This window comes from Meles meles, chromosome 6 (assembly GCF_922984935.1).
Source record: "Meles meles chromosome 6, mMelMel3.1 paternal haplotype, whole genome shotgun sequence".
NCBI classification, from domain to species: Eukaryota; Metazoa; Chordata; class Mammalia; order Carnivora; family Mustelidae; genus Meles; species Meles meles.
In genome coordinates this window covers 77,700,573-77,829,484 of record NC_060071.1, presented here as the reverse complement: position 1 = coordinate 77,829,484, position 128,912 = coordinate 77,700,573, and the positions used below count along the sequence as shown (strand labels likewise).

The 128,912-nt window shown below is 48.1% G+C and overlaps 6 protein-coding genes and 1 non-coding gene across 18 annotated transcripts; 6 read left to right on the top strand and 1 right to left on the bottom strand.

Moving 5' to 3' along the window:
- The first annotated feature begins 7,738 nt into the window (after nucleotides 1-7,738).
- Nucleotides 7,739-72,659, top strand: SLC7A8 (solute carrier family 7 member 8). 5 transcript variants are annotated; one of them, XR_006818600.1, is made up of 13 exons: nucleotides 7,739-8,055; nucleotides 8,456-8,647; nucleotides 23,852-24,056; nucleotides 24,937-25,088; nucleotides 42,729-42,854; nucleotides 44,582-44,735; nucleotides 45,330-45,453; nucleotides 46,923-47,026; nucleotides 50,322-50,418; nucleotides 52,735-52,884; nucleotides 54,449-54,626; nucleotides 55,127-55,410; nucleotides 72,629-72,659. XR_006818600.1 is itself a non-coding variant. In XM_046007221.1 (12 exons), the coding sequence occupies exons 1-12, from the start codon at nucleotides 8,013-8,015 to the stop codon at nucleotides 55,288-55,290; spliced, it is 1,689 nt and encodes a 562-aa protein (XP_045863177.1). In that variant the 5' UTR covers nucleotides 7,739-8,012; the 3' UTR covers nucleotides 55,291-57,260. The 5 variants fall into 5 exon arrangements, 4 of the variants coding, with proteins under 4 accessions (XP_045863177.1, XP_045863179.1, XP_045863178.1 ...); XM_046007221.1 differs by lacking the exon at nucleotides 72,629-72,659 and having other exon boundaries at nucleotides 55,127-57,260; XM_046007223.1 differs by lacking the exon at nucleotides 72,629-72,659 and having other exon boundaries at nucleotides 7,739-8,212; nucleotides 55,127-57,260.
- On the top strand, nucleotides 43,598-43,759 carry LOC123945129. Its single transcript, XR_006819047.1, has one exon. It is a non-coding gene; the product is annotated as a U1 spliceosomal RNA (small nuclear RNA).
- On the top strand, nucleotides 61,830-63,982 carry CEBPE (CCAAT enhancer binding protein epsilon). The gene is made up of 2 exons (XM_046007225.1): nucleotides 61,830-62,846; nucleotides 63,446-63,982. The coding sequence occupies exons 1-2, from the start codon at nucleotides 62,337-62,339 to the stop codon at nucleotides 63,779-63,781; spliced, it is 846 nt and encodes a 281-aa protein (XP_045863181.1). The 5' UTR covers nucleotides 61,830-62,336; the 3' UTR covers nucleotides 63,782-63,982.
- Nucleotides 72,660-72,908: 249 nt separating the features above from the next.
- Nucleotides 72,909-77,490, top strand: LOC123943634 (ciliated left-right organizer metallopeptidase). The gene is made up of 14 exons (XM_046007865.1): nucleotides 72,909-73,212; nucleotides 73,334-73,418; nucleotides 73,509-73,560; nucleotides 73,825-74,060; nucleotides 74,178-74,367; nucleotides 74,577-74,661; nucleotides 74,808-74,953; nucleotides 75,028-75,199; nucleotides 75,362-75,431; nucleotides 75,508-75,604; nucleotides 75,713-75,985; nucleotides 76,205-76,434; nucleotides 76,610-76,786; nucleotides 77,283-77,490. Exons 1-14 carry the CDS (start codon nucleotides 72,909-72,911, stop codon nucleotides 77,488-77,490), a joined length of 2,325 nt encoding a protein of 774 aa, XP_045863821.1.
- Nucleotides 77,491-77,651: 161 nt separating this feature from the next.
- On the bottom strand, nucleotides 77,652-80,499 carry C6H14orf119 (chromosome 6 C14orf119 homolog). The gene is made up of 2 exons (XM_046007364.1): nucleotides 80,348-80,499; nucleotides 77,652-78,988 (listed from the first exon to the last, which is right to left on the bottom strand). The coding sequence occupies exon 2, from the start codon at nucleotides 78,985-78,987 to the stop codon at nucleotides 78,559-78,561; it is 429 nt and encodes a 142-aa protein (XP_045863320.1). The 5' UTR covers nucleotide 78,988; nucleotides 80,348-80,499; the 3' UTR covers nucleotides 77,652-78,558.
- Nucleotides 80,500-80,550: 51 nt separating this feature from the next.
- ACIN1 (apoptotic chromatin condensation inducer 1) lies at nucleotides 80,551-114,572 on the top strand. 7 transcript variants are annotated; one of them, XM_046007360.1, is made up of 19 exons: nucleotides 80,551-80,996; nucleotides 82,407-82,472; nucleotides 84,629-84,740; nucleotides 85,141-85,260; nucleotides 93,464-93,552; nucleotides 94,836-96,107; nucleotides 96,599-96,814; nucleotides 97,315-97,430; nucleotides 105,032-105,173; nucleotides 108,674-108,716; nucleotides 109,607-109,737; nucleotides 109,871-109,987; nucleotides 110,494-110,635; nucleotides 111,169-111,314; nucleotides 111,694-111,801; nucleotides 111,941-112,048; nucleotides 112,290-112,614; nucleotides 112,726-112,826; nucleotides 113,635-114,572. In XM_046007360.1, the coding sequence occupies exons 1-19, from the start codon at nucleotides 80,685-80,687 to the stop codon at nucleotides 113,959-113,961; spliced, it is 3,993 nt and encodes a 1,330-aa protein (XP_045863316.1). In that variant the 5' UTR covers nucleotides 80,551-80,684; the 3' UTR covers nucleotides 113,962-114,572. The 7 variants fall into 7 exon arrangements, with proteins under 7 accessions (XP_045863316.1, XP_045863314.1, XP_045863312.1 ...); XM_046007358.1 differs by having other exon boundaries at nucleotides 80,652-80,996; nucleotides 109,604-109,737; XM_046007356.1 differs by having other exon boundaries at nucleotides 80,654-80,996; nucleotides 109,604-109,737; nucleotides 109,835-109,987.
- Nucleotides 114,573-115,537: 965 nt separating this feature from the next.
- Nucleotides 115,538-125,613, top strand: CDH24 (cadherin 24). Of its 2 annotated transcripts, none has more exons than XM_046007092.1 (13): nucleotides 115,538-115,721; nucleotides 117,260-117,564; nucleotides 117,870-118,050; nucleotides 118,206-118,325; nucleotides 118,399-118,566; nucleotides 118,739-118,926; nucleotides 119,324-119,577; nucleotides 120,515-120,651; nucleotides 122,890-123,011; nucleotides 123,093-123,204; nucleotides 123,435-123,683; nucleotides 124,251-125,286; nucleotides 125,385-125,613. In XM_046007092.1, the coding sequence occupies exons 2-12, from the start codon at nucleotides 117,364-117,366 to the stop codon at nucleotides 124,748-124,750; spliced, it is 2,232 nt and encodes a 743-aa protein (XP_045863048.1). In that variant the 5' UTR covers nucleotides 115,538-115,721; nucleotides 117,260-117,363; the 3' UTR covers nucleotides 124,751-125,286; nucleotides 125,385-125,613. The 2 variants fall into 2 exon arrangements, with proteins under 2 accessions (XP_045863048.1, XP_045863047.1); XM_046007091.1 differs by having other exon boundaries at nucleotides 117,756-118,050.
- Nucleotides 125,614-128,912: the final 3,299 nt, after the last annotated feature.

The window sequence follows — 128,912 nt, the reverse complement described above, 5'->3', positions numbered from 1 at the left end:
GAACTTAGAATTTAGATTTTCAACAATTGGCAGTAAATAATTAAAACTTACTTTGAAAATATACCTTTATTCTTCTGATTCAGTATTCAATGACTGTTGAATGAATATGTATTTATGAGTTTTTTAAAAGGCAAAATTCAGTTGAGTAAATCTGAAGATATAGTTAACTTTATTTAGCAATTCATAAATCAGGCAACATCCCATTTAGAGAGTGGAAAGGGCTCCATGGAGCTGTACAAAATGGAAGATTTTCATAGGCAGATGAAGACAGAAAAAGGAATTTTCTGACAAAGAGTGGATTATTTCAGGCCAGGTTACCTTCCTTTGGGAGAAGGGCAGGGGGTCTATCAGGAAGATTTCCTCACTAGTGCTGATCAAGTAATACCAGATTGATTAAAGTTCACATTGCTGGGAGAGGCTGAAAATGCAGTTAGATTAGATATAAAGCCTTGGTTTGCCGACATAGGGCTTAGCACAAGTGACTCCATTTTGAACCTGTTTTCTTTCTTTTTTTTTTTTTCTTTAACAAAGTCTTCCTATATGCCAAGCACTGCTTTAGGCATTAGGGATATAATGGTAAAGAAACAAGCAAAGTTTTGTTTGTTTGAATGAAAAAATTTAAACATATACAACCCAAGTTACTCCTATCTACCTACTATCCATCTTAAATAATATCAACTCATAGTTGACCTTCTTTTATTAATAACCTACCTTTCTATCCTTCCCCCTATATTATTTTAAAATAAGTCCAAGATGTCATATTATTTAATCCATAGATATATTGGCATATATCTCTAAAAGAGAAGTATTCTTTTTTTAAAGATTTATTTATTTTGGAGAGAGAGCGAGCAAGAGAGAGCACAAGCAGGGGGAAGAAGGAGAGGAAGGCTCTTTGCTGCTCAGGAAGTCCAGTGAGGGGCTTGATGTGGGGCTTTCTGTGGGGCTGGATCCCAGGACCTTGGGATCATGATCTGAACTGAAAGGCTGACACTTATCCAACTGAGCCATCCAGGTGCCCCTAACAGAAAAATATTCTTTAACCATGACCATAACCCACCTCAAAAAAACACAAAAATTCAACAATCTGGAGCTTACATTCTAACAGAAGAGACAAACAACAAACAAGCAAACAAACATACGATGTTAAGCAGTGCTGATAAAAATAAGGTACATTGGGTGGTCAGAGCAACCCTGTGAGGAGGCAACGTTTACTGAGGAAACATGTATAACATGACAGAACAAAGAGGGTGACTCTCTAGAGGAAGTGTTCCTGAAAGGCCCTAGCTAGTCCAAAGGCCTGAGGCAAAGTTCAGCCTTCAAAGAATAGTGAGAAGTCCTGTGAGTCTGGTAGTACTAAGTGGAAGGAAGAGCAGAAGAATATAAATGTCAAGTGGCCAATGGGATCATGATAAAGATGACTTCAGATCTGAATCTTCTGTATGTCGGGCAGCCATTGAAGGGTTTTGAGCAGAGGGTGACATGACCTGGTTTATAATTATAAAGGATCATTCTGGCTGCTGTGTTGAGAGGAGGACATTTGTCACAGAATAAGTATGGAAATGAGAAGACCAACTAGAAAGCTACTGCATAGTCCAAGTGATATTGCTGAGGGTGAGATGGTGATGAACTAGGGTGGTAACAGTGGAGATGTTAAGAAGGGATTCATTTCTAGATAAGAGTAAATCTATAGCTAACAGGATTGGCTGACAAGACAATTGTAGGGCACGTGAGAGAGACCAAAGTCAAGGTTGAATTCAGGGTGTTTGGCTCGACCAACTATCTATTTGCCATTTCCTAAAGTGGGGAATGCTGGAAGAAGAGAGAGTTTGGAGATGCATGAAGGCGCTAGACATACTATGTTTGAGGTTCCTATTAAACATCCAAGCAGAGACATCAATTAGATAGCAACTGTAGGGTGCCTGGGTGATTCAGTTGGTTAAGCATCTGCCTTCAGCTCAGGTCATGATCCCGGGGTCCTGGGATCAAGTCCCATGTCAGGCTCCCTGCTCCTTGGGGAGTCTGCTTCTCCTTCTCTCTCTGCTGCTCACGTTCTCTCTCTCTCTCTCTCTCTCTCTCTCTCTCTCTCTCTGTCTCTCATGAATAAATAAATAAAAATCTTTTTAAAAAATATAACTAACTCTAGAGTTTATGAGTGAAATGAGGGCTGGATCTAAATATTGGGAAAATCAGTGTATAGATGTTTCTGAAGTTCATAGGACGGGATGAGATCACCCAGTCAGGGACATTAGAGAAGAGGAGAGGTTGGAAGAAGAAAGATCCAGCTGAGGAGCCTATGAAGAGGCCAGTGAGGAAGCGGAAAGCCAGGAAATTGGATGTCCAGGAGCCATGCTGCTGTGAGACCAGTAAGACGAAGACTGAAAAATGGCCACAAGATTGGAATATGTGGTGGCTATTGGTCACTTGACAAGAATGGATTCAGTGGAGTGATGGAAATGAGGGCTTAAGTGTAGTGGGTTCAAGCATGAATAAGGTGAAGAAGTAAAAACAAGGGATCAAAGAAGTTGGATGGAAGCTGAAAAGGAATGTAGAGCAAAGGGAAGTTGCTAGTGGTTGGTCTTTCTTTCTTTCTTTCTGGGAAGTATTACAGAATGTTTGTTTCTGATAGGAATAATCCCCTAAAGAGTGAAAAACTGATGATGCAGGAGAAAGGGGAATAATTGTAGGAGCAAAGTCCCTGAGTAGGTGTTAGTCTGGGAAGCTGGTACACAAGTCAGGAAGATACATAGGAACAGGCACAGCACATCCATTTCTATTGGAAAGAAGACAGAATATGTGGGTGCGCTTCAGGCAGACCGACTGACCGAGTTAGTGGTTGGAGAATATGGAAGTTCTCTTTGCCTTTCTGTTTTCTCCATGAAGCAATAGGCAAGGACATCAACTGGAAGTGAAGATTTGGGGGATGGTATTTGCAGAGAAGAGAATGAAAGTGAGTGAAAGACTCCGTTGAGTGCAGGACAGTGGTAAGAATGCCAGGCATTGTTGGGGGGCCTGGTTGAGATCTGTGTTCCACATGAAATGATCTTCAAAGTCAAACATTTGATTGTGTTTTTCTCCTCCATCTCCAGTCCAGCTTCTATCTAAGCACTGAGGACTACATCTTAGTATAATAAATCCACACATCAGTCCATCAGATATTATTTAATTATTATGCATTAATGTACATTACCATTCATTCAGTCAGTCAGTCCGTCAATCATATTTACTGAGTTCTGGCACCATTTTTGGTACTGGGGTTACAGCAATGAACAAAATAAATCTTTAATTTCAGGGAACTTATTTTCCATATCCTAAAAGATAAGAGTCTTTATCTTTGGTAAACATAAATCCTCAGTGAAAACCAATTAGGAACTGGAAGTTTCCACACTTAAGTACTCAGAATTTGAATCACCTAAATGCTTAGAAAGAATACCAAGGTCCCGAGACAGATTTGCCCCAGCAAAGGAATTAAGGACATGCAGCTGTCTCAGGGACCTTTCTTTCTTTCCTGCTAGCGCTGGGCTAGCTCCCTGGAATTCAGCCAAGTGCAGCAGACAGAAGAGTAATCTGTTGGAATTTTGGTCTCTAGTGTCAGAGCAAGGATTCATCATTATCTCCAGAAGAGCATGAATTAATTGGCCATCATAACAAAACAGGATCTTCTCGATCCAAATTATCAGAACTGCATAAACCCTAGAAGATACAACTTCCTTTGAACTTATGAATATGCCCAAAATCCAAACAGAGCATACACCAAAAAGGGCTTATTATCTAACTCCATCTCCTCATTTCATCTTCTTTTCTTTCTGACTTGTTTTGGCTTTTACTTTTTTATTTCTTTCCTCTTTGCTCACTAATTCTCATCTACTTTCCATTTTGAATGAAATAAAGGGTCCCAGAACCACTAGCTCAGGAAACCACTGTTTGACTGTTTGACCATAGGCCAATGGTCACTATGACTTTAGGAAGAAAGCTGGCTTTAATTGAAACCAGGGTTTCCTCTGACTCTGGTCATGTTGGTGCAAGCAGAAGAATGGAGTAGGAGCATGGACTATGAGTTTCCTCCAGGAAGAGATTTGGGTCCTCTCTTTGTGATCTCAGACTTCACAGCTCTTTTAGAACAATTGGGTCCCAAAGGGGGGAAAAAAAGAATGAGTAAATGAGCTTTGTGCTCTATTCCTCTTTATTAACAGATACTTCTCAACTGTTGTTTCAAAAAGGGACTGTATATGATAGCATGACTGTTTTTGTACAAAATATACAAGTAGCGTGTTCCTGTGCCATATCTTTCTTTGTGCAGTAGGTGTCAGCCTCATACAGCAAGTCCATATTCATAAGAAAACGACCCTTTTACCCACACTTTCCTTTGTTGAAATGACCACTTTCTTCCCATCGTAAGTGTGCAAATCAACAATAAACACTCACCCAGATACTGGAAATAGAGCTGTACTAATGCAGTTGGAAAATAGTCAAACTGAGGACTATGTGAAGGGAGTGACAAATTTTGGAGGGGAGGGCAGACTGAGTCCTGTGAGTCTCACTGAACAGATATGAAGTGTTGGCATCAAGATGGCTCTCTAAAAGGCACTGTTATGGGACACCTGGGTGGCTCAGTCGGTTAAGCCGCTGCCTTCAGCTCAGGTCATGATCCCAGGGCCCTGGGATCGAGTCCTTTATTAGGATCCTTGCTCAGCAGGGAGTCTGCTTCTGTCTCTGCCTCTGCCTTCTTGTGCTCTCTCTCTGACAAATAAACAAATAAATAAAATCTTTAAAAGCCACATTTTTAAAAAAAATTTATTTATTTATTGGACAGACAGAGATCGCAAGTAGGAAGAGAGAGGAGGAAGCAGGCTCTCTGCTGAGCAGAGAGCCCGAAGCGGAACTTGATTCCAAGACCCTGGGATCATGACCTGAGCTGAAGGCAGAGGCTTTAGCTCACTGAGCCACCCAGGTGCCCCTAAAAGGCACAGTTATGACACCAACTCAAGAAGATGTGGACATGGCCCTGACCAAAGACTTTCCCTTAGGTGAAAAAAGTTGAGACATCAGTAAGTAGCTATATGTCCCAGGAAAATTCTCCATGTGTAAACTATTGGCATCCGCTTGCCCAGAAATAGATTGTCGTCTTTGACCTCAGGTAAGACACTTCTCCAAGGCTCAGCTTCTTAATCTTCACAATAAGCAAAGTAACTGCCTTGTCTACCTGAAGTATTTAATAAAGAATAAAAAAAAATAATAAAACCCTGAGCTATTGGGCATAAAACAGTTTGTAGATTGTAAAGCAGCACTATTTAAGTGTAGAAAGAAGAATAAAAGATATAAAGGTAAATGTAGAATAATGAGTAAAAAATAATTCAGTGTTCAAAATTTCAATAAGAAACTTCAGTTAATCATTTCTGTAGATTTTTTTCAGCATATTACATCAAGACTTTTGTACTCTCTTGTGTTCAGTGTTAGTCATATAGAATTTTGACATCCCTAGGGTTTATTTCACAAAAAGATTCCAACCTGAAGCGAGCCATGTAATATGAATAAATGAGCCTGTTGAAAGGGGGGGGAAGAGTCTCTAGTACTATGTATTTTAGTGGTTGCGTAGTACCACCACATCCCAAGAATGTGTTTGATCCTCCTTCACTTCTTTAATCATAAATTCAGCTGACTAAAGCCTGCCATTCTGTGGTCAGTTTGCACATTCATGTTTTATCTCATATTAAATCTATATCAGTTAAATTAAAAATATATATTGTACTGAAACAACTCATATTTGAGAAGGAGAAAGATAATTTTTTATACATTAATGTTGAAATTTGGGTAGAAATCTTCAAATCGCATTGTTTAAAAATGAATCCATCAAATTTTTTCTCAATGCTTTGTCCTTCAGGAAAGGCCAGAGGCAACTCAAAATTGCCATGACTCATCCCCTCCCGTGGAGTTTTGTGCTATATATTTCCTCACTTTTCTGCTGTCTTTATTAAAAATCCTATTTATTTATTTATTTGTTTATTTATTTTGCTGAGGCTTTCAACTTGCTGTATCTTGAAGAAAAAGTTGAACTCCCAACCTTTGAAACTTCTTATACTTGCTGAGTGGTTAAAGGGCAAAGTGGAAATACTGTGGACTGGACTTTATCTTATTTGGAAAGTCTTTGCTACAATAGCTCAACCATCCCTTTTTTTTTTTTTAAGATTTTATTTTTTATTTACTTATTTGACAGAGAGAGATCACAAGTAGACAGAGGGGCAGTCAGAGAGAGAGGGAAGCAGGCTCCCTGCTGAGCAGATAGCCTGATGCGGGACTCGATCCCAGGACCCTGAGATCATGACCTGAGCCGAAGGCAGCAGCTTAACCCACTGAGCCACCCAGGCACCCCAACCATCCCTCTTTGAAGCAATTAAGTATTTTCCTTAAAATCTGAAGTCTTTGGAACATTTTCCAAAAAGTGAGGCCAAATTTCTGTACTTACTTATCAGTTTTATTTTTTAGGCCCACTTTAAAATCAAGTGCTTTTGCATAATTTATTTAATACAGATCCAAAACAATTTTATTTTAGGTTTATAGTATGGCCTGCTATATTACTTCTTGCTGTTTTTCAATGTACTTTACAAATAGAGTAGATATCGTTGTTCTCACCATAAGGCAGCAGTTCCTGGGTGAAATTCTTCAGGGAACCCAAGACACAATATCAATATGGTAATAAGTTGGCCGTCTCTTTTTTTTTTTAAGATTTTATTTATTTATTTGACAGAGAGAGAGGGAACACAAGCAAGGGGAGCAGGAGAGGGAGAAGCAGGCTTCCTGCTGAGCAGGGAGCCCCATGCCACTTGATCCTAGGACCCTGGGGTCATGACCTGAGCCGCAGGTAGATGCTTAAGGACTGAGCCACCCAGGTGCCTCTAGTTGGCCATCTCTTTTTTTTTTTTTTTAAGATTTTTATTTATTTATTTGACAGAGATCACAAGTAGGCAGAGAGGCAGGCAGAGAGAGGAAGGGAAGCTGCTTTATGGTCAGAGAGGTGCTGAAAGCGTCCCACTCCTTGCCTGGGCTATCTCTCAAATAATTTTTCCATGCAAAAAGTATTAGAAGCTATGAAAGTTTCCATTCTATCAGATTTTGTGTCATTCTCTCCCGGGTCTAAGATGGGAGTCATTTTTGTCCTGTCTTAGCTTACACTAAATAAGAGATGTGAACAGTAAGTCTACCACCTCTTTTGGTGGTTCTGTTTCACTTATGCCCTTCACAGCTCACAATTATACTAAATGAACCTCTTTTCCATTATTCTTAATTCTTTGCATTCCCCTCCCCCAGCCGTGCATTTCCTACTTTCAGAAACTTGAAAACAAGGTCCTTACAACCTTCTCTCCTGTATCCTCAAATGATCCGGACATAAATATTTTAGCACAGTCGCCGGTGTATTTCTGATGGCATTAAAGTGTCTGCACAACCGGTCCCTTATTTATAAAGCTCGCAAATGCTGTATGACCTGTAATGCTATACCAGCTAACGAACTCTCCCAGAACAGTTGACATGGAAGGATTTTACTTCCACTTCTCACAAGGAGAAAGATGGAGAATGAGAGATGATTACAAGGCAGAATATTTTAATCCATTTTCTCGGTGATCTTTGGGGGCTGTGTGCTAATATTTAAATTGAAGAGGAGGGAGGAGACGGACTGAGGATGGAGAGACCGAGGAGGTGGGGGCGGAGCTAGCTCAGCACATAAAACCCCATGCTAAAAGGGAAGCACAATCGTGTGTGCCAGAGTCACTCTCCCATAACCTAGAGAGATGGGGCAGTGTGTGCTGTGAGGACGGACGGAGCTCAGAAGAAAGAAAACAAGGACAGGAAAACAAACGAAACAGAAGAGGACATCTGGAAAAAGCAGAAAACAGAAGACGGGGAGGGGAAAACAAACCCACAGCAGGTGGAAACAAGATCTAGAGCAAACCGGTCTGGTCCACAGTTGTTTTTCTGGAGAGAAGAAAGTACCGGAGGATTGCCTGTTTTCCCTTCAGTTAATGAAAACTCTTATCTTCATCAAAAAGAAAAGGCTAAGGGGAGGTAAAGACAATCTTTGTTTTCTTAGGGGCAGAGCTGAGTGAAACCCAGACTATCTTTGAAGAGTCTAAAATAAGCCACTGCCTGGTACACATTGCAGAACCATCCTGGTCTCTGAAGATCTACATCCCCTTCAGGAAAATTCCAGCCGGAGTAGCTGGTACAGTTCTATTTTTATATTTAAATATCTATGTCTCTCCCCCCCCTCCTTTTAACAGTCCTTTCCTTGTTCTAAGCACGAGTGACAAGAAAGTGTCAATACGGAATAGGAATATTTTCAGTTTTCTCTTTTTATCTGCCTGAGTCTTTTTTAAGAGGGGTAGGAGTGGTCCTTGTTTCAGAAAAGGACGTTTCAATTTGAAAGACAGTCTCTTAAAATATATTTACAACTACACTTATTCAGAAAGAGAGATACCTTTCGGAGGTGGAAATCCTACGAGAAAGATGGAAAAAGGAGCCAGGCACCGAAACAACACTGAAAAAAACCACCCAGGTGGAAGCGAGTCGGAGGCCAGCCCCGAATCTGGTTCCGGAGGAGGCGGAGTAGCCCTGAAGAAAGAGATTGGATTGGTCAGTGCTTGTGGTATCATTGTAGGTGAGTCCAATTACTTTTCCCACCCACCACTCCTTCCCTTCTCTGGTGGTCCTCTTGTGGAAACTTAGCTCCTCGAAAGTGCTATTTTTGCTTCCTACTCCCCGAGAAAAGAATTGTCATTCACCTGTGCTGTAACCCATCCCCCACTGGTCATGTCTGAGGGGTCTAGGAAGCTGTGTATGTCATCCATCTCTTCCTTCAAACCAGTATTTGAGCAGTTCTATCTGGTGTTCATGGAATGGAGCAAATAGGGCTCACACACCTGGCTGATGGTCAGCATTGCCTGGAAGCTTGTTGAAAATATAGGTCTCTTGGCTTCACACTTGAAGGCTCTGATCCCGTTGGCTTATGGTGGGGCTAGAGAACCTGAATTTCTAACAAGCTTTCATGCAGTCATCTCTTTAACAGGCTGGGGACAGGCTTTTGAGACCTACTTAGTTTAGTAGATATTGAGTCGTTTTAAGTCCTGAGAAACTGTGGGCCTCGGGACTGTGTAATAACAAAAATAGCCACGACAGCAGTGATAATGCCTGGCCCGTCTGTAGCTTTTTCATCTTGTGCAGCAGTCACGCTTTGTAAAGTAAATGCGACAGCGCTGTTATTCCCATTTCACAGATGAGGAAATAAATCATGGAAGAAAAGGAGAGATGAGATGGGTCATGCCTCTCCCTAAACATAGAGTTTGCAGTTTCTCTGGTTGCCTAGCAAGTCCGCCCATCTCTTAACATTTATCGAAGACCTTATGAGGTTCTCCAAGGGAAATAGGAGTAACTAGAATGACTAGAATGTGGAGTCAAAGAGAAATTGATAGGTAAAATGTGTCCCAGCTGGAAGACTTCGGAGCTGGGGGGCCCAAGTGTACCTGAGAGTGCCAGTGCAGGCCACTCCAACCCCTTAACCGCAGTCTGCTGGGCAGAGGAACCCAAATATGGTTCCATCTCTAAACAACACATCTTCCTCTTTCCAGAGAGGCCCTGGAGATGGACAGGCAATGGCTCATTACTGTCCTTACTTCAGAGGGTGAGCGTTTCTTCTGCTGTTTTTGGTAGAGGGCCTTACCCTCTCCGCAGAGAAAGGGACGTGGGATGATCAGGACAGCTATGTTTGTGTCATCTCTCCAGAGTTCCTTTTGAGGGCTTACTATGTCCCGCTGCCCTCAAGTCAGTGTCTCTGGATAACCCCATGTTATATGCAGCAGCACAGAGGCATTTTGGCACCCAAGCGATAGTGACACTGGAGAACACCCTTGAAATCAAATAAAATCAGTACAGTATTCAGATAATCCTCTTCACCTCTACACCTAGACTTCAGTGATCGGTTTATCTCCACTCTGTTTTCAAAATGGAATCCCGTTTTATCTCATTCTCTGACTCTGGGAAATTTTCCAGGCATCTACAGTTATAAGAAAGGTGATGTTATTTTTAAAATTACAGTCATGATCTGAATCTTATTACCTTTTCTTTGCTTTTCCTTTATCTCAACTGCTCTAAAAAAAAATGAGACCAGCAAAGTATTCAATATGTACAGCACATGCCAATTTAAGGTCTATAAATAGCCCAGAGCCTGTTACCTCTTTCACCAGTTTGACTGATAGGATTAAGCATTTTCCTCCCTTTGGGAGGGTTCTGATTCATACACAAATGTGCACACCCACATGCACACAAGCACAATCAAACCTCCTTCCTGCCTTGGTCTTGCTCACCCACCCTGTATATGTGCAGGTATTCAAGGGTAGATGATGTTTTCCTATATACTGAGGTTGTTCTTGTCTCTCCCTTCAACAGTTTAATAAATGTTGAAAAAATCTCAGATGGGTTAGTGTAACTACTGATTTGTCCACAACCTTGTGGACTGCGCTTCGGTGTGAGAATGGTCCCAATGTTCCCATTGACATTACAGTGATAAGAATAATAACTCTGTGGTGAAGAAAGGTCCTATATAGGTGATTTCAGAGAAATCAGGATGTTTTTCCAAAGTGTGAGAATCTTTGTAGAGTTAATAGGCACTATTCCAACTCCATTTAAGCTAGGGTAAGATGCAGTTTTCCCCTTTAGGATGATATGGGAGCAAAATCCTTTCTGCTTCTCCTCCTGCATGGCTGTTGAATTTCAGATGTGCTAAGCTGCTGCCCTATCCTCTTCTAGAGGGGTTTCTATGATAATGATTTAAGCCTTTTCAAGAATGACAGTGATTCAAGCCTTTTCAAGACCAAAGGCAAAAATAGAAATAGCATTTTTCCATGCAGAATTTAGTGATCTTCCAACACTGTGGAAGAGAGAAAATTAGAAGACAAAAAGAGAAAGGAAATTTCCTAAGAGGATCAGGTGATGCTGTATGGGAAAGTAGCTCACTTGCCCCAAATCCATCTATTTCATACCCAATTGACTTAGAGGGATAAGTTAAACTATGTGTTTTGTACAAGCTCATAAAATTTCATTGACAGTCATCCTTGATGATCTAAATAAGGAATAACAGGGGTAGTGGGCGGGGGGGGGGGGAAATAATAAAATAAAATAAATAAATAAGGAATAACAGAATGGCAGGTGTTAAAGGAATATAGAATGAACTAATAGAAACCCATGCCCTAGAGTTACTTATAATCTGATTGGGGAGATGAGGTTCATACACATCAAACAAAAAAAAAAAACATTTTAAACTAATGATATAGTTGAGTTATGTAGGAGTTGAATGAGGACAAAGTTAGATGAATGGTGGGAAACACAAAGAGTGAGAAGTTCTCACCCAGCACTAGATTAAGAAACATCTTAAAGGATATGGGAAAAGATAGAATAGAGAAGGTGATTCTGGGAGATTTCACAGGTATAAAGAGTAACAACTAAACAGTTATTTCCTTGAGGAAAAAAAAATGTATCTTCTACATCTTTGAATCTTTGGTACTTAGTCTGACATGGAACAATAACTCAAATGATTATTGTATTTAGTTGGCTCTTGGAAAAAACCTGAATATGTTATAAGAAGTGTTTATCTGAAGGACTGTTGGGAACCTGGCTTGAAAAATCTTTGAGAAAGAAATAATTTCATCAAGTCCAAAAATCAATTAGTTTGGGCCATTTAATTTTTTTTTTTTTTTTAAGTAAGCTCCACACTCAGTATGGGGCTCGAACTCACAATCCTGAGATCAAGAGTTGCATGCTCCACTGACTGAGTTGGCCAGACACTCCAGGCCATTTTAATTTTTTAACATCACCTTTGCCCTACTCTAACGAGACTATTGCTCTTCATGTACTTGGCTAAGGAAATCTGTTGGCAACAGATGAACTTAGATTTCACCATGAATGTGTGGTCGTTGCAAAATCTAAAGAGAGTGTGATGGAGAAGTGAAAAAATTTTTTTAAATATTTTATTTATTTGAGAGCGAGAGCAAGAACAGGGAAAAGGGGCAGAGGGAGAGGAGGAAGCAGGTTCCCAGCTGAGGAGGGAGCCCAACGCAGATGGGGGGAGCGGGTGATTCAATCCCAGGACTCTGGGATCATGACCTGAGCCAAAGGCAGATGCTTAATGGACTGCGCCACCCAGGTGCCCCATGGAGCAGCTATCATTATTTTTTTTAAGATTTTTTTTTTTAAGCAATCTCTCCACGCAGCGTGGAGCTCGAACCTACAACCTTGAGATCAAGAGTTGCATGCTCCATGGACTAAGCCAGCCAGGTGCCCAAAAGCTGTCATTATTAAGCACTTATGTATATGCCAGAAACTTGTGCAATTACCCAACATCAGTATCCCATTTATGTCTCACAATATCCTTCTTGGGGGGCACTTATTACCCTTTCTCCAGGTAAGGAAATAGAGGCTCAGAAGGATAAGCAACCTGTTGAAGTTCACACAGCTAAAAAGTATTGAAGGCAAGATTCAAACCTAAAGCTTATCTGAATCCTAAACTCAGCTTTTAAGCATTCTTCTCTACTATTTCTATGTCCTAAAGGGATGCTTTCCTTTAGACCCTGGTCAGAGGTCCTTATTTGTTTTTACAGATGAAGCAGTTAGTGGTGTGTTCCCAGCAAAGAAGTGCCCCAGTATAAAGGGGAGCTGAGCAATCCTAACTCAGCTGATTGGGAGTAAAAGGTAACATTCCTAGTACAATTGCAGTAAGACTTGGCGGGGCAGCCTGAGGTTGGCTCAGCTGCTACAGGATCTGGTCAGCACAGACCATGCTCCTATTAACTCTCCCACATGCACACCTTTCCTCTATGGACCAGAGTTTTTCCCAGCCATGGTAGAGGTGCCCACAGAGTTCCTGGCTCTTTAGGTTACTTTATGCAATTTACATATGTAGGTACATACCCAGAATCTAGATCTGGAGGCACCAAACCAGCTGAAGAGCCTAAAAAAAAAATAGTCATAGTATGTCAGACCATTTTGTTTTTAGCACATGTATATTTATGAATGGACTTGGTATACTTGCTGCAAAACAATACTGAATGCAGGTCTAGCTATAAAACCACTCTTTTCCACTAACAAGATTTTTTTTTTTTTAAATAGTGTTGAGCGGAGGGCCTGGCTGGCTCAGTGGGTGGAGTATATGATTCTTGATCTCAAGGTTGTGGGTTAAAGCCCCACTAAGTATAAGGATTCCTTAAAAATAAAATCTTTAAAAAAAAATTTAAAAAAAAAAACAACGGTATTTGAGCTCTTACTAAATGCCAGTTCCTGTGCTATGAACTTTTAATGTATATTACCCTATTTAATCCTGAACACAACCCCTGAAAGTAGGTATCATAGTTATCTCTATTTTTAAACATGGGAAATTGAGTCACAGATCTGGTAGGTAATTTGCCCATGGTCACAACTGATTACTGAGATGGCCTAACTCCAGAGCCAAAGCTCTTAGCCACCATAAGGGAAAGGAGTAAAGCCAGTGTGTATTCTGTGGTGGGGCAGTGGGCCATGGAGGACCATAACCCTGACATCGGAGTCAGGAAAGACCATAGATGTCTGATACTGAAAAGGTTGGAGGAAATCCTTTTTTTTTTTTTTTTTTTTTTAAGATTTTATTTATTTATTTGACACAGAGAGAGAGAGAGCACAAGCAGGGGGAGCGGCAGGTGGAAGGACAGGAAGAAGCAGACTCCCTGTGGAGCAGGGAGCCCAGTGCTGAGGGCCTCCATCCCAGGCCCCTGGGATCATGACCTGAGCCAAAGACAGAAGCTTAACTACTGAGCCGCCCAGGCGCCCCTGACTTTTTTTTTTTTTTTTTTTTTTAAGGGGATTTGTCAACAAAGAAGTATAGCTATCTGTATGACCATACTACAATGGCACTGGGGTGATTTGGAAATTTTTCAAGTCCAAAAGATTTTCAGACCCATGCATTTTCCACCACTTCAGAAGATTTTACATTTTAGTCTCTAATATGATGTTTATTAGCTTTCTAATCCCTAAAATGCCTATTGGATGTTAACCAGAGTGATGGAGTGTGACAATTGCTTCTTGAGTTTGTACTTCAACTTTAAAAAAAAACACAGAGGGATTAGGATTTGGTTCATTCAAGATAAAAACATGCTTAAAACTCATTGTTCTCAGAGAAAACTCGAGACAGAAACCAAGTAGGAGGCCTGTCAAAACAAACACATCTTGGTGAATAGAGAAAGGCTATACCCAGCAGTGTAATCTTAAAAATAAGTAGCTGCCATTTATTGAGCACTACGATGCACTGACAATAGTACCTGATCAGTGCTTTCTAAATATTCTCTCCTAATTTCATGTAATCAGTACAGTCATAGACAAGCAGGGTTTGAATGAATAAGTGGGCAATGACAGAGCCAGGATTCCCTTCAGGTCATTGAACTCTGAAGCCGCTGGGCTTAACCAAAATGCTCCACAGCAGGCAGCTGGGGACCGGGATCCTGTTGCATGCTTCCTGCCTCCAGGAACCACAGAGCTCAAGGAGCAATCTGGTTGAGCCTGCTACTGGCAGGGCTATAATACATTCTCCCACAAGAGCAGAGTTCTGCAGATTGAGTGTCTAGGAGATTCTTGGGGTTGGGGGAAAACAGTAGGAACCGAGCAAGGAAAAAATTATGTCTAAGAAACAGAACCAAATAGCTCATTTTATTTAGGAAAAACAACAACAACAAAAATACCCTGTACACAGATCAAATGACTTCTTGGAGAGGCTGGCACCATATATATATAGCTTTTCTGAATTAAACCAGCTTATTAAAGTGGCATGGAGGTATGGGGCATACAGATTGGGGTTTCTCAAATTGCCTGGCTACCAAGGGTTTCTGCTTTCCTCTGAGGGTTAATCCAGCATCACAGCTACCTATAAAGAAATACGTCAGGAATTTCTGCCATTGCTCCTATTTTGTTGTTGTTAATGTTTGGGGTGATGATATAGGGGTGTCAAAAAAGCAGGCATGAGCAACAAATCCAATAGTATATTCTGAACCGCCCAAAACAACAACCATTCAGGAGCTTGGTGACTAGGAACTGTTCCCTTCCAATTTTTAACTCCTGGCTGAGCACACAGAGCAAGAAAGACTATGCCTTGCACCCCTCCCAGAACAAGCCCACAAAGCAGGCTCCCCAAGTCCCTTCTTCCAAGAAATCTGGAAATGGCAAACTGCAGGCTGCTCCTTGGGATGGAGGTAGGAGCTGCTGATCACAGGATTTGAGACTAGTCTATATTTTAACATTCAACAAACACTTACTCAGCACATTATATGCTAGGTCCTGTGCTGAGCACTGGTGAATTTCGTTTTTAAGAAGCAAAAAGTATCCCTCAGACCTATTTCAAGCTATTTTATTTATAGAATGAATGAAGTTCGAGCTGAAAAGCTTTATTGATTATATCTCATCTCTCATCCTTTGTCACAGTCACGAGTATTCCCATTGGTTTGCTCCCTACTTTAAATAACCTCAGCATGAGCAGTGACGTCACTTCTGGGGCGAGGGTTTCACAACATGCCAGAAGGTGATCCAGGCAACTTCATACTGCTTCACGTTGTGACGGTGGATTACCCAGAGAGAGTACTCTTGCTGCAGAATGATCAATGTCCTTTTCTCATCTGTAGATAGATTTTAAAGATCTTTGAAATACATAAATGCTTTGGCTGGTTCTTTAGGGTACGGTTCTGCATATTTAGTAAGCAGCTGATACAGGCGGGTCCGGTTGCCTTAGGGATAAGGCGGCTTTTGTTAAGCAGGCTCTGATGCCGGAGTAGAGCGCATATAATGAATTTTTTTACGATTTGTATCAGCGTGTCATTGAAAGGGAGGAAGCATTGATAATGTAGCAGAAGAGGAGGGGCTCAGGAGATAGTCTTAAGTTTGCAAACTGCTTGCCCATTTATACGCTTTGTAATCTGCAACAAGTTAGTTATCAGTTTACTTACCTGTAAGTGGAAGTTTCTTGTGGAGTATTAAAATAAAGCTGGTCTCCCCTGGTATATATTTAATAAATTTTAGTTTCTTTCTCTCCTTGAGCTCCTCCTCCTCCATCATCCTTACTTCCCTCCCACCTCCAATTTCCTGACACATACTCAGTAATTCTGGTTCAGAAATTTAGATTGGACCGATCAGGCAGATGAGAAGAACTGGCCAGTTCAGACCAAGCCTGACCTGTTTATCAGCCAGCCAAGGCTTTCCCCTTCCTCGCTGCTGATTTGAGTCTTCTTACACATCAGCATCCGTCTTGTACTTCCCCTCTTCCAGGAAGCTTGTTGTGAGCGGCCCACGCCAGTGACCTTTCCTGCTTGATATCTTGTCATATAGCACAGTTGTTGTCACCAACGTGTCCACTTACGTGTCCTCACTTCACACAATTCCTTGAGGGCAGGGACTGAGTCTTACTCATTTTCACATCCCTAAGTATTCAGCCTGACACGTGGCAAATGCTTAGAAAGTATTTGTTGAATGATAGCAGTCAGTTAAAAACAAATCATCCATTGGAGATGTTTGACAATGTGAATATATTTACTGTATATTGAAAAATGGTTAAGATGGTAAATTTAATGTTATATGATTTTTACCACAATAAAAAATTTTCTTGGCCTAAAAATCACTTATTCTCCAGGTGTCTAGGTGGCTCGGTTGCTTAAGTGTCCAGCTCTTGATTTCAGCTCAGGTCATGATCTCAGGGTTGTGGGATAGAGCCCTGCATCACATCGGGCTCAGTACTCAGCAGGGAGTCTGCTTGAGATTCTTTCCCTCCTCTTCTTTCTGTGCCCCTCCCTCCACTCATGCTTTCTCTCTCTTTCTAAAATAAACAAATATTGGCTGGGTTATGGACATTGGAGAGGCTATGTGCTATGGTGAGTGCTACGAATTGTGTAAGACTTATGATTCACAGACTTGTACCCCTGAAGCAAATAATATGTTATATGTTAATAAAAAAATAAAATGAACAAATCTTTTATTTATTTATTTGTCAGAGAGAGAGAGAACACACAAGCAGGGGGAGTAGCAGGCAGAGGGAGAAGCAGGCTTCCCATTGAGCTGGGAGCCCAAAGCAGGACTCCATCCCAGGACCCTGGGATCATGACCTGAGCCAAAGACAAATGCTTAAACAACTGAGCCACCCAGGTGCCCCTAAACAAATCTTTTTAAAAATGAGCTAGTCTTGGGGCACCTGGCTGGTTCAGTAGCTTAAGTGTCTGCCTTCAGTTCTGGTCATGATCCCAGGGTCCTAGAATCAAGTCCCACATTGGGCTCCTTGCCTGGCAGAGAGCCTGCTTCTCCCTCTGCTTGCTGCTCCCCCTGGTTGGGCACTCTCTCACACAAATAAATAAATAAAATCTTTTCAAAAAAATCATCCAAGTTCTAATCTAAGAGGAACTTTAGTGCTTGCTTCGGCAGCACATATAAAAGCACATATAAAAGGAACTTTAGGGATTAACCAGATAATGACAGTGAGGCCTGAGGTTAGAACAGTGTTTCTGAACGTCAGTGCTGTTAATGTATGGGCCAGATACTTCGTTGTTGTGGGGAGCTGTCACGTGTATCCAAGGATGTTTAGCAGCAGCCCTGGCCTCCACTAGATGCCAGTGGAACCCTCCTCCCCCAACTGTAACAATCAAGACTGTCTCCAATCATTGCCAACTGTACCCTGGGGCTGGAGGAAATGGTACAAAATTGCCCCTGGATGGGAACCACTGAGATAGATAAAACCTGTCTCTGCTGGTGCCTGGTTCCCCAACAAGACGGGAATTCTGGAAGCCAGAATTGAATCTTTAATGGGCATATGTGAGGGCTCAGCACTCGTAGCCCCTCAGGCCAGGATGCCTGCCTTTCAGAGGCTGGTGGGTGGAGGTTGGCTCCATCTATGTCATTAAAAGTCCATGTGTGAACAAGTGCTTCCCAATTACCTTTTAAAGCAAGCATGTACAGAGTGGGTGCTCAGTAAATACTTTTTAAGATGCAATTACCTGCTGGCCGCCCACCTGCGGCACCTAAAAATTATACCTAGACAAGCAGACAAATGACTCAGAGAATGCTTCATGGTCCTGGCTCTGCAGTGCTGTTTTGGAGCCAAGCCTCCAAAGCAAGTCCATTCGATTCTTCTAGAGATGGATTTTATTCTTACTGCTATAAATTCTATCAGTTCCTTATATTTGCTAGTATTTCACAGATTACAAAGTGCTCCCACATGTATTCCTCCCTTGATCCCCACAACAAACCCATTAGGTTGTCAGGACAGGAACAATCATTCCATTCAGGAGGTGAAGGAAGGGACTGTCAGAGAAATTCAGGTCACACGGCTTGTGGGTGGCAAAGCAAGGAATCAGTGGCTCCCCCAACTCTGAGCCTTAGTGCCCTCCTCACTTTTCAGTAAGGGATCCAAAACAGTGGGAGTCCTGCAGCACCTTCCACATCTCTATTCTGCTCAGAATGGCAACTCCAAAGGGCATGTATCAGAGTCTTACCTGCTGTCACTCTGATGTAGCTATTTGTACGGTCCTGATGGGAAAGTGTCTGCAGGGTGAGCTTCCTGTCATGAGGATCAAAGCCCCCAACATACCAGACTCTGCTTCCATCTTCCCCCCGTCTTGAAAATCCTGTAATCTTCTCAGCCACTTTAAGGAAGAAACATAAAGAAAGTTCACCTTAGGGACACCTGGGTGGCTCAGCTGGTTAAGCGTCTGCCTTCGGTTCAGGTCATGATCCCAGGGTCCTGGGATCAAGTCCCACATCAGGCTCCCTGGTCAGTGGGAAGTCTGTTTATCCTTCTCCCTCTGCCCCTACCCCTCCCTGCTCATGCTCTCTCTCTCTCCAATAAAATAGATAAAATATTAAAAAGAAAAAGAAAAGAAAAGAAAAGAAAGTTCACCTTGGCTTTCTCTAAACATTATGGAAATGGACAGAACCTCCAAGCTGTAGGAGGAGCTCTGACTAGACTCTGAGACTAGCATGAGTTAATAAGGAAGGCCAAAGCCTTTTGTATCTGAGGGTCTGTTGGGCATTAGAAGTCTGTAAATCCATGCCCTAGGAAATTCTTTGATGCCTCAGCATTCTAGTGTGGACAGGCCTGGATGTGAGTAAAGCCTTAATAGGAGTCACATGGGTATTGGCCCACAAGTGGGGAAGTCAGTGGTTATTCATGGCAAACATGGATTTTCTTAATTCCAGCATTTCTCTAGTGAAGACTTGCCCCCAGATACAACCTGGCCCCTTTTTTAACGGAGTGGTTTGCTTAACTTTTCTTTGACAGAAGAAGCCAAGCTGGACCTCATTGTCCAGGCAACCTAGGACCCCTTTTGACCAAAGAAGATCTATGTGATAACATGATTATTTTACTAATTGGGGTGGATGAAAGGGAGGATTGAAACATTGGCTATACCAGATGGATGGGCATCTCATTCTTGAATGGTTTTATAGACAAGGAGTCTAAGACTAAAACAATGGAGAAGCACATCTCCACAGTAATCAACTTTCTTTCAGCCTCTCAAGAAAGCTTCATAGTCAAAATAGAAAAGACATTTCCCACTTCTCCTTTTTCAGAGCCACTCCAGAAAAACCTCTTTTGGACAGGGTCCAAGTGTAAAAGTCCTATTATGCAATTTCTAGAGGAGAGGCCATGTGGAGTAGTGGAGGAAACCCAGGCCGGAAGTCCAAGGACTTGGCCTCTAGTCCAGGCCTTGCTGCCTAAGCTTTGTGAGACTTTGGTCAAGTGTCCTCTCCTCTCTAAAACTCAGTCTTAGCAAAAGTAAATAGGAATGATGATATCCACCCTGTGCACCTAGGAAAGTAGTTCCGAGAATCAAATAAAGTAACAAATGAGAGCACTTTGTAAATCACCATCAAACATGGTGCGGTAGAAGGAAGGAATCGGATATGTGTTCCAGTATCTTAATAAGCATCTTCTCATAATAAGCATCATCTTGGTAAAACTGACTATTCCCTGGGAAAAGCTTGAGGCTATGACAGAAGATTTAGGTTCTAATCCAGTTACTACTAACTTATTACTCTGTGGTTTAGGAAAAATACTACTTCTTTGTGTCTCAGTTTCTTCATCCATAAAATAGGGATGGTAATACCTCCCTCATTTTTTCCCATTTGGAAAATTGAAATAATAGTTGCCCTATTTTCCTCCCCTATAAATTGGAGATGGTAGGGGCACCTGGGTGGCTCAGTCGATTAAGCATCTGACTTTGGCTCAAGTCATGATTTCAGAGTCCTGAGATCAAGCCCTGCATTGGGCTCCCTGCTCCCCAGGGAATCTGTTCGTCCCTCTGCTCCTCCCCACCTACCCCCTGCTCATATTCTCTCTCTCTCTCAAATAGATTAAATCTTTAAAAAAAAATTGGAGATGGTAATAATAGCCGGATCACCCTTCAGCAGTGAAATAAGTAGGTTGCTTTATTCACTGGCCTGCAATACATACTTGACATACGTCACGGGATTTGGAGATTCCAAAGAAACACATATAGTGCTCTGTGGAGCTAAGTTCTAGATGGAAGTCTGACATCATTCAGTAAACATATATGGAGTGTCTACTGTGTGACACTTTACAGGTGAAGGGAAACAATAGAGTCCCTGCTGTCATGAGTCTCATAATCCAGTGTGAGAGAGAAATATTAATCAAATAATCACACCAAGATTGTATATAGTAGGCATTCCTTTTGAGTAAAGGTAATGTGAATGTTCTTTCAGCTAGTCTGACATTCCTCCCCCTCCAGAAGCTCCAGAGACTGCTCAGGTGGAGGAAATGTTATCTGATTCTCTTTTTCTAGGTAGCGACTTCCTAGAATCAAAGTGAGACCTTCCTCTCCTTCCTGTTCTCTAGCACTCCGTTTTAGCTATAGCATAATTTTTTTTTAAGTTTTTTATCTTTGTAATTTTAGTTTGACCAAAATTAAGATCGTAGGGCAAGGGATAGAATTCAGTTTTTGTAAAATGAAGATTCTTGTCCCAATGTCAACTTATTACAAACCCCACCATCACTCCAGCAGCCCCATGGAAGGACATATCTAGAATAAGGGGAGGCAGGAAGTGATCAGAATGTGTAAATGGCTGTTGGTGTTGCACATCCCATCTTCCAGTGGCTGCCTCCACCTGGAATGAGGAAAGGAGCACACACTCTGGAAATGTCAGAACAAAAGCTGGAGAACAGAAGTGCTTCCTGAGCCCCACGTGGTATTTGTTTTCTGAGAATCCTTAGTGGAACTTTGACACTTCATTCCTGAGAAGACAGGATCTCTTCAATAACATTCATGCCTACTTCCTCCCTGTGACAGCCATTCCTGGCTCTGAGAAACACCTACCTCTTCCCCCATCACCTCCCTTTTCAGTACGTTGCAGACCAAAGTCAAACCTTGTTTTTCTCCTGTACTGATCGTTTTTCTAACCCCTTGAACTAGTTTTATAATCTAGGTGTGTTACTCCCTTCATGGCTGCCTTTGAAATGCCCTACAAATTACTCTTCCGATAAATTCCTGCTAGACAAGGAGTTTCCTATCACCTTTGCCCTGTTAGCAACTCCGTCTCCAGTTCTCAGCTTCTGGCACTTGGTATCTTACAGGGGGCAGCGGCACATTTCGCTTGGCAGATTAAGGGTCACCTGCTAGGGTAACTGTGTCCTGAGTCCTGACACGCCACCAGAAGGCCTCCAAGTCTCCACTAGCCCAATCTTCATGCAAAGCACACGTGGAAACTGGTTGGGGGGCGGGGTGCTGAAAGATGTCTCTTGTTCCTATCATAGGACTTAAAATAAATGCACGAGAAAAGGAAAAGCCTTTAAGAACTGGTGGGGCCCAGAATCTCGTTTTTTCTATCTCTCTTTGCCTCATGTTTAGATCACAAAGTTGAACATGAGGTATTGTTTCTTCTTTTAGCGTCATCTCTATATGCAGCCCAGTTCCATTGGGTCGGACTATCTGCAGAGAAGGAAGGCAAGTTTGAGGGATGCCTGGGTGGCTCAGTCGGTTAAGCCACTGCCTTCAGCTCAGGTCATGATCCCAGGGTCCTGGGATCGAGTCCCACATCAGGCTCTTTGCTTGGCAGGGAGCCTGCTTCTCTCTCTGCCTCTGCCTGCCACTTTGCCTGCTTGTGTGCACATTCTCTCTCTCTCTCTGACAAATAAATAAATGAATGAATAAATAAATAAATAACATCTTAAAAAAAAAAAGAAGGCAGGCAAGTTTGAGACAAATGTGCTTCCCTTCCCTCGGCATCCAGCTGCAGATCCTATTTGTCCGTCTCACAGTTACTGCTCTTCCACCTGCCTAGACCCCTTCCCTTTCCCATTCATCTCACACTACAGATTTTTAGTGTGAAAAGCTATCCCAGAGGAATAAAATGTATTGCTTTTAGAAAGTGAATATTCTCTTCTTGTCCCCTTTGACAGAAATAACTGATGCATGGTCTGGGATTAAAAACTGAATTTTGATTTAGAAGCGGAAGTTTCAGGACTGGATTGAGGTTGAGTTATGTTTGAGATCTGAAAGTCATTTTTGCAAGTTGAGTGTAAAATCCTGTCCTCTGCATCTTGTTCAGCCCAGATCTGAACCCCTTAAGAGAGGTGGTAGGAATATGTGATGTCCTCAGAACACTGTCAAACCAAGCTGGCCTCATAATACTCCCGTTCTCCATTTCTACCTGGATCCACTTAGTCTCTGCTTCTTCCTTCAGACTTTTAGTAGTACAGCTGGGTGGGGCTCAGAGGAGAGTTTTCAAAGCACCTGTGCAGTGCACCCTGATCACCACCTTGAATCACAAGAAGTAGAGGGAAGCTTGGGAAGGAATATGTCAGGAGCTGCTCCCACCCTCTTACTCCTCCCCTACCCAGCACGCGCATCCCAAAAGCCAACCATTCAGTCCTTGCTGCCAGCCTCATCTCTCAGGAGAAAGTCAGTCCCTTGCACACAGAAGCAGAAATAGATTAGTGGAAAACGCACTGGATTAAGCATCAGGAGACCAACTTCTAGATCCAATTTTACCCATCAGTAGCCGTGGAATTTGGAAAAGGCAATTAACCCCTCTGTGTCTTAGCCTCTTTGCAAAATAGAGAGAGGAATACCTGTTCTTCCTCCTCCTTCTGTACTTCAGAAGGTAATTGTGAGGGTCACATGAAACAATGGAGGGGCACAACCTTTCAAGAATGTAGTGCTAAACTTTTGCACATATCGCACTTCTATGAACCACTTTGTAGGACTAGGACTATTTTTAGGATTGTTTTTATAGGGTTATTTCATGTTCCTCACCAAGAGTGGGGCTATCCTTTCTGGGGTGAAAGCCAGCCTCCAGGAGTGCTGTCGAGGCTCATAGGTCTTGAAAACCCCCAGTCATGGGGTATGACCACAGTCTGTCTGAAATGTATTGCCCTTAGGCTCACTTTTGAAGCTTTCTACCCGGCAGATTGTCTCTGAGAACAGCCTGCTTTTCCAGTCTTGCCATTTCGTTAGTCTTAAGACCTCTGTTACCTCGGGTGGACCATGGTACAGTCCAGTAAGAGGATCTTGAGATTCAATACCCAACCCACCACTTACTACCATGTGGACTCGGGCAGTACACTTGGTATCACTAAGACTCAGTTTCTTCCTCTGTAAAATGGGAGAAATGATATCTGACTCTATACTGAGGACTAAAGGAGACATGTAAATTATTACTAGACACACCTGCCTGAAGGTGATTTATGCATTCCAAAAGCATTCTAGAATCAAACCAGAGATGAGACCACTCCTGCAAATTTCAGTCCTATCAACTGTGCTGACTCCACTGTCTCTTCTGGCAACTTTGGTGCCTCATACAGGGAACATCATTGGCTCTGGAATCTTCGTCTCGCCGAAAGGTGTGCTGGAGAACGCCGGCTCTGTGGGCCTTGCTCTCATTGTCTGGATTGTGACTGGTCTCATCACCGCTGTGGGAGCCCTGTGCTATGCTGAGCTTGGGGTCACCATCCCCAAATCTGGAGGTGATTACTCCTACGTCAAGGACATCTTTGGAGGACTGGCTGGGTAAGAGGATCTGTGGAGACCTGGGTGGTCTAGAAGCCGAGGCCAGTGGTTGCCAGTGTGCCAAGGATTCCTCTTTTGCCTCCCTGTCATAGTTGTTAGTGTAGCTATATGTCCCCTTGATTCTCCTGAGGGTGGCAGAAGAACCAGGTTCTAGTTTTGACCTCTCTGTTGACCTCAGCGGGCAAGAGTCTATGGGTGACAGCAAATAGAACTTTATGACAACTCTGACTATAGACTCTCAGGGAAAGCACATCACAAAACAAAGTCGTCTTATCTTGACAAATTAGAGTGACCACCTAAGACCACCCTCTTCTCACACAGCCAAAGATGATGGCTTACTGCGGGCCAGGCCCTGAGCTTGAGTTTCCTCAGCATCTGTGGCCCTGCTACTGAGGAGCTGAGCACTCACCAGAGGCCAAGGGTGTGGAGGCCACTTCCCTCTCATGACCCCGCTCAGTGCCATCCCTGGCAGTTGCTTAAGCGGCCACACCCTAAGCATGTCCCGGCTGTCAGAATTCTGGGGTTGCCAATTTTATTTTCCACCACTGGATGCTGGGGCCCAGAGCAGAGAGAAGAGACAGTAGGAGGACAGGGGAGAGAGAAGCGAAGCCAAGACATGTGTTCATGCTAGCAGATTCTTCACCCCTCGTCGCCAAACCACTTTCTTGTCATTGCGGAGGGCCAGCTGTCTGGTTGAGTCCTCAGTACCCCGGAAAACAAAAAGGAGACGCACCCCATTAGCCCACCCGCCTCTCTTAACGCTGCCCAGCGACATGCCCAGGCTTCCCCCCATGACTCGTGAATCCCTGCCATGCACGTTGGTGGGGGTGGGGGTCCCTACAGCTGTCTTGGGTCAAGTTCTGTCCTGTTCCCTCTTCAGGTTCCTGAGACTATGGATTGCAGTGCTGGTGATCTACCCCACCAACCAGGCTGTTATCGCCCTCACCTTCTCCAACTATGTGCTGCAGCCGCTCTTCCCCACCTGCTTCCCCCCAGAGTCTGGCCTTCGACTCCTGGCTGCCATCTGCTTATGTAAGTGCCATCTGGGCCTTGCTCTCAGGATGGCCTCTTTCGGCCTTCCTGGCGGTCCGCATGCCTCTGGTTCTCCTGCCTCTCCCTCTTTCTTTCCTTCCCTCCTTTATTATTTTCCCCCATTGCTTTTCCTACATGGGTGTTTTGGATGAATTGATTCTGAATAATGAGCTTGTTTAAAAAAAAAAAAAAGGAGAAGAAGAAGAAATGTAGGTAGCTACTCAGAGGCACAGTAATTTTCACAGCACTTTCATCTATACTATCTGATCTGAGCCTCATGACAAATCCATGAGGTAAGCAGGGCCTGGATTATCACTTTCCTAAAGCAGATAAGGAAAGGAGCCAGGCAAGTGACATACCCAAGGTGACAGGCCCTGAGTGGAGCCGGGTCTCCTAACTCCTTCTCTTTCTAGCACGTACGTACGCCGTACACTGTGCTGGAGCTTCCTGCTGCTTGCAGGAAGATTTTTCTGGCTTCATCCACCTCCACCTCAACCTGCCAGCTCACATCTTAAAACTCTTTGGGAGGAGAGTGTAAACATGTGAGTTGGGAGAACATAAATGCTTTTTCTGTGGTTCCCCACACCCTTGATATGTTTCCTGCCTAACAGGGGAAAAAAGCTATATACACAGGTTCTGTGGTAAAGAGTCAATTGCAATAAAAATTCAGAGAAGGGGGAAAGATGTGTGTGAGCTGGAATAGTTAGAGATTTATTGTAGAGAAGTTCTGCAACTCGTACTTTAAGGAATTCTCAGGGATCTCAATGGGTTGGGGTGTTTTATATCTTTAAACCAAAAACCAATTTTTTTTTAAGATTTATTTATTTTGGTGGGGAGGGGCAAAGCAGGGAGAAAAGCAGGCTCTCTCCTGAGCGGGGAGCCTGATGAGGGGCTAGATCCCAGGGCCCTGAGATCATGAACTGAGCTGAAATCAAGAATCAGACGCTTAACCGACTGAGCCCTCCAGGTGCCCCCCACAAAACTAATTTCCAAGGTAAATATTTGGATTTTTTTCAAAGGCTCCACTTTTGGAGTTAACATGACCCCTGCCCCACCATACTTTTCAACACACATACACTTAGCTGAGAGCAGTGACCATCCCAGCCACACCCTTCTGTCGTGCTGGTGGGAAAGGGAGGGAGGCATCACTTGCCCACCCCAAAGTCTCTCACAGGGCAGCCAGTTGGGATCCAAGGAGTGGTCTCCTTGGCAAGTGTGCCCTCTTTGGCAGTGATATTCAGCCCTGGGCTAAACCCCTACCATCCAGACAGGTGATACTCAGGGGCCAACATACTTGTTTGGACTGTATTCCTTATGCTCGGTCAGGTCTGCTTATGGCCCTGGAGGCAAAGGAATGTGGGCTCCAGAACCAGGTTGCTTGAGGCTGTATCTCTCTGCACCATTTTCTAATTGTGGCAAAGGCTTGGCAAAGTTCCGCGCCCCACCCCACTGTGAGGGGGGTTGTAATCCTGCCTGCACAGGAGGTTATGGTTGCAAGGATTGCATGAGACAATACATGTTCTTAGCACAGGGTCATGTAGTCACTGAGGGTGGTCACTGAGGGTAGTCACTCAGTCCTTGCTTGCTAGCTGGATCCAGAGCTGGGAGGGAGAGGTGTGGGGAGGGGCGTGGGAATGCAGGAAGAGTTGCTGTTTCTGCCATCAGCCAGGTTAATGGGCGTGGGAAGGGGGACCCCATAAGTGCTGGCCACTGTTATTTCAGTGTCTCGTGCACGCACACGCAAACTTGCTTCCTTTTTCCTGCTGATACTGCTGAAGTGTCTCAGACAAGAGGCCACCCTTACTCTCCCATGAGAAATTGAGAACCCTTAGACAGGTCACCAAGGAGAGAAAGCAGGCCATAGGATCGAGTTCCCTGGACTGCTGACCCTACAACTTCCTTTGCTGACCCCCAACCTGCCAACGGTAGGTGACCCCTGTGCAAAGACCCTCTGCAGTAATATAGCCCCACAGATGTCCCCTCAGAACAGGAAATTAGGACTATCTGCCTCTCCAGAAAGATAGGTTGCGCGCCGTCCCCTCCACAGCCCACTTCTCACCTGGACACTGCTAGCACAGAGGAAAGGAGGAACTAGAATTAGAAATTCTGATGTCCACATGACAAAGTCCCCTCCTCTCCCAATTTCTGCCATCCAAGGTTCAGTAAAGCTTATCTGGTTTGTCCTCTGCCTCCTAAAGAGAACTGCAAGGAGATTATCTTGAACTTAACCTTGGTCAGTTCTGTCCTCCAGAGACAGGAGTTTTTCAGTGTCCTTGAGATAGGTGTTCAAGTACTTTTTCACCTTCATAAGGAGAAAAATCTTCTTAAACCTGAACTTATTTCTCCTTATTCCTTTTGGGGGAAATGGAAAGCAGGTCCTCACCTTAATCCTGTGCCACCCCCTTCCTCCCAGATGGGAAGGCCACGTGGAGCCCAGGACCCCTCTCCCTTCAGGAGTGTGTGAGCAGATGTAGCCACACACTCACATTTTTCTCACCAAACACTCCCAGCTGCTTCAAGTCTGTGCAAAGAAAGGTTCTGTTTTCTGGTTTATTGAATACTTTTTTTTCTGGAACCCACTTTCACAGGCCCCTCAAATCATCTCTTAAGTATCCAGTGAAGGGGTGCCTGGGTGCTCTGTCTCTCTCACCTTCAGATAAATAAATAAAAATCTTAAAAAAAAAAAAAAAGGTATCCGGTGAAATAGGAACCAAACAGTCAGGAAGGCTTCCCTTAAATGCTCTTACCTTTTTTTTTCCAGGCCTCACCTTCCTCTTAGCCGGTGCCAGGCCAGCCGGCTGTGTGAAAATAGGCCTGGTGCTCTTTGGCAGGAGAGCCAAGCAGGGCCCAGTCCAGCTATATTTTTGAGAGAACCAGTGGAGAGCTTGGGCTCTTCTGAGTGTATTTTAACCAGAGGCTCTGTTTTCTGCTGGGTCATCCTGGCATGCCAAGGGCAGGCTTGACCCACTGTAGGATGAGAGTTTTTGAGGGAAAGGCCACCCTCTGTGGAGAGGTCACTGATGTGTTTTGGAGAGAGGTAGAGGACAAGGTGGGGAGCCCAGCAGGGAGATCCATGCGGCAAAGCCCCTGCCTGGCACTGGCTGTGGGAGGGAGATCAGGTCAAGTGTGGTTCTGTGGTGGGGCCAGAATACACTGGATGAAAAATGGTGGTGGGACAGCCAGATGGGGGTTGGAGAGGTGGAGAGAACCTGCTGGAACCGGCTTGCCTGCAAGGAGCCTTGGGGGAAGGGAGAAGGAACTGCAGATTTGGATCTGCTTCTGCAACTGCAGCTGCCACTTTGAGTTACTCTATTATGTAGGTCAAAGCTGATTATTCACTGCTGAGTCAGCAGAATATCCCTAGCCACCAGGCAGTAAAAAAAGAATGTATTTTACATTTTAATTAAATGGAAAGCCTTCTCCCTTCTCCAGAGCAAGCATACTAGTGGGAAGAAGGAATTAGGAAAGAAGGGAATAGGCGGTGTTGAAACTTGGTTTTGGTGCCTTCTTCTAGGATGTGCTTTGAGTGTTTCTCTTTTCTTTCTTTCCCTTTTTACTACTTTGTAAATAAATGACTATATTCTCTAGGGAAAAGATTCAAGGAATATATAAAGGGAGCTTCCCCTTATCATCACCCCTCTCCCGTGCCCAGTAACCGTGCTAACTGTGGATAGGGATCCGTCCAGTTCTAAATAAAATGCATCCCTCCGTGTCTGGGCATATAGACATGTGTGTATCTCGGCATATACATATGGATAGGTGATTTCTGCAGCTTGCTGTTGTATCATTTAGCTCTATCTTTTGGCTACTTCCTGAGTTTCTAGTTGTAAACAAAGTGGTCCCAGTGGCACTGAAGGAGTATCAGGTGTTCTGGGGTCCCCCATTTGTGCTTCTTGCTCCCTTACTCTGGGTTTTCTCTCAGGATCTATCTGTCTCCCTGTCCTTGAGACTGGGTCACCTTTCACTCAGGCAGCTCCTGGCCTCCCTCCTCTCTTTGGGGTCTGGGGTCATGTCCAGGATCTGAAGGAGAATTTTTTTCTTTTCATTCAAGTCTCCTCTTTCCCCTGAATGCCTGTACTAAAGAAGCTCCTTCTCCTTTCTCTCCCTGAGGGGACAAGAGTGCCCTGCATGTATTTCACAAGTAAAAAAAAAATGCTTCTTATCTTGTTTTCCATCTTCCTACTGAGATACCTAAGAGGCTGGTTTTTTAGGGCTTCAGATTTCTCCTCCTCCTTTTTCTTCTTTTTCTCCTTCTTCTTTTTCTCCTCCTTCTCCTTCCTTTTCTTTTCCCTTAAGCAGTTTAGAAGGGAAAGGACTTTACTGTTACATATAACTTTTAACCCCGAGTTGCTCTGCAATTCCTCTGTGGAAAGTCCCCAGGTCCTTGATGCAGGATGCTATGATCGATAAACCTGTATGTTGTTTTGCAAGTCTCTTGCAAATTAATCCCTTGACATCAGAGGGTTCTAGTCGTTCCTAACTTCTAAGTCCCTTAATCTCGGTTCATTTGCCTTTGAGGTTTCACATTCTCTAGGCCCAAATTTATCGCCACGCACTAAACCCTTTGCCTCAGATGCCTGAGCAGCAGTGCCTTCCTGCTGTCTTTAGCCCCCAGAGTTCTTTGGGTGGCTCCTAATCCTCGTATATTTGAATCCAGACAAACATAGACCACCTACACTTGATTCCCATACATTCAAGTCATCTTCCTTCTCTGTACATCTTCTAGCTAGCCAACATTTAAAATCTAAATACAGTTGACCTTTGAACAACACAGCAGTTAGGGACACTGACTCCCTGCATAATTGAAAATCCACATATAACTTTTGACTCCCCCCAAACTTTACTCTTAGCCTCCTATTGACTGGAAGTCTTACCAATAACATAAACAGCTGATTAATGCATATTTTATATGTTGTATGTATTATATATACCGTATTCTTACAATGAAGTAAGCTAAAAATATTATTAAGAAAATCATAAGGAAAAAATATATTTATAGTACTGTACTATAGAAAATTCACATGTAAGTAGAACTGGTCAGTTCAAACTGTTGTTCAGGGGTCAACTGCATATTGAAAAATATCTTAATTTATTACTGAGTGGTCAATTTGACTAAACCCCCATTTTTCATTTTTATGATTCGTAAAGACTAAAGGTATTTTGTAAGTGGCTTCCCAAGGAAAAAAGAAAGAAACTGCAAATCTATCAGTTAATCACCAGACTGAGCTCCTGCGTTGAGTGAAGATAAGGCATTATTTATACAGAGTCTGGGAAGAGATTAAAGGCTAATGAAGAGATTGGTATGCAAACAAATAATTACAATACAATGTGATGACAAAAGTACAACCCAGAGAGGTGCTTCAAAGTTGGGAGAGGAATACTAGGGAAGGCTCCCAGATTGAGCTAAATCTTCCAAGATAAATAGGTAGCTCCTGAGAGGCATGAAACAGAACAGCAGGGTAAAGGGAAGGGCACAATCAAGACCTGGCATCGAGAGAAAAATGACCTGTTGGAGAAAAGCAAGTACTTTTGTGTGGAAAGCCCAGGAGAGTGACAGGAGATGAGGTTCAACAGGGGAGCAGGAGCCAGTTCTGGAAGGATCCCGTACATCATGCAGGAGAGAGGAGTCTTCATCCAAGACACGGGAACCATGGAAGGATTTTGAGCAGAGGAGTAACATGATTAGGTTCACATTTGAGTGGAGAAAGACTGTGACACCTGAAGCAGTGAGATGAGTTAGCAAGCCAAGCATTTGTGCAGGCCCGAGAAGTCCTGATCTGAAATAAAAATGAAGTTACAAGGTGACAAAAATAAGAAAGATTTCAGAGTAGAATCAACTGGACGTGGTGATTAATTGACTATTAAAAGAGAGCAATCTAGTTTATCTAATACAAATCAAAATGAAATATCTCAACTGTCCAGTATTTACGATAAGCAGTCACAATGTGTTCTGCATTTCTGCCTTCCACTGCCCCCGCAAACCCCTGGGGAGCCCTTAGCAAGTCTTTGGTTGGAAGTCTTCCTCAGGGTGGCCACCTCAGGTTACTGGTCCAAAGCCTGCTCTAGAGTGATACAACTCAGAAAGGGGTTGAGACTCTTGGGAAGCATTATGCAAATGAGAATCTCGACACTCTGTTCATTCAACAAACTTTTATTAAGTGCCCATGATGTGCTAGATACTGTTTTGGGCATGAGATATGACAGTGAACCAAAAAGAGCCCCTCATTTGTCTCATTTGCAGCAACAGCAACGGGAAATTAAGACTTAATCAGCATTTACCGAGTCTACCTGTGTGTCTTCTAGGTACCACACAGGATACAGAATCATTCAATCATTTTCAAATCTGTGAGTGTCTGCTCCGGGAACTGTGGCTACATGAGGATACTTAGATCCTGTACTAGGGAACCATCCATTGGAAGATTCTGACAAGTTCACAGGAAATTTCAGTTCTACGTAGTAAATCCTCCAAGAGGACAACATCCAGGCAGAGCTAGATATAACAGAAATGGGGGTGGGGAGTGTGGTTAAGGAAAGTCTTGGAGAAAACTACACATAAGTTAAGGAAAGACCAGTTGGAGATAGCCAAGCAGTATCCAGCATGGAGAGGAAAGTGGAATGAGATGGGGCAGGGAGAATGTTATAGCTGGAAGGATTAACATGTGCCAAGGTCTGGGGACAAGAAAGAACCTGGCCCCTTGGGAAAACTCCAGGTAATTCAGTATAGCCACAGCATAGACTAGGAGGTAGGAGATACAGATAGAAGTGAAGATCCAGCCAGAAAAGGGCTTTATGGGCAATGCTGGAGAGATTGGACTTTACCCTAAGAGCAGTGGGAAGGATTGACATGATCATATTTACATTTTAGAAGACTCATGGCTACAAGGGTAAAGGATCAATTGGAGAGGGGAATAAGATCAGAGGCAAGGAGACCAGGTACAATGTCGTTACAGAAATCCAGGATAGGGATGACAGTGATGTGAATCGGGGATGGAGCTCTGGGAATATACAGAAATAGATGTATTTGGCCTTTACAAGGTAGAAATGGCAGGACCTGGTGATTAGAGTGACTAGAGAGTCAAGGATGGCACATTCTTGTTGGAATGCAGGTGAAATAAATCAAGGACAACACTGGGTCTTTTTTTTTTTTTAAGATTTTGTTTATTTATTTGACACAGAGAGAGATCACAAGTAGACAGAGAGGCAGGCAGAGAGACGGTGGGGAAACAGGCTCCCCGTTGGCTTTTGGAGTATTCCTCATGCCCACAGCCCTAAGAGAGAAGGTATCTTTGTTATTCTCATCTTACATTTCCATAAGAGTGACCCAGTCTTGAGCTCTAAGAAGAAGAAACTATCAGTAACTGCTTTATATACCATAATAAGCAATTATAAATATCATGGTGAATTCTAGAGTTTTATGGAGATCTTCTTCCCTAGGGATCCACTCGTGATGGACACTGCTGTCAATTAGTCTAAATCGAGTTCTGTTCTCAGACCAGGCTCTTTGTTCCCACCAGCTACCTGAGAAGTCAGGGTAGCTGACTAAAAAGCATTCTTTTCAGTTTCAGTATGCTTTAATTGCTGGTCCAGATGACCTCCTCTTTCCTGGCTTTCCATACTGTCTCTTCTGGTCTCCAGCTTTTAATCTCAGAGTGGTGTTTGCTGTTCAAAGGGTGCACATAGCCCAAGTCCTGGAAACTGGGGAATGAGGAGCTTGTTCCTGGGAATGTGTCCAGACCTCCTTGGGAGAATAATGAGTGGGATTGAGGCCTCCTAAAATAGAGTTTTCCAGTAGTTCAGCTTCCACCAGGATGGAAACAACTTGCTAACTTTCTTGAACCAATAGAAGATAAAATTCTCCTCTCGCCTTTTGTTGTCGACTCTCAGGATTACTTTGTTTTTCCCAGAGAGGCCAGAGCCTGTGGCTTATGAAGTTCAGGCATTAATTGTGTCTGGTGAACTCGTAAGGGTTAATGTGACACTCCAAATTTATATCACATACCCAAGAATATAAAAGTCAAGACTGATGGGAGTGAGGCTTAGTGTCACAGGGAGCTTTGGGGGAAAGATGAGAGTTTAGCAAGTTTGGACACTACCTGCCATTGGAATAGGGTTATAACCGAACCAGTCTTGGGAATTTTGCCGCTTGGGTCCCTGTTCATAAGCTTCAGTGACACTAACAGAGCCCACAAGTCTTCCAGTCCAAGAACCAACTAGACCTCCCACACCTTCTCTTCAAAGGTTGAGGATGATGGAAAGTCAGGCTCGCCCTCCTCAGCTCTGTGCAGACCCTGCAGAATACATCCCATTCCCCTTGCTATGTGTTGGAGAGACAACCACCCTGAGAACTGGGGCATGAGATAACAGGAATTTTTCAGGCCGGGACTGGAACGGTAATGAGTAGGATTCAAAAGGGGCTTCCCCGAGGTGGCATGGTGCCTTAGGTCTGTCTCCCCTGCTTTCCAGCTGCCTTCCATTCCCCCCACCACCCCTAGCTCAGAGGCCATGTTTAGTTTCTGCTGAAGAGAGAACTACTCAGCTCTTGGAAAATGCTGAGCTGGGAGTTTGGGTTTTCTTGGCTAAACTCAGTACCAGATGGTGATTCAGCAGAAACTCCAGGTCTAGCAACTGGCACTGAGGGGTCAGGGGAAGAAGGAAGGGGAAGAGAGAGCCGGGAAGGGGGTGGGGCAGCGTGGGTGGGAGCTTAGCTGGAAGAATGCCTCCAGATGAAAGAGGCTGGAGAAGTACAAAATGTTACTGTGGCATGGTAGCAAGATCTGTTTCACAGCCTGGCTGTGGCCTTTCAGAAGCTGGGATCAAAGCTTAGTTTATAGGGAAGGGCTCATTTCATTTATTCTGGGGTTATTGCTGTTGCTTTGTTTTGATGTTTTTGTCTTTCATCAGTCAAGTTATTTACATGTATCATAATACAACCTTTGTTTTAGGTAGTCAACAACTTGAGACTTTATAATGCAACTCCTCACCCCACGTGAAAATGTCTCGCCCTGGGCACTGTGAAGGATTCTAGGAAACTGGCTCTGTCTCCTCACTCATACCCAGTTTCCCTCCAGGTCTCCCTGAGGACTCAGAGAAGGAAAGATAGCTCAGGTTGGCCCGGTGGAGACCTGGAATCTTATCAGAGCCTCAGGTTGCGCGCGTTAGAACTCAAACAGGGTTCCGTGTTTTCTTTGCCTATCAGTGCCTTTTGGCAGCCAGCACTGGTAACCTCCTAGATCTGAAAACAGCTGAGGTAAGGCAGGCCAAGCCAAGGCAGCCTTTCCGCAATTAGAAACACGTGCCCAGATCCTTACAGGAGCAGGAAGGGGGGAGAGGCGGCCAGGGTGTCCTATCCAGCCTATCACAGAGCCCAGTTGTCGCCACACCCCCTCCTACAGGCGGGTGCTCATGGGGTGCTCCAGCGTGGGCACCATGGACACCAGAGGGCTGGTCTGAGGAGCGTCACTTTGCCCCTTTAGTTCCAGGCCTGGAGGGAGGGAGTCAGGGGGAGCTGGCAGAGCATGGCAGAAGGTGGAAGGAGGAGAAGTGCGTGCCCCAGCAAAAGGTGAGACTAAGATCCCAATGTTTCTGGCAGGCAGGCCCATAACCCAGGTGAAATTTACAGCTGTTTCAGAGGGCTGGGAGCTCCATCCCAGAAAGGTGCTTATTTTGAAGTTCTGGAGAGGAACAGGGTGTTCTGATTTCTACAAAGTGGCATCACAGCTTCCCTTTTCAACAGCTGTCTGCTTAGTGCATGACATCTTTCTTTTTTCCTGTCTTGGCCTTCTCTCTCTGTGCTATTTCTCTTGAGCTCTTTCTCCTCACTCGTAACGTTGTGTATTGTTTCTCCTCTTCCTTCCCACTGTCGTTTCTCAGGCTCACTCTCTCCTTCCCTTCTTCACTACTTGTGTTTATGGACTTTGGCAAGTCTGGGCATTTTTTTGCCCCTTTCTGCTGTCTGTTTTCTCCTATCTGAAAAGACGGAGAGGCCTAGTTCTGAATATGCTAAAGGAAAACAAACCTTTCCAAGCTGCCTCTAGCCCACTCCTGAGAAAGAGACAATCAGTAAGACCAAGAAATCTTAAAGAAGTTCCCAGAGTTCAGGAGAACATGTGATGGTGACATTGACAAGGGGCAGAGAAGGGAATACAAGACAGGGAGTCAAGTCTGCCAGTGAGAAATTATTTTCTAAAGCTCTGGGAACAATGGACACAACTCTCTTGGTCTCTCAGGGGTCGCCATCGTAGTCTTCCCTTTTTGCCACATTGGCATCTTACTTCCCACTGTTCTGAAAGCAAACTGACCAGTATCTTCAGGTTACTGACTCAGGGTGGCCCTTGAGCAAGGAACATGGGTACCATTGACAGGAGCAGGGTGGGAGAGAATGTGGGAATGGACAGAGGGACAGTGGAATAATATGTATATGATGAAAGAAAGGCTGACATAGTGGAAGAATAAGCAACTGGGAACTGTTGGGGCAGGAGGACATTAACTGGGGTCTTACTCCATGCACATATGAGGTTCTCAGTCTCTCAGGTCATTCCTGGCTCTGCTCATGAGGCTGGAAATATGCCTCTGGGTAGTAGGGCACAGGCCTCAAACATCTCCCTCCAGTGCCGAGAGCTGTCTACAAGGAAAGCCCCAACCGGGTCATTCTTCTGAGCACTGTTCTTATAACAACCAGTCCAGCCTCCTGTCTAAATGGCCGCATCCTGGCTTTTACCCCATCACACCAGAACAGTGTGGTCCATGAAGCAGAAGCTGGCTTGGCAAAAGGAATGAGATTAGTTTAGGGATGTATGCAGGAAGGTGTCCACTGGCCCTCTGATGAAGGCACAGAATGACCATTTGCCAACCCAGCTCAGCAAGAGGCCAGAGTCCTGTGTCCAGAAGCAAGGGAGCACCTGAAAACACAGCCCTGGCTGTGCTGATTGTGGACACTTAAAACCAGCCCCACAATTCCTTCCCTAATCCATGCTTAAAATGTTCTAAATGAAGACTTGTTTATTTTGTGCTCACAAGTCACTGATGTTCTATTTAAAAATGGACTGGAGAGATTAATTTTAAATTGTTTCTGTTACCTATACTCTATAACATATTAATCTAAGGTAAAGATTCCCAAAACATGTAGTTCCTATTCTTCCCTTCTAAAATTTGTAGTGCTTTAAATTTGCCTTACCTCCTGGGGGGTTGGGTTGGGTTGATTCCACCTGGAAAAGTCCCAGAACGAGCTCTGTCAGGGTGCTTTTGGTGTTGTCCCCTGCAAGATAGCACACAGTGTGGCCACCCTACCTCTTGACTTGAGAAAGAAACTCAGTCTCAGGATTCTTGAGTTCATCTCTTGGCTTTCCATCTTTACTTCTTTTATGATCTATGATTATAGCCTCTGGTCAGTAAAATTAGGAGACCAACAAAACCATAGGGGCAGAGAAGAAAAGAGTCACTTCTGTGAGCCTCCCAGCACTAGACTCACCTTGTAAGAAGGTTGAAACTTGGGGCGCCTGGGTGGCTCAGTGGGTTAAGCCGCTGCCTTCGGCTCAGGTCATGGTCTCAGGGTCCTGGGATCGAGTCTCACATCGGGCTCTCTGCTCAGCGGGGAGCCTGCTTCCCTTCCTCTCTCTCTGCCTGCCTCTCTTGTGATTTCTCTCTGTCAAATAAATAAATAAAATTTAAAAAAAAAAAAAAAAAAAGAAGGTTGAAACTTGGGCCTCCATTTGTATGTGTATCTGGGTTGCCTGTGTGGGCCTGAAGTTGTATGGAATATGGAGGATACTGGAAAAGAGCCTGGAATTGGATGGAAGAGGAATATTAGCAGTGTCTTTTGCCCTTGGATTTTTCTGGGAGGAAAAGCACAGTTAGAGTTATTGGAGGGTGAGCCTGTTTAATACTGTATAGAATTAGGAAGGGAAGAAACAGGAGCCAGTGACACCTTAGCTATAGGATTGAGGTTATTGAAGAGTTGGGATGCTATCATATGGTGTAGAAATTTGCCAACTAGGTTAGCACGTGGGTGACCTCACTTTCACTGCTTCTTCTGGAGAGCCCCACCAGAAGCAGCACTGGCGTTCTACACCTTTTATCTCCACTGGCGGTCTACAAGGCCTGAGGGGCTTCTCTTTTGGACAGGCACTCCTTTGGGGTCCGGCGGTGTGCCGCCTGGTTGCTCTTTAAAAGTTTTGCTATTTCAGTGTGTGCCGCCTGCTTTCTGGTCTTTCTGTATGGTGCCTGGCCCTGAATTAATTCACTGTTGCTACTATAACAAATTACCATGAATTTAGTGACTTCAAACTACACAGATTTAGTGTCTTATAGTTCTGGAGGTCAGAAGTCCTAAACTCAAGGTGCCAGCAAAACTGTGTTCTTTCTGGAGGCTCTGGGGATAGTTGTTGCCTTGTCTTTTCCAGCTTCTAGAGACCTCCTACATTCCTTGGCTCATGGACCCTTCTTCCATCTTCAGAGCCCACAGCATGGCTTCTTCAAATCTTTCTTTCTTCCTCTTTTTTCTCTCCCTCTTTCTATCTCTTTTTTCTAACTCTGGCCCTCTGTCCAGGTCAGTGACAGGATCTGCATTGTCATCAATCTGACAAGGACACCACACCTCTCTGTCAGGCTTTCAGCTTTCCCACAGACAGGGAGTCCTGAGCCCACCTCTCCTATTCAGCAGCTGAGAGGCCCTGGGCCCTGAGCTCTGAGGAGCTCACAGGATTGCTGGGTTCTGAGTGCCCTACTCCTGCATGCCTGTTTTTTGTATCCCTCCTGTCACCTTGACATTAAGGTGTTACCTTGTCACCTTTTCCAGCCCCTGGAACCAACCCTTGACTTCAGCATTTCTTTGAAGTATCGTCTTGATAGTCTTTCCACCTTTTTTTTTTTTTAAACCCAGCAAACAGAAAGGATACCAAAGAGAAAGAGGAGAAAATGCCCAAGAAATACAGATAAGCCCGAGATTCCATGGGGGCTTCTAGAGAAGCAGGAACCTCCGCACAGCCATATTACAATGGACAAGAACCAGAGTCTTATGCCTAATTTCTTTTATCCAGCTGGGCCAAAATTATAAAATTCACCTTTTGGTTAGGGTCTCCCCCTCCTATAGGACACAGGTCTGAGTCCCCTGGGCTGAGTTTGGGACTCCTCATCGATGCCCACCGGCTTCCGTGAAGAGCCTTGCTGTCAGCACACTGTTGTATGATCATCTTTTAGCTCACCCATCTCCCCTTATGCTCTCAACTTCCTGAGGACAAGGACCTGTGTCTTGTAACTCCCCCACCTACCAGAGTGCCCAGCACAGTAGGCCATTTGTAGATGGTGGTTGGACGGACGGACAGACAGATGGATGGACAGATGAAGGAAAACACTTACATTTCAAGCTGCAGAGGGCACTGGTCCCCACCTACACATGGCTTCCCTGAGGTCACTGTTTCTCAAGCATTCAGAATGCACCGTGTGGCTGAGACGAGAGAGGAGCCATAGCCATTAACAATACAAAGGGGCTCTGGGTAGCAGACAGGCAGAGGTAGGATGCCTGAACAGGGCAGGGGCTTGGCAAGCACCTGACAGTATTGCCTTCTCTCACTGACCTTTCGTCTCTGTTTGGAGGCTCAGGTTTCAGCCTGCTGTGAGGGAAACTGTCCTGTGGTAGCAGGAGACTGAAAGTGCCCTCTTTCCCCTCAGTCACATGCTGTGATCACCCAACAGCAGGGATAAGGGTCAGATGTGAGGGCCTGCAGTCATTGTTCTAAGGAGATTAGTGTCACAGGCAAAATGTCTCCCACCCCATTCTCGGGATTTCTCTTTTTATGTCTGAAAGATCTCTGTAAAGGTAAAAGGTTAAATATTAGTCAAAGACTGGGTTCTTGTGAAATTGTGAAGATAAGGCCAGGTGGGACAGAAGATACCCACAGTGAGTTTATTTGACAAATTATCCCTTCCTTCAAACATCTCCCATCCCCCAGGAATATTCTGGAGTTGACTGAAGGAATCTTTCTGACTGCCTCGACAAGGTCCCTCTCCTAAGGAGATATGTGATTTTGTGTTTTCTATCCCAGCCCACCAGGAGGTGGCCACATTCCCCCCCCCCCCCCCCCCGACCCGCTGGGGGAAGAATGTCTGTGACTTGTCCTGCTCATTCCTTGTCTCCCTCCAAGTACTTTGCTGTCCCTTCCCCACCGTGCCCTGTCCTCCCCTTGACAGAGGATAATTTTCTTCTCTAGGATCACAATCTGGTTCCTTATTCTGTAATCCTTACCTATCCCTGAGCCTCGTGGGTTTTATGTCCTAATCTTCTTTTCATAAATCAATCTCCTTTATCCTTAAGTCATTGCTTGTGTCTTCCTGAACTCCTGGGACCTGAGGGCCCAGCCTTGTACCTAACTCAAGGCCCTGAGGAGAAACAGATCTCAGGCCCTGTTGCTTAGAATGATTTGGGTTGGATTGTCACCAGGCATGTGATCCTGAAATCCTTTTTGAATTGAGTAAGATAAACCAAATGTGTGTTTATCAGAATGTCTCAGTCCATCTGGAACATTCGAGTATTTACAAGATGTTCTCCCTGTTCAGGAGTTTAAAATCCTTCCTCTGACAACATGTTTTTGTTCTCCTTATATGACACCATCTTGGATAACAACTTCTCTGTGAGGAGTCAAGAGTTTCTACTCTTGAAGTCAAGTTTCCTGTCACTCTTTTGACTCTGTGCAACCAATTGGGGATCTTGTCTCCTTTTGATGAGATTCCTGGGGAGCAGGGGAGATTGTGTGCATTGTAAAATGTGTAGACTGAGATGAGATTGCAGGGCTAATGAATTAAGGCATTTTCTGTATCCAAGTATTAAATATTTGTTGAGCATGTGCTATTTGCAGACACTAATGATGCCCAGGGATTGAAAACATGAAAAGTCATAGTTCCTGTCCTCCTGGTCTACATGGAGACAGAGAAAAAGAAACAGATCTTTATAATACAAAGAAATAGATGCCAAAATTAAATATAAACAACATGGTCTGAGAAAAAAGAGGTGGGACAAACTTTGTTTGTTTGTTTGTTTGTTTTGTTTGTAAAATGCAGCTGGTGTATCTTACCTTGCAGCCACATTGTCAGGAATACATAAAATAATAAAGACTCACAGAACAGGTGACATTTGAGCTGGATCTTGAAAGATGAGAAGGAGTTAGCCAGGTAGAGACGGTATGGGGAGAAAGGTTACAGATAGATAATAATGTCAGGTCTTCACCCTGTTGACATGGTCTCAGAATCAAGTAAGGTCAGAATATACTGGAAAAGTAAAAACACAGTTTAAAGATCAGGTATTGATATAATCTGAGCAACTGTTCAGGTGACGTCAGAAGCCGGGCCAGCGCTTGAGAAGAAAGGCTGGTGCTTCTACATGTGTGACTTGTACCTGTGGAGGACTGGCGGGGGGGGTGGGGGGGTGTCCTGGTCACTGTTTCAGGGGAAGGGGAAACAAGAGGATTTTATTTCTTCCCTTTGTTCTTCTCAAGGACTTCCTAAGCACCAGGAAGATGAGAGTCCCATTCCTGTGGCACAGGCTCCCTGGGTTGCTGGGAGAGTGTGGCTGTAAAACAGAGTTCTTCCCTCCTAGGATTCAGCCTCTGAACTCTCCTCCCTCCACTGGAGTTTCCATGTTGTTGGGATCTCTGTGGGAGCCCTGAGACTCCTAGGATGGGGGCAGAGTTAAAAAACCCTATGCTACCAAAGAAGACAGAGGGCTAGTGGCAAATAAGCACATGAAAACATGCTCAACCTCACCAGTCATGAGGGAAATGCAAATTGAAATCACAGTGAGATGCCCCTACCCACCTATCAGAAGAGCCAAGCTTTTGGAGCTGAGGATACCAAATGCTGAAAGGATTCAGAGCAACAGGAACTCGCCTACATTGCTGGTGGAGATGCTAACGATACAACCACTTAGTGGGGTTTTGTTGTTGTTGTTTTTAAGATTATTTATTTATTTATTTGAGGGAACGAGAGAGCACAAGCTGGGGAGAGCAGCATCGGGAGAGGGAGAAGCAGGCTCCCCAGTGAGCAGGGAGCCCAATGTGGAGCTTGATCCCAGGACCCCAGGATCATGACCTGAGCTGAAGGTAGACACTTAACTGACTGAGCCACCCAGGCGCCCCGATACAACCCCTTTGGAAAGTAGTTTGGCTGTTTCTTACAAAGTTAAACATACATTTAGGGATGCCTGGCTGGCTCAGTCAGTACAGCGTGTGACTTTTCATCTTGGGCCTATGAGTTCAAGCCTGTAGAGATTATTTTTTTTTTAAGATTTTGCTTATTTATTTGTCAGAGAGAGAGAACAAGCAGGGGGAGCAGCAGGCAGAGGGAGAAGCAGGCTCCCCGCCAAGCAAGGAGCTCAGTGTGGGACTTGATTGCAGGAGCCTAGGATCATGACCTGAACAAAAGGCAAATGCTCAACTCACTGAGCCACCCAGGCATCCCTAGAGATTACCTTTAAAAATAACAAAAATTTTTTAAAAAAGTTATTCATTTACCTTATGACTCAGAACCTCACTCCTCGATATTTACTCAAGAGAAAGGAAAACCCTTCTCAAAGACATCTACAATCCATTTAAATACTTCTATGTAACTATTTATATAGCAGCTTTATTCATAATAGCCCCAAACTGGGAGCAGCCCAGATGTCCATCAGCCAGTAAGTAGAAAACCAATACATAAAATGGAGTACTATGTTGGGGCACCTGGGTGGCTTAGTCATTAAGCGGCTGCCTTCAGCTCAGGTCATGATCCCAGGGTCCTGGGTTCGATCCCCGCATCGCGCTCCCTGCTTGGCGGGAAGCCTGCTTCTCCTTCTCCCATTCCCTCTGTTTGTGTTTCCTCTCTCGCTGTGTTTCTGTCAAATTAATAAAATCTTAAAAAAAAAAAATGGAGTACTACATGACAGTAAAAGGACCAGACTATTGGTATACACACACGGCAACATGAGTGGATCTCAAGAGCATCATGTAAAGTGAAAGAAGCCAAACACAAAAGGCTACATATTGTATGATTCTGTTCATGTGACATTTTGGAAAAGGCAAAACTAAACCAAATTAGTGGTTGCCAGAGGTAGGGGAAGGGGACTGACTTCAAAGGAGCTCAACATGCCAGAAAGAGAACTTTTGGGAGTGTTGGAAATGTTCCATATAAAGAGTGTGGAAGTGATTAACTGAATACATTTGTCAGATCTCATCAAACTGTACACTTAGAAAAATGAATCTTATTCTATGTAAATTATACCACAGGTTAAAAAAAAAAAAAGATTCCCCCTAGCCCTCTGTTGCCCCAAAATCAGGCTGAGGAAGATGACATTCAGGACCCATCAGCTTCTCAGGGCTCCCCCTGAACACACAATGGCCTGGAAACAAAGCCCATACTTGCACTCTGGAGAGATGCTACTTTTCCTCAAAGCCTGTGCCTTCACTTCCATGCCTACTTCTGGCTTCCAGCCCTAGGCAGGGCACGCTCTGACCAAGCTCAAATTTGTGGCATGTAATCTCCATTTGTAACCCATTAACCTCGCCAAAGTTTCTGGAGACTGGGGCTGGGCCTGAGGGAAATTTCTGCTTCTGTCCAGAGGGCCTCCTACAGCCTCATTATAGCCCTGAGGGTATGTTTCGGGGTCTGTCATTTCAGTGCTCCTCACATGGGTCAACTGTGCCAGTGTGCGGTGGGCCACCCGGGTTCAAGACATTTTCACTGCTGGGAAGCTCCTGGCCCTGGCCCTGATCATCATCATGGGAGTTGTCCAGATCTGCAAAGGTGAGTATCACCCCAAAAACAGGACCCCACCCAACTTCCTGCCTCTTTCATGTGCACACCCCCTCACATTGTCTTTAGACGCATGAACCCTGAGATTTTTCCAATTCTAACCTTGAATGACTTTTCTTCTTCACTTGCTTCACAAAGGGGAAGAGAAACCATTTTCCTGGGGTGGTTGGAAGTTGAGCCTGCCCCACCTGGTTTGCAGAGTTCAGGTCTCCCATGCTCACCTCCTGACTCTGGCACAGCTAGGTGAAGCCCCCAGACCTCTGGACTCCTGTTGCCCTCTTGTCCCATCTCCAGAGAAGCTCCCTGCATCTTACATTGTATGTTGCCCATATCTTAAAATGGAGAACAGAGGAGATTTTTACACATTTCAAAATTACTCATAATCTCTATGAGAGAGAACTCAACATTCCTGGGCCCCTGCCAACATTCCCCACTGGATTTGGTCCCTTCCAAGTCCGAGTCTGTATTTGGTTTCCACAGGAACCATGGCACCACTAGGCTCTGCCCAGTGTCACTGCCTCCTGGAGAAAGTCAGATGACAAACAGAGAGACCTCCCACCTGCCTACAAGCCCTGAAAGCCATGTGGGGTGCCTGGATATGTACTCTAGGGAACATAATTAAGGTTCTGCTGTTACTTTAACCAGTTGTGTTAAGTTCTTTAGCAGGTAATATTGTGTGGACTTAAAGAAATCACTTAAAGAAATCCCCTATCTGAAAAAAAAAAAAAAAGAAATCCCCTATCTGGTAGGGGAGATACCATGATCATGAAGGGGGTATTCCAAGGGCAAGGTTTATCCATTGCACTGTGGATATGCTGACCCCTGCAGTTTCCTCAAACATGAGAAATGGGACTACATAATATGTGGGAGTGAGGACTGTGTTCATGCTCTCCCCTAAAAGAAAAAGAAAGAAAGAACCCACTGTGCTATCTTTTCAGAGATAAAAGTTCCTTCTATTCTGGCCCTGATACTTTCTCCTCTTCACTCTAATTTCCTTATTTCCTGTCCAAACGATGGACTGTAGATGAGTAAGTAAAATATGGGCAGTTATTCTGTGTTTTGTTACATCATCAGCAACCTTTCTTGAGGGCCCACGTGTGTGTAGGATACTGTGCTGAAGGTTGGGAAGGCAGTGGAAAAGCTCTTTGCTGAAGGGCCCTGTCCTCAGGGAATCTATACCATGAAGAGAGAGGAGATGCCTTAGAAAGAGACAGGAGATTATTGACAAATGAAGCAGAATGTGCATGAATTTCTATGGTGTTAGAGGAGCTTCCATTTGAGGGTTTGTTGTTCTTCATGCTTTCTTTGTGAAAATGTATAAACTTAGATCTATAGGAAGGTGGTCAAGAGACCTGCATCCTGCATCTCCAAATCCCAGCTCCCTCCCACCCCAGCCCTTGCCCACCACCCCCGATTTACTCTACTCTGCCCTAACATGGCCTTTCCTTCCAAGCAAATTTGCCTTTGAAAAGAACATTGAGATCTGTGCTTTGAACCTGACCCTGCATTTGGACTCCTGGTTCCTAGGTTCTGTGAAAGTCCTAATCTTATTTCCATTCTCCTTTTGGTCCCACTTCTCCAATGTGTGGAGTTCACTGGAAACAAGACAAGAGCTGGATCTTTACTGCAGGAGGAGCTGAGACAGGACTAGGCAGGCTAGAGGCCTCCAGGCCTCTAGCTCCTCTCTCTGAGCAGCCCCCTGCCCCTTGCATCCACAGGAGAGTATTTCTGGCTGGAACCAAAGAACGCATTTGAGAATTTCCAAGAACCTGACATCGGCCTCATCGCACTGGCTTTCCTTCAGGGCTCCTTTGCTTACGGAGGCTGGAACTTTCTTAATTACGTGACTGAGGAACTTGTTGATCCCTACAAGTGAGTTGAAATAGCCCAGATCTTCCCAAATCCCTTGAAAGGCCACAGCACCTGCTACTAGGAAGAAAGAGTCAGGTGTCCACTGGCCACTTCTCCACCTCTGCCCCTGTTCTGACTGTGACCTGGTCTATCCTGAAGAAACAATTATTTCTCAGGAACTTAAACCATTTGCCATCTGCCCTGCCAGGAGGAGAAAAATGATCCCGTGACTGTCCCAGAGCAGATTAAAAGCTGAAACAGTGCTGAAATAGTACCATTGCCTTAGAGGATGAAATGTGCCAAGAGGCCTCTGGACATCTTACTTACCTATCTTAGGACAGGAGGGTCTCTGTGTCTTGAGGCAGGGAGGAAGGGTGCACCATGGAGATTCCAGTTAGAAAGAAGTCAACAGGTATGAAGCATATTCCCAGCCTACACTGTTTCATTTTCTTTAAATTGCCCTGCCCATTTTGAGACAGAATCCAACCCCCCAGGGAGAGAGAGTGTCACACAAGGTTGCTAGGTTACTTTGGAGCAGAAAGACAAGGCACCTCCCAAACCCCGTGATGAGGCAGATGCCAGGCCTTTCCCCTCTCACCTCCTCTCCTTCTACAGGAACCTTCCCAGAGCCATCTTCATCTCCATCCCACTGGTCACATTTGTGTATGTCTTTGCCAATGTCGCTTATGTCACTGCAATGTCCCCCCAGGAGCTGCTGGCATCAAACGCAGTCGCTGTGGTAAGAAATCAAACTCACGGTTCCTCAAACCAGGAATGTTGACATAGACTTGCCTGATTGGCCCTACTCACTTTTCCCTGATCCATGAATTTGTGGAATTGGAAGTCATCCCAAGTTCTCAGGGCAGAAACCATATCTTCAAGTGCCCAGGAGGAAACTGACGGCCATGTTGTACCTAGAACAGTGACAACAGCAGAACCAGCTTGTTGCCACACACTCTATGGCCCACAAAGCTACTTTACTTATTATATGACCCTTTACAAAAAAAATTTGCCAGTTCCTGATCTGGGGCACTTTAAACTCTAAATGTGATGGTTGTGTAATGGAGGCAGTCTCCTCCTAGAAAGATAGAATCTTGCATAAGACAACGCCATTCCTCTCTGCCTTTGTTTCTTCCTCTAGAAATCATGCAGCCTGACTCCTTCCCTCATCAGGGAAAAGTGTGTGCCAATAAACAGGAAGTAGGAATGGTCTGTGCTCTTTGGGGAAAGAGATCATGCAGATCCAAAGCACTGGGGTCTTTGATACTCAGGAGAAACCTGGGAGCCATGCAGCCCCCTGACCTGGCTTCACCTGAGCCCTGACGCCACCCTACCAAACTGTCATCACATTTTTCCTCTCACAAGACTAAAGCAAGAGGCCCTCCAGTGTCCTGGGGCATGACCCCTGGCCTAACCCAGCAGCACATCTATTCTAAACAACACCTCCCCCATAATGTGTGAGAAATTGAGTGTGTACTTGGCTCAGAGAATATAGAAAAGCCTAGTCCCTTGACATTTTACATTCCTTCAGTATAGGGAGACTAGTCTGTCGCTTTACCACCTTTTCTTTCTCAGCCTACATAGTGGCTTGTTCTTATCATTTTCCCCCTCTTACACTAATACTGTGAATTTAGAAATTCTCACCCTATGAATTAGGAATCATTTCTATTTTACAGATGGGAAAACTGAGGCTCAAAAATTAAGGATCTTGCTCAGGGTCTCACAGCTCCAAACTGTAGGGCTAAGATTTGAACCCCAACCTGCCTGACTCATGAGTGTATAATGTAACTGAGGCCTGGACTCCCACAGCTGGCTTCTGGTCCTGGCCCTCCACTTTCTGGGTTTGTGATCTTAGGCAGACTACCTAATTGCTTTGTGCCTTAGTTTTCTCATCCATAAAACAAGGAGAACAAATGTTAGCACATCATCGTCATTGTTGTTGTTGTTATTATTATTATTACCACCGTGCACTGTTTCCTTCAGTTAATAGCCCAAAACACTTGCTAAATCTCCACTGTGTGTGATCACCATGGGAAGGGAAGTGGCGGTGCGGTGCAGGAGGGGCTGGGGAAACAACTCTCCCTGCGAGGACCCTGGTAGGAGAGATTCAGCAAGCGTAGAGATGGGAGGGAGCATTCCCAGCAGTGATGTACAAGTGGTGGGTTGTAACCTTGCCTCTTCTGCTCATTCCCTTGTTTTCTCTCCCAGACATTCGGAGAGAAGCTCCTAGGGGTCATGGCCTGGGTCATGCCCATTTCCGTTGCCCTGTCCACATTTGGAGGAGTCAATGGGTCTCTCTTCACCTCTTCCCGGTAAGTGTCGTCCCAGTCCTTCCTGGGCCAGGGGCCATTCTGCTGCGCATATTGCTCTGTGTATATGTGGGGGGCTTGTCTCTGTCAGCAGGGGTCTGTGTGGGCACCTGGGTGGTGACCTCGTAGGGGGTGATTGCTCACGAAAGGGCATCTGTATGTCAGCTTGGATGCAGAGGGGTGTGCGCTGCTCATGTGGTTACCTGCGATGTGTGTGGCTTCACATGTAGTGGCGAGAAGCCCTGTCCCACCTCATTTCAGCAGGAGCAGAGGGCTGAGGAGGTCCCAGGCTGCCTGACACAGTCCTAGGTCTGGGCACCGTGACTAGCAGCAGGACAGTAGCTCAGCAGCAACCGCAGAGTCCCTTTGCTACTTGCCTGGAAACAGGCTATGCTGGCTTGAAAGGAACCCCACTCTATCAGGGACCAGGAGGGACACAGGCTTGTGGGGTGGGGGTGGGGGCTCTGGGCTGGCTTCTTATGGAAGTTCTGGGACCAGCCTGCAGGTGGAATGGATCCTTATCCCTGCTCAACAGACAAGTGGCTGTGGGCGGCCTTGTCATGGCTGCTCGGGAGGCTTGGACAGAGCGTGTGAAGTGAGAGAAGTGTGGAAAAGCTGAAGCAAAGCATTTGTCCAAAGCCAGCCCCCCAACTCCCAAACTCTCAGGGAAGCCAGAAGCTCAAGTCAGTCTAGAAATCCCTAACATTTGCCTCTACATCCCCAGGAATCTGGCCCCTCCTCAGGGTCTCTTCTCCCTATCTCCAGAATGGACTGTTGAGGCTAGCAGACACTGGACTGTTTCCTATCAGTGTTGTTCAAGGGGTCTTCCCCCATTTCTTAGAAAGTTCCCCCGCCCCCAGGCCATAGTCCTACTTGAAAGACACAGCAAGAACAGGGAGTCCCTGAGTTCAGCTGCTTCCAAAGCCACCCATTACCTCAGGGAGGAGTTCTCATGAAATGTCAAGGGAGTGCCATGTTTTCATGACCCAGGGCAGGAAAGAGGGAGTGTGGGTGTCCTCTGTGGCCCGGGACGCTATGAGACTGAGACTCACCCGCAGCAACCTCGTGTGCGTGTTACACAGGAGCTGTGGCCACCTGGAGTCCCCAACTGAGGGCGAGCAGTGGAAGAGCAGTGACCCATGAGGCTCTCTGGGATCTATTGGAAGAGAGTGACTGGCTACAGTCGCTTTAGAGTGGGGTTTGTCCCTCGGGAAGGCCAAGCGATGGTCTGCGTGCATGTGGTACAGCTGTGTGTGCATGTAGGACACGGCGGCCCTGGTGTGCGAGGCCTCTGATTCAGAGGCACAGCTCACCCACCAGGCCTCCTCTGCTCATCTTTCCAGTTCCTTCATTCCTTCCTCCTCCTTCCCTCCCTCGCTCCTTCTTTCTCTTACTCTTTTGTGTTTGATATATGGAAAGGTTGACCCATCCTGAGAAATAGGAGTGTGTGTGGGCGTGTGTCATGCTTAATGTCATTGTCTCCTCTGTTGTCAGCTAGCCGGGCAAGGATTGTCTCTTGTGAACTTGACACTTGCAAATGCTGTTGGACCTGGACAGTTTCACTGGTCCTGGCTGCATGTGGAGGAGGAACATGAATGCGGGGCCCTGGCTATGTGCATGATGAGGCTCCCTGAGCACCCAGGGTGCATTTAGGTGCATGAGGCTGCACCGTAGAGGGGCAATGCTGTGTGGCTGCATGAAACCAGCGACAGTAGCCTAGGTAGTTGATGATGGCAACTGATGGTGATGCACATGGATACTTGGGGCCATAATGGACTCCCACACTTCTGCCAAACTGCTGCTGTTAGTTCCTCTCCCCCTCACACACAAGTTCCAAAGTAAGTGACAGGTTTTTGGTTTTTTTTTTTTTTTCAGAACACCCAGCGTGCTGATTCTGTGCCTTCCTGTGCCCTTTACACCACCTTCTTCCTCCTACCCCTTAGGTGCTTAATTCATACTAATATGTAAACAACTTCCAATGGCTTATAATATTCTTTTCTCTGAGAAAAGGAAAGGGGAAGAAGGAGTCCCTTTTATGTTAAAATTTCTCTTTTTAAAAATACATAATTTTAGTCATGATATTATACTATAGTTTGGCAGTATGTTACCAGTAAAAATAGAGTGGATACCTAGGATCTCTTTGTATTATTTCTTCCAGTTGCATGTGAGTCTACATTTATCTCAAAAAAAAGGATCTAATTTTTAAAAAGGATTAAAAGATCATTTTTATTCCAATTAAAAATTTCTCATCTGTTTTAGAAATTAACTTTTTAAATAAAGTCTAAGGAAGAAAATTAAAATTACTCATAATTCCATCCCCCTGAGATAATAAGTTGGTATGTTTTTACATGACCCTAATTTCTAAATTAAGTAGAATCATACTGTATGGAATCATATAGTGTTCTGTCTTGCTCTTACCATTTAACATTGTATTTGAGCATGTTCTCAGTAATGAATTTTTTTCAAAACATTAAGACTATAAAATATCTCATCTTATAGATATGCTATAATTTATGTTATCAGTCTTTTACTTTGGGGCATTTAGGATATTTCCCATCTTTTTTATCATCAGAATATCTTTTATATATACCTTTCACTAACTCACTATTCATTTCCTTAGGATGGCTTCTTTGGGAATAGAAAAAGTATCTTAAGGTTATAGATTTTTAGGTATGATATAATACAATACCTGCAATACAATAAAATACACAGATTGTCCAGATTAATGAATGTTAATGAGGTGTATACAGTGATATAAGCACCATTCAAAACAAGATATAGAACATTCCCACATATCCCCCAAGTTATTCCGTGTCCCTTTCTGGTCCGCCACCCATTCTCCATCCCCACAGTAGCAACTACCTCCTGACTAGAATATCAGTGTTTTTAAGGCTTCCCATGGACATACAGTTCAGTCCCCATGTTTCAGAGAACCTGTATTCCTTGAGAATGGGGGAGGCACATTTTTAAAGGGATTAAGACATTGTGAGACCCACAAAGTGAAGTCACAATCATCAGTAACCCCAAGCCACTCAGACCATACTTAGGGTCTCCGTGTACCCAGAATCCATCCATTATCCACTGGCTGCCTCTGGTCTGCCTGCACCTGCACTTGTGAATGTGGGTCCTGTGACAAGTGGGCTGGAGTGTGCATGGGAAAGTGGGTATGTGGTTGGGTGGGGGAGATGCTCCTGTGTGAGCAGAAGGTGGGCATGGATGAGGAAGACTGGGCTGGGGAGGGAACTTCCTTGGGTAGTCTATGGGTCACCCCAGGCTGACCTGTTTTTCTCTTTACCAGGCTGTTCTTTGCTGGAGCCAGGGAGGGCCACCTTCCCAGCATGCTGGCCATGATCCATGTGAAGCGCTGCACCCCAATCCCAGCCTTGCTCTTCACAGTAAGGGCCCCTCCTTCTGCCAGCCCTACACACATCCTCCCTCTTTGTACTTGCTCTGAGCTGAAGTTCGTACTTCCCACACACGGCCCTGTCACCCTCCTGGTCTGCTCCCAGGTTTCATTGGGTCTTAGATAATCTGGCAAATGGTATACATGGGCTTTGTGAATATCAAGAGAAATAACAAGGAAAGACCCTGTGTCCTGAAACACCTTCAGGCTCTCACCCTGGCTCATTGCTATTCTCCCATCCTTTTGGGTCATATTGAAGTGACTATGTCACAGCTCTACAGTCTCATAAAGAAACCTCCTTTCTTGGCTCTCCCCTGCACTTGTTGCCCTCAGGATTGCAGCATTGGGTCCCCACTCCTGGCCAATCACATACACATCCACCACTCCCCATCGGTCTTCTTGCCCCAGGGAGGCTCTGCCTGTCTCTCAGGAAACATCACTGAAACAAATTCAGTGTTACAGGTACACCAAATAAGGCAAACCATAAGGAAAGGAAGACTAGCAACTGAAAATGGAGAAAAGGAAACTTGGGGTAGGGAAGAAATGAGGGTAGAATGGCCTAGTGTAGAATCATTTAGAGGGGTAAAAAGAAAAGAGCAAAGACTTGTCCCCACTGAGTCTTTTAAGTTACTTTTTTTTTCCTTTCTGGATCCTGAGTAAAATATTGAAAATGACTTCAGTCCATCAGAGAAGCAGTTAGATCAGGATAATTGAGAGCTCTCAGGAGTCAAGTGCCTTCATTGTACACCATGAGGGGGAGTTTCAGAATGTTCAGATACAGGATGAAGGCCATCATGATTGGTTAGCTCTGAAAGGTGCCCAGAGACCCCTAGTACTCCCAGTGAGACACAGACTTATTTCCAGTTTGAGCTATTGGTACAGTACTGTGACTGCAAGGCAAATACAGTCAGAATCTGGCTTATTCATCCATTAAAATCTTCTAGGTTATTTTCACTGTCAGATCTTACATGAGAACTGGACCTTCTTTTTTTTTTTAATTTAAGATTTTATTTATTTAGTGGTGCCTGGGTGGCTCAGTTAAAGCCTCTGCCTTCAGCTCAGGTCATGATCCCAGGATCCTGGAATCGAGCCCCACATCAGGCTCTCTGCTCAGCAGGGAGCCTGCTTCCTCCTCTCACTGCCTGCCTCTCTGCCTACTTGTGATCTCTGTCTGTCAAATACATAAATAAAATCTTTAAAAAAAAAAAAGATTAAAAAAAAATTTTTAAGATTTTTTTTTAATTTATTTGACAGACAGAGCACAAGCAGGGAGAGGGGCAGCAGGAAAAGCAGACTCCTTGCTGAGCAGAGAGTCTGATGTGGAGCCCGATGCAGGACTGGATCCCAGGATCAGGACCCAAGCCGAAGGCAGACACTCAACCAACTGAGCCACCCAGATGCTCTAAGAACAGAATCTTCTGTTGGCCTTAACAAATTAGCAGAGGGGCAGAACATGATTCCGAGAGAGCCACTGAGCTGATTTTGAAATTGTAAAGTGGATTCTATCAAGAAAACCTCACGGGGATGTTATGAGAGTTAAATGAGTTAATATTTGTAGAACGCTGAGAACAGGGCTTGCCACCTAGCAAATGTTTTGTAACTGTTTAGAATATTAAAAAAAGGTGGAGGGGGGAGAAAAATAAATTACATGACTCAGCCAAGAGAGGATGAGGGCAGGAATAAAGCTTTAATCTGCAGTTAACAATCCTCCCTAAGGGATTAAAAAAAAAAAAAAAAAGGAAACACCAAAATTAGCTTGAGGTACAACCAGGGAAGAAATACAAATGAGACCGGCACTGCCTATGTTGCCAACCCAGTTGTTTACAGCCAGTATCTATTCTGACAGGTTAGTGCCCATGCCATACCGGTGGTTAAATATTTGGATTATCATTCCTGCAATAAGAAAGAATTTCCTGGCAATAAAGCTGTTAGCAATGGCCAGGATGCCTAGGGAGGGGAGGCTGTAAAGTCTCCATTTTAGGACATTCATTGTAAAATGGCACCGTTTGGGGGCTCCTGGGTGGCTCAGTGGGTTAAAGCCTCTGCCTTCGGCTCAGGTCATGATCCCAGGGTCCTGGGATCGAGCCCCACATCGGGCTCTCTGCTCCGCGGGGAGCCTGCTTCTTCCTCTCTCTCTGCCTGCCTCTCTGCCTAGTTGTGATTTCTCTCTGTCAAATAAATAAAATATTTTTTTAAAAAAATGGCACCGTTTGCCTAGAGGCAGGGGAACAGTCTCCCACCTGTAAACAGCTCCTCCAATGTCCAGATACCTTACTGATCACTGATGAGCTTTTCCCGTTTCCCACAGTGCATCTCAACCCTGCTGATGCTGGTCACCAGCGACATGTACACCCTCATCAACTACGTGGGCTTCATCAACTACCTCTTCTATGGAGTCACAATCGCGGGACAGATCGTTCTTCGCTGGCAGAAGCCTGACATCCCCCGCCCTATCAAGGTGCGAGAACCTCCCCTTGAGATCCCTTCCCCCTCCTCTACAAATCTAGCTGCAGCTCAGATTTTTAAATCCCCTTGTTCTCGGCTGCTAACCAATATATGATCTACCTTCTCTATGATGGTAGCAGACCCTTTGGAAAGCAAGGGCCATGTATAAATGGGGCAGCCATTTCCATTTTCCACTGGAGATAGGACCAGAACAAATCACAGCTGGAAGAGAAAGTTAGATTAAATGATACTCTCATCAGGTTATTCCTTTGTTTCCTACAACTCTTATAAACTCCGGTTGATTTTTCAAGGCTCCCTCACCTCTCTAGCATTTCCATGAATCCACTGGTATGGCCCATCTCCTCCTCATCCCTCCATCCCATCCCTGAGTTCACTTGAACTATGTCTCCATCCCAGAATGAGTTTCCTTCTCCCATCTGCCTATCCAGATTATAACTATTCCCCACATAGGCCTCAAGTTCCTCCTCTTCCTTGAAGCTTTCCAGTCCACTACAGCCCTCCATGAGCCTCTCTTTTTTAAACTACTATAGCCTTATATGTAGTAGGGTGCCTGGTGAACCTACCGATTGCTACACGAGATAACTGTGGTGAATGAACGGCATTGCTCAGAAGAAAATAGGCAAGAGCACTATGGGTTCTCCTGCAAATTAGAACAGAGCTTAGACCTGAGCTATTTGAACAATCCTATTCTGGAAACAGGAGACTAGATCCTTCAAGAAGATTCTTCCAGCTGGGGATTTCAGCTTTCCAAATCTGTTTTCCACCACCACTTTGCTATCACTCTTAGAAAGCTTGCTAGAGGGATGACAAAGTAGAATAACCCATCTCTCCCCCCAACACTTGCATACCCTCTGAGATGACAAGGAAGAGAAAAGCAGCTAAATGTGGAGTCTTGAAGAAGACTCTACTGGGAACTCCCACCTGTGGCCAACAAGATGGCCAATAAGAGCTGATGCTTCTTTCTGAATAAAATCAAGGTCCCAGACTGCCTGATAGTATGGTAGGTTTCCTGATTTCTTGGATCTTGGCAGACTTACCTTCTCAGATTGCTTGAGAGAAACACATTGAGACTGATCCTGACAAGAAGGATGGACATTTGCCACATGGTGCCCAGATGAGGGCCCTACCTAGAACTGGGAAAGGGACAAGGAGTATGACCGACCTGGGCCACTCCTTCTTTCCCCTCACTCATTTCTCCACCTCTCTTCCAGCAAATATATACCAATAAATCAGTGAGCCTATCAGTCCCCATGGGCTTCCCTGATTGAGGCATGGATGACAAGGACTTGTTTAGCCTCTGCCCAGGAGAAAAGAGAAGGGCATGAGGTTCATTCCCTTCCTAGTTGCCCTTCCTCTTCCCATCCTACTACCCAAGTTCACCAACATTTGTTGACATAGGACTTGACCTATCAGGGCTTGGAGTGTGGGAGCCATAGAGCCAAGTGAAGCCTAGCCTTTGCCCTCAAAGGTGCCTCTCTGTGGATTGAGAAGAGGGAGGACAACCTGATCCTGGGGACCATGGGATCCACACAGCTAACAGCACGTCTGTTCCACAGATCAACCTGCTGTTCCCCATCATCTACCTGCTGTTCTGGGCCTTCCTGCTGATCTTTAGCCTGTGGTCAGAGCCTGTGGTGTGTGGTACTGGCCTAGCCATCATGCTGACAGGAGTGCCCGTCTATTTCCTGGGTGTTTACTGGCAACACAAGCCCAAGTGTTTCAATAACTTCATTGGTGAGTTGTTAAAAATGCCAGGTGGCTAGAGGATCTCCTTGTCCAGGTTAGGTCTCTTGGTCAGGAGGCCTAGGCTGGTCCACAGAGCTCTGGAGAAGAAGACGGGGCAGGAAAGTGTGGGTGCCTTCCCAGAGACCTCTGAGGAGAGGAGAACAGCTGAGGTTTGCACACAGACCCTAGAGCTGGAAGAATAGGCACCCTGACAGCCATTCTGCAGGAGCTGCCCTGGGGAGGGGCCAAGGGAGATCCTGGAACTGGTAGTCACCAGGCTTAGGGAAGGTGGGGGACTAGGGTTTTGATGGGAATGGGCAGCCAGCAGACAGGCTGCCCAGAGCCCCAGGAAGAGGCAAGGTGGCTGTCTCCTGGAATGGGAGTCTCCTGAAGGCACTGGGGCTCTGCTGAGGCAACACGTGGGGCAGGGGAGTGGAGCAGGGTCATGGCCGGCTTGGTGGGGTGGGTGGGATGCTCAGCACTGACCCATTCTGTGTAACTTCCCATAGAGTCACTAACCCTCGTGAGCCAGAAGATGTGTGTGGTTGTGTACCCTGAGATGGAAGCGGGCTCGGGGAAAGAGGAGATAAATGAGGACACAGAGGAGCAGCGGCAGCCCATCTACCAACCCACGGCCTCCAAGGACAAGGACTCGGAGCAGCCCCAACCCTGAGAACCACCATCGCCTCTCAGCTGGCTCCTTCCTCCTATACCCCATTTTTGCTCTCCTTCCCTGCCTAGGTCCTCCCAACACACACACACACACACAGACACACACACACACACACACACACGGTGTGTCCAGCAGGAGCAGAACCTGGGTATGGGTGGTAAGAAACTATAGACAAATACACGGACATTTGTACCCAAAGAACCAGCCTTTCGCCACCAGGGCCTGTGTCCAAAACCCTCACCAGGGCTGCTCCAAGAAGCGGGAGGAGAGTGGAGCTTCTGGCAGTACCCCACAGGGCCCTCCACCCCCCACTTGCCTCCTCAGGAGCCCAGTCAATACTGCCTTCCCTCCCCATTCCTGAGCCCAAGGGAGGCCTCTGCTCAGAGAACCGGAAGCAACAGTGAGTCATTTGGGGAGGGACAGACTCAGGCAAATCTGTCATCTTTAAAGGTCAGCTGGAGAGACTGGTCTCACCCTCCCTTTACTAGGGACCCAAGAAATGAAAGATGCTTTCCTCTGCCCTCTCCTCTCCCCCTCCCCGTGGTACATACCCCCACCCCAGCTTGGGCTCACTGTCCAGAACAAGGTTCCGGGCTGGACACCACCTCCCTACTGAGCTAAGGACCAATGAGCAGGGGAACCGCCCCCTCCCCCTAACCCAAGCCAGGCCTGTGGAACAGATTGGGAAAGGCTCAAATTGCAGAAACCCAGCCCTGCCCTGTCTCCTGCATCCTGACCCCCACTCGGTGCCAAAGCTTCATGAAGCCAGAAGGTCTTCTTATTTTCGATGTAGAGGACCTTTCTCTCCTAATGGCAAAGCTGCTTAGCTCCTCCCTCCCCACTCCAGTGAAAAGGAACAGTCACTCCGTGATCCCTGCAGCTGCGCCCTCCACATACCTCCATGAAACCAGCACTGCTGGCAGCCCCCATTGTGCCCTTTCCCTCTTCTCTGGCTTGGCTCCGGGACCAACCGGTATGAAGGCTCCCCAAGACCTTCAGGCCGGAAACCCAAGCCAAATCAGCCTTAAATCACCTCCTATCCAAGAACTGGACCTAAAAATACTCCCTGATTTCTAACCCTCAGGACAGACCTGGTATGAAAAGCCTTCCTGGAATGGAGGGAGCTTTCCCACCCACCCCCCAGAAGTGTGCCCATCCCATAACCTCAGAGACTGTGTGGGGAGAGTGTGTCTTCTGAAGGCCAGTTCCTTCCTCCTCCCCCAACTCAGACACCTCCCCTTCTGGTCCCACCACTGCCCTGTCTTGGGACAGCCTCCCAAACAGAATGAAAGAGCAGTGGCAGAAAGTACCCATTTTGGAGACACATTCTGGTTTGTGCACTTCTGGCCGTCCTGTGGGCAGAGGCTGCCTTTCCCTGCGCTCCAAGGGAAGACCACCACGTTTACCCTGGGCCTTGCAGCCTCCCTGCCACACTTGATGTGCTAAGGACTAGGATCCTTTCATCCCAAAACAGGAGGACCCCCTTTCCTACCTCCCGCTACCATCTGCTTAGACTAGAATATGCTGGGAGTCCTCCTGGCTTGCTTGGCTTTCCCAGCTTCCTACCTGGCCTGCCTGACTGCCTCCCCCCAACCCCAACTGATGAGATGTCAGGTTTGGTTTGAGTTCCAGTCCCTTCAGAGTGGGCTGGGCCTGGCCCCTGGAAGGTCAGGGGACCACCCTCCTGTTCCCTCTTCTCATTCCTCCAACCTCCATCCCTCCTTCAGTTGTTAGGGTTTATTTGTTTGTTCGTTTGTTTCGTAAAGTGAATGCCTTACTTTTTTGGATAAATATTTTTGAAGCTGGCATTTCTATTTCTTTTGAATTTTTTAATGTAAGGTTGTTTGGGTGGGGAGGGCATTAGTTATACCTGGATAATAATCTTCTGTCTTTGAGTTGGTCTAGGGTTAGCGTTTGTTTTGTGGAGGGTTTTTTTTTTTCTTTTGATGTAATAAAATTTTAAATGGAAACGAAGTTCTTGGTGGTGATAATTCAGTGACCTTCTGAGACAGAGTCTCCGGGCATTTCCTATCTTCGTCAGGACTTTGGTTGCTAAGTTCCTTCCTGGATGGCATTCCCAGAGGCCTTGCTCTGTCCCAGGGACCCAGTACCAGCACAATCAAACAACTCTCTCTCGCGTTTTTGGCGGGGGAGGGGTTGGTTTTTAACTACTTTTCATTTTGAACCAAAAACTCTCACTTCTTCAGTGAAGTCCCAAAGTGTTCATTAAGTTCCTGCAAAGTAGCTAGGAAGAACATCACCTCTGCCCAGGTGGAAAGGTAGATGGCAGACAGGACTTAGCTGAGTGGAGGGAGGCAATGGCAGAATGGTTCTCCAAGGCCTGGTCAGCCAAGCCTTCTGGCACTGAGACAGCTGGCACTGAATGGGAAAGGAAGGGATGGACTGAGCCTGTGGAGAGAAGCCAGGGGGACTTAGGAAAGCAGCCAGCCAGATCCGAGGGGTTTGACAGGAGGGACTGGGACATGAGGCAGGGTCCCCTCAGCTGCACGGAGCTGAATGAGAGGGCCGTGTCCAGTCGGCGGTCTAGGAAGGCTGTTGAGTAGGGACAAAGGAGGAACCAAGTACGTGAGGGACACGTCCACTGGTGATTTGGGTTAATTGCTGGAGGAAGTTGATGGGATTAGACCCAGTGCTTGCTTGGAGTGCCTCCTTTGTGGGCAGCCGTCCCAGCTGCCTGTTCTGGGGCAGCATTACTCCAGAGCCAGCAGGTCTGACAGACATGGGCAGGGGAGGGGGGGTGTTAAGACATCATCCTCCACCATCTGGGACATGTGAGGACACAGGCAGGCAAAACGCCTCACTCCCAATCCCCGCCCAGCCCCAACACTCCTCATCTGTGGCTGGCATTTTTCTAGACTGAGGCTGGAAGCGTGCCAGTCACAGGGCACAGATGCTTGGCTCTAAGTTCCAGCTCAGCAGCCACCAAACAGCTGTGTGTCCTTGGGCAAGTCACTTAACCTATTTAGTACTTTCTGAGAAAAGAAAAAAAAAAAAAGGTTGAACCTAATCTCAAAGCTTTCCTCAATCTTCAGCCCAAGGTTGTCCCCAGAGACTGCCGGCAAAACTGGGCAGAGGCCCGTCTTATGCAAGAGGCTGTTCCTGAGGTCTCAAATCCACACTTTTGAACCCCCTCTTCCCCAACACACACACTTTTCCTTTCCATGGGCTGACACTGTATTCTCCATGTTGCCCCATTCCAGCAAGTCCGGCCCTCCCCAAAGCCCCTCTCGCTCAGTGGAGACACTCACTCCTATCCATCACCAGCAGCCCCCCTCCCCACATAAGTGACACATGCTGATCTTTTTTAACCTGGGCGATGGTAAATGTGGGTGTCCTCCAGAGCACAAGGTATTTATGTTTAGCCTGGGCCTTTACCCTGTCTTAACCCTGTCAGTCCCTTTAAGGGTAGGAATTCCTTAGGGAATTTGGGGGGCAGTCACCGAAATCATAGCTGCATAAGCATTCATTTGTTAGTTAGTCACACAACACACCTTATAACCATTGTGTCCAAGGAGTTTGTTAGGTGCTGTGAGAATAGGGAACTTATTCCTGAAGTTTCTGGGTCAGCACAGATTTCAAACGCTTTGTTCCATTGTCTCCATAAAAATATTCATACTTGACAATCCACCTTTCCTTAATTTTTATTCAGGCAATACGGTCACCACAGCTGAAAAGGTTCAAAAAATGGATCTGACCCCACCCTTAAGGAGCAAATCATCTACAGGGAAAGAAGGCAAGAACGCTCCTGGCGCACACGCACTGCTGAATGCCCACTCTGCCCACTCGGGGAGGGGAGACCTCCAGCCCTGGCAGGCAGGAGCTGAATCTGCCAGACCCCCAGAGCCTGCACCGTGTCTGCTACTTCCGTGCCCCAAAATGCCTGTTAAACTGAGGCATCGGATGGGGCTGTAGATAATGTCCGCTTAGGACACTCAGATAAACTGCGGGCGGTGGTGGGAGGAAGGGCAGAAGACTGAACATTGCTCTCCATACAAAGTTTCATTAAACAATCTGACCAAGTAGAATTTACTACTGCCATTTCACAAGTAAGGTTAAATAACTTGCCCAAGGTCACCAGACTGGGATGTGACAGAGGCAGGATTTAAGCCCAGGTCTCTCTAACACTCCACCGCCACCATGTTTGGCCAGCTCCCTGTTGGGAGGAGGAGATCTTTGAACTGAGGCCTGTTACAAAGTCACTAAGAAAATATACCTGCATTGTTTCCATTAAGGCAAACAGGTAGCAACTGAAGCAGAAAGGAGAAAGAGAGCCTGCTGACCAGGGAGGGCTTCATTCCATACCTGAGCAACTCCACAGAACCCAAGAATCCCCCAGCTCTTGTCTGGGACTGCCCTCCCCACCCCTGCTCCTGTCCAGACCCCCCTCCTCCCCTGCCCAGACATCCAGAGTGCTGCCTGCCCTCCCCAAACTCCTCGGTTACTGGGGAACGTGATGTCAGTACTCCAGCAACGTCAGCCACCAGCCTAGGAGGTGAGGGACTGGAGGGAGATCACTTATCTCCCCCTGGCCCCAGCCTTTCTCATTTCCTGCCAGCTCTATTTGCACACTTCCCTGCTTCCTCCAGCGCCCCGTTCACTGGCTACTGACGCAGTCTCCCCCACCCCCGCGGCAGACTGAGGGCAAACAGGGCTCTCTGAGTCACACAGCTCCCCCTTTCTCTATCCCTAATTGCCTAGGGGTTTCAAGAACTAGCCCACTGCCTTTTCCCCCCAAGAGCAAAGCTGCATCCTTGTCTGACCTTGAGCGGTTGGGCCTTTCAGTCTTGTTTCCCTCCTTGATAAGGCAGATTAAAAATGGCGTCGGTCTTGCTTTCCTTCCTACTTAACTCACAGGGAACCGGTCAGTATGGAAAAGTGAATGTTTCAATTACCAAAAAGAGGATAACTGCAGAAAACATCAGGCCTTAACTGTCATCACTACTTCAAAGTCGGAGAGGGCTAGAATATCTGCTCATTGAGACAGGACCCTCGCCCCAGTCCTCCCCGCCGGCCCACTCTCCCAGTAACTGCGCCGCAAGCCCCCACCTCACCACGATTCCCCTCCCACCTCCCGAGGCCCGGCAGGGTGCTGCCCTTGCAAGGGCTGCGGAAGCCTGCCCCCTGCCGTCCACCGGATGCCTGACCACAGCAGCCCCTCTGGGTCCGAATTCTGGACCAATATTGCCGCCTGCCGGTCAACAGAGGCATTCCTGCCAAACTGAGGTAGTTCAGCTCTGGTTCCAGTTTGACCCAAGGTCCTTTGAAAGGGAGATGAGACGCATACCTACCCAACCTACCCGCCCAGTCCCTGAGCTCTGTCTCCAGGATGCACACAGATCTCCCAATGCCAGGTCAGGGCTCTCAGAGCAAGGACCCTAAACTGTGCCCAGAAAGCTCCTGGGGTTGATGGGGTGGTGGGGAGCAAGGGAGGGAGGAAGATGCTGCCTGGAAGAGTAACTAGCCTGACACGGAGGCAGGCCTGTCTGCACCTGCTTACTCTATTTTACCATTCAGTGCCACCAATATCCCATCTGTGTCTGTCCCCACTGTGGCCTGGCCCTTGGTGTACCCTACTTGTTAAAACTTCTGGCCTCCATGGGGTGCTCCCAGAATTTGCCAATGATCAAAGAGCCAGTGACGCATTTCTGCATCCTTTCCTTCTTCTGGACCTCTAGTCCCTTTTGTAGGTGAAATTCAAGGTAAAAACAGAACCACAGCAATGCCTCTAACAGGAGAGAGTGGGGAGTTCCCAGAGGAAAAAGAAAAGGGAAGGGAGAGGGGGCCCAGCATGAGACCCAAAGTGCCGAGCATGGGCTTCTCCTGGAGCCCCTGAAGCTGTCCCAGGAAGAGATGATGACAAAAGAGAAGGCTTCTCAAGCCTCACAAGAGGAAGTGGACTGGAGAGACACGCATCGAGGTCAGAGAACGGCCATGCAGGGGGAAAGACAGCAAGCCGAGCTGCAGGGAGTGCCTGAGCCCTGCGGCCCCAGGCACAGGAAACAGGGCTGAGCCCCAGGACCAGAGCAGGGGGCAGAGCGCCAACCTGAAGCTCCTGCAGTGCAGGGCAGCTGGAAGGGGAGCACTGGAGCCACCCACCAGAGGAGTGCGGCTGTTGGTTCCTGGAGCAGGGGCCTGCCTGGGCCCAAGTTGTGAGCAGGTGCCTCAGCCCAGCCTTGGCAGTGAGCGACAGTGCCAGGCTGCTAGGGCCACCCTGGGCTAGAAGCATCAGAGGTTTTGGGCTATTGCACAAAAACCTAGCAAATGAGTGCACTCTGCACCACAGGACCCCATGTAGGGCTTGGTCGCAGAACTTATCACTATAACCCCCTCAAACAACGCCCCTGGCCTGCCCCCAAAAGAATGCCCCGGAGGTGGGGCTACAAAAGGAAAGGACTGCCCCTGGGGGGAGGTGGAGCCCAGCCCTGCTGGGGGACAGAGAGGGAGGCGTGTCAAGGGAGGAGCTCAGATCGGGCTGGGGGTCGGCACTGGAAGAGGGTTTTCTCTGTTCATTCTGACTTGGCACCTCGTTCTGCACAGAACTTTTTGGAAGTCGGAGGGAGGAGGACACGCAGAGTGAGGTGTTGCCTTCAGCGAGGACTCTGGAATCCCCTGGACTCAAGAGGGAGGGGGGAGGCATTCCCAGAAGCATCAGCCAGGCATCTCAGAACCCTGGCCTGGACCCTGACTGAGGAGTGCTCCCAACTGCTAAATAGGCCAGGGGCCCCATCTCTTTAAGCCCTGCATCCCTCCCTCTGGGGTGCGCCCTGCCCCTCCCTGAGTCACCCCAGGGAGAGAGGGGGAAAAAAGGGAAGAGAAAAGAGGCATTGACTACAGAGGAAGGAAAAGGAAACAGCAGAGGTGGGAGGAGAGAGGCCACTCAGGAGTGGGTGACAGAGGAGAACGGAGAGGGCAGATCTAGGGCAGATCTAGGGCAGGGGGAGATAGGGAGAGGGCAGGCAGAGCATCCCAGAGGGTGCCCCAAGAGTAAGGCGACAGGGGCGGGGAGCCGAGGGGGCGGGCCGGCCATGTCCCACGGGACCTACTACGAGTGTGAGCCCCGGGCTGGCCAGCAGCCTCTTGAGTTCTCAGGGGGCCGAGCGGGGCCCGGGGAGCTGGGGGACATGTGTGAGCATGAGGCTTCCATCGACCTCTCCGCCTACATCGAGTCTGGGGAGGAGCAGCTCCTCTCGGACCTCTTCGCAGTGAAGCCAGCACCTGAGGCCCGAGGCCTTAAGGGACCCGGGACCCCCGCCTTTCCCCACTACCTGCCGCCGGACCCACGGCCCTTCGCCTACCCCCCACATACCTTCGGCCCTGACAGGAAGGCCTTGGGATCTGGCATCTACAGCAGCCCAGGGAGTTATGACCCCAGGGCTGTGGCTGTGAAGGAGGAGCCTCGGGGGCCAGAGGGCAGCAGAGGGGCCAGCCGCGGCAGCTATAATCCCCTACAGTACCAAGTAGCACACTGCGGGCAGACGGCCATGCACCTGCCCCCGGCCCTGGCAGCGCCCAGCCAGCCCCTGCGCGTCCTCAAGGTAAGTGCAGGTCAGATCTTGTTCCTGCCACCCAGGGGCTGGAGGGAGACCAGTGCCGGTGGGGCACTCTGTGCTCCGTTTGCGCTCAGGGGTCCGTCCGTGTTTGGTGTTGCTCTGGGAGACCCACCCATCCCCAAACCCTCTGTGCTCACCGCACCACCGCGACCCCGCTTTGCTTCCCTGTCACTTCCTTCTCACCCTGAACCCCACCATGTGGCTGGGATCCTGGGCATCCTACAGTCCCTGTGGCCAGCAGACCTGCCCGGACCTTGGGGCCCATCAATCCCTTCCTCTTGTTTCTCTGCCGCCTGCTTCTGGAAGGGGAAATGCCTACCGATTTTAAGACTAGAGCCTCAAAAGAAATTGAAGGAAAGTGTCCTCAGACCGTGTGGGAATGGGAAAGGGAGTCTGGGTCAGAGCAGGGGCCCCCTCTGCACGCGGCAGGGTGATGGCTATTCTGACCGGGAGCCCAGAGCTGGCTCTGGACCCTGGACCTGTTTGATGCCTGGGCGTTCTCCGACTGCTGCGATTCCCGCCCGGCCGCCACTCTGCGTCCTGGCCAGCCCTCACCTCTGGTCGGTCTGTGCCTTCCCCTCCAGGCCCCTGTGGCCGCCGCCGCACCCCCCTGCAGCCCTCTCCTCAAGGCGCCATCCCCAGCTGGCCCCTCGCACAAAGGCAAGAAGGCGGTGAACAAGGACAGCTTGGAGTACCGGCTGCGGAGGGAGCGGAACAACATCGCCGTGCGCAAGAGCCGCGACAAGGCCAAGAGGCGCATCCTGGAGACGCAGCAGAAGGTGCTGGAGTACATGGCGGAGAATGAGCGCCTCCGCAGTCGCGTGGAGCAGCTGACCCAGGAGCTGGACACCCTTCGAAACCTCTTCCGCCAGATCCCAGAGGCCGCCAGCCTCATCAAGGGCGTGGGGGGCTGCAGCTGAGCCAGACTGACAGACTATGGCACCAGCACCCCCCCCCCGGCCCCCGCCCAGCCTGACCCTGGGGATCCCTACCCTGCTGGGGCCCTAGAGCCCCTCACAGGCCAAGCCTGAGACAGAGACCATGGACAAATGGCAGCGGGTGGCAAGGGAGGAGGGCAGACCCCAGCATAATGATTCTGTGGCGGAATAAAATTGCACTATGACTAAGTAATGGGCCTGCACCCTGGGCCTGGGCATTGGAGGGGGGGTGCACATATGACATGGGGGCTCCAAGGGCAGGGAGGGCCTGTTGCTGGGTCTGCATATCTCTTGGTTCCATTCCCAGATGAACATCCAAGAATAGAGATACACTGCCCACAGCTTGCCCCCAGCACACCACAGGGCCAGGCTGTGTCTGCCACTCTGCTCCTCTCTCCCCCCCACCCCCCACCCCAGCCTGCTCTGTCCTTCCAGATGATGAAGGCACCCCACCCGACAACCCCACAGGGCCTGGAGCAGCCTCTGGATACTTCCCTAACCGAGTTCTGTGGCATGTGGGGGAGATCCCAGTGCCACCCAGTCCCTTATGCCTAGGCCTGCTGACCCCAGCGCCTTGATATATGGGTCTGGGAGCTCCTGTCAGCTTCCAGATGGCTCTGCCATATTCAGGGCTCCCTAGCTCTGCAGCCGGGACTCGACCACTTCTCTCTGGTTCCACAACTTGAGCCCACTAGCCTGACATCCCCCCACCCCGTGGCTCCCACCCGCTCCCTCATTGTCCCTCACTCCCTGGGACTCAGGTTCCCCATAGCACTAGAATCTGAATGCCTGGGGGAAGACTCCATTGGGAAAGGTCTCGAGACCTGTGTGAACAGGAGAAAGTTGATAATGAGGAAAATAATCCACTGTGCCAGTGAAACCCCCTCATGTGAAGCGTATTCTCTTTCATAGAAGTCTAGCCCAAGGGCATCTATCTCAATCTCCCTCCTGTTTTTGCTAGCTGTGCAATGCGAACCAGTTACCTCTCTGTGTGCCTCAGTTTCCCCACCTGCACCATAGAGGGAGGCAGCATTAATTCCCACCTCACAGTTTTGTTGTATTCATAGACAAACATGGCCTGGCCCATGGTAAGATGAACAGTCATTATTATTCCGTTTTGCTAGAACTGAAAGGACCTTAGGATCTCATCTAAACTTCTCACTTTGCAGGTGAGGAAACTGAGGCCTTGGGTGGGGAGGAGGAGGTTGTGGGTGCTTAGCCAGAGTCACACAATTGCTTAAAGGCAGCGCCAAAAATAGCTCCAAAAAAATCACGGATCTCCGGAGGTGCTGGAGGAGACCTCAAGAGATCGTCTGGTGGGCTTTGGCCTCAGACGAGCAAGATAGTGAGAGCCACATCTTACAGATAAAGCGGCTGAGGGCCAGAGGGGATAAGAGACATTCTCCTGACTCTCTCTCTCTGTCCCTTTGCTGTGTCAGTACAGGGCACCTTCTCTAGGCCATGCTCACGCCCTCCCCACAGAGGCACACTGCACGGGGTGGGCCTGCCAGTCCCATTCAGCAAGTAACACAAGACACAGTGCGGGCCAGAGTCTCTCCCAGACCACCAATGTTATGTAGGCCCCTGCTGAGAAAGCCCAAGTTGGAGGTCAAGGAATAACTTTCTGTGAGGGGAAAGGCAGGATCCTCTCAGTCTCCTCTCTCTCTCCCACCCTTCCCCCCATTTCCACACCCCTAGCGACAAAGACTTCCTATGGGTTGGGCACCTGTGTGCACCATGCCTGCCTCACCTAGGACTCAGCCCCTCTCCTTCCTTTGCCTCTGTGTCCGTCAGACACTCTCTCCTCCACCTGTCCCTGGAGCCTACTGTCCCAAATCTGGTCTGGGTAGATAGATTCGAACCTCGCTGGATGGTTTATTCCCTCACCAGTGGGCGTCCTGAGTTCATAGGGGGAGGTGCCCGTCTCCACAGATGCCTGGGAGAATCCTGCACCTTGCTTCTAGCCCAGGGGAATGGGGTTGCATAAGGGGGGTTTGTACAGAACAGGGTAAGTGACTCAACCTCCGGATTTCCTCCTCTCAGCTCAAGACCACTGCCCCTTGACTTATTTTCAAGGTTCTGGGTAAGGGACCTTCGGTTACTTCAGCATCAGCCCGGAGCTGCTTTCCCACTATTCGGAACTGGGTCTCCTCCCAGCCCCCCACCACCCTGTGGCTCCTTGGGGCGGGGGCCTGGTGCCAGGGCTGCAGAAGAGTCATGGCCCCAGCTTCAGAAAACAGCACACCTGGTCCCTGCATGAGCACAGGTGGCGAGCATGGCCCCAAATCTCTGGCATATCACGTCCCAGGGAGGTGACAGGTAGCCTGAAGTCACACTTTCTGAATCAGGCTTTTCACCTGACCTCGACTGGTGTGGGCCAGAGTAGACTTATTGAACAAGTATTTGTTGAACATCTTTCCTCTTGTGGGCCCTTGTCGGGTGTCAAGAACACTGTGGTGACCAAGACAGATCCAGCTCTTAGCTGAATGGGCGGGAAGAAAAAGGTACCACGCTAGTGCACACTAGGTGTCTTCCTTTGCCCTTCTAGATCCTCAACCCCTGGTCATCCTGCTGTGCTCCAGGTGGGACGGGATGTTGCACGGAGGATAAAGTTGAGTGCTTATCCCCCAGCTCTCTCCTGTTGGGGACGGGCACCCTCCATTGTCCCCTCTCACAGATGCCACCCTTATGGCCTTGGGACCAGTAATGGAGCCTGCGGCAACTAGCCAGTTTCTTCATGATTCCTTGCAGCTCTCCCTCAATCCTGTTCCTTCACACCTCTACAAAGCACCTTCAGTAAATTCATTAATTACTCCACTCGGGAAAACCAAATACACAAGCAGGAAGGGAGGTTATTTTTGCTGGGGTGGTCAAGGAAGGCTTCTCTGAGGAGGTGACATTGAAGTTGAAACCTAAAAAATTTCAGGGAGGAGGCAGACGTGCCAAACTGGGGCGGAGGCCTAAAACATCCGATGATCAAGAAAAAGAAAGGAAGCCAAGGAGGCTGGCTGAATGGAAAGGAGGAGGAAAGGGAAGAGAAAGAAAATGCCTTCCTCCATCTGGAATGGAATTGCCAAGAACTTTATTTCCATTCCCTCTGCAGGAGAGCTCAGTCTCTAAGAAGCCCATATGGACCAGAGAGCAAGATTCCAGTACCCAAGCCCCTTCTCCCGAGCTGCTGTAGAGAAAGAAGAGGCAGAAAGGAGGAGCCCCAAAGCACGAGTCCTCGGGACACGGTGACTTTAAGAAACCAACAAATGAAGATCCAAACAGCATACACATGCTTTCCCATTGCTTTAGACTCTCCAGTGGGCTCAGGCCCAGTTTTTCCTCATGAGCTGAGCCTGGAACCCAGATGAGAATGCTGAACTGAAAGTCAGGATCTCAGGCCTGGGGGAAACGGCGGAGGAGAAGGAAGTCTGTTTGGTGATACTGGGAAGAGAGGAAGCTGCCCCAAGGTGAGCCAGCCAAGGTCAGTCCTGCAGTGGCTGCTTGTGAAAGCCGCTCCCCTGCTCGGTGCACACCTCCCACCCCACCCCCCACAGATTGCCACACGCCTGGGCCCCCAGGGCCCCCATCCCAGTGTTGCAAGATCCCGGTTGGGGTTGTGGGGGTGGAAAGGGGCCTCTTCGCCTCCACCCCTAACCTGCGCCAGCCAGGGAGGGGGCTATGGGATGCAGGGGGCTGTATAGGAGATGCTGAAGCAGCGATAGCCAGGGCTGGCTGAGGGCCTGTGTGCCTCCTCTCCGACAGGCCAGTCACTTCCTGTCACCCTCGCCAGGCCCCAGCAAGCACACCTCCCCTTTCAGCCTGTGCTACTCCTAAATGGGAATGGTCTAGCTTGGACAGGACTTCTGACTGGCCCCTGTCAGTGCAACTGTAAGCAGGTCTGGTTCTGGAAAACCTTCAATGGCACAGGAGGCTACCCCGCTGGAGACGTGGTCGGTGTTCTTAGAGGAAAATGACTGCCACTGGCCACCAATTCTGACTTCCGGAAGAGCAGAGGGGTCCTAGGACTTGGGAACTGGCAGGCTTCCTAACAGGGAGAGCCCCACCTACAGACCTGCGACCTTCCCTTTGGTTTTAGAAACAGAGATCTGAGGTAGGTAGAGGCAAGCCACACACAGAATGGCTCCTACGAGCCAGACTTCCTCCGAGGCCCCCAACTTGTCCAAGCCTATGTTGCCCCCAACACCTAGCACTGCTGGCCCTGGCCAGGTCATCCCACCCTGCTGCAATCGGGACGGTTTGCAAAACGCCTGCTCGCTCCCGCTTTGTCACCATCTGAGGTTAGGGCTGCGCTTGGGAGATAAGCCCAGGCCCCACCCGCCGTCCAGAGCGAGCTGGCTGGCCTGCTGCAATCGGGACGGTTTGCAAAACCCCGGCTCGCTCCCGCTCTGTCACCATCTGAGGTTAGGGCTGCGCCCCAAGATAAAGTCTAACCCCGCCTACGGGCTGGGCCTTCAAACCTCTCAAGCAGCATGGCCAAGGGACAAGAGCTCCTGGGAAGCCACTCAGGGTCTGGAAGCCTCACTCAGGCCCAGCACAGAGATGCCTCTGCCTGGTCTCCCTCCCCGCTTTTCCCCTCCATCCCTAACCTCACCTCTGCACGCCCATCCTCATTACCATCCTGTCCCCGCACTGCCCATCTCCTCTCCTCACCTTCTACCTTACATCCCCACCATCCCTCCCCACTCACATCCCTCCTGTCTCTTCACCACGCCCATTCATGTATTCATTTGCTCAAAAAGTACTTATAGGGGCGCCTGTGTGGCTCAGTTGATTAAGCGACTGCCTTCAGCTCAGGCCATGATCCTGGAGTCCTGGGATTGAGCCCCGCATTGGGCTCCTTGCTCAGGGAGGAGTCTGCTTCTCCCTTCACCCCTCCCCTCCTCATGCTCTCTCTCTCTCTCTCAAATAAATAAATAATCTTAAAAAAAAAAAACTTATGGGGCGCCTGGGTGGCTCAGTGGGTTAAAGCCTCTGCCTTCGGCTCAGGTCATGATCCCAGGGTCCTGGGATTGAGCCCCACATCGGGCTCTCTGCTCGGCAGGGAGCCTGCTTCCTCCTCTCTCTGCCTGCCTCTCTGCCTACTTGTGATCTCTCTCTGTCTGTCAAATAAATAAATAAAAATCTTAAAAAAAAAAGATTCTTTAAAAAAAAAAAACTTATAACACCTACTTCAGGCTGGACACTTCGCTTGTTATAGAAGCTACAGGATAAAGGAGGAGAGCAGTTCCTGCCCCGTTACAGATCCATGAAGGGGACAGACACAACAACACCACAAATAAACTGATTATTCTAAATGGGCAGGGGTATGTGGCAAAAGCGAAGGGTGACTGGGATGGATGTTAACAAGGGCACCTGACTGAAAGGTGAAGGTCAGGCAAGGCTTCTTTGAGGAAGTAACACACAGACATCTGCAAGGTGAGGAGTCAGACAGGCAAAGGGCAGGGGTTCCCAGCAGACAGAGAAATGCATGCCAAAGCCCCAGGCAGGCCCTTCCTGGTCACTGATGGACTGGGGAAGAGACCAAGTCAGAGAGGGGCTGAAGCCACATCTCCCTCTGAAGGAATCCAGAGCATGGGAGGGATGAACCACCTCCCAAAGGATGAGGATATTTCCTGTCCTCTGGGGAGAAAGAAGGGACAGCAGCCGCCATAGACACAAGCACATGGAGGACAAAGCAGGCAGCACCTTCGCCTGTTCTGTCCAGTGGCTCTGTCTTTACCGGGACTGAGGAGCTCAGTGCTAGGGACGGAGCAGAGGCTCGTAGGAGCAAGACCCCAGGTGCTGTGAGGGAAGAGGACTGAGATCTCTGACTTGAGAGCGCCCCACTGAAGTCAAGGATGCCAATGGCATGACCTCAGGCTGTCCTCTGGGGTGATTGCCTTCAGTGGTCCTTAGCTGTTGGGGGCCAGTGTAGAGAAGACAAACGTTGGGGGCTAGGAGGCACAGGACGGACAGTGAAGGAAATCCCTTTCAAAGGAGGAATTTGGTGATGAGCCTGGAGGTGAAGATGAAAAGACAGGAAGGGCCAGCGGTTCTTCCATGAGCCCTAGAAGAGCGGCAGTAAGCCCACTTGAGCAAACCAACGGTAAGGAAAGGAGATCATATCAGAGTGGGTGATGTTTGATTCAGTTATTTCATAGGTGCTACAGTTTCTGGTGATGATAAGGCTCCCGGGAGTGGCTTGCCGAAGTGGAACAGAGAATGCTGGAGATGGGCCAGCAAAGGAACTGAGAGGTCAGTAGGCCAGATGGAGCATCCGCACGGACCATGACGTCACCAAGACTTGCTCTGCTCGTCCCCATCCTCTCCCACCCCCTCTCCTCATCCTAGCTGGCCTCTACCTCCTCCCCTTCCTCCTTAACACCTTCCCTCCCTGTCCCTGATTTCCTCCTCTCAACTTGTCCCTTCCTGTCCTCTTCACCTTCTGCTCTGTGGTCTGCCCCACCCTCTGCCATAACTCATCCTCTCCTTACCCTTCTTCCCTCCTGTCTCCACCTGTTCTCCTCGCTCCCCCTCTTTCTCAACCTGCTTCTCTGATCAATCGATCTTACTTTTAATCTCCACGCTGTGCACTTGAGAATACTTAGCATGGTGGCTTAAACCCCACATTCACCACTGACCCACACTGTCTAATTTTGCTGTGCTTCGGTTGTAAAATTGGGGGTAATTATAATCATTCCCACCCTGGAAGGTTGCCAAAAAGAATACATGATTCTAAAGCACTTGCAAGACATCTGGGCACAAAGGGTGTGCTCAAATAACTGCTATTCTCACCCTCTCTCCTTACCTCCTCTTTATTCCCAGCCACCTTCCCACCTCCGTTATCCCTCTGTGCCTACTTAACACCTCTTCAAAGAGGCACAGGCAAATCAGACTCAGCCCCTGCCCACAGTCTAGCAGGCGAATAAGCACAAAAATAAATGTCAGGAGAATGTAATAGTCCTACTTGAAAGATGTGTGAGAACTGGTATTGGAGGACAGGGACGAGGCAAACCACCTCCCCGCCCGCCCCCCCCCCTCCCCGTGGTGGGGTGGGTAAGAAAAAAATCTCAGCAGGTGGAGACGCTCTCAGCTGGATCTGGAAAGACTAGGACGAATTTGCCAGGCAGAAGCAGGAAAGAGGTATTCCAGCAGAAGAAACACAAGGTGTTTCTGGTGCCATTGCTGCTGGAAGGTATGAATTTCTGCAGGCATGTGTGAAGTTCTGAACTCCCGCCCTAGCGGGGGCGCACCCTCCTCGATGCAGCCACAAGGGGGCAGCAAAGTACTAGGAGTGACAGCAGCGGGGTGGGGCGGCGTGGGGGGACCCGAGGAGAGCCCCGCAGACCTTGACCCCCTTGGGCCAATCTGCCCGTCAAGCCAGGAAAAGGAGGGCGTGTGATATGTGGAGGAAAAGGTTTGCCTTAGAAAAAAAACGGGAATCCTCTAAAGACTGGTACACATGTCAAGAAAAACAGAGCCATTCTCCACTGAGTTGAAAGAATAGAATATGAACTGCTGATGTGACTTGGTATTGAACATGAGCTGGAGGCTGTTCTCAGCACCTTACAAATCTTTTTTTTTTTTTAAGTAGGCTCCATGCCCAGCGTGGAGCCCCATGTGGGGCTTGAACTCACGACCCTGACACTTAACCTACTCAGCCACCCAAATGCCCCTGAAGAAGTCTTTGCTTCCTCCTCAAAGCAACCTTGCCAGAGACATGCAGTCATCCCCCTTTTGCAAATGGAAGCCTGGAGGCATTGGGCCAAAGTCACCTAGGTGGAAAGCGACTGAGTTGGTTTGGCTCCAGCATCTGGCTGCCTCCCTTGTAACTGGTCGTTCCAGCCACGGGTCTGGTAATGGCCAAGTATAAAATCCAGCCTCCCTGGCAAGTCAGCAGCTTTCCTGTAAACTCTTGTCTTGTCTGTAACTAATTAGCTGTGTTGCTTTACGTCATTTCACCCCTGACCTGTTTCTTCAAAAGTTAAGCAATGGGGTTAGGTTCTGTTCCTTCATCCACAAACTGATGACTAGGCCCTGGGGACAATGCTGAGCACTGCAGCTACCAAGCCAGCCAGGAAGCAGGCTTACCTGGAAGGAGTGAGGGACTGGAAGGAAGGGAGAGCCGCTAAGCCAGTGATCATTGCAAGAGAGGGGATGAGATGCCCCTCCTGTGAAGTGGGCTCCCTTCCCCCTCTAAGTGTGGAATTTGGGCAGAAGGTGTTAAGCACCAAAGATTTCCCAGTGTAATTATAGGGAAGGTAGGAATTGGCCAGGTGGGCAAGGAAGGAGGAGTGTATCCAGACAGGGGAAACAGAATGTGAAAACACAGCATGAACAGAGAAAACAGGGAGTTCCAAGAGCTCGGTGAGAACATCCTTGAGCACATTCTATTCACGTCCATTTTAAGAGGTGACTTTCCCTTCCAGTATGCCCATGTGTGGCTCTGTGAAGCCTCATGGAGTTACCACGACAGCTTTTCCTAGGAGGGGTCAGTCAGCCAAAGTGTATCTCCTGAGCACCTACTAAGTGCCCTACATAGATGGGAGAGGTGCCTGAAAGCCTCGCAGTTTAGAGTCCACCCAGCTCTGAGAGCAGGGCCAGGGATGTGCAGAAGCCTCGTTTGCCCATCTCCAATAAGATAAGTAGGCATCTATGAAGCACAGAGTGTCCCCAAGAACACCGTTACAATGATTTTGTAGTTCTGGGATGGTTCCAAGGTTATCTACTCAGAAGGAGGGCAACTAGGATGAGAGATTCCTGAATGAGGCAGGCTCCTCCCTGGAAAGATCAGCTGAGGCCTTAAGTAATAACACTGCCTTCCCCACCCCCCGCCATCACACACACACACACACACACACACACACCCCACTCCCCACCGCTAGCACCCCCTGGGGGTGGCAGCTTTGGGCCTTGTTCACATCCAACCTCCTGGTGGGAACTGTGGATGTGGACTTCGTCAACAACACACTCAAATCTTGAAAAGCTAAGTGAGAGAGGTGCAGAGGGGTATGGAGAGAGATAGTAGAGAGGGGGAAGCAGGAAGTCAGTGAGGTAGGGAAGAGAGGAGCAGAAAGAAGACAGGATCCTGCCCAGGTAAAGAAGAAACACTTGCAAAATGTTCCTGCTGCTGCTGCTGGTGGGGACAGCTGTGAGCAGATGCCTACATGATGAGACGCAGAAGTCTGTGACCCTTCTCAGGCCTCATCTCTCCCAACCTGCACTCAACTTCCGCTCTTCCGCCCTCGCCCTGCCTGGCTCCCGTGAGCCTCAGCCCCTGCGAATTCAAACCTACTCTGTCAGAGACCCTGTATCAGATGGAGCCTGGGAGCCGGAGGGAGCCGGAATGAGAGGGGGACCACGAGCCCTGGCCCTGGCTGCAGCTAGACAGGCTGCTCAGCAACTCCAGGGGATGCTCACAGGTGAGTGGGGAGGCAACAGGGAGGGCTGAGGAGCAGAGGGCCAGGGAGGAAGACGACCAGAGAAAAGGAACTCTAAGATGTTGAGGTGAAACTGACCATTCATCTTTTTAAGTCCCTCCAGTGCAAGGCCCTCTACTTCTGAGTCGAAACCCCGCACAGTACTGCCATGCTGTCTGGGGGGACCCAGACACCCCAAACTACCACAGGTGAGTTCCTGTTGTCGAGAATGTATATACGACCTCTTCAGGGTACCCAAAGATGGCTCCAGCTCACCTACAGATACTCACGCTTGGCAGGTGCAGCCTCTTGAACCCAGGGTACAAAGGAGAGAGTTGCCTAGGGGCAAAGGTGAGAGCAATTTCTCAGATTTGGGAATCTGAAGATCTCTAGCCTGCCTAGACTTCCAGGATTAACATCAAAATTACTTAATGTGCTTCCTAACAAATGTAGATTCCTGAGCCCCTTCTCCCCCTGGCAGTTTATCAAGTCAGAGACCTGGGGGTGGGAGGGATGGCAGGAGTCCCTATTCTGATAAAGACTGCCTGCTCCTCACTCCCAGTCTCCTGCTGTCCTCATCTGCTAAGCTAGATGCGACATTTCACTTCTGGACAGATCCCAGATGCCCATCTCCATGGTTACGCATTGTGGCCCGAGCACGGTCCCCCACAACTGGTCCAGCCAGATGGGCCCGGGGTTCAAGACACGGATTTTCTCTTGTATGTGTGGGTGGCCCACACTTCCAAGTGCCATGGAGAGGTGAGACCCAAATCAAATCCTTTTCCTTTTTCTGCCTCTCTTAATTTTAAATATCATGGGAAGGGGGAGGGAGGACAAAGGCAGTTTTTATTGTGATTATTTGCGGTGACTCAGTCATGTTGATGAAGTTTGGGTGGGAGCTAAGCCCCTTCAAAGCCATCCCCTGGAGCTATCCCTGCTGAGTTCCCTGGGTGTCCATTTTCAGGAAGATTGCTTCTGTGTTCCCTCACTTCCCTGCTTTCCACCTCTGACCTTGTCCTGGCCCATCCACAGCCCTCTGTCATAGCCTACTCTGCCTGCTGCCAGCTGGACTCGGAAGACAGACCCCTTGCTGGTACCATCATCTACTGTGCCCAGCATCTCTCCAGCCCCAGCCTCAGCTATAGTGACATTGTCATGGTGACTGCTGCACGATGAGTAGGAAGGAGCAAACAGGTTGGGGGGGGGGGGGGGCAGGTCACTCAGCTTCCCACGGAATGAAAGAATCTATTAAGGATGGAGAAGGTGCCTCAACTCTAGGAAGAGCTGACTGGGCAGAGGAACTATCCAGTGGCAGGTCAACCTGCTCCGTTCCCGGTCCCCCTCATCCTGCGGTCATTTGTCCTCAGGTCACACTCCATGAATTGCTCCATGCTCTGGGTTTCTCAGGACAGCTCTTCAAGAAGTGGCGGGATTGTCCCTCAGGACCCAGCGGTAAATGGGAGGAATTAGGGCAAGCTTTCCCACGATGTCAACAAGAGGGGATCACTAGCCCCCCACCAACGCCTCCCTTCCAGTTCTGCTCCCCTCTTCCTAAGCATTCCTTGCCTCATATTGCCTTCTTCCTCTTCTGTGCTCAGTTAGAGAGAACTGTTCTACAAGGCAACAAGTGACAAGGAGAGATGAGTGGGGACAACTGCTTCTTACCACCCCAGCTGTTAGCCACAGCTTGGCCAGACACTTGGGAGTGCCAGGGGCTTCGCCAGGGGTTCCCTTGGAAGAAGAGGTGGGAACAGGATGCCCGGTGGTGCTGGAAGGAGGAGGGAGTGGTCAGGTGGCAACCAGCTCCCTCCTCCCCAGGGCCCTCTGTCTTCACACTGGGAGGCCCGACTGCTCCAGGGTTCTATCATGACTGCTACCTTTGATGGTGCCCGGCGCACTCGACTGGATCCCATCACTCTTGCCGCCTTCGAAGACTCCGGCTGGTACGGAGTCAATCACAGCGCGGCAGAGGAACTGCCATGGGGCCAGGGTGAGAATAGGGGAGACTGGCAGAGCACCGTGGCGGCAGTGAGAGTTTGGGGGGGGATTTTCTGCCGCTGAGATGTCACTGAAGCCGTGAGCACAGCTCGAGCTGAGGGACACTCGGGGCTTCTTTGTTTGGAGGGCCCTTCTCTTCCTATCTCTCCAGCAGGATCTGGCCTGGAATTTGGCCTGGTGACTACGTGTGGGGCTGGCTCCTCAGACTTCTTCTGCACTGGCAGGTAGGTGTGCTGTGTGGTTGGGGGGCGATACGGCTGTTGGGGATCCTAGTGGTCAGCTGCCCTCCCTTCCACGCAGTGGGCTGGGCTGCCACTATCTGCATCTGGATAAGGGAAGCTGCTCCTCTGACCCCGTGCTGGAAGGCTGCCGCATGTACAAGCCCTTGGCCAATGGGGTGAGATGACTAGAGAATAGAACGCAAAGGAATGGAGCTGGCCCGGAGTGGAGTCAATTTCTAAGGCATTTCGGCAAACACTTTTCTTCCTCCTGCCCGGCCCCTCAGAGCGAATGCTGGAAGAAGGAAAACGGGTTCCCACCCGGGGCAGAGAACCCCCACGGGGAAATTTACCATTCCCAGAGTCGTTGCTTCCTCGCCAACCTCACTTCACACCTGCTCCGTGAGGATGAGACCAGGCATCCGTCTGAGATCCCACAACTGATGGTAGCAGAGCTCACGGGCCGCTGCTACTTACACCAATGCACAGAGAGAGGAGCGTATGAGGTGCGGGCCAAGGGGACAGCCTGGGTCCCATGCCTTCCCGGAAAGGCTATTCAGGTGGGTATCATAAGCAAAAAGCCACATAGTGCATTGGCAAAAGGAAGTCTAAAAGTGCTCATATAGCAGTACTATCCAACCTCTTCCGATGTTCTTTCATTTTTTACTAAGTGCCCACTGAGTCCATGACCCTGATCTAGATTGTACTTTTTCCTTAGAAGAGGGGCTTGAGCAAGCGGTTGAGGTCCTAACTACATCCTGCTATGTATTTCCTTGCAGATACCGGGGTACTCCGGTCTTCTCTTCTGTCCCCGGGGTCGGCTTTGTCAAACTTTCAAAGGTAACGGTGCTGTTACTTCCCCACCTGTGAGTCTTCCGCCTCAAGACCTGTTATTCCAGCTGTCTTTACAATTAGCTGGGCCCCCAGGCCCCTCAGTGGGGAAGGAAGAGCTGGACGGGCTGACCGAAGCAGTACTCCAGGCTCTGGTGAGCAGAGGCGGCACCAGCAGGTAAAGGAACAGTTCAGGCTGAGGATTTATACAGTGGGCCATGGGAACGGCTTAAGTGGGTTACTTCACAACACTCCTCTGAAGACTTTGTCCCACTCCTAAGCCTGCACCTGCTTCAGGAGATATACTCTTCCAGGGATTCCTCCTCCCTTAAGAGATCCAAATGTCCCTATAGGTGCTATTTCCACAGCCCCTCCATTACCACCAGTCTGGTGTTCAATGTGTACATGGGCAAGTCCCCTGACTGCCAAGGGCCTTCGGTTGGTATGCTGCACAGGGACCTGACCCTGACTCTCCAGCAGAAGCCCCTAGAAGTACATTATGGAGGAGCCAGCTTTACCACGGGACACAAGTAAGAGAATATCCCCAGTAGTTTTCTTTCAAATTTCTGGAGTCCAGATGTTGGAAATTGCATTAAGCTTTCACTCATATGTAGTCTTAGGGTTATTTCGGAAGACAACTAATGTGATCACCTCAGTTCTGTCACTATGGGACACCTTTCCCTCCACAATCATGGACTTCTCCATCTCAAGGACATAGGGATCCTAGTCCTCTTCCTCCCTTAAGTACTAATGAGGCACCATGTCCAGTTACCCAACCATAGTCTAATTCTTCCCTTAAACTTCCCCTCACTGCTGAGTTAGGTCTCCTTCCAACAACTTAAGTTGCTGGGAGGCTCAGACCTTGGTCTTTTTCCTACTTTCAGTTCTATATTCCTGACTTCCTGTGTAGCTTACTGATTGGAAGAGGCAGGGTTTCATGAGCTCTGTGTATTAGGATAAAGGTGAAGTCCTTCACCTGTATGCCTAGGCATTATTCCAAGCCAAACGTTACTTCTGTGTTCCTAGGTTGCTGGTTACTTTGGACCATAAACCCTCTGTGACCCATCTAGCACTGTCCACAGGACTCTGCCTAACACTGCTTATCCTGGTGGGTGCACTGGGAACCATGGCCTATCAGAAACGAGCTACTCTTCTGGTGGCACCATCTGGCCCTCACCATTCACCAGAGCTCCAAGACACAAGGTGCCCAGTTACAAGAATGAGGGAGGTGTGATGTTACCCAGAGCATAACAGGATAGATATGGAAGATTATTTCTTGGAAGACAACTGGATGGCAAGTCTACACCTCAGTTCTACTTTTCTCAAAATGCCTCTTTCTTTAGGTATCACCTCTATACTAGCCTCGCAATGAAAAAAAAAAAGCGAGAGACATGGTTCTGAAGATTCATTCTTTATTTTGATACAAAAAATAAACCCTTCAACCTATGAAGAGTGTCACTTATTTTCGTATCACAAGCAAACTTACAGAATAGGAATCTGTTACCAGCTCCAAGAATATCGTATATGCTTTAGGAAAAGTCATTGTTATTTAGATTCAGATAAACATCAGTGTGAGAAAGGAGTAACGAATTATCTCCCTCTCCTGATTTTTCCATAATCTTACAAAATTATCACTAAGAAAGCTAATAGTTGGGATGTCAACATAATTATGCCAGAATCTGATAAGGACAGTGAAACCAGCCATGTGAATCCAGTTAATCTACAAAAACATGACCTTTTTTAAATAGTCCTTCTCCCTGTTTCTGGAATAGGAAGGCTGTACTTTATAGCCCCATGGGCCAGCCATACATTTGAGTTACAATGTGTAGGTTCCTTCTGCTTATACTTGCAAAAGAAGCCATGGAATTCTTGAGGGTGTGACATGTAGAAAGGAACAAGCCAGGAGGCAGACTGCTGATCTGGATTGACTTAGATGGAAAACATTCATACGAGCAGTCCAGCTGATAGGCTGTTAACATTGAATAAGCAAGCCTTGGGGCGCCTGGGTGGCTCAGTCAGTTAAGCGTCCAATTCTTGATTTGGGCTCAGGTCACATCTCGGGGCTGTGAGATCGAGCCTCGTGTTGGGCTCCGTGCTGAGCCTGGAGCCTGCTTAAGATTCTCTCTCTCCCTCTCCCTCTGCCCCTTCATCCCCCAAAGAAATAATCAAGCCTGTGCTGATCAACAAGTTCAGTCAGCGGATCAGGATACCATTCCTAGGCCTTTAAGTGACACATTTGAAGATCTCGCAGTGAAGCTGCAGCTCCATCAGCTGTGAGTATCTTCTTTGACTTTAATGCCCATCAGTCTTTACCAGCTGTAGCAGCCACTGCCTGGTAAAACTTTGCCACGAAGTCTGGCTCACTGACCTCTAGCTGCCTGACAAATTCATTGCGCTCCTGCTCAGCCCAACCTCGAAACCACTGATCCCAAAGTCGTAGCTGGCACTCAAAGATACAAGGTGGTCGGTTTGCTCCAGACACACTAAGCTGCTCCAGCCCTTCCAGCAGTGGCTGTAATTTTCCTGGCACTGCCTTAGCTACCAGGTCCTGTAGGAAACGTTCACGCTGTGGACCTGACCAACTGGCAAACCAGTGAAGAAGACACTTCATCTCCTGGGAAGTGATGTAAGACATTGGGGGAGGGGAAGAGTTAGTAATACCGTCTGGTACTGGGGGTAGGGGAGAAGGGAGGGATAGCGGTATTGAAGAGGAAGATGATTCCAGTGGCATCCTGAAACATAAAAGCACTGTTATATACTCTCTAGAGTAACCAAAATACAACTTCCCAACAAGGAATCTTAACACAAACAGCATCTACAGATAAAATTACTTTTCAACAATTCAGCTTACAGGAAAACAAAAGGGTAATTCATATAGGTTATTATCCGATTACCTCAGAGAAGTCACTCAAGAAAAACTTCATTTCATACTTGCCAACCTCCCTCTTTTTCAGACCCATCACCCTCCCCGACCCATTCTTCGCTCCATTATTCTTATAAGAAACCTAAAAATAACCAACATATTTCTTGCTCATTCTCCCTGGCCTACTTCTGTGTTCCAGGGTGAGTGAAGAAAAAAACATTAATGTTGGTGCATCTCACCTTCCTTAAGATGCAAAAAGGTACACATTTTAAAATCTAGTACATGCAGATGGTCTGAGCATAGATGCTAAAAATCCAGAGCTATCAATGGTGAGAATAGAAAAAAAAAGTCACATATGGTGAAAGAGCCTTCTTTGTAATGTGCATACATCCTCTGAATTATGCCCAGAACTTCCTAACATCCATTTCTTCCTTATATTTCCAGTAAAGCACGACAAAAAAGAGCAGAGTGAGGGTGCCTCACCCAAAAGAAGATTAACACAGTAAGAAAAAACAGAAGCCACGTTTATTCAAGACTGAAAAGAGTCTAGTCGGTTTGGTGGCTTAGGAGTCTAATAAGTGTTACACTGCTGTAGATGTGTAACAACTGATGTCTTTGCACATTTTCAAAGTTTAATGCAAAATACCCAGTGATGACCTGCCATTGATTTGCATCAGTAATGCAAACAGAAGGTCAGTTAACTTGAATAGGTTTCGAGTTCCACAGTCAGAATTTCTAACAGTGAAAACCTTAAACTACTTATCAATAACCTATTCTGTCTGCGTTTCCTCTGCTGAAAGTTGGGAGTATTTGTAGTAACAAAGAAAAGAACCCCTAAGCAATCAACATCAGTCCAGTACCCAAACAGTCCAAGGAGATCGCCTTTTTCACAGCAATTCCTCCTAAGGAACTTTATTCTTACTCTGGTAAGAAAAAACTTTCGTCGGGTCTTGCGACATGGCCTCCACAGCAAACTCAAGCTCAAAGAATATGAATCAGTTCAGTTTGGGCCCAAAGACACGGTGCTGCCACTTGCCCACTTTGGAGGCCACGGAGCCTGGCATTCCAAGGACCCAAAGAGCAACGTAGTCTTAGATGGGAGTGGCGGGGACTTAGAGATTGGGAGGCGGCAGGGGGATCGGTAGCAGAGCGGGCAGTGTGCCCTACTAGCGTAACCCGCAAACACCAAGTCTGACCCAGCCTAGACAGAGACTTCTACCCCGCTTACCTCCCCTTTCCTCTCACAGGGCACCCGAAGGGCGTCACAAAAGTGTTTAAACTCCAACAGTCCTCCCGGCTTCCATGTTTCCTGAAAACCCTAAACAGGGCCAGCCCGGCAGCCCACGCACTTCCGGTCCCGGACCAGCCCCAAACACCCAAGCTCCTCAGCGTCCCAGCCTTAGGTTCGGAGATGGCCGAGTAACTCCGATTTTGGTTATGCCAGAGTCGACGGCTTCCGAGTACATTCGATTCACAGCCTCGGTAAGACGAAAATAACCGAGCTCTGAAAGCAGAGGGAGGGAGGGGGAAGTGGCTGGGAGGAGGGAAAGAACTGATTGGTGCCGATGTGGAGACGGAAATACCCGAACAGTACCGGAGGAACCCGGGGAGTTCTGAGTGGTAATCGAGGGGTTGACTATGGCAGTGGGCGGGGTCAGCTCGGTACGTTCGAAGGGCGTTGGCGGAAATTACCGAAGATGCCCGAAGCCGTCGGGACGGACCCGAGTACCTCACGCAAGATGGCGGAGCTGGAGGAGGTGACTCTGGACGGGAAGCCTCTTCAGGCGCTGCGGGTGACCGACCTGAAGGCCGCACTGGAGCAGCGAGGCCTAGCGAAGAGCGGGCAGAAGAGTGCCCTGGTTAAGCGGCTCAAAGGGGTGAGAAGTCGGCGTTGCCGGGGTGTCGGAGGGGAGCGGACCCGGTAGAGACGAGTCTCTGCCGCGGCGCAGGCGCAGTGTCCGGGCTCCGCGCGAGCGAGCTCAGGCCGCCAGCGCGAGCCTCCGGATCCGCGCGCACGGTGGTTGGTGAGGCTCGCGCTGGAATAGAGATAGCGCCGGTTCCCGCCTTAACGGCAGCGGCGCGAGCCCAAAATGGGAGGGTGCGCGCTACTCTCCCGGAGTGTCTTAAGCTCCTTCCTCCTTCCCCCACCCCCTCCTTGTTTGTGTCTGTGGTTTCGGCGCATGCGCTGCAGAAGGAGTTAAATCCCACTACTACCACCAGCGTTGCTGGCCTGAGGGGGGCGAATTGGGCTGGGTCGGAGTTAGGGGTATAGTTGGGCGGAGGGGTTGATGGGGTTGGTGTCGGTGTTGGTGTCCGGAAAAATAGGATTGGGATAGAGTAAAATGTCTACCTGATTAGATTAGTAGGTGAGATGAAGAGAAACCTTAATTTGAAGGGACTCGGTTATAGAGGGGTGTATAATTTATAGGACATCCAGAAGCAATTTGCGCGGATAAGAGTTTGGTGAATATTGGTGAGAGAGGTGGGGCAGGTTGGTATATGTTGGGGGTTTTGAATCGATTTGAGTAGTTTCGGGTGGGATCGTCATGAAGTAGGTGGATTTGTGTGTATAGATTTGGTGTAAACGGAGGGAAGATGAGGATGTCTTGGTTTTAACTGGGGTTAATTAGGATACATGGCCTGCAGTGCAGATTAGGGCTGGGTTGGCTCAAGGGTTAAATTGACAGACCGTTTCCTCTACAGAAGCTGACGATTTTGTGTGTGGATTGGGTCAGCCATAGTTTAGAGTCTGTGGTGTTTTTGTTCTGTAGCCTCCTTTTTGAAATTTTTATATAGTTGGTAAATCTAAGTGCCACTCTGTTGGAAGCAATACAAGTTCATTCAAGTAGATCTAGTCCCGGGTAACTGACCAAGTAATTCAATCAGACCACAACCAGCAGCCCCATGTTGGTTTCCTGTATTTGAAGCTGAGGAGTATTTGAAGTCATTTTACCTGAATGGCCAGATTTAGAAGGGGCATTAGTCAGAAGTGCAGAAGATAATAGGGAGTGTAGTACGGGTTCTGTCATTGTCACTGATTTTATTACATAGCCAAGTCAATGATTTTCTCCGTGTGCCTGCATTTTACATTTGTACTTTTGGGAGCAGTAACCATGGCTACCTTTAAGGGTGTTCTGAAAATGAAAGAGAATTAGTAAAGGGCTTTATGTCCCTGGAAAAGGAGTACAGGTTAAGTGTATATGGTTAGTCATTGCATTCAATGAAGAGATTGGGGAGGGCTGGGGTTTATTCCCTTAGATTCTGACTTTTGCCCTTCTCTGTACCAGGCTCTAATGCTAGAAAATTTACAGAAACACTCAACACCCCATGCTGCATTCCAGCCAAATTCCCAGGTAAGAAAAAAGGTTTATTAGATAAGGTGGGCTCTTTGGATACACAGACATATAGAAGGACATAATGACGTATACTTGGTACTTACATCCACACCAGTATTTTCCTAAGTTCCTGGGTTGAAAATTCCCTCATACCAGGACAGCTGAATTCTAATAAAGAATTCAAGAACTGAATTAGGAAAGCTATTACTTAATTACTGATGCTTGAAGTTGTATGTGCAGAAAGATGTGGCTCCAGCTGATTGAGTATAGTACAAGAATCTGAAGTCATTTATTTGCCGTTGATTTGGGAAAAATAGTTGATGTCTTCTAATGTAGAAATGAAGTAGACAGTCAGTAGGGCAGTGGAAGAAAATACTTGTAAGAATTCTTGTGTTCACATAGATTTTCGAAGAATTCAATCTTTTGGAAATTATCCACCACCTCTAATGTTAATGCTGACTATGCTTTTCTTCCTAAATATCATTAATTCCTCTGTTACTTAGAGCAAGAAACTTAACCTGTGGAGGCTCTGGATTCCTAAGTTCCTACGTATACTATGAGAAAAGTTTGGACTAAATCCATGGATTTATTTTGTTGTTGTTGTTTTTAAAGATTTTATTTATTTATTTGACAGACAGAGATCCCAAGTATGCAGAGAGGCAGACAGAGAGGCGGGGGTGGGGAGGAGCAGGCTCCCTGCTGATGCGGGGCTCAATCCCAGGACCCTGAGATCATGACCTGAGTCAAAGGCAGAGGCTTAACCCACTGAGCCACCCAGGCGCCCCAGTCCATGGTTTTATAATTACTTGACTTTGGTTTTGTAGAGCTGCTTTTGGGGGCTTCCTGGGGAAGATAACCTTCTTCCCAAGTGAGCAGGGGTTCACACTCCCCTCTTAACTAAATTAGATCTACTTTTATCTCTTTTTATATATTGAGTTTCAGCATAAGATTTCTTTAGATGAAGTCATTCCACAGTTTAAAAAAATAAGGTTTTTAGACTTTTTGATCTCATAAGATTTTTTTAGCTCTTGAAATCCCCTCATTATAGTATGTTACATACATAAAGGAAAACATCCAGGTCTTCGTTAGTGCAGTGTTGTGCAGCTCTGGTACTAGATGAAGTCCCAAGATACTGTGGAAAAACAAGAGAGCCTTCCTATTCCCTGGTTACCACTTCATTAAGCTATATCATAGTTTAGTCGGTTTATAGATGTTTAGTTAAGTATAAGCTTAAGAAACTACATAAGTTAATCAGTTTGTGATTATATTCCTTTTATTCATTGCATTTTAGTCTTTGAAGCTTTGCTTTCATTAACCTAGGATTTTTTCTAGCAAATGCATATGCTCTCTAATACATGCAACTCACTCTTCATCAGTGCCCATTGAATACCAAGAGGAGACTCATCTCTCTTTTAGGTGAAAATAAGCATTTACCATGCTTAGGAAAGATAACTAAAACCATAAATAGTATTTACTCAGATTTTTTCCCTTTTTTTGGAGTGCTAGTAGGACTTGCTAGGCAAGAAGGTTCTGGGAGGAGGGCTTGCAAAGAGAAAACTGAAGGACGGAAGAGTGCTGTGGGAGTCTGCGTTGCAGGAAGAAATGGGAAGAGATTAAACTCCTGGAGTTTAAGTATAATATTACCATTTCTTCCCACCCAAAGAAAATGGAGTTAAAACTCTGTCTAAATGTTGAACAGACATCCCTTTTCTTAATCTTTTGGTTTCATCTAAGTACTGTATTTGAATTTTGGAAATACTTGACAAAATGATTCCTGGAAAGGAGCAACAAAAAAATGAACTAGTATGAACTAGTATTTTTTCAGTTCTTGTTACTACAAGAAGGAAAATTTAGATAATACTTTAAATTTTTAGATTAAAAGGCATAATTTTATGGGAATTTTGATTTTAAGTTACTTGGGCATTGCTGGTTGGGATCAGAATATTTAGAATAAGAAATTATGTGCAGTTCCTCTTTTTGTCATCTTTTATGAATCATGAGATTCTTTATTTTGGTCCTCAACAAGAGTAGTTTAGAAGAGGACCTTCCAACATTTTGATTATCTTTCTTGGGCTCAAATATAAGGAGGAAGCCTTTGCTCCAAAGAATTTTCTTCCTTCCGTTTCCCTGGTTTGCTTTCCTCAACTTTTATTTTTTCCATGTCTTCTACACAGATTGGCGAGGAAATGAGCCAGAACAGTTTCATAAAGCAGTATCTGGAAAAGCAGCAGGAGCTACTTAGGCAGCGTCTGGAACGTGAAGCCCGAGAAGCTGCAGAACTTGAAGGTAATCCCAGACTGTCAAGGAATTTTTCATTCTTACTCCTGTCACTGAGTAGATAGGCCTGTTTAACTAGGCAATTTCAGGAATAAGGCTGAAACTGCTACTTAACTTGCTTTGGTAGTTAGGCCAGGTGAGTTGTTTATTTACCTCTTGTCAGGGAAGAAAACAGTTTAACTCTCTGTTAGAAGAGGATTCCTGCCAGCAGGAAGAGTTCTAAGTAAATTAAGCTACCCTTTAAATGAGGTAGATCTTAATCCCAGGGAGTTTTTCTCTATGTACATTGCTCTTTTTAGTATATACTCTGTGTCCCGCGACTTTGCCTGATCTCCTTCATTCCTCTACATATTCCCACATGCTTAGCCCTTCACTCCCTCCCTGCCCCGACCCAATCTGTACTTTGCAGAAGCTTCAGCTGAGTCGGAGGACGAGATGATCCATCCTGAGGGAGTGGCTTCCCTGCTGCCTCCTGACTTTCAGAGCAGCCTGGAGAGACCAGAGCTGGAGCTCAGCAGACATTCGCCCAGTACGTATCTCCCTCCCCACTGCGCTGTTTTGTCAATCCTGCGTAGTTGGTGGGGGGAGGTAGTTAGGCCTCCTTTCATGCTAAGCCTCCATTAAGAGTCCCAGGGAAATTCTGTGACATTGATACTTCATATTTGTTTGTCATGGGAATTATGTCCTCTTGGAAGTCTGCTTTCACCTTTTATGTTGTGTTAACCCCTCAGAGTGTTTTTCCTGAGGCCATATGATGTTTCTTCTCATCTGTATCTCTTCAACGTCCTCTATCTCTGCATTGAGCAGTAGTCACAACCCTTTGTCGTCCCTTCACCAGTTGTATAGATGACATATTGCACCTCCAGTAATCCCCCCCCCCCCAAAAATGGGTGTCTGCCATAGTTCATTAATACATAAAACAAGTTTTTGTTTAGTGCCTGTTGTATGCTAGGCACATGCTAGGCACCAGGAAAATAGTAGAGAAAGACAAGTCTCCGCCCTAAGGAAAGTATAGCCTAGTGAGGAGATAGACATTAATCAAACTATTATACAGTAGTTAAGTGTTGTTCTGTGTGCTCTGAGAAGCAGTGCAGAGCATCATGTGAGCATATTACAAGGATCTCTAACGGCAAGATTAGTTTTTTCATATAAAAATTAAGCACTCGTTTTGTATAATATTTCAAGCAAAAATCCAGAAATGCAGCGTTTATCTTCTAAACTACCTAAGATGGTATACTTTTTGGAAAACACGTATATAAGACACATGGGCAGTAAATAGATATGTTAAACCCGTGTGTACATTAAAAGTATTTTGAACCATTATTAATGTTGGTCATATGGGAGGTGATCATTCCATATTTAATATTTTTAGAACATGCCGAAGTTACTAACTCTTCTGATTAATAGAGAATTCCTTTTCTTTTTTTTTTTTTTTAGATTTTATTTATTTATTTGAGAGAGCAATAGAGCAATGACAAGCATGAGCGGAGGGAGGAGCAGAGGGAGAGGGAGAAGCAGACTCCCTGCAGAGCAGGGAGCCCAGCGTGGAACTCCATCCTGGGACTTGAGATCATGACTTGAGCCGAAGGCAGACGCTTAACCAACTGAGCTACCAGGCACCCCTAGAATTCCTTTCTGAACATAGATTTTTAGAAGATACTTACTGATAGAAGAAAAATAAGTTATTTTAGAGATCTCTTTTCTCCTTAAATCCAAAAGTAGCAGAGCCTCAATTGATCCATTTTGCTCTTAGCACTCTTTTCCCTGATTGTAAAGCCAGGAGGAAGGGGAACACTCTTCTAAATTAGTTAGTGTTTCTTCTCAAATGTCAAGAAAATATTTATTAAATTTCAGTTATATATGTATCTCCATGCTAGAGTATATGGGGAGTTAGCACTTTGTAAAATGTTTTCAGGAGAGAAGGTAATTGCACATAAAGCCAACAACAGATGATGGTGTGTTTTTAAAGTGCCATATAAATAGTATAAACACCCAGACCATAAAAATACAGAGCAAAAGTTCTCTGAGGACTGGTGTGATTAGAGAGCTTCATGAAGAAGGTGTGGGATTTGAGCTGAGCCCTAGAAATAAGTAGGATTTGAATTGGTTCAGAGGAGATTGTCAAGAGAGTATTTTTAGGAAGGAATGAAAGCATAAAGCTAGGGATGAATGTGATATATTTTTATTTTTTTATTTTTTTAAGATTTTATTTATTTCACAGACAGAGATCACAAGTCAGACAGAGATCACAAGTAGGCAGAGAGGTAGGCAGAGAGAGAGGGGGAAGCAGGCTTCCTGCTGAGCAGAGAGCCAATGCGGGGCTCGATCCCAGGACCCTGGGATCATGACCCAAGCTGAAGGCAGAGGCTTTAACCCACTGAGCCACTCAGGCGCCCCTGAATGTGATATTTTTAAAGGAGAGATAACAAATGAATCTAGCCAGAGTAAAGTGTTCTTTTCATATTCAAAAATATCAGAGGAGGGATGCCTGGGTGGCTCAGCTGGTTAAGCGGCTGCCTTCGGCTTGGGTCATGATCCCAGTGTCCTGGGATCGAGTCCCACATCAGGCTCCTTGCTCAGCAGGGAACCTGCTTCTCCCTCTGCCTCTGCCTGCCACTTTGTCTGCCTGTGCTCGCTCGCTCGCTCTCTGACAAATAAAATCTTAAAAAAAAAAAAAAAAGAGGAACAATTAAAAAGGTACATTAGGATAATATGGCAAAGGGCTTTGAATATCAGCTAATGAATGTGAGATTTTTGTATTCTAAAGTAATGGAGAAACATTGAAAATTCTTGATAGGAACATGATTTGATGAGGAACTCTCTTTAAAAAAAGAGTCTCAGTTCTAAATGTAATTTGAAATGAAAATGAAAAATGGATCCTTAAATAGAAATAAGGTTTCAAAAGCTAATAAAGATTTAGAATAAAGATTAACCAGTCTCTTCAGTGCTTTTTGTCATCAGCGGGATTTTGCCTGTGGCGGTAATTGATCAAGGCGGGGAAGAACAGGGAGAAGAAGAAGAAAGATAGAGGTGAAAAATAAATTAGAAGAGATGAATACAGTAAATTGTAGAGTAGCTAACAATTGCCATTTGTGCGCTTCAGTGTACTTTCTGCCATAAACTTTCTTACCTCTGATCTTGTCTAGAATATGAATCTCGTAGACGTGATACAGAATTTGGTCAGGGTCCTAAATGGAGTGGTAGTTGGGAGTTCTGGTGATGTTTAGTTGGATCAGTGGTAATGCCTGGAGTTTACCCAGAAAATTAGACTCTTTCAAGATGTGCAATGTTAGTTTGCCATAGGCCAGTAAACTCTTGGGATGCCCACTTATTTGGATGTTTTAAGGGTTTTCTATTTAATAAGATTTTCATTAAAGGAAGGTTTTTAGTAACAGTTTGCTCGTCAGTAATGGCACCTGAGGACTTTTTTTTTTTTTTTTTAATTAAACTGTTTTTAAAAATATGGCTTCCTGGGCCCTACCCCTGTTAATCTACTCAACTGGTGAATGACTAACTAATAGAATAGTTTTTTAGTATTGTAATTAACCAGGATCTTTGGCTTATATTCCAGCAACCTCCTGTTTTTGTGCTGTAGACAAAATCCCAGATAGGAAGAATTGGTTTATAACATCCTTCCTGGCTCTTCATGACTTTTCTCTCTACCACTTTCTTCGTATTTTTCTAACATGTTGGGAGACAGTATCCAGTCTCCCTAGTGAGAAGTTGTCTAGAATCACCTCTAGATCATGGTTGGGTGATCAAAATCTTTATTGCCACTAGTTAATTATTTCAAGAAGAGTCCGGTCTAGGAAAATTAGTAGAAAGACAGAAAACGTTTTGGGGCGCCTGGGTGGCTCAGTGAGTTAACGCCTCTGCGGTCAGCTAGGTCATGATCCCGGGGTCCTGGGATTGAGCCCGACATCGGGCTCTCTGGTCAGCAGGGAGTCTGCTTCCTCCTCTCTTTCTGTGGGCCTCTCTGCCTACTTGTGATCTCTCTCTGTCAAATAAATAAAATCTTTAAAAAAAAGAAAAAAAATGTTTAAAAATGGTTATCAGTATACAGATTCTTTAAAAAAGGTATAGCTCCAGGGGATCTTAACCAGCCTTTTGCTTATAGGGCATAAAGTCCTCATTCTTTTTCTTATGTTAAATCTGCAAGCTGAGATTGTAAAGAAATGCTGGTTAAGTTACTCAGCTAACATGAGTCCAGTTTAGGTTTGGTGTCATTGCCTGATCTCCCTCCATTCTCTTAATTCCTGCTTCTTACTCATATCCAAGGAATTGTTTTCTAGAATGAAGACAGTATTTTCCTATATGGCCCTTATAAACATTTTTCACTTCTCTATTGTCTAGCAGCCTGAAGGCTTCTGGCTTTGGAATCTTGGAAATCTTACATTTACCCTTGGTTTTTAACTCCTGAAATATATTTCTTAACTTGCATTGGCTCCACCCTTTGCTAAAAGTGCTCAGTTTCTACATATCACATATTATTAACACCTGGTTTAAGACACTTAATGTGGCCAAGTGCCCATAGAAGATTCCCAGAAGCTTGTCTGCATCAGTTCACTTCCTTACAGGGAGCTAGAATGTGATTCCTCATTTCTTCTTTATCTTGTTTCTCTTTATCTTGTTTTTCTTCTTTATGTGCTGCTTACTAATTTCCCGTTTTATGTGTAAGGGTCCCCTCTAGTTGTCTTTTTTTTTTCTTTTTTTTTTTCCAAAACAATCATGACCAAAACTTTCTGAAGAGCCTACATCTCTTTGATGACTTACTACTTAAGTGCTTCCAGAGAAGCAGTCACCCAGACTCCTATCATTGCAGTTTTACAGCATCAAAACAACATTATGATCCAATAGAATAGCATTCAGCTTTCGATAGGTGGAGAAAGAGGCTTGTACCTGTACATACCTAATTTTAAAATCACAACTCTAGAACTCTTTGACACATTTATCTCTGACCAACTTCATAAAACATGTCTTTTTCTTACCCCTTAAAATCACATTTATTTATACAGAGTGTCTAAGTGCTTATGGAGAGCTGGTTATTCACCACAAAACATCTTTAGTATGGCTTTAAATATGTGCATATAACTCCTGTTTTTAAATTAATAAGAAAACAAAGAGAATGTTTCTTAGATAGAACTTGGCAGTGATAGGGATGCCTGACTGGCTCAGTTGGTTGCCTTCTTAAGCCTTGGGCTCAGGTCATGATCCCAGAGTCCTGGGATGGAACCCCACATTGGGCTCCCTGCTCAGCAGGGAACCTACTTCTCCCTCTCCCTCCATGTGCTACTCCCCCTGCTTGTGCACACTTGCTCACTCTCTCTTTCTCTCAAATAAAATAAAAAAGAATTGCAGTGATAAAAGCCAGTACTTGGGTGGGCTAGGCCTATGAATTCTGGCTGTTCATAGGATTTGAAGGATGTATTTTTTCTCCAGAGGATAGAATTTTATCCTTTTAAATAATATTTTCTTATTACAAAAAGTAGTATGTATTTATTAAAGAAAATTTGAAAAAACTAGAAGAAAAACCAAGTTTTAAATAATTCATAGTCTCACAAACTAAAAAAAAACCTCAGTTGATACTTTGCTCTATAAGCTTCCTCATCTTTGTTTTTGTAAAGCTTAAAATATCTGCAATATTCAGATATTTATTGTCCCTCTGACCTAGTTAACTTTTTTTTTTTTTGTGAGAGAGAGAAAGGGGACAGGGAGGCGCAGATGGAGAGTGAGAGAAAGAATCTTAAACAGGCTTCAAAAGGACTCAGTCTTATGACCCTGAGATTATGATCTGAGCCGAAATCAAGAATCGACACTAACCAGCTGAGCCACCCAAATGCCCCTTCTTTTTTTATTTTATGTTTTTAAATTCTTAAGTATCTGGATGAATTTAAGACATTTTAAAAAAAATAAAAATAATGTACAACATGGGGTTTGAACTCATAACCCTGAGATCAAGAATCTCATGTTCTACCAACTGAGACAGCCAGGCACCCCTCAAGACATTATTTTTTTGACAGTTTTAGGTTCATGGCAAAATTGAGAGGAAGGTACAGAGATTTCCAGTATGCCTTCTACTGCCTCGCATGCATAGTGTCTCCCGTTAGCAACATTCCCCCATCATTGTGGTACATGTCATTTTCTTTTTCTTTTTCTTTTTTAAAGATTTTATTTATGTATTTGACAGACAGAGATCACAGGCAGGCAGGCAGAGAGGGGAGGGGAAGCAGGCTCCCTGCTGAGCAGAGAGGCTGATGCGGGGCTGGATCCCAGGACCCTGGGATCATGACCCGAGCCAAAGGCAGAGGCTTTAACCCACTGAGCCACCCAGGTGCCCCCATTGTACATTTCTTAAAATTGAAGAACCTACATTGACAAGTCATAATCACCCAAGATCCATATTCTACCTTAGGGTTCACTTTTGAGTTGTACCTTTTGTGGGTTTGGACAGATGTATATAATATGTATCCATCATTCCAGTATCATAGAGTATTTTCACCTTTGTAAGAATCCTCTCTGCTCTGCCTGTTCATCCCACCCCCTAGCCTCTACCTTATATTTTCTTTTTTGTTAAACTATAAAAATTGGTTATTTTAAACTTGTAGAGGAGCTTTATCTAAAATTAATGGAAAACAGGTTTTTTTCTAGGTTTTACTCATGTTGTAATTTAACCTATTCCAGATTATTTAATTATTGGTTAATTTATTAATTAAATAATCAGGTTATTTTAATGTAATTATTGATTATTACAATCACCACATTATTAATTTCTTACAGATTATCCCTCAGTGTTTGCTAGAGAATCTGGCTTGTTACTGAATATCCTAACCATAGATCCTGTACAGACACCCATAATGCAAGTCTTTTTTCACTAACCCAGATATGAAATGATATATATTCAGAGATCTTGTGAGTTAAGTGATCATGGAGTAAAGTTTTACAGAATATGTGCAGTCTTTTAGTTCATTTTCTGTTTCTTCTTTTAATTACAGGAGCAAAGACTAATTCATTTTAGATTGTTGGGATATAGAAATAAGACCTTGGGTTGGAGCCATCTAATAATAATATATATAATATATGTGTATATATATATAATATAAGCCATTTAATAATAATACAATAATAATAAAAATAAAACACCATCTGTTTTAGTTGTACCAGTTTAGTGTAGGACATGGTTTCATGGTTTGTTTAAGCCTTTTGTACTGTATTAAAATTGAGCCCAATCTGAGTTACGTATCTGGAATATACTCATCTTAAAGCTATTTTCTAAACTGACTCTCATGAATATCTGCATTGATATTTTGTGTAATTTTTTTTTAAGATTTTGTTTATTATTTGACAGATTACAAGTAGGCAGAGAGGCAGGCAGAGAGAGGGGGAAGCAGGCTCCCCTCTGAGCAGAGAGCCCGATGTGGGGCTCTATCCCAGGACCCTGGGATCATGACCTGAGCCGAAGCAGAGGCTTAACCCACTGAGCCATGCAGGCGCCCCATATTTTGTGTAATGTTTTAATACTGGTAGGAAGATGAGAAATCTTTCAGTTCATTTCTGCCTTTTTTTTTGGTCAAGACATTTAGACACAGCCTGGTTGTTGGTCGTTTTTTTGTATTTTGTCGTGTTTCGTTTTAAGAGGGAGAGCACTTGCAGGAGAGTGAGGAGGGGCAGAGGGAAGAGAGAGAGAATCTCAAGCAGGCTCTGTGCTCAGTGCAGAGCCCAACGCAGGACTCAATCTTATGACTCTGAGATCATGACCTGAACCAAAATCAAGAGTTGGACATTTAACCAACTAAGCCACCCAGGTGCCCCAAGATTAAATTGTTTAAGTGATTTATGCACAGTTACCTTCATAGAATGTGAATGAAATTTTTTTTCCAGTTTTATATGGAGTTATTATTTGAAATGACCTAGATTGATGGTTTTCAAGCGTTCTTAAACTTATTTTTCCTTTCAAAAAGAAATCTCACTTTGAGCTTTTCATATAAAGACATAATTGAGAGGGCCCATTTCTGAAGCCCTGTCCAGTGGCTTGAAGTAATTTCTAGGAACTTTAGGACCTAAAAACAATTCATTTTATAAGTACTTTATTTCATAGGATTGTTGTTTTGCAAACTGTTAATCATCATATTTTGTTCAAAACTAGTGGTTGCAATAGGCAATCCAGAAAAATGGTGAGAAAACATTTTATAGAAATGAGTGCACTTTGTACATCCTTGCAAGACAGTTTGAAGCCCCTGGTAGTTATGAAGCCACCAATGATTATTTTCCAGTTGTTTATAATATGTGAATTGGCTTTGAGATAGTGAAAATATTCTAGATGTGCACAGCAGGAATTATTAATAAGACTCTTAGAACTTAGTTATTTTTTTAAGATTTATTTCTTTATTTTTGAGAGCGAGCGAGTGAGTGTGCATATGTGAGGAGGGGGAGGAACAGAGGGAGAGAAAAAATCCTCGAGCAGACTCCCCACTGAGTGGAGCCCAACACAGGGTTTGGTCCCAGGACCCTGCGATCATGACCTCGGCCAAAGCCAAGAGTCAGACACTTAACCAACTGAGCCACCTAGGCGCCCCCCCATCCCCCGCCTTAGAACTTCATATAGTCCTTCACGTAGAAGTTTAATTAATACAGATATGTATTGTCGAGCTTTTATGCTGTGATTGAATTTTAGAAAGCATCCTTGAATGAATGTTTATGCCATGAATCTGACTTGATTTTCTTTCATTTGATAGGAAAAAGCTCCTCTATTTCTGAAGAGAAAGGTGAATCTGATGATGATAAACCAAGAAAAGGAGAAAGACGATCATCCAGGGTCAGACAGGTAACTCAAATATCTCTTAAAGCATCTCACTTCTTTGAGTACTGCTTTGGATATCTCCTCCTCCTCTTCCTTGGACTTTTTCAAAGTTTATGTCTCTTTAGATATCTGTAGTACTCCTCTTTCTCCTCTTTATCTCATTTTAGGTTTTGGGGGGGGGTGCTTTTTGTTTGTTCGTTTTTGTTTGTTTTTGTTTTCGTTTTTTTTCCAAAAGGACTTGTTAGCATTTAATGAACCATTCTCCAAATGGCTTCAATGGCTACCAGGACACAGCACCCTCCAACCCCCTTCATCTTCTCCTCAGCTCTTCTACTCGGAAATTTGGCCTTCACGATGACAGGCTGTTTGGGGAGCTTTCCCCTTCCCAAAACTTCGTAGTAGCCTGAGTGTACCACATCAGGGATAGGAGCAGGTCTGGGCGTTTTTCTGGCGGCATTTAACCGTGTATGCTCACTGATGGAGGTCCGCTGTTTGTCCAGGTTGACAGAGGGGCAGAAGCTCTGGTTCTTCTTTAAGTGCTCATGCCTCATACCAACGTTTCCAGAGTAACCTGGGTGGTATTTGTCGAAGTTTATCATGTGATGATGCGTGTCCCCAGCATTACCCTGGCCTCCTCCAACTTCCAGTGCTTGCTGATGGAGCTGTGGCCCCAGTGGTCCCCATAGTGTCCGGGTCTTCTCAGTCTGGGTGGTATGTGGGCAGCCCACACAAAAGAACTATTTTTTTGTTTTTTGTTTAGGTCTACTCAGATTTCTAAGCAAATATATAAAAATCAAAATTAAATTATGAAAGTTAACAGGCTGGTCTGTGTTACTAAAGTACATTATTAGAAAAGATATGGTTATTCAATTAGAACTTTAAAGCCGTATGATACAGTGTTAAGTGGGCAGAACACAAAAGTGTATCTGTCATATGATTATGAGTATAGAAAAGAAATGATGGGGAAAAAATTAAATATACTAAAATGATAAAAATAATCACATTAAGCAATGATAGGTTGGTTCCCCCACCCCCTTGCCACTTTCTAGATGTTCAGTTTGTATTTATTTTTAAAGCTTGAAACTAAAAAATGAACTAGTAGCAGTTTCATTATTGTGTTTCATTTGCACTCTGTTTTGATCCCCATAAGAGCTTGATAGGTCATGCTTGTTTACTGGCACACTTGTTTGTGTAGATGCAAGCCTGTATCATTGAGTTTTTCCTTCCTGTATGTATCTCCTGAAAGACCCTTTCCCCTCTGATAGTGAGCAAAGATACTTGGATCCATTGTATATCTTCTCTTTTAGGCAAGAGCAGCTAAACTCTCTGAGTGTAGCCAGGTGGCTGAGGAGGAAGAAGATCAAGAAACACCTTCCAGAAATCTGAGGGTCAGAGCAGATAGAAATTTGAAAACAGAGGAGGAAGAAGAGGAGGAGGAGGAAGAGGAAGAAGAAGAGGAAGAGGAAGAGGAGGATGAAGGACAAAAATCTAGGGATGCACCAGTCCTGAAACAATTTGAGGAAGCAGAAGAGGGGGAAGAGTTGCCCAGAGTAAAACCAGAGGAGGTGATAGATGAGAGACCCCAAACTGTCAGATCCCAGGAACAGGAGGGGTTAGAGAGAGAAGGAAGAGTCACAAGGTCCCAGGAAGAAGCCAGAAGAAGTCATATGGCCAGACATCAGCAGGAAAAAGAAATAAAAACAGTTTTTCCTTTTGAGGAAGAAGCAAAGGAAATAAAATCTTCACAAGGCTTGAAGGAAAAATCAAAGTCCCCTTCCCCTCCTCGACTGACTGAAGATCTAGAAAAGGCCCCTCTTGTGCTACATCCAGAGCAAAATGCCAGTGAGGAGGAAACTCCCCCACCTTTACTTACCAAGGAAGCATCTTCTCCACCACCTACTACACAGCTCCAGAGTGAAGAAGAAATAGAGCCCATGGAAGGCCCAGCTCCCCCTGTCCTCACTCAGCTCTCTCCTCCTAATACAGATGCTGAGGCCAGGGAGCTGTTAATATCTCAGCATACTGTCCAGCTGGTGGGAGGCCTGTCTCCTTTGTCAAGTCCTACAGACACCAAAGCAGAATCTCTAGCAGAGCAAGTGCCAGAGGAGAGTGTCCTGCCTCTAGTTCAGAAAAGCACACTAGCTGAATGCTCAACCCAGAAAGGTCTTGAAACTGAGTCAGAAAAATCTGCTCAACCACTCCCTCTTAAAATCGAGGAATTAGCACCGGCCAAAGGGATCACCGAGGAATCTCTGAAACAGCTGTCTTTAGAACAGAAGGAAGGTAGAAGGGCTTCTCATACCCCTCTCCCAAGCCACAGATTGAAACAGTCAGCTGACTCCTCCTCAAGCCGGTCCTCCTCTTCATCCTCCAGTTCTAGATCAAGATCTCGCTCTCCTGACAGCTCAGGCTCTCAGTCTCACTCATCTCCAAGATCCAAGCAGAGAGATGTATCTCGGGCACGTACTCACACCAACCCTCATGGCAGATCCGAAATGGGCTCCCGATCAACATCAGAGTCCAGGTCACGTTCCCGTTCCCGTTCCCGTTCTCGTTCAGCTTCAAGCAACAGCAGAAAAGTAAGTGTGGGAGAATCCTGGGTGCATTGGTATTTTGTTTGTATTCCAGTGTTTTTCAACCCCAGGAGAACCTATTATGATTTCTGGCAGGAATGGGAAAAGCTTCCTTTAGTCCCCAGGTCAGTGATTACTTTCCCATCTTTTCAGAATCTAATTTTTAATTCATCAGTCCCTAAATAGAGTCCTTTTAATTTTTTTGAGTCCCTTCGATTCCAAAGCTGAATCCTTTACCTGTCTTCACTAGACTATAAACTTGAAGATATGTACAGGCCTTTTTACATGTGTATCCTAGTATTCTAGCACATGGTTGGGACTTAAGTAATTTGCTGAATACTCTAGGAAGTCAAGGAGATCACGAACTCAAAGAGGAATAAACATAGGGAGGGAAGGGACCAAAATATTAAATTGAGTCAGCGGAAGTTGGAAAACTCAGTGATGTACTGAATATATACCATATAAAATAATTTGCCTTATGTGCTTCATTTCTTTAGTCTCTGAGCCCTGGAGTCTCCAGGGACAGCAGCACCAGCTACACTGAAACCAAAGATCCCTCTTCTGGTCAGGAGGTTGCAACTCCACCAGTGCCACAACTGCAGGTTCTTGAGCCAAAGGAGAGGACTTCCACCTCATCCTCTATCCGAGCGAGGCGTTTGAGCCAACCTGAGCCAGCTGAAAAGCATGTGACCCAGAGGTTACAGCCTGAGCGGGTAGGCTATTATGCCCCCTCCCTAGAAGGAGATGGAGGATTAGGCGTGATTTTCCCTTTTGTCTTAGCTATAAAACTGGGAGGTCAGTCTGGATAAGTTCCAGTAGAAATATAGATGGTTGGGGATACCTGTATGATTCCACTGACCTCCGTTCCAACTCCCTAGTTCATGAAAGCTCTATATGAGGCTAGGCAGCAGGATCCTCCTCTCCAGGGCTCCCAGGGTCACTTGCACAGAGTGACATCTCTTTTTCTGCCCCAGAGGAAGCCTTTTCTTAGTTGTCTCAAAAAAGAAGTCTAATAAAATGATTGCTGGCATAGAAATTCCTTAAGCAGCATTCCATTCCACTTTCTAAACAAAAATAAAGATTTATAGGGCTAAGTGTGGAGCTGCCACTGTGGAAGTCCTGCTCTGCCTTTTACCAGCTCCAGCTTAAAAAAAAGGAACCAAGCAGATTTAAGTATGTTGCTATGGGTATTTTGCTATGTTTGTTCTGACAGGGGAGCCCAAAGAAGTGTGAAGCTGAAGAGGCAGAGCCACCAGCTGCCACACAGCCCCAAACCTCAGAGACCCAGACTGCTCACCTACCAGAATCAGAAAGGATTCTTCACACTGTGTAAGTAATCTCTCGCAGCTGGGGTATAACAGGGAACTGGCAGTGTGGGGCAGTTCTTTGCTCCCTGGGGTTCTTTGACTAAGCAGTCCTAGTTTCCTTTTAAAATGTAAAGGCAGAGCTTTATCTGGACAAAGACTAGGCTTCAGTTACAGTTGAGGGCCACCACCTACTTTCTTAAGGTACTCTGAAAAGTGGTGGTTAGAGAGCATATCTGGGATCATCTGACCAAAATAGTTCCTTTAAGGAGCAGAAAGCAGAGGCTTTGGTTTCCAAACTCAGGGCGGTGTAAGGGAGTTGACTCAGGACATTTCAACTCAATGTTTAACTCTTATTTACCAGCTACATCTGAGCCTGGGAACACACTTTAATAAAGGATGTCAAGAGTCTACCAAGAAAGGCACAGAGAGGTGTTTTGAGTTTCTGTTGTTTTCTTTAGTTGTTAGCCATCTTTTTATTAAGCATAGTCTGTCTTAATTCTTACTGGATGCAGTACAGCAAAATATGAAGCATCTATCAACCAGAAGTTTGTTTCTGGGACGCTTGGATTGATTTTTTTTTTTTGCTTGGATTGATTTTTACCATTTACATAATTCTAGTTTTTATTCCTTATATTTAGTTCTAGAAAAATACAAGTAAGAATAGGATATCATTCATTATTCTGAGCCAGGTACTATACGTTAAGAAGCCATTAAACCCAAATTCCTGGCTTTAGAGTCCCAAGGGAAGTGAAAAGCAGAACATTGTGGAAATAAGATTGCTTAGCTTTTAGACATCAAGAATCCTGTGCTTCTTTAGTGAACACCCAGTTTAGACAGTTGGCCTAAAGTTGTTCTGTGTTGGTTTTATGTCTTTTTAACACTAATACTACCAGTATGCTTTTTTCCTTTATGTAAAAGTCTAATAATTTACACTCTTCTGAGCGTTTCAGACTGATTTTGGAGGGTGGTGGGCAGGTGACATGATTTATTATCTCATTTCCTTATGACGTTAATAGTTTTGTACTCCTTACTATCTGTATAGCTTTTGCCTTGGGATATACCTTCGCTACTGTCTATTCTAATAGTCTTGCCTCTGCTGCCATCTTGTGGCCATTACTTTTTTGGTTTGAAAGTCAAAAGTTCACTCTACTTCCTTTGAAAAGTTTTGTTTTTCCCTTTTGGGGAGGGTACATTATCCTTTGGAGAGGGTTTTTCTTCTAGGACCATAAAGTGAAAACCCCGCGGATTCTGGAAGGTGTTCAGGATTCCCCAGCTACACCATCGATGAGGAAATGGGGTGACACCTTCCCTTTCATATCGATCAACCAGAGATAATACCTGCCCTCCCTTACCCCTCCCTTACCTCCCTTATCCCCCAAGGGGCTGCAGCATGTCCTTTGTATAATGGCAGTTTCAAAGTAGGTGTTAACAACCTACTAGTAATTGGGCCTGAGGAACTGCCTCCTTTACACTTTGAGAAGCAAGTAATTTTCTGAGGTTTTGCTTGCCCTGAAATTTAGTGGGTGTGTGAGATCCTGGCAACAAAATAGCACTTGATGCTGTTTTGAAGCATCTTTATTTCTGGACTTTAGCATGCAAGTCCAAGGCACATGAAACTCGGAGTCCTGTACAGAGTTTTTCTCCCCATGTAAAGGTGCCTTTGATTTTCCACTTTATGACAGGTAATCTAGTCACATTGATTCCAAAAAGATGATAGGCAAGTGACACCCTGGGCAAATACTGAGACTCTCCATTGTTGCCTAGGCAGGCTTCAGTGAAGCAGCCTATAGGTGAGAAATGCAATCTGAGCTCAGAAGTAGCTCACACACATCCCCTTTACCTGCTTTCCCTCTGCCTGTCTTCCAGATGGTCTATTCAGCAGCCTAATAAAAAGACATGCCCAAGGGCCTAAACTCATAGGCTGTTCTGGCACTGGATTTGGTAAATGACTCTTGGAGAGGTTTACCTCCATTTCTGGAAGCCGTACTACATCTGATTCACACCAGTCGTCCTAGTCTTTCACTCCTCTAGAGTCCTAGTTTTCAGTCTGGTGACCTCTGGAGCCTCTGGCCAATTTTAAAAGTGGGATCAACAGTGCTAAATGGAAAAGACCATTTGTGGCTTCACCTTGGTTTTCCTATCTGTCTCAACAAGAGACAGCTAGGGCCTGTTGATTCAGTAAAATGTTAAAAAAAAAAAAAAAAAGACTTCAAGGACCTGTCAGCATCTGGAAGAGATTGCCTAACTTTTTCTGTGCTTTGTTAAATCCATTCTGATTCTGATTGTGCCCTGAGGAATTGTTAATTTATGAGGTAAGATATCTTGTCATTGCTTGGAACAGGAATTTGTGGCCCTCAGTCCTATTTCAATTGAGCCATGTTCCAAAATCCAGTCTTCTGCCTACTATGATATAACAAAAGTGTCTTCATACAGCAGAATATGATGCTACTCTGTTTTTACATTAAAAAAAAAAAATAGGGGAGAAAAAAGAACTGAATGTGTGAGCAACTGTATTATCCAATAGTAGTTGATTCAAACCTGAATTTTCTTTAATACAACCTTCCTGAGTACACAACCCTTGCAGGCAATAGCGGCTTTGGGCTTTTGGCTTATTATGTTTATTTGTCCTTTTGCTGAGTACAAGGAAGAAAATAGTCTTTTAAACAAATATGACAATGTAATGGTCACTCTCCAGGGAACCTACAGTACCAGTATGCCAGTAATGCATAATTTTTAAAAGTAGAATTTATTGGTGATCATCAATGGTATTTGTTTACTGAGAATTTGGAATCTAAGGACATACCCCCAAATCATATCATCCTTGGTTATCTTGAAACTAGTATGCCCCTGCAGTATTCTATATTTAAGACTCACTGCCTGAGAATAGTCACATCCCACTATTTCATATCAGGTCCTCAGCTCCTCATGAATTTTCTGCAGTAACTAAAATTCAAATATATACCCCTGTAGAAATTTCCTTTTCTGTTGGTTTTTCTGAATCTTAGATATGAACTATAATGTGATGTTGTTAATCTCCAAGTAGTTCTATCCTTTTCTTCTGGGTTGCAGTGCTTTTTGTGCTGTTCAATTATGGATAGAGATCTCCTGTCCCTAAGCCCCCATGCAGTTTCACAGATTTTTCAAAGATACCAGAAATGTTTGTGCAAGAACTTAAATGTGGGAAGGGAGATGTCTAGATGCCTTTTGTTTAAAAAAGGCTACAAAGAAAAGCTGCATGGACCTCTGACAAGTAGCTGACAAAGCTTTGGGACTGGTCCTACAAGCAAGTAGATTTGAGTCTCTTTTTGGGGGCAGTTTCAAGGATTCCCATTTTTCTTATGAAAATAAAGTCTTTGGAATCCTGGATCCCACAAAATTGTTTCTGGGGAAATAGATGGCACAAACTCACTGAGTCTAAAGAGGGCCAAGGATAATGTCGTAAAATTCTTATTCTTAAAAAAACAAGAAAGAATTTCCAATGAAAAAAAATTTTTTCCTCCAAGGAAGCTACTTCTGGAGAGGCATATTGGCAGCTGAAACTATTTTAAGACAGTTGATGGACAGGGAACGTTTATTTGAGGATGTTGGAAGGTAACATTCCTTGTGAGGTGTAACATTCTCTGTGGGAATTCCATCTAAAGTGATGTTTAAGAAGAAAACTTTGGGGTGTTTTGTGGCTCAGTTGAGAACATGCGACTCTTGATGTTGGGATCATGAGTGCAAACCCCACATTGGGTGTAGAGCTTACTTTAAGAAGAAGAAAGTTTAGTTCAGCAGGCAGTCATTAAAGTGTCCACTTGGTACACACAATGACAGCCTAGTTCAGAAATATTTACTGAGCATTTCTTTGTGTTAGGCCCTGGGCTAGGGTTGAGAAATGTAGTCCCTGACCCTGAGGAGTCCTACAAGGTGGAGGTGTGGGGCAAGTCATCCAGCGGTTATTATACACAGTGATGAGGTCCTTGCTGAAAACCTGTCAGACCAACTACTGAGTGCCTTCACATCAGAGAAAGTGCAGTCAACTCTTTGAGAAAACAGAAAAAGCTCCATAGGTGGTATCAAATGAGATAAATGACCTATTAAATGTACATGTTTTTAAGGCATATCCTTACCTTGACTTGGAGTGTTGTCCAAGCCAGACTTCTAAGGGCAAAGCCTTATCACACTGTTCCATGAGATAGGTATTTTGTGATCCCCACTTTACAGGATCAGAGACTCGCCCAGTGTCACAGCACTTGTGTGGGAACAAGGTCAGGCTGACTGCAGAGCTCTCAGTCTTAATGAGCAGACAGGGACGACTAAGTGAAAGGGAACTTTTATTTTTTTTTATTTTTTTTTTTTAAAGATTTTATTTATTTATTTGACGGAGAGAGAGATCACAAGCAGGCAGAGAGGCAGGCAGAGAGAGAGGAGGAAGCAGGCTCCCTGTGGAGCAGAGAGCCTGATGCGGGGCTCGATCCCAGGACCCTGAGATCATGACCTGAGCCGAAGGCAGCAGCTTAATCCACTGAGCCACCCAGGCGCCCCAGAAAGGGAACTTTTAGAGTAATGTGTAAACATGACCACTTTAGCATGTAGTCAGCATATACGAGATTCTAAGCAGTGGGGAGGAGAATTTATTCCTGGCTGAAAGCTCTGGTATTACAAATGAGATAATAAATACCAAGCTTTTGATTAAATACCTTACTGTTAAACCTCTGCTCCCACTAGGATGCAAAAGGAGCATCTTTGCAGTCAAAAAAGGAGTCTTTGAGCATCTACTGAGTGTGTTTTTTTGAGTGGTTAGAGTCAGCTTATTTCACAGTCTGGTGAAGATGCCCATGATTAATAATTTCCATTTAGTTCCCAAATACTTCAGGCCCAGCAGACAGCCCCCACCCCCCCCATCCCCCCCCACCGCCCATGTAACAGCTCTCTCGGGCTTCCTATCTACTTCGGAGCCGCCACCTTGGAGCCCTTGCTCCAAGAAGTGGCCTTCATGCTTCAGCTACCCAAGGTCCCCTTGCCCTGTTTATCCTTTTCCTTTCTGGCTCCAGTGGACCCCGGGGCAGGGTGACCTGATTAAAGACTCTGTGAAACAAAGTTGTCTGTCATCTCTTCAGAGACACCTCTCCCCCTCTCTACTGGTAATTCAAAAAGGAACTCTCTTCTATCCTCCCCTCCCGCCATCCCCGGAGAAAGGACAGGTTGGAGTAATAACACGTGGTCATTGCTTGGGGTGAGCAGCCAGCTAGCTCCTCCAGTGATTGGACAGAGCTAGTTCTCATCCCACCTCCCTGCATGAACAGCTGACTGGCTTCTAGGATGGAGGGAGGTGGGCACATGAAAAATTGCTCATGACCCTCCATTCTGTGTCTTTTTAAACTTTGTCTTTGCTATCTTCCTTCTTTAGTCATTTTTCATTCCCAAGCTCTGCTGTTTCCCTTTCTTCTTTTCTCTGGAATCTTCCAAGCAAGCAGCTGTAACTTTGTATGCCCTCTCCACCCAGCCCCCCTCCCCCGCCCCCTGGGAAGACAAGGAGAGCACCCTTTCCCTCTGGGGTTAGGCCTCGGTAGCTGTTGTAACCTGAGAAAAGAAGGAAAAAGGCCAGGCCTATTGAGCCAGCAGTGAGCTCCCTGTGGCCTGCCAGAGGATAAGAACCTTGCTCACTCAGCGCCCTCCCTCTTCTCTTTCCCCTCCCCTGCTGCAGCAGGGCCCTCCCCCATCCGCACACACGGGCTGCTGGGTAAGTGGCAAGATGGCTCCCCTGCATGTCTCCGGCTGATCGCCGCCGCTCCGCCAATACAATAGAGCTAGCCACTACCAGCAGCCTGGCCCTCTTCCTCCTCCTTCTCCAGAGAGACCAATCCAGCCGAAGTCGGGGTTTGCCGTGAGGACTTAACGCTTATCTCTTAAAAGCCAGATCTATTTTAGCCTCCCCTCACCACCACCACCACCTCCCCTTCCATTTACCATTTTTTGGATCCCCAGTTTCTGCATCTCGATTTTCTCTCTCTGGATCGGGTGGCTGGGGAGGAGGTGGTGGGCTCTTGGGACAAGGAAGGTGTGGGTTTTTTTTTAATTTTTTAGGATTTTTTTTGTTTGGTTTTTGTTATTTCTTCCATTCCAGAAAGGGATAAACAGCACTTCCAGGGGGAGAAAAAAAATCATGTTATCAGAAAGCAAAGAAGGGTGAGAGCTTCACATTTCCATGTATCCCTTTTCCCCACCGCTCTAGCCTACCTCATCCTCCTCCTCTTCCCCATGGCTTTCATTCCGTCCTTTCGTTTTGGTTTGTTTTCAATCATTCTGCTTTCCCCCTTTGTCCTTCCTGCCTGGTTTCTAATTGGCCCAACTTGCCCTCTCCATATGGGAAATAGGTATTTTTTGTATAGGTCTTTTCTTTAGATTCAGGCAGTTGAATCGCGTGTTTCTGTGGTGCCGGATAGCTGGGGGCACAGTTCCGATTTTCCCCTCCCCCTTCCCGTGCATCCCTCCCTGCCTGCTCTGGGGAGGCAGTTCTGACCTCTGAGTGTCAGTCAGCCTGTGGGGAATGCTGAATTTTCTGGTGGTGGTTCTCAGCGTGGGGATGCTTCGTTTCCCCTCTCATAGGTCTTGGGCCCATGATCATCTTAATTTGATTTTTTTTTCCCCCTTAATGTTTGGGTGGTAGTGGGAGAGAGATTAGAGATCAAAGTTAAGGATGAAGACAGAAAAAGGAGATGGGAAGATAGTTTATCTGAAGTGAATCTCTGGGATTCATTCCCTGAAGTGGGAGCTAACTTGTGTGATTCAGAGTGGGGGTGGGGGGATTCAGTATTTGTAGTGGGGAGGGGATCCAGGGTGTGGGGGAGGGTGTGTCCTGACTGGGAGGCCTGCTCTCTTTATCTCTTGGAAGTTGGAATGAGGGAGTGGGAGAAACTGGGCGAAAGCTGAATGTAAGAACAATTCCTACACCTCTGAGAAGGTAAAAGTGGCCTGATTCTTCTCTGAGCTTTCAAACTCCAGCATTTGTCATTTTTCCTTTTGGATGAGAGGGTCCTTACTGAAGTTTGAACCCTCACCCAGCCCTGCTTTCCCTGCAACCACCGCCCCCCCCCAATTTCTCCATTCTTGTTACCAGATCCTGTGGGTTGGTAGGCCTTATTAAGCAGTTGATTGTAAACACAAGCGTGGGATCACTTGCCACAGCCATTCTTTCTTGTCTTAAGCAATCAGGCTTCCCTTAATTTCTCATGCAATTTTGTTAAAAGATGCTTGTGGCCAGGGCATAGGGAGGGTACAGTGTTGTGGCAAATCGGTCACGTTTGAGGGACTGTTCAGAGGGCTGTTTCCTTTCCTTGTAAGAGTATTCTGGTGAATTGCCTAAAAACGGTTGGTAGTCCTGACCCCACACGTCACAGCTTTATCCCATCTGAGCAGTGGGTGGATGTGGTTGCTACGATCTGTGCTCTTCTCCCAAGGAAAACAGTTTGCCAATTGTCCTGTGGGGGCAAGGTCTCTAGTTTCATCTGAAAGCAGCTCTCCCAACCCCACCCAAGTGATGAGGCATGGGGGTTTCCTGACCCCAAACCTAACATCTTGCTCTCTCTTCCCCTTGGTTCTTCCCTGCCTTTCCCTCCCTACCTCTCCCCATACTGTCAGTGAGGAGAAGGAGGAAGTGACCATGGACACAAGTGAAAACAGACCTGAAAATGAGGTTCCAGAACCCCCCGTGCCTATTGCAGACCAAGTCAGCAATGATGACCGCCCAGAGGGCAGTGCTGAAGATGAGGAGAAGAAAGAGGTAAATTTCCAAGCCACCTGTTGGGGTGGGTGGACAGGAGTGGGCCGAGGAGAAAGAGTTAGACCACTTTGGTAATCACTCTTACACAGTGGGATAGCGTAAAGGAGGGGGTAGGCAGATTTGGATCAGGATAGGGCCAAGGGAGAATTCGCTGGTTTAGCAAGGGAGACCCCTTGTGATGGGGACAGGGTTCATTCATTCCTCCTTTTTTGTTGGGGAAGTGCAGTCCAGACTGTTGGAAGTTTGTAACTAAAGGAAAAGTCAGTTAATGGCCCTTTATCCAAGACCCAGGCCCAGCTTTCCCTGCTACCCTCTCATGCTTCTCCCTGTGGTAACTGTTAGCTTTCCCTCCTTTTTAAAAGCCTGTGGGGGCTTCACCGCCATCTAGTGGGCTTTGTTGGTTCTCAGCTGATGAACTGTGCTGAGGAATTTTTGTTCCTCCTCTGCCCTCTAGTGGTCATATTGCAGAGATATAGCTACTTAAGAAGCCAGCACTTGGGGTGATCCCAAAGGCCCCTTCTCCATATATCTCTGACTCCTCTGCTTCCTTTTTTAGCATATGTTATCTCGTATCCTGCACCCAATTCATGGGAGCTCCCCCCATCAGAGCCAGCGAAGTCTTCTTGGCTCTTAAAGTAATAGAGAAAGAATTTAGCTGGGTTTGGGAGCGGGGTAACAGGATGGGAGGGACTGTCGTGTGTGTAGCCTTTCTTTGGTGTGTGTTGCGGGGGTGGGGGCCGGTGAAAGTGATTTGATGTGCAGAATATTATTTATTACAAGGTCCTTCTTCCCCGTAAAACTTTGTCCAAGTACCTCATGTACGGTAATCCGCCCGTAAAATATAACCCTGCCCAACTGGCCAATCGCTGATGCCGCCTCTTCCTCTGGACCCACCCGCTGCTACTGAGCTGCCCAATCAGAGCCGAGTCTGCTATCCAGGTGTCTTGGCCAGAGGGGGGCATGTATATGGGATCCTGTGATGGGCCCCCTTTTGCCTCCCTGCCTTGCTTACATCAGGGGGCCAAGAAGAGCACTGTTCTGGAGAGACTTGTATTGAGAAAGCAAAAAGCATTTGGAAAGGGGTGGACTTGCATCATCTCCCTATTTGGGACACCCCAAGAAGAGCTTGTGTCAGTGCTGGGGCGCCTGTCCACATGCCCTTACCCTTTTGAGGACTGTGGGTTGCCTTGTTTGCTACAGACTGTTGGGATTCCCATCTAGGGCACCAAGATCTCCTAAAGAGTCAATGTTTGTGATCACAGTGCCATGCTGTAAAATACCGAGTGGAGGCTCTCGGCTTAAGCTGTGACGACTAGGAGCCCTGCAGAGAAGTCTAGGGTTTGAGCCCAGGGATTTAATGCTGATGACAGCCAGCCATGTATCACCACTTGCTCATCAGATGGACTTTCCTTTGGTCCCTGTTGTCCATGGTGAAGGACAGCATGTTGGTTGCTCCAACTTCTCCTCCATCCCTGGAGGCAGGGGCTCATCCATCCTCCACCTGACTGGAAGCACTGTCTCAGCTGGAGTCCCTGAGGAGATGCCACACACAACTCTCAGAAGAAAAGTATTCTGACCTTGCTGCTGAATGTGTGCCAGGTCCTGGGGCTCTCCACCTACTGCCCCCAGGCTGCCTTCATCAGAGGCTCCATGATCCCACTCGGTGAGAGGACCCCTTCCCCATTTACAGGCAGAGGAGAAAGGGACTCTGGAGTCATCACCTGGATTCCAAGTATTGGGTGGTGGTATTGCTGGATCTTGCCACTGGTGGACATAGGGTCCTGCCTGCCTCTCACGATAAAAGGCCAGGACCATTCCTGCTGATCACAGGCCATCTCATCAGGGACTGCAAGATGATGCCCCTACAGGGCTGGGACTGATGTCTCTGCCCCTTTTCCCCCTGTACCCCTCGCTGAGCCTGGCCACCGCCAGTGAACTGTCTTGACATCATGGAAACTGGGCAGCGTCCCCCCACACGTTTTCCTCCCGCCCCCCCTGCGCCCCTGGGAGGACTCTGGCAGTGCCGTGCTGACCACCACGCCGTGCGCCCACCTTTTTTGCCAACCCAACCCCCCACCAATTGCACAGCGCCTAGCAGGGAGGGCTCATTCTGATTGGACCGGCGGTTGACTAGATACAGTACACAGTGAGGTGCGATTGGCTGAACTGAAGATCCCAGGTGTGAGATGGTACCTGGAACATTTGTCATATTCCTAGTTATTTTCTTCTTTATTTTCTTCTTCTTCTTTTTATTTAATCTTTATTTTGATTATTTTCTCTTTATTTTTCTGATTCCTTTATTGGATTGATTTATTTGGTTCATGTTTTTCCTGTTTTAATTAAGACCTTTTTTTCCCCTTCTTTCTTTACTTTTTTTTTTTTTCTTTTCTTTTTTTTTTTTTTCCTCACTAACTTACCCATCGAGAGCGGCCCGGCTAGGGGTCAGGTTGGCCCTTAACGGAGACCAAGGAGACTTGGTTAGATGACACAAACGGGGCTGGGGGGTGGATGGGGAAAGGGGATTTCATCAAGAGGGTCCTGCCCTACCCTTTAGAAGGGTGGTAGGTCTTAGTTTTTCCAGAAATAAGCACTGAAATCTGAAAATACTCTAATCCCCTTTTCTCTCTCTCCCTCCTTTTGCTCTATCCAGAGTCTTTCTCCCACTGAGTGGGGCAGAAACTTGCTCAAAGGCAGGTTTGGGAGTTTCTGATACTTGGCAGAGCCCCTAAGGCTTAAGTCTTGGTTGGAGAGGAAACAGGCTCTGGTAGAGCTCTGTATAGTGGGTTGGAAAGCCAAGAGGCTCCCTGGGGACAGTTTGCCCCTCAAAAAAAAAAATAACCTTCCTTTACCAAAGGCACCTTTAGGCACCTGGCACCTGGCACTTGGCTCAGGAGCATCCTCTTTGATGGGTCTAGTGCTGCTCTGCCCTGTAGGGGTGTGGACAGCCTTAACAGTCTGCTGTCCCAGTAAATCAGAGCCACAGTCTGTGGGTGTCAGGCTGGGCATTGAGAAAAGGAGGCTTTCCTTGTTGTAGTGATCATCCCAAAGTTGGTTTTCCTTGCTTCCTCATGTTTTCTGAGAGTTTGCAAGGAGACCTAGGAGGACTAGATGACCCAGTTCTGGGCATATCTTGTTGGGTTTGGTGTCCTCTCGACCCATAGAGACAGTGGAAGAGGACAAGACCTATGCCTTTAAAGGGCTGGGAGGCTCCTGAATTCCTCTTCCAGCTTATTTCTGGTTAAGCTAATATACAGGTGTGGTATGGACTAGATGACTTTCCCCTGCTGTGATGTTTGATTTATTTTTTTCTCTAACTTGCATTGATTCTGCTTCGTTTTTGCCGTTTGCCGCTTCTGTTTTGGTCTCTGTCTGTCTCTGTGTCTCTCTCTCTCTGTGTCTTTGGAGCCTATGCTAAGACTGCCCCATCTAACCTCCTTCCCCCCTCTCTGTGGGGTGTGTCTCTTTCTCTTTTTTTTCCCCCCCTTTTCTTCTCTATACAGAGCTCGCTGCCCAAATCATTCAAGAGGAAGATCTCCGTTGTCTGTAAGTCTAGCCCCAAATCCCTGATAAAGTCCAGGAGTACCATAAAAATCAGTTCATAGAGGAAATAGGTTTCCACTCTCTCTCAGTGGCATTCTTGGGTCACCCCTTCCCACCCCACTTCCTCCACCCAACAAATCTACATCTTCTTGGCATATGTAGGGTTCCATTTTGAAATTCAAAACTTCAGATAATCCCTGTCATTTTCCCCAGGTCGCATTTTTTTCTTAACTAATGATACTATAAGATATCTCACAATTTCCTATCTAGCCTTACGTGCATATTCTCTCCTGAACCCTCAGAACCAGCAGTGGGTTTGAGGGACTCCTCTATAATGTTTATCAGTTTATCCTTTATTCTGAGGGAGTGTCTGAGGAAAGGAGAGTGCTCACACCTCAAACAGTAAAATTTTTAACATTTTCCCAATGAGGAACTCTAAATCAAAAAAGTGCGATAGATCTTTATAACTTAATGTGAAGTCATAGTGTGAAAGTGAACCTAAAGCATGATCAGATCACATCACAGTCTTAAAATTTACTTAGACATCAGTATCACATAGTCTTGTTTTTCTGTATTCCCTGTCCTTCTCAGTCTGTCTTCCCCATGACTTTAGTTATTTCTGCCACTAAAAGTTTAAACTGCTCACCACCCTAGTTAACCATCCCTTATTGCCTTCAGAGATACAATAGTTTTTATTGGTCAGAAAGTGGCTCCAGTCCTTTTATTGTTCACTCTGAAGCATGGTTTCCCCAGTCCCCAAATACAGTTTCCTTAAGTAACAAACCTTTTTACTGAAATTCCAGTCGGAGCCTATCTTTAGGTGTTAATGGTGTGAACCAGCGGAGGACCTAAGACCCATCTAACTGTTCGGTCCTATTTCTTCGGGACAGCAGCTACCAAGGGGGTGCCAGCTGGAAACAGTGACACAGAGGGGGGCCAGCCTGGTCGAAAGCGGCGTTGGGGAGCCAGCACAGCCACCACACAGAAGAAACCCTCCATCAGTATCACCACTGAGTCCCTCAAGGTGAGGTGGGAGGAGCCGGGGAGGGGAGGATGAGACACATTGAGGTGGGAGTAGACACGGGCCCAGTGTAACGGGGTGGGGGGTATCTGTGTCCCAGAGCCTCATCCCCGACATCAAACCCCTGGCGGGGCAGGAGGCTATTGTGGATCTTCATGCTGATGACTCCCGAATCTCTGAGGATGAGGCAGAGCGTAATGGTGATGACGGAACCCATGACAAAGGGCTGAAGATCTGCCGGACTGTCACCCAGGTAAGGCTCTTGCACCCAGTGTCAGGGGAGCAGGCAGTGGACTGAGTAGACAGCCAGGGTAGAGTCCTGGAAGGGAGAACTGCCATCTGTGCAGAGGGTTGGGCTAATTGCGATTTTAGGGGTCAGCAGATTACCACATCTACCTCTTGTCCATAATAAAGAAAATTTTATTAGAACAGGGCTACACCATCTCATTTACTCTTATCTCTGGCTGCTTAAGTGCTGTAACGTTCTCCTTGAATAGTTGCAACAGAGTGTATGACTCACAAGGCCTAAAAATATTTCTCATCTTGCCCTATACAGAAAAAATTTGCCCACTCCTGCCTTCGTTTTCCTCATGGCAGAGCTGAGGCATTCATAATCCCAGGATCCAGTGGAGGAGACTGAAATCTTCCCCTAGTGGAGGGAACATGCTAGGTTGACTGTCCCACCCTCTCTCAGGAAACCAGAGGTGGAGAAGAATGGGCCAGTTTGGTGTTTAAGAGTTCCTCCGTTATACCTTACAGGTAGTACCTGCAGAGGGCCAGGAGAATGGGCAAAGGGAAGAAGAGGAAGAAGAGAAGGAGCCTGAAGCAGAACCCCCTATACCTCCCCAGGTTTCAGTAGAGGTGGCCTTGCCCCCGCCTGTGGAGCATGAAGTAAAAAAAGGTGGGTGAAGCCTGCAGCTCCTTGAATCCCCAGAGCACTTTATTTGGACCTCTTTGAAAGCCTTTAATGTTTCCTGCTTTTTATTCTAGTGTTTGGCATCTCTGTTTTACCTTCCTCTCCTAGTTAGTAAGCTGCTTGAGAGCTAGGTTTGAATCTGTGAATCTCCATAATGAGCTTTGCCTAGATAGTACCTTTTTTTTTTTTTTTTAAAGATTTTATTTATTTGACAGAGATAGGAGAACACGTCGGCAGAGCGGCAGGCAGAGGGAGAGGGAGAAGCAGGCTTCCCGCCGAGCAGGGAGCCTCGAAACAGACTCGATGCCAGGATCCTGGGACCATGACCTGAGCCAAAGGCAGACGCTTAACTGACTGAGCCAGCCAGGCACCCTGCCTAGACAGTACCTGGCACATTGTAGGCACTCAGCACAGGTGGAAGAGTGACTGCTTGGTAGGGAGTAAGAGAAAGGCGTAGCAGAGGTAAGAGAGCTAGCGTTGCTCCCTGCTGAAATCTGTTCATGTGCTCTTTTTGATAGTGACTTTAGGAGATACTTTAACTCGACGTTCCATTAGCCAGCAAAAGTCTGGAGTTTCCATTACAATTGATGACCCAGTCCGAACTGCTCAGGTGCCCTCCCCACCCCGGGGCAAGATCAGTAACATCGTCCACATCTCCAATTTGGTGAGTTGGAGTCATTTTCCATAGCACAGTCTTGTTCAGTGGTTAAAAGTTTGAGCTTTGCATTCCTGTTACTTATCTTCCACTCCTAGATCTGCCAGTTACTCACTAATTGAGTGACTTAATCTCTCACAGCCAGTCTCCTCATCTGAAAAATGGGGACGAAGTATGAGCCTACAGGGCTGTCTGGAGGATTTACAGAGGGCTTGGCACATAGAGTCTCCCTTAGTGTTACTGCTTTTCGCTCCTCTCACACTCACCCCTCTGCACCCACACTCTGAAGTTGTACTCCTGTGCCAGAGACTTGGGGAAGCTGAAGACTAGTTATAGGAGTGTTGTTATTGCCTTCTTCAAGACCTGGAAACTCCATTTTCCTTGGCAGGTGCGCCCCTTCACTTTAGGCCAACTAAAGGAATTGTTGGGCCGGACAGGAACTCTGGTGGAAGAGGCCTTCTGGATTGACAAGATCAAATCTCACTGCTTTGTAACGGTGAGTGGGGGAAGCTGATTTTCTAGGTTGTGGCGCATATTTCCTTTTGTAACCAATGTGGGCAGGTTCGAGAGCATTGTGGCAAGTGGGAGGGATTGAGGCCTCTTGTGACCCTCTGTCTTCTCCCTTCCTCCACCAGTATTCAACAGTAGAAGAAGCAGTTGCCACTCGCACAGCTCTACATGGGGTCAAATGGCCCCAGTCCAATCCCAAATTCCTTTGTGCAGACTACGCCGAGCAAGATGAGGTAAGAAACCTAGGGAAAGGAAGGAGGAGAGGGGCAGGGAAGGCCATTATCTGCTAGAATCCAGCTGAGATCCTGGCCAAACCTGCAGTCACTGAGATTCCTTCTCCCTCTTCTCCCTACCCCTTGGTTCCTTTCGTTGAACCATGGGGCTCCAAAATCTGTCTGCCCTGATACCTGGGCTCCTTCAGTGGGAGGGTTATCCTCTCCATCCTGACTGTCCTTGTCCCTCCTCTACCCACAGCTGGATTATCACCGGGGCCTCTTGGTGGACCGTCCCTCTGAAACTAAGACAGAGGAGCAGGGGGTACCACGGCCCCTGCACCCCCCGCCCCCACCCCCAGCCCAGCCACCACAGCACCCCCGGGCAGAGCAGCGGGAGCAGGAGCGGGCGGTGCGGGAACAGTGGGCAGAGCGGGAACGGGAAATGGAGCGGCGGGAACGAACTCGATCAGAGCGTGAATGGGATCGGGACAAAGTTCGAGAAGGGCCCCGTTCCCGATCACGGTCCCGTGACCGCCGCCGCAAGGAACGTGCGAAGTCTAAAGAAAAGAAGAGTGAGAAGAAAGGTACTTAGCTGTGGGGACACACATACCTGCTAGTAGGTGGGAAAGGAACCCAAATGGGATGGGACACAGGGTCATAGGGCATAAGGTCTCACTCCCTTCCTTCCACCTCAGAGAAAGCTCAGGAGGAACCGCCTGCCAAGCTGCTGGACGATCTTTTCCGTAAGACTAAGGCAGCTCCCTGCATCTACTGGCTCCCACTGACTGACAGCCAGGTGAGTGCCCACTTCATGCTCCACTCGGAGTAGCAGCCAGGCCTTGTGGAGGTGCAGGGAGAGGCACTTGACTACTGGGATGCTTAGGGCCCAGGTATCGGCATAGGATAATAAGGGAGGAAACGATGCATCACGGTAAGGCAGTTTGAAGAACCAGGTGACTACGCCACAGAGAAGCCAAACCTGAGAGTGTAAAGGTCAACATGAAGACAGGAACTGGGTTTGTGCATCTAGGAAGCTAACTGTGCTGACCATCCTTGGAAATTGGTTTCAGCTAGCTGAGAAACCATTTCTTTGCTTTTCTGTTTCTAGGATTTTTTGCCCTTTTTTTTTTTTTTTCAATTTTTTATTTATTTAGTAAGTAATCTGTACAGCAGATGTGGGGCTCAAACTCACAACCCCAAGAACAAGAATTGCATGCTCTTCCAACTGAGCCAGCCAGGCAGTCCTAGGATTTTTTGCTTTTTTAAATATAAGTTTCTTTGTAATGAGCCGTTTTGGGAATTTGAGGCTGGTGTACTCTGCTGAAGGGAAAAGTAGTTTGTTCCCATCTGAGCAGCCAGGGAAATACCAGAGGTGGGGCATGGGGCATGGATGGTGCCCGCTGCCTATCATGGGTATAAAAGGCAAATACTTGGGGGGATTAGGCCCAGAGACAAAGATGTGATTGCTGACAACCCCATTCCTGCTTAACGGCAAAGCGGGCAGTGATCCTGAGCTAGGGCAGGTTCCAGGGACATACAGACAAAGCGGGACTGGCATGAGTGGGGCTGAGATCCCTCTTCTCTGCCTTTGCTACCTGCTGCAGATTGTTCAGAAGGAGGCAGAGCGGGCTGAACGGGCCAAGGAACGGGAGAAGCGGCGAAAGGAGCAAGAAGAGGAAGAGCAAAAGGAGCGGGAGAAGGAAGCAGAACGGGAACGGAACCGACAGCTGGAGCGGGAGAAGCGTCGAGAGCACAGCCGAGAGAGGGACAGGGAGCGAGAGAGGGACAGGGAGCGGGACAGGGGTGATCGAGATCGGGATAGGGAGAGGGACCGGGAGCGAGGCAGGGAGAGGGACCGCAGAGATACCAAGCGCCACAGCAGGAGCCGGAGTCGGAGCACACCTGTGCGGGACCGGGGTGGGCGCCGCTAGCCAGGAACACACGAGGGAGAGCTGCAGGCATCAGCCACCCTGCCCTGGGGGGTTTGAGGCCACAGAGGGATAGGTACAATCTCCACCGCCCTAGAACCAGGGGTCTTTCACACCATTTACCCAGTACTCAAGTATGGCTGCCACCTGTCCCCACATACCAAATGGAGCAGTGGCTGTCTTTCCCCCCAAAGCCCCACCCCCGTAACCTATCTCTTGGGAGTTAACCCTCTCCTCCCTCTCATTTCCCATTGTTGAGTCTGAGAGGGAAGAGCTAGGTTAGGGATGGAGGTGGTTGGCCCAGAGGTGGGGAACAGCTAGGAGCCCCTGACCTCTCATTTTTTCCTCCATCCTGCTCACCACCTCCTTTGGGTACTCACAACCCCCTCTTGGGAACAGCCGGGGCCAGGACTGGGTCACCTATGAGCTGAATCAGCATCTCCTCCTGAGTCCCAGGGCCCCTGCAGTTCCCAGTCTCTTCTGTCCTGCAGCCCTTGCCTCCTGCCCACCGGTTCCACTTTATATCCACCTTTTCCTTTTGTTCAATTTTTATTTTTATTTTTTTTATTATTAAATGATGTGGTCTATGGAAAAATAATAAAAATCTGACTTAGTTTTAAGTAGTGTGTGTGACTGGCTTTCCTTGGGCAGGGCCTGGGGGAGAGCCAAACTGAATGGAAAAGGACGGCTCAGCACCGAGGCACCATTGCTTTCGCTCCATACCCTCGTTTAGGCAGGCTGCGGCTTCCTGGAGCAGGAAATTCCCACCCTCCGTCTCTGCCTTGGGTCTATCCACATTACCACAGAGCGGCCCGGCGAGAACAAGGGAGCGAGACGGATCCCACCAATCCCACACCCCAATCCACCCCCCGCCGGGAGGCCAGAGGGGAAGATCCCTGGGAAGAGGAGGGTCCCAGACCAGGTTCCCAGTCCCAGGTTAGAGGCGTTTAGTCACCTGCTCGCCACCTGCAAGGCGCCTCCCACAGCGGCCGCCAGGGGGCAGCAGCCACTCGCTCAGTGGGAGCCTGTAAATGAGCTTCCCAAAAAGGCTCCACTCCCCACCGCCGTCCCCTCCCGCCGCTGTCGTGCCTCGGTCCCTGACCTGCTCCCTGGGCCCAGCCTGCGGACTCCCTGGACCCTTCTGCCGGCCTTAAGCGCTCCCCAGTCGGCCAGCTGTGGTGCCGCGCACCGGCTCCCCAAATGCCGCCTCCTTGCGGCCGGGGTCCACAGCAGCCCCAGACGCTGCCCCGGGAGCTGGAGCCGGCCTCTCTGCGGCCGGCGCCTAATTCCCCGCCTCGCCGCTCGCTCGCCTTTCGACCCGCGGCGGGGGACGTGCGGGGACGCTCCCGGCTGCACCCTCCCCGCCAGCCCTTCGGAGACGGCCTGGCGCCGAGGCCTGGACGTCCTCCCGCCCGAGTGCCCCGCCGGGCGCTGCGGGCCCGGCCCGGGAGGGGCGCCGCATCTGTATGCGCCCGGCGGCCAGGCAGCGCCGCCCCCGCCCCCGCCGCGCGGGCCCGGGCTGGCCGGGGAGGGTCGGAGGCTGGGCTCTCTCCCGCGCGCCGCGGAGCCGCCTCGCTCCTCCGCAGGCGGAGCCTCCTTCCCCCGCCCCCTCCGTCTCGCTCCCTTGTTCTCGCCGGGGCCGCTCAGACCTGCAGCGGAGCCGCGGCGCCCGCTCGGATCGGCTTGGGGCTGCGCCCCTGGGACCCGGCGAAGGGGGCTGGCGGGGACGCTCCCCGCCGGCCTGGGCCCCTCGGCACTGTCAGGTAAGGGCGCCTATCCCGGAGCCCGGGGTCGGGAACCCGCGGAGGGACAGCAGGGGGCCCGCAGCCTGCGGGTGTCTTAAGAGCGGTGCGCTCCGCGGCTGGGAGCCCACTGCCGATTCCCTTCTCCCGCGCTCTACCTCTTTCCCTTCTTCCCTCGCACCTCTCTCCCTCCTTTCCCCATTTTCCTCTTCCTCGGTTTCTCTTCACCTTCCTTCTCTCTGCCTGTTTGCCTCCTCTGCCCCTTCCCTCTCCTTACCCTGTCTTTCTTCACACCCTCTTCCTCTTTGCCTTTTTCTTCCTCTACCTTTCCTTTCCTGTCTTTCTCTTTGCCTTTTCCCGCTCTCCTTTCCTTCCCCCGTACCTTCCCCTCTCGCCTCCTCTTTCCTTGCCTCTATCCTGTTTCCCACTCCTCCAGCCCTTTCCTCTCCTTGTCCCGCCTCCCGCTTGGTCCCCGCTTCCCTCTTCCCTCTCTTCCCCCCGGGAGGGAAAGGACTGGCAGGTGTGTGTCTGCTCTGGGGGAGGAGGGGCAGCAGCCACAGCTACCTGAAGGGTACCCCCAGGAGGAGAGGGAGGAGACAGCAGTGGGAAGGGTCCTCTCTCTGACTCCATTCCTTGAAGCCCCTCCTGGCTGCCCCCTGTCTCAGATCGAAGTTCCAGAGGCCTGCTCTGCCCCCCTCTGCTGAGGGCTGCCCCCCACCTGCCCATCACTTGCAGAAAACCCCTCTGCCACCCCACCACCACCACCATTCCCAAACCTGTTACCTATGACTCCTCTCTGCCTGTCAGACACCCAGGCTGCCTCCTTTGATCTCTCTCCTTGTGTCTCTTGCTGCCATTCTGTCTCGGTCTGTGCCGGACAGTGCCTGAGTCTGGGTCTCACCATCACTAACACTGAGTCTGTAGTCTCTGCTCTCCTCTCCCAGCCTCCTGGCCCTGCCCCCGGCTCTACACCCTCTTCTTTTGGCTCTGCCCCCCCCCCCTGCCTCAGGAGCCCAGTTCCCCTTCAAGGACTTCAGCTGACAGTGTGGGCTGGGAGCAGGTTCGGGAGAGGTGGGGTTCCCGGTGGAGGAGGGACTTTCACAGGCTCTCAACCCTGTCTTGGGCTGCACACCTTCTCCTAGCTCAGCCTGACCCCAGACACCCTGAGACCACACCTCCATGAGTCCCAGCCCCTGGATTTTAAGCCCTTTCCCTGGTAGTCCCCAACGCCTCCAGCCCCCGGGGTACATGGCCAACCTGGAATAACAGGGGCCAGATCTGGGGTTCCAAACCTACCCCGCATCTCCCCTCCTGTTTTCTTCCCTCACTTCTCTACTCAGAGTTGACTGGTCAGAGATTTATCAGCTTGTAGGGCTGGAGGTGAATACAGGCAGAGCCTGGATGGAGGGAAGGATCAGACTGTCTGCTCTGTCTCCGTCTGGGTTCTGGGTAGTGGGGTGTCTGGTTTCCTGGAGGTCTGATCTTCAGCCTCTAACTTTGGTTGGGGGACGGGGAGAGTTAAGGGTTTCCTTGACCCTGAACAGCTACCTGTCCTACAGGTGTGGATCCATGGGGTAGCCCCAACGCCTCTGCCCTTCTGGCCCGGTCAGCTCATGCCTCAGTACCTGGGGACAGTGACCAGAGCCCTGGCTGGAGCCCAAACATGTGGGGCCTGGTGAGGCTCCTGCTGGCCTGGCTGGGTGGCTGGGGCTGCATGGGGCGCCTGGCAGCCCCAGCCCGGGCCTGGGCAGGGTCCCGGGGGGGCCCAGGACCAGTGCTGCTGCGGAACCGAAGGAGCTGGGTGTGGAACCAGTTCTTTGTCATTGAGGAATATGCGGGTCCAGAGCCTGTCCTTATTGGTAAGGTAAGGACCAGCCCTCCCCAGGTCTGCCCTGACTCTCGAGGCCCTTAGGCCCAACCCTGCAACTTCATCACTTCTTCAATGACCTTGGTCCCTCAGGACTCCCAACACTCCACCCAGTCATAGACCTAGACTCTTTAACCTTTCTGTCCCCATGCTTGGAACCTGCTGCCGTTTTTCCCTGACCCCTACAGCTGCACTCGGATGTGGACAGGGGCGAGGGCCGCACCAAGTACCTGCTGACCGGGGAGGGGGCAGGCACTGTATTTGTGATTGATGAGGCCACAGGCAATATCCATGTCACCAAGAGCCTGGACCGGGAGGAGAAGGCACAGTACGTGCTGCTGGCCCAAGCTGTGGACCGAGCCTCCAACCGGCCTCTGGAGCCCCCGTCAGAGTTTATCATCAAGGTGCAAGACATTAATGACAACCCACCTATCTTTCCCCTCGGGCCCTACCATGCCACGGTGCCTGAGATGTCCAATGTCGGTGAGTACCCCAACTCTGACCATCCCAGATCCCGTCCCCTGGAGAACCCTCACCTCTCCTTCCTGCATTGCTGTCATGTCTGGGTCCCCCCTCATTTGCTGTTCTTTCCCACCTGGCCCTGCCCCTGCTGAGTGGGGTGCCGGGATCCCCCACAGGGACATCAGTGATCCAGGTGACTGCTCACGATGCCGATGACCCCAGCTACGGGAACAGCGCCAAGCTTGTGTACACCGTGCTGGATGGACTGCCCTTCTTCTCTGTGGACCCCCAGACTGGTGAGGCTAGAGCTCGGAGCCTGGTAGGGCAGCCATGCGAACAGGCACCCCCTGACCCGTCGTCTCTCCCTAGGAGTGGTACGGACAGCCATCCCCAACATGGACCGGGAGACGCAGGAGGAGTTCTTGGTGGTGATTCAGGCCAAGGACATGGGTGGCCACATGGGGGGGCTGTCGGGCAGCACGACGGTGACTGTCACCCTCAGCGATGTCAACGATAACCCCCCCAAGTTCCCTCAGAGTAAGGGGCCAGTGCTGTTCCCAGAGCCGTCCTTTGTCTGCCCCCACCCACAAAGCCTCCCGAGAAGCTTTCCCTCCTCACCCCTCCCCCAACCAGACCCCAAGAGAAGGAAGCGCTGGGAGAAGGAGGAGGGCTGGGGATCTAAGATGTCTCCCCTCCGTCCCCACTCAAGGCCTATACCAGTTCTCTGTGGTGGAGACGGCTGGGCCAGGCACCCTGGTGGGCCGGTTGCGGGCCCAGGACCCAGATCTGGGGGACAATGCCCTCATGGCCTACAGCATCCTGGATGGAGAGGGGTCTGAAGCCTTCAGCATCAGCACGGACTCCCAGGGTCGAGACGGGCTCCTCACTGTCCGCAAGGTTAGCCTCCTGTCTGCTAACACTTGCTCATACTGCCTCTTGCCCCATGAAGCTCCCTTCTAACTGGTCTGGAACAGACTTGGGACCACTGCATTGAAGCTTAGAGATCACGGTTATCTGGTCATCTTTCAGATGAGGGACTGGGGCGAGCAAGGGGGAAAGCCTGACTCGGGACTATTCGTTTAGCCCATCTATGATGGAGGTGGGGGCAGACCTAGGGTCCCAGGCTAAGTAATCTGCCTCACCCTGACCACCATGGCCACAGCCCCTCGGTGCCTACATCTCCTCTCAGGAGGGCGGAGCACTGGATGCTGGGGAGGGGACCTCTCAACTTCCAGGAGCTGGGGCCTGCCCTGGTCTCCACGTGCCTCAGTCACTCCACCTCCTCTCCTCATAGCTCCTGGACTTCGAGACCCGGCGCTCCTATTCCTTCCGCGTGGAGGCTACCAACACCCTCATTGACCCAGCCTACCTGCGGCGAGGGCCCTTCAAGGACGTGGCCTCCGTGCGCGTGGCTGTGCAGGACGCCCCAGAGCCACCTGCCTTCTCCCAGGCTGCCTATCACCTGGCAGTGCCTGAGAACAAAGCTCCCGGGACGCTGGTGGGCCAGGTCTCAGCAGCGGACCTGGATTCCCCAGCCAGCCCGATCAGGTGAGCTGGGACGGGGCAGGGAAAGGGCCGGGCTCGGGGGAGGAGCCCAGTGGCCGACTATTCCCACCGAGGCTGGGCACCTCCTGGCAGAGGTCTCCCTCCCTGCAGGGCTGAGGGCCTGGGAAGGCCTGGAGGTCCCGGCTAGCTCCGCCCCCCCAGGTCCACCCATCCCTCTGGGAGGATAGCAGTGGCGCCTCCCAGTGGCGGTGCAAGCAGATGCAAGCTCCTCTGATGTGCGCTCTCGCTGGATGGCCGGCTACCACAACTGGTCACTCCTTTGGCGCTGCACACTTTACCCACTTGGGAACATTCAGTTCTCACAACGGGCCTTTGAAGTAGGCACGGTCATCCCCAGTCGTTTTAGAGGCCAGGCCCGGACAGCTTAAGTTCCTTGCCCAAGGTCACACAGTCAGGAAACAGCAGAGCTGGGACTCAAATCCAGATTTGTCTGCCTTGAGAAGAGCCGCTCTTCCCACCTTTCAGCATCCTGGCCACGGAAATGAGGGAGGTGCTGGTGTCACTTCCATCTGGGTTGAGTAAACAGAGGTTAAATGATTCACCCAAGGTCACACAGCTGGTCTGAGGCAGAGCAAGCCTGGGGTCTCTGGATCCCTAGAATAGAGCCCAAAAGTCAGAAAGACAGGCTGTTTATCCCCTTCCACCTCCTTCAGTTTCTCCCCCACCAGGAAACCCAGTCTCCCTGAGTCTTAGGACCGGTGTTTAATGTCCATAACTTCCCCAAGCCATTTGTCTTTTAAGGGGACCCTAATGTGAATCATGGCTCTGGGTACCCTGGGCATGTTCAGCCCAGTGAGCTCGGGCCCTCTGCCCAGAAGAGCCAAGAGGCCCAGCAAGACAAACAGAAGGGAGGGGGGCCTAGCAGCAAGCTCCAGTGCTGCCCACAGATCAGCCTCCAGCTCCACTCCATCTTCCCCAGATACTCCATCCTCCCCCACTCGGATCCAGAGCGCTGCTTCTCCATCGAGCCTGAAGACGGCACCATCCGCACAGTGGTGCCTCTGGACCGCGAGGCTCGCGTCTGGCACAACCTCACGGTCTTGGCCACGGAGCTCGGTGAGGAGTCCCGGGCCTCCAGGAGACGGGGAAGGCAGCAGGCGCCTGGCAGAGGAGCTGTCCCTGAGCGGGGAAGGGGGAGGCAGTCACTGCCAGCAGTCCTCACCAGTGTACAGGGCTGCCTTCCCAGCCTGGATCACCACCGCCAGGCAGGCTTCCTGGTCTCTGAGGCTGGGCTGGCCTGGGCACAATGCATCTGTCTGCGTATTGCCCTGATTTTAAATTCACTCCCATACCTGGTTTTCCCCAACCGAGAAACCTCAAATTACTCCTGAGTCCTGGGAAACCCCAATCTGCACCCTGGCAGACCCTGCCATCCCTGCTGTCTGCTTCAGGCTGAAGCCAGGGTGGGGCTGGGCCCCTTCTCTGGAGGCTGACGGGGGGGGGGGGGGGGGGGTTCCAGCAGCCCCTCCCCAGGATGCCCTGCAGAGAGCCCTCAAGGCGGGGGAGAGGGCCAGCTCCTGCCCCTGTCAGCCACCAGTTGCCAGCAGCATGCTTTGGCTCTGGGCTGCCATGGCCTGTGGAGGCAGGGACACCTCCCTTCCCTCTGTGAACCTCCCCTTATCACTCCTGCTCACACCCCAGGGCCTCCTGCATTTGCCTTCTGTGTCCTGTCTCTGGGAACTGTCATTGTGTGCATGAGATGTTTGTACACGGCAGCGAAGAGCTCTGTGTATGCGCACACGTGAGTGCAGACCTATGTGTGTGTATAATTCCGTGTGTGTAACAGTTCATATATACCCACACGTATTTGTGTGTGTAGTTGAGCAGATAGGATGTTTGTGCGAATGTGTGATTAGAGGTGTATAAGGATTGGTACAGGTGGCTGTTTGTAGATATCGTTTTGTGTATGTGAGTGTTCGTGGACAAAGAATTTATGACTTATTGTGTACCAAGTACTGTTCAACTGTGTACACATTAGTACCAAATGTGGATCGCTTCACGTAATCACCGCCACAGCTTTATGAGGGAGGTACGATTACTTCCCCACTCGAAAATAAGGAGACTCAGACAAAGAGAAGTTAAGTAGCTGCCCAAGGTCATGCTGCTGTGAAGGGGCAGAGCCTGAGACCCTGTGAGGCTGTGGAGTCAGAGCACTTATCCCTGCCACCATGTTACCTCTTATGTATAGAAGAAGGTCATGTTTATGGCCCCGTCACTGTGTGTTACGTGGCGTTACATGCGTGTCTGTCCATGTGAATGTCCCTGTGTGTATGCAGTGCTTGGAGTTGCCTGTGTATACATAGCTAGCCATTTGTGTGTGTGTGTGTGTGTGTGTGTGTGTGTGTGTGTGTATTTCCCTCTCTGTCTTCTCACCCTCCCACCAAATCCTGCTCTCCAGCGAACCCTAAGATCAACTAGCAGGCCTAGGACCCTTATTGCAGAGAAGGAATGGAGTCCCGAACCCTTAGCCAGGGAGCCCACGCAAGCCTCCCTTGCATAGGCGGGGACCTTGGCCCTCTCCCCAGGGCCAGCCAGCTCTCTCCCCACCTGGGAGAGGACTAAAGAGTCTGGGGGGCTCAGCCAGGAGAAGTGGGCACCAGCCTGGGCAGGGATACCTGCCTTGCATTCTTCCTTGGATGACATTGGCAGTGAGGAGCAAGTCAGGGTGATGACCGGGAACAACCTGATGAAGGGTTGCATGAAGAAGGGGGCCTGTGTCTGCCTGTGGCCCAGGTTGGCCTGGCTCCCCAAGGCCAGGTTTAAGTGTTACTCATGGCTATACGGTAGCCTTCCGACCGCTGATGGGGCATGTGTGTTTGTGTGTGTGTGTCTGTCTGTCTGTCTCGCGGGTGCTATGTATGAAAATGCATCCTCTCGACCCTGGGGTGAGGGGCGACACTGAATGCACGGGGTGTATCCAACACCCACTCCGTGTATGTTGTATCTGTTGCAAGTGCTGAGTGTACATCGGATATGTGGTATGAATGCCTTTGTTTCATGACTGTGGCCTACATGCATCCTGTGTACACCTTCTGTCCACCTTTCATTTACGGCACACGTACGCCTGCCCTGGGTGCTCCACCCCTCCATGGAATGTACCTTCTGCACCGCACTTATCTTGGCTCCCACCTGAATGTTATCGTATACTCTTGGTGTTGTTCCGTTGTCTCACACCATTTGCCCTGTATGCGCCTGCATGACACGTGTATACACTGGGCGCTACATGGGGCATCTGTGCCCACACACTGTGCATGTTGTGTGAAAACTACTGTGTGTATCATGTTCTGGCTTCAGACAGCTCCGCACAGGCCTCCCGCGTGCAAGTGGCCATCCAGATCCTGGATGAGAACGACAACGCCCCCCAGCTGGCTGAGCCCTACGACACCTTTGTGTGTGATTCGGCAGCCCCCGGCCAGGTGGGCCTCTGTGGCAGAGGGCTCGGGACCTTAAGACCTCCCACTGCCCACTCCATACAAGGCCTGTCTTCTTCCTCCCAGTTGATTCAGGTCATCCGGGCCCTGGACAGAGATGAGGTGGGCAACAGTAGCCGTGTCTCCCTTCAAGGTCCTCTGGGCCCCGATGCCAACTTCACTGTCCGTGATAACCGAGGTGGGTGGCCTCCCTGCTCTCCTGCTCTCCTGCTCCCCTACCACCCCCTAGCCTGGCCTGCCTCACCGCCACCCCCACATCTGGGCCCTCCACCTGACAGAAGGTAGATGTGGATGTGCACACATTTGCTCTTTGCCAACCCTCCCCATGGGAAGCTATCTCCCTGGGCCGTGCCCACCCTACTGGGACCATGTCTCAGGAAGGGGCCCCACACCTTCCCTCTCCCACAGATGGCTCCGCCAGCCTGCTGCTGCCCTCTCGCCCTGCTCCACCCCGCCAGGCACCCTATCTGGTTCCCATAGAACTGTGGGACTGGGGGCAGCCAGCCCTGAGCAGCACCGCCACAGTGACTGTCAGCGTGTGCCGCTGCCGGCCCGATGGCTCAGTGGCTTCCTGCCGGCCCGAGGCTCAGCTCTCACCGGCTGGGCTCAGCACTGGGGCCCTGCTTGCCATCGTCACCTGTGTGGGCACCCTGCTTGGTGAGTTGGGCCACCTCGGGACATAGATGTGGGGTCTGAGCCTGCAGGGTGTCAAGAGAGGGGCCAGGTCCCTGGATCTAGGGAAATCCCCCCCACCCCGGATTGAAGGAAGCCCCATGCCCGGATTTTCCCACTCCCTTGTGTGTCCTAGAGAAGAGCTCTGGCCTCACGTCCCTGACATTACCAACCCACAATGCTAGCCAGAAGCCTTAAAAAACGTTTATTGAAGCCTGACTGGGCGGCACATGGTGCCTGGCACATCACTTGTGCTAGTTCGGATTCATCCTTTCAACAGCCCTAAGGGGGGAATTCATTTTCCCTGTTTTCCACACCAGCCCTCTAAGGGTCAGAGATTCAGAGAAGTGAAGCAACTTCCCAGTCACCCGACGGGTGCAGGGTGAAGTCAGGCCCCAGACGAGGCTTGCCAGGTGTCAAATCCAGGTCTTGGCACCCCGGGCCACACTGTCTCCTCTGTCTCCCAACCTGCCCGCGGTCCAGAAAGGAAGCAGGCCACTGTGCTCCCGGGACCCCGCAGACTCAGCGGGCCTGTGTGCGCCTCTCTCCCAGCCCTGGTAGTGCTCTTCGTGGCCCTGCGGAGGCAGAAGCAGGAAGCGCTGATGGTGCTGGAGGAGGAGGACGTCCGCGAGAACATCATCACCTATGACGACGAGGGTGGCGGTGAAGAGGACACGGAGGCCTTCGACATCAGCGCCCTGCAGAACCCCGACGGGGCGGCCCCGCCGAACCCCGGGCCACCGGCGCGCCGCGACGTCCTGCCCCGGGCCCGGGCACCCCGCCAGCCCCGTCCCCCGGGCCCCGCCGACGTGGCGCAGCTCCTGGCGCTGCGGCTCCGCGAGGCGGACGACGACCCCAGTGTGCCGCCCTACGACTCCGTGCAGGTGTATGGCTACGAGGGCCGAGGCTCCTCCTGCGGCTCGCTCAGCTCCCTTGGCTCCGGCAGTGAGGCGGGGGGCGCCCTCGGCCCAGCCGAGCCGCTGGACGACTGGGGGCCGCTCTTCCGCACCCTGGCCGAGCTGTACGGGGCCAAAGAGCCCCCGGCCCCCTGAGAGCGGGCCCCAGCCCTGCCTGCTGTGGTGGGGCACCCCTCACAGGCCCTCTGAGTGAGCCCCCACCCCCTGGGCTCCAGGCAGGCGGCAGCAGCCTGGGGGCGAGCCCCCCAGGCCTCCTCTCGTCCCTTCTGGGTGTCCCTCTTCCCAGCTTCCCCAGGGCAACCTCCTTCTTACTTCCCTCCTCCCAAGTCGTTGGTTTGTCTCCCTCCAGGGATCTCTGTCTCTTTCTGTAACACTCTCCTGTCTGGGTCTGGATTGTGTGGTTCGACTCTGAATCTCTCTGTTCCTTCACTGTGATTCCACTCTCTCCGTGACTCTGTTTTCGTCTGCCGGATTCTAAATCTCTCCCACACCATCTCTCTGTCTCCCTTGCCCACACACATGCTCTGTGTCTGTCTCCTGCCCACATCTGCCTGCATTCTCTTTGGTCCCTGTGACTGGCTTTTCAGTTATTTCTGTTGTCCATCCCAAAAAGCAAGAGAAACTTCCAGCCACTGCTGCCCACCCTTCTGCAGGGGGATGTTTGGCCCCAGGTCAGTGCCCCTAATTAAGGGGGAGGAGGGAGCAGAGGGATGGCCTGAAGCCCTCCTCCACTCACTGCCTAGAACCCCTGGCTCTCGTGTCTTTACAGACCTGCCCGCATGGTTCCATCCATCACTCATGGCCTCATCCTGGCTCCACTGGACTCCAGCAGAGAGAGGGTACCAGCCCACCTCCCAGGGCAAGAGCTCCAGCCCCCCACATGGCCGCCTCCCTGGAGCTCTACGCAGCTGTTGGCCTGCCCTGGGCATCCCAGCTCTGGGCATTGTCTTGTGTGCTTCCCAGGCCCCAGGGGGAGGGGAGGGGAAGGAAAGGAAAGAGGGAGGCAGCTGGGGAAGGGGAAAAAGGGAGGAAGGGGAGGGGCCTCCATCTCTAATTTCATAATAAACAAACACTTTATTTTCTAAAGCTGGAGCCCTGTTTCCAGTTCTGCATGTGGGTTTCTGTGCAGAGCTTCTCTATGCCAAAAGGTGGAAGGAGAGGCCTGACCCAACCCTGCTGGTTCCTTTCTTCTTTGTGGGGAGTCCACTCCTTTCTTTTTTGGGAGGGCAGGCCACTCAAGTCCCTCTAGCCTGAGGAGGGAGTAAGTACCCCCACTGTGACTCTCCTGTTCCTTGCTGGTCTCAAAATGTCCAAGGGAATTAAGGGGATTGGCCAGAGGGGAGAGTGGCAAGGAGAAGTTGGGGTGAGAGTTCCTGAGAAGAGAGGGGGAGAGATAAAAGACTAAGAGAGGAAGCTGGCTTTTAGACCAGGAAAGCCGTCCTCTCCGTGCCAGGTGGGAGAGGGTGGGCCCGGCTGAGATGGCATAGTCACTCTGAGTCTGGGTCCAGTGACCACATCTTTAATTATCCCCAGTCCTGGTCTTACTCTCCATGGAACACATAGGGGAAGGGAGGGGGACCAGGAGTGAGCTATCAGGGGGCCCAGGAGTCGAATCAAAGTCTACTGGGATGTGAGCTGAGCAGAGGCCATTGTTTCTCAGTGTGCACTCCCTGAGCAGAGAAGGGAGGTCCTAATTCCAGGCAGGGCTCCTGGAGGTGCATGGTGATGATAGGTCCAGACAGAGCCTCCTTGCCCTCCCCTCCAAGTGTAGGGTGCTGGCCATGGGGGGAACTGCTCCAATGGGAAGATGCCTTCTCTCACACCTTCATGCCTGCTTGATTAGGGTAACCAGGTGCCAGGAAAACAGGACCCTTGCTCTGGGGCTGGACTTGTCCTTTACTCTGTGAAGGGAACTGGAACTGGAGCCCCAACTGGCCAAAGGCCCGAGCAAGAGCAGGCTGGCTGCCCCCCGAAGGAGAGGATTAGGAGCCAACCCCCCAAGTGTGGTGTCAGGGACAGGGTTTTCTGTTTGGGGGCAGGATGGGCAAGCTCTCTGCCCCTTTGCTCTTACCCCAACATCTGCAACAAACCTTCAGGAATAAGTGGAGAGCAGTGAGGGACTGACCCACAGGCCATTCCTAGGTGGGATGCGGCCTTTCCCTGCTCTCCCAGCCCTCCCTACCTGCATCCTGAGGTCAGGCCCCAACTCTGACTTGGTAAACTTGGAGGGAAACACAGGACATAGGGAAACAGGCCTGTCAACAAGACCCCTGGGCTTATCTCTGGTCTCAAATACCTCATCATCCTGAAAGACAGAACCTATCAAAGGGAATGAAGAGGGGCAGGGCTGTGGAAGGAAAGGAGAAGGGAGAGAAGGGGCTAGGTGACAGGAGAAGGAGGGTCTCCCTTCCTATTTTCCCCTGTATGTGTGTTCAGTCCTCCTTCCCCTGTCTGTGGGGAGGGGAAGGGCGCAGAGCATCCCAGGGAGTGAGCTGCAGGCAGTTTCTGAGCCTAAGACCATGCTCAGGCAACACCCCTGGGCTGCAAGCTCCCCACCACACACACACATACCCACTGTTTCTCCTTCCTGGGGCTTCAGGATAGGGGTGTGATGATGCAGAAGTGGGGAACTAATATGATGAGCTCTGCCCCCACTTCCTCTCCGTGTTGGGCCATTTTTCCAAAATAAGTGACAAGGCCTGGCTTTCTCTCCCAAGAGGGGCTGCACTCCTTATCCAGGTGTTAACTCTTTCTCTTCCAGTCTCTTCCCTGTCTCTGTATGCAGGAACTGCCACGCATTCTCTAGCACACTCATGTGCACACACCTCTACTGGGCCCCTCACTTACACAGATCCACGTACGTCTCTGCACTTGGAGATGCATCCTCTTATGCCTGAGTCCATCATGTCCTTGAACCCTGGGCAAAAGCTTTCCTCCTGCGCTCCTCCAGGACTAGGCTGGCCCTGGGGGGTCCCTGAGCTCTGCCTATCATTCCCAGAGCTCTGCACCTTCTCCCCAGAGACTGAAGAATGGACAGGGCGGGTGAAGGGTTGCTGTTGAGGCCACTGATGAGATTCCTGGCCCCTGACTCTCAAATGCTAGCCCTCCTGTAGGAGGCACCTTTCTGCTGCTCCTCCTCCCCCACCACAATTTCCTCCCTTGGCCTCCACTGCCTCCATGGCTTTCCTTCCTCAGACTCCCTGGCCTTTCCTCCCTCTTCCCTAATCATGCCCGGAAGGCCAGAGCCTGGGGGTCTCTTAGTCAGGCCAGCTCCAGCCTGGAGGAATTCTAAGCAGGAAGTCCAGTGTTGGGGCTTGGGGCTCAGAGCTGGGCGGCAGGCTGAGAGGAGGTTTCCAGGAGAGAGGAAAGGTGGGGGGCTGTGAATCTCAGGCCTGGAAGCTCTGCAGGAGCGGGATGAGAGAAAGAAGGTTCAGCAACATTCCCTCCATTCAGTCCTGTCTCTTGGTTGACTGTGCTTCCCGCCCAACCCCCTTCAAGTTTGCCTGGGGAGGAGCAGGGTGGAAAAGGTGGCCCCCCTGGAACTGGCAGCCAGCCTTTCCAAGTCAGGGCTTATAGGGGAGCTGGAGGAGGGGCAGGAAGGGCGGGAGAGGTTGTGCTAGCCCAACAGTTCCCATTGGCACAGCCACCTCCCTCTTTTCTTCCTTCCCCAAAGGAAGTGACAGGAAGGAAAGGCTGGAAAGAAGGCAAAGGAAGAAAGGAGGAAGGGGAAAGAGGGAAAGAAGTCTGGCCTCAGCAGTGACAGGGTCTGAAGACCAGAGCTCCCGGTAGGCAATGACCATGGATCCAGGTCCTGGGGTAGGGGTGGGGGGTGGCCACCCTCCAGGCCCTTGGGCTCCTCTGCCCACCAGGCAGGGGTTTGGCCCAGCTCCTTACCCCCAACCGCACTCCCAGATGCCTGAACGGCCTAGGGCAGAAGGACAAGGCAAGAAAGAGGACCTGGGAGGACAGAGCTGTGTTGAAGGAGCAGAACTCTGGAGCGAAGGCCCGGAAGGCAGGGTCCCACCCTCATCTCTGCCACTTACTGTGTGACCCCGGCAAGTCACATAACCCTTTGAAGCTGTTTCCTCTTCCGCAAAGTGAGGATAATTTTTACCTCAGAGTTATCATGAGAAGGGCATTCAGAAGGAATAGTGATTGTAGTCCTTAGAGTCCCTCCCGGGCAGGGGGAGAAGGCCCCCCCCCCATAAGGTCTGTGCTGCCCTGTCCCCCCTCACCTGGGTGCTCCGGGCCACTTGCCCCACCTTACTCCACCCCCAGTTACCCCCCTCACCAAGGT

What these genes read in the sequence shown, in the direction of transcription:
- SLC7A8 (XM_046007221.1), top strand. Translation starts at nt 8,013, where the DNA reads ATGAAAACTCTTATCTTCATCAAAAAGAAAAGGCTAAGGGGAG. An exon ending in AAAGAAAAGGCTAAGGGGAG is followed by an intron (nt 8,056 to 8,455) that starts GTAAAGACAATC and finishes ACACTTATTCAG; the next exon opens with AAAGAGAGATACCTTTCGGA. An exon ending in TCCCAGCCTTGCTCTTCACA is followed by an intron (nt 50,419 to 52,734) that starts GTAAGGGCCCCT and finishes CGTTTCCCACAG; the next exon opens with TGCATCTCAACCCTGCTGAT.
- CEBPE (XM_046007225.1), top strand. Translation starts at nt 62,337, where the DNA reads ATGTCCCACGGGACCTACTACGAGTGTGAGCCCCGGGCTGGCCAGCAG. An exon ending in AGCCCCTGCGCGTCCTCAAG is followed by an intron (nt 62,847 to 63,445) that starts GTAAGTGCAGGT and finishes CTTCCCCTCCAG; the next exon opens with GCCCCTGTGGCCGCCGCCGC.
- LOC123943634 (XM_046007865.1), top strand. Translation starts at nt 72,909, where the DNA reads ATGTTCCTGCTGCTGCTGCTGGTGGGGACAGCTGTGAGCAGATGCCTA. An exon ending in GCTATAGTGACATTGTCATG is followed by an intron (nt 74,368 to 74,576) that starts GTGACTGCTGCA and finishes ATTTGTCCTCAG; the next exon opens with GTCACACTCCATGAATTGCT. An exon ending in AGCAGAGGCGGCACCAGCAG is followed by an intron (nt 76,435 to 76,609) that starts GTAAAGGAACAG and finishes ATGTCCCTATAG; the next exon opens with GTGCTATTTCCACAGCCCCT.
- C6H14orf119 (XM_046007364.1), bottom strand. Translation starts at nt 78,987, where the DNA reads ATGCCACTGGAATCATCTTCCTCTTCAATACCGCTATCCCTCCCTTCT.
- ACIN1 (XM_046007356.1), top strand. Translation starts at nt 80,685, where the DNA reads ATGTGGAGACGGAAATACCCGAACAGTACCGGAGGAACCCGGGGAGTT. An exon ending in TCTGCCGGACTGTCACCCAG is followed by an intron (nt 109,988 to 110,493) that starts GTAAGGCTCTTG and finishes TATACCTTACAG; the next exon opens with GTAGTACCTGCAGAGGGCCA. An exon ending in TCCCACTGACTGACAGCCAG is followed by an intron (nt 112,827 to 113,634) that starts GTGAGTGCCCAC and finishes TACCTGCTGCAG; the next exon opens with ATTGTTCAGAAGGAGGCAGA.
- CDH24 (XM_046007091.1), top strand. Translation starts at nt 117,364, where the DNA reads ATGTGGGGCCTGGTGAGGCTCCTGCTGGCCTGGCTGGGTGGCTGGGGC. An exon ending in ATTCGGCAGCCCCCGGCCAG is followed by an intron (nt 123,012 to 123,092) that starts GTGGGCCTCTGT and finishes TCTTCCTCCCAG; the next exon opens with TTGATTCAGGTCATCCGGGC. An exon ending in CACTGTCCGTGATAACCGAG is followed by an intron (nt 123,205 to 123,434) that starts GTGGGTGGCCTC and finishes CCTCTCCCACAG; the next exon opens with ATGGCTCCGCCAGCCTGCTG.